The sequence below is a fragment of the Ahaetulla prasina genome, chromosome 7 (genome assembly GCF_028640845.1).
Source record: "Ahaetulla prasina isolate Xishuangbanna chromosome 7, ASM2864084v1, whole genome shotgun sequence".
In the NCBI taxonomy this organism is placed as follows: Eukaryota; Metazoa; Chordata; class Lepidosauria; order Squamata; family Colubridae; genus Ahaetulla; species Ahaetulla prasina.
In genome coordinates, this window is record NC_080545.1 from 70,109,381 (window position 1) to 70,253,559 (window position 144,179).

Sequence of the window (144,179 nt, forward strand, 5' to 3'; positions counted from 1 at the left end):
CATTCCTGTCCTATTGTTTCCTTTCATTATATCCAATTAATATAGTTATTACATACTTATGCTTATATATATGCTTATATATTATATAGTTATTTTCATGCTTATGCTTATATATACTGTTGTGACAAAATAAATAAATAAAATAAAATAAAATAAATTTGTCTTTCAAAATAAAGACCACTACGGCTACCTCCTAAGCATGTTCGGGATAGGGGAATTACAGCTTTTACTTCAGAACTTGCAAACTTTAGGACTTTACGGTATCTTGCTAACTCTTCCTGTGAACATTTGGGCCCCTCTTAACCAAACATACTGTTGAAAAATGTACATTATAAATAATGCAGGCTTGCTATATCTACTATTTCTATGTAATCACATTGCTGCCCTTGCAAAGCTGGATATATTAGGAACGATTAGATGGATGCTTGGGGTCAGCATACCAGCTTTTCTTATAGTGTTTCTCCTTCTACACTTTGCTCTTTGGGACCCCACATTCTCGACCTTACTGAGTGTCTCAGTGCTGGTTTCCTCTTTCAGGTTTGCCCTTTGCCCCATTTCTGACCGAGCCAGTTTACTTTTGCACTGTCACTGACTGTGTACACTAATCCATTTCTTGTTACAGCAGGTCCCGAAAAGCTGGCTGATGTCTTCACCCTCTAGTTCTTGTGCAAGAACAAAAAGCCCTGGAAGTTTTCTCTGAACAATTACTTCAGTTTCTTGTCTAGAAGTAACTAGAGGGAGGGAGGGATTTTGCAGCTGATTGTGGATATGCCTGTGCCAGTCCAAAGTGCAGACTTGAATAGAAATGAATTGGCTGGGGTTTCTTTCTCCGCCCTTTCTTAGTTGATTGGTAGGGAGCAAGACATCGGAGCCTGGACAGAGTACCTCCCTTTTCTGTACATACCGTTGTTCCCTTTTGAGTTCACCCATCAAGAAAGCTTTCCTTAACATGGTGCAGCAAGCTTTATACAGAGGTTTGGTCTCCACCAAATGGCTAGCAGAAGCTGTCCGAGCCAAAAAGATTGGTCCTGATTTGCGGGTGCTGGATGCTTCCTGGTATGAACCTGGAACGAGAAATGCCCGGAAAGAATTCCAAGAACAGCACGTTCCTGGAGCCTCTTTTTTTGATATTGAAGAATGCAAAGACAAGTCATCGCCTTATGAGCTTATGCTGCCCAGTGAGAAACATTTTGCCGATTACGTTGGCCACTTGGGCATTGGGAATGATACACATGTAGTTGTGTATGATGGAGACAACCTGGGCACCTTTTATGCACCACGCGCATGGTGGATGTTCCGAGTCTTTGGCCATCGTACTGTTTCGGTGCTGAATGGGGGATTTAAAAACTGGCTGAAGGAAGGTCACCCAGTAACATCAGAGATCACCCGGCCAGAGCCATCTGTCTTTAAAGCCAGTCTTAACAGGTCTCTCTTAAAGACCTATGAAGAGATGATGGAGAACATGGAATCCAAGCGGTTTCAGGTAGTGGATGCCAGATCTGAAGGGCGATTCCGAGGAACAGAACCTGAGCCAGGAAAAGAAGGTAGGCGTGTACCTTGAGATTATTGACCCACTTTCCATATTCTTTACCTGCTAATGATATTTCAGTCCTTACATCCCTCTTGCATACTTTAAGTTTACTTATTTGTGAGCAACCTCCACTAAACAAGGTGGAACACTTTCTAAATACACTTTCATAACTGTCTGATATTATTGTGCCTAAGAAGAAATCCATAAATCTCCAAAACTGGTACATGTAGATAAACTCCTGAATAGAAAAATAGGGCAATCAAAGAATTCATCCATTGGGAGACCTTTTACTATTTTCCTGCCCTTTTCCTTTTTCTCATGTGGTAAGAAAATACCTACACATGCATACCCAAACACACACACACACACACACATACACACACACAGAGGATCCATTTATGTTTGTTTGTTTGGGATTCAATACCAGCTATCAACACTTTTGGGTGTTCCAGTTTTCTAGATACACTGCCCTAGAAACTGAGGGCCCTGTTCAAAATAGATCTCCGATAATTTGGTATATCTGTTGCTCTTTCCAAAATATTTTTTTAGAGTAAATTTGAGTCTATTTGACTAGTCTTTACTAATCAATCAATCACACTAATCAATTACACAAAACATCCAAGACATTTTTCACTTTATTATATGGTCTTCCCTATCCCAATAATGTATAAGAGAATGTTGAGCTAAAATCTTTGAGCCCCTGAACAAAGGGCAGGAGTCACAGCCATGGAAAGTGGTGAAAGATATGTACACGTGCACGTGTCAGAGAAGAATTACAGCCTTCTGGAGCAAAACCCTGATTGATCAACTCCAAGTTAATGATTTTCCAGGTCACCACACCCACCAAGTCCAGGATCTGTCAGAATAAAAATCTCACCGATTGATTCCTTTTTCATCTGTTGGACTGTTTTTCCAATAAGTATTTTTCTGTAAAGAAACGGGGAGGAGTGCAAATTGTACTATAACTTAATAGCTTCTGTGCCTTATTTCAGTATTATTGCTCTGTTATCCTTGTTTCAGTATTTAGGATCAAGGGACTTACAAGCACTTACTGTTAAGTAAAAACTAGATATGGAAAATGGGCGGCTAGATCTCTAAATGCAGACATTAAGAGGGTCCAGACAAAGAGAGTTTGGAAAGGATACACCAAATATCAGAAGACTGTGATATAGACACGATAATTTTGCAAACATTACGTAATTAGACCAATCCCCATAATGTAAGCTAAATCCAAAGTTTCTTTGGAAAGTAACTCACCTCTAAGTCACGGAGTCAGACTCATTATGGAATGGTTGGGCTGAAGCAAACCTGATGTCTAAAATGACAACCTTCACAATGTTGTTTCTAGTTTGAGATTTTCCCAGGGAACCTCTGTCTGGCAGCACTGGTTTCTAGGGCAAGACAAGTCCTGACACACATGCAAGTGGTGGACACTGAACCTTCAGGAATGTATTAGCATAAAACTGACAGAAAGGAATTTCACCTCATTCTGTAAAACAGCTCGAAGAGAATTGTGTATTCACCTGCCTGATAAGAATGCTAGGCAGGAATTGTTGTTAGGCAGGAATTGTCCCTGAGAGTTCTGGTGAAGTAGCTAAGAATCCAATAAGCTTTGCATAGCACTTATCTGAGTGAACTAGTTCAGGGGTCTCCAACCTTGGCAACTTTAAGACTTGTGGACTTCAGCTCCCAGAATTCCTCAGCCAGCTTTGCTGGCTGAGGAACTCTGGAAGTTGAAGTCCACAAGTCTTAAAGTTGCCAAGGTTGGAGACCCCTGAACTAGTTTGTGGTATTCATGGAAGATCCAACAGTAAGAACACAACAGCAGAAGGAAGTTTTAAAACTGTTTGTAGAAACTTTTCCCAGAAGTCGGCTTAGAAGAGCCATAGCTAATTATTCCATTGCATAACCTTTTTTATTTCCTGCATCTCAAATTATTGGAAAAGTGTTATTTTCCCTTATGTTCATTCTTACAATGAATGTAGAGAGGGTATAAGGTGCCCATATCTGTAAATTGAAAATAATACTTTCTTTCCGATAGCATTCAGACCATTAAAATAGAGAGATTTGCCTAAAAGTTTGTACACAGATACTTCTCCCTACAAGATAATCCTCGGGTTACAACAGTTCATTTAGTGACCATCCAAAGTTACAACAGGACTGAAAAAAATGACTTACAATCATTTTTCACAGTTATGACTGCTGCAGCATCCCCATGGCCGTATGATAAAAATTCAGATGCTTGGCAACTGACTCATATTTGTGACAGTTGCCGTGTCCCAGGGTCATGTGATCTTTTGTGACCTCTAACAAGCAACAATGGGGAAGCCAGAATCACTTAACAACCATATTATTAACATGTACAGTGATTCACTTAACATCTGTGTCACAAAAGGTCTTAAAATGGGCAAAACTCATTTAACAAATGTCTTCCTTAGCAACAGAAATGTTGGGTTCAATTATGGTGGTAAATCAAGAATTATCTGTATTTCCAAACTGAAATTCTTCTTTCTTCAGATTACTTCTCTAATCTGAAGATATCAAGATTTTATGGGAAACAAAGAAACATAATAATCACCCCTTATTTGATGTGAGTTATCAGATGATTATAGGTAGAAAAACATACTATGGTTTAGTTTAGAATAGAATAGAATAGAATAGAATTTTTTATTAGCCAAGTGTGATTGGACACACAAGGAATTTGTCTTTGGTGCATATGCTCTCAGTGTACATAAAAAGGCAAGATACATTTGTCAAAAATCATAAGGTACAACACTTAATGATAGGAATAGAATAGAATAGAATAAATAGATTTTTTTATTGGCCAAGTGTGATTGGACACACAAGGAATTTGTCTTGGTGCATATGTTCTCAGTGTACATAAAAGAAAAGATACGTTCATCACTGGTCCCTTGATCCTAAATAATTTAATCACTGGTGTGGTGACACAATATAACACATCTTCATCAGGTCCCTGACTACAGCTGCCATCTCTCACATTTACTCTGGCTAGGTGGAATAAAGAGGAATCAGCATTTTTAATTATTATTTTTCTGTTTGGGCACTACCCAATCCAAATATCTGGGCAGTTCATATTATAGCAAAGAACAAGATAAAAACACAACTCAAAACAGAAACAAAACGGGATCTAGTCACTCAGTATAAAACATACAGAAAGCAATCCAACAAAGGGCAATGAATTAAGGTGGTTATTCTTTAAATTGTGGTTTGCTTATTTGCTCAACCAGTGGTGAAATCCAACTTTTTTTACTACTGGTTCTGTGGTCATGGCTTGGTGGGCATGCTGTGGCTTGGTGGGCGTGGCTTGGTGGGCTTGACAGGGGAAGGATACTGCAAAATCTTCATTTCCTCCCCACTCCTGGGGGAAGGATATTACAAAATCTCCATCCCCATCCCATTATGGGGCCAGCCAGAGGTGGTATTTGCCGGTTCTCCAAACTACTCAAAATTTCCGCTGCCAGTTCTCTGAACTGCTCAAAATCTGTGCTACCAGTTCCCCAGAACCTGTCACAATCTGCTGGATTTCACCCCTGAGCTCAACCCTTTTCAGTCTGGGGAGAGAGGTATTTGTGTACTTAAGAGCTACATGCACTTCTGTTTTTTGTAGGGTCACACTAGGATGCACTCATAGAGCAGGCTTGCTACAGTGCCATGTTGTGATAGTAGAAGCAAAGCTTCATCTGCAAAGGTGACCACCTATGCTTGGCTGCAGCCAGCTGGCTTTGTTAAGTTTGGTGGCAAGTAACATTATTTCTCAAATATGCTCAGTAATTTTTAAAATCCCACTGAAGTTTTCTTCCTTTTAATTTTTTTAATTCAATTTTTATTGAACATTTCTCACACAAATAAAAGATAAGCATGAATAATATAAAGAGTGAAGAAAAGAAAAAAAGAAAATATGAAATAATGAGAGTAATGTAGTAATGAGTATAAAGAGAGCTACAAATAGGAAAAAAGGAAAGATGTATAAAGAAATGATTTGCAGTCTTCCTTATAGCAGTTTTCTTTTCCTCATTCTTGCCTCATTAAAATAGCAACCTAATTTGCTTCTTCCCATATTCAAACCTTTTCAATCTGCAAATCCATAAATCAGGAGTTTATTTTTTTCCATTTTTAGCAAAAAGTCCAAAAGAGATTGCAGGTCCTTGGATCAAAGTATTTGTCGCATTATCCCCTGGTCAGATAGGTCAATTTTGCCATTTCCGCCAGTTCAATAATCTTTACATGCCACTTCTCCATTGTGAGAATTTCAGAAGTATCCATCTTGGTGTATCTAATAATCTCGCTGGAATTGGTTGTCCAATCCCAGTCTATTTTAATTTGTTGATACCCCAGATGTCAATGTGTATTGTTTCATCTCATCCACTAAGGTTACATTATGGAAGTGATTATGAAGTAATTGTAACTAGGATATTGCATTTCATTTCATTATTAAATGCAAGACTGAGCATTCTTTAAATTTGGTTGGTTTTTTTTTAAACTTTTTGTGGATTTTTTAGATATATATATTTAAAGACAGTTCTCATCCATCTTTTCCAAAAATCTGATCTAAATTTAAATGCAGTAAATTCTAGAGTTGTGATTTATTAGAAACAGATGTTTGTAAAGCTGTTTTATTTTACATTTACCGAACATCCATATAACCAACATTATCTCTTACCTTTTATTCAACCTATTTGTATTAGAAATAATTGATAATTTCAAATTATTTGACCACAATCCCAGTTCTGTGCTAACATTTATACCTCAATTATGTGCTACAATTTATATGCCATACTATTATTTAGGATTAGAACTTCTTATAATACTATTTTATTTGCATTTATTTTAGTAACCATGTTCTTAATTATTTTAGACTCTATTATACATGTACACATATTTGTAGAAGGATGTAATACTTCTTTTATTCAATATTTTGTTTGCATCTGGCCTTAGGGCTATAATAAAATTGAATTGAATTTAACCATAATAGGTATGGGAAGTAGTTTTTATGACATGGTTGAGTGATTACTTTTTCTCTTATTCTAGGGATAGAACCAGGTCACATTTCAGGTACCATAAACATTCCTTTCTTCAACTTCTTGACTGAAGAAGGTTTTGAGAAACCCCAAGAAGAAATCCGGAGCATATTCCAGGAGAAGAAAGTGGATCTTTCAAAGCCATTGATTGCCACATGCCGCAAGGGGATTACAGCCTGCCAAATTGCCTTGGGAGCATATCTCTGTGGTAAACCAGATGTGGCCATCTATGATGGATCCTGGTCAGAATGGGTTCGTCGTGCCCCACCTGAGTATAAAATATCTGAATGGAATCGCCATAAGGCATAATAACTCAATTTTCTGCGAAGCATAGTTCCTAATGCTAAGCATAATGAAAAGATAGGAAAATAAATTCCTATTCTTTTATAATTTTATCATTTTCAAATCCATGGTTGCTGGTTGCTTTTGCAAAGTGATAATTAAATAAAATTGAATCTTAGGTCAAGTACCTTTTTTAATTCTGTGTCCTTTTTTATTGTCCACAGCTAATAACAGAAGTGAAACTATCCACTGTTATTATAAGTGTTAATATTTATATCATGACTTTCCATTATGTTCAGCATCCTGCTGCCGCCCTTGAAATGTAATACATGTAGATTACAATTCTTACTGTCCCTAGTTTATCTACTTAACAGCATAATAGTGGTCAATAATAGGAATTATTCATATCTGGAAGTTGCCAAGTTGTGAAAACTTGAACCTTATGTTGACATAAGTAGAACAACAATGTTATGTTTTAATAGTTTTAGAAACTGCATATAAAACTCAATCAAGACAATTAACTCACTGAAACAAATCATTTTAATGGACTGAAGTATTATTAGGGAAAGGACCAACAGATTTTGTGAAATTGGATTCCAATTCCAAGTAACCTTGGTACTGTTTCAAAGAAGGTTGTTTTTTGTGAATTCACACACTGAATTTCCAACAGTGGTAAGGTGCAAAGAATCTTCTTCTGAGAGACACATTCAGGCAAAAGCTTATGAGCCTCTTGTCATTTAGGCTTTAAAGGTGATATCCAGGAGTTTTTGAGGCAGACATCTTCAAAGTTGCTTTGCATGTTATAGGTCAGTGATGGCAAATCTTTTCTGGACCGAGTGCCCAAAGCACGCACGCACCCAAACCCCCAAAATGCAATGCATGTGCAGCCCCCTGTGTATGCACACATGCCCCCCACATGTGTCCCCCCCCCCATGCTTGCGCTGCAGAGACCCAACAACCAGCTGGCTGGTGGGAGGCACGCGCACATGCACAACAGAATTAAATTGGGACAACGGCTCACAATTTAGAGGATGCTGCATGTCACCTGTGGTACATATGCCATAGTTTCTCCATCACAGTTATAGGTAAAGGTAGCTAGTCCAGGCACTCTGGCACAGAAGTTGTTATTTTAGTAATCATTGTGCCTTAACTACTTAATGATTATGATGAGGTAAGGCTCAGTCTTCAAATGTACAAAACCGAGGGAAACCGGTTCCCTGTCAATTCTACCATGTGTACATACAACTCAAGAAATCTGGATCAAGCTATCAAATGTTATAATGTGAATCTTCATATTTATAAATCAAAGCCACCTTTATTCCCATATATTCACCATTCCTTTAGTTTTCAATATTTGGGAATGACTTCTTTGCCACCAAAATAGCACTTTTCACATTCCTGATGAAGCATAAGATTTTTTTAAAGTACATATACTAAAGTATATATACTAGGAAAAGTCTAACGAGCAACAATAGTGTAAAGGGAATTAAGAATTATTATGAGGGCAGACGGCTGACTAACCTGGAAAAAGGATGAAAGCAAACTTTGTGTATGTGCAAATGGATCGCCCTGGAAGAAGACCTACAGGGCTGGTTAGTTAGCTGTGCTTGTATACAATCCTTTATAGGCCCTGTCTCCACTTCAGTTTGCTATGGAATTATTATATTTGATAATCCCAATTTTCTCCTTGGTTTACATGACATCCTCACTGGGCCTATTGTTCTATGAGTGTGATAACATATCCATTAGATATATCAGTTTTAAAGTAGTTTTCTCTTCCCCTTTCCTGTCCCACCAGGAAAATTTGAGTTGTATAAAATCCAAATACATTGTCACTCATCTTGGAAGTGAGATTAAGAGATATATATTTCTCCCCAATATATCCAATTTTCACTTCCCTGTAACAAAATCAGCAGATGCATATTCTTATCTGCAACCATTTGGGCTTCCTTCGACATTAATCCCTTGTAACAAACCATATACCATATCTCTCTTTCAACCAGCATTTACATGTCTTCAAAACTTCTCCATCCATTACCCCATGTATAATAAACTTTCTGTCAAGATACACAAATTCATCTCCCTCCAATTTTTCATCATTTACAATACATACATACATAGAAACATACATACATACATCAGATAGCTGTTCATTTTCATCCCTTTTAACCATACCTCAGTAACCTGCTGAAGAGTAAAAATAGAGTTATGCCCCCTGCCTTGCATAAAGCTGTACTACATGTACCAATTTTGCTCACTGTCACTTGGTTATTTTTTTTAATTTATTAATATGCCTTCCATTCTTATACTTACAATAGAAAATTAAAACAGAGAATGATTACAAATAAGATTAAAAACAAGAAAAAAATAGTATAACTGAGGTCAAACCACAATCATTCATGGTCCCGAATCATTGCAAGAGAGGCTTATGCAACATCTGGGTCCAATGCACGGGGAAAGAACCAAGTTTCAAGGTCTTCGGAAGACCAATAAAATTGGGATTATCTGGCTCTTGTGGGTTTGCTGTTCCAAATATCATAATAGAATAGGCTTGCCCATTGTCCCACCAACTGGTAGTTTCACAGAAGAGATCTAAAACATTCTATTGGATCTCATGTAATCAGAAAAAAAATCAGAAATAGATTGTTTTGCAAATAAGCCAGCCCTGTGCCATAAAGGGCTCCATAGATGGCGGTCAGCACCATGAATAAAGGAAAAAAAGCTCTTGGTGAAAAATCATTGCAAATATTTGAAAATTGTTGCCATAGCCAATCTTAGTCTTTTTAGGGCAGTAAGCTATACCAGGAAATAAAAAGAAACATGCTAGAAAAAACTCAGAAAGCCACTTTTAGATTCCTGTCAATAATTATGTCTGTATAGTCATTGAGTTGAGTTCTCCTCAAAACTATCAAATGAAATTTTCCCTGTCTGAGAAATATATTTGTATGAAATTTAATATTCAAAACACTATTTTTTTTTTAAAAAATAACCATTCTTATATTATGACAGTAAATGGAAAACCAAAGCTCCAACCCTTTTGATAGGCAAACTTTACTACTGAACATCTCTCTCAGAAGAGTACTCTGTTTACTTGAGTCCCCATAGCAACTCTAGCTCACAGATGGGAATGTGTTTCTTAGCAACCATCCTTGGTAATTACACATAGTTCCACTTCTTTGTCTCCCTGGACTTGGCAAGGACCTGCTTGATTCATGAGAACTCCACTGGCACCTCAGTTGAGACCATGGCAGCAGAGGTGAGATACATGTTTGTCAGGAGGGCTTAACTTGGTGCATCTTAGAGAAAAAATAACCCCTCCCAGCCAGGCAGTTACACACAAAGGTGCTGATGCCCTATGACCTACACAAAGCCACTTGGTTTTTAGGCCCAGGTCACAACAGTAATTACGCCTTGCTGTGCTCTTGCTGCCAGTCCAGGCCACATGTGGCAGGCATGTGGGGCTCTCTTTGGCCACCTCTGGCAACTGATTTGGAGCCACATTTGGTTGGCAACTCTGGGACATGCCTGGCATGTATATAGTTCATTTATAATCATAATTGTGCTTTTCCCAGCCAGAGGGTTTGTAAACCTGGCCAGGCATCTGTATGAGCCTAAAAAGACCAGTGGCTTGTTTCAGGGTCAGAAGGGACTTGTGGAAATTAGTCCCTTACTTGAGTACCAGCAGACACCAGAGATGGCTAGCCCCTTCCTCCATTATGGACATGACCCTGAGGAGATTAGCCCTGTGCTCCGATACCTACAACATCCTGAAGAATTTACTGTCTTGTACCAACAACCACCAAAGTCTGAGGCAGAGATTGATACTGCAATCCAGCAGTCAGAGGAAATCAGTCCTGTGCTCCAGTATCTACAACAGCTGGAGGAAATTGGCAGCAACCTGCTTCAACGGGACAGCTGCCACATATCTTCCTGCCCAAGAATTGTCAACAAACTGGAGACTCAGGTGAAATACATGGGGAGCGGCCAAGTCTATCTTTGCAACTTTTTCAGGTCTTCAGGGGGAAGCAAACAAAATATTGTACCTATAGTGCTGATTTGGAGACAAGGAAATAAGGGAAGGTAATAAAGATCTATATTCAGCAAAGATCCATGAGTTAAATCATAAAATGCCTTAGTTTTATTTTGCCAATATATCTAAGCAAGTGCTACTGAAATTCACCAATTTCAGCACTGAAATAATGAAGGATAATTTTGTTGGTCCTGAAAATTCTTCTCAACATTGTGTATGATGCAGTTCTTCAGCTCATGTTTAATATGTTACATTAGTTCAGTAAACATTGTCTAAAGCAGGGGTGTCGAACTCAAGGCCCGAGGGCCGGATCTGGCCCACAGGGTGCTTAGATCTAGCCTGTGGGGCTGCTCTGGAAACAGTTGTAGGAATTTAGCACCCCCCCCCTCCTAGAAGAATGAAATATTCTAGGAAATATTTTAAAAAGCAGAATATTATACCTTCCTGGATGAGAAAAGGAGAAACATGCTCTTGGAAAGCGGCCCCCACCTTTGTTAATAGCCCCAGAAAGACAAAAGACATCTTATCTACAACACAGAAGACCTTCAGCTCCAGGGTGATGGGATTAAGACATGGCCCTCAGGACATGATAGGATTAGCCTCTACCCATTTCACCACATGGCACCTGGGAAGGTTACATCAGCCAGCAAGGCTAGCTAAGACCCCCACCCCCTGGGAGTCTGACAGCCAATCAGGATACTCTTCCTGTGCCCCAGAAAGTTCAAAGCTCAGAAAAAGCATAAAACCAGGGAGCACACCGGATCTCGCCCTTTTCTGTTCAGGATCTCAAGCCATGTGATCCTGACCACCATTAAACCATCTTTCCAAGCAGCCTCCATGTTTCCAGTGTCTTTGTCCCCACTTGGAACTGAACCCAGATGGATATTTCTTCCAACACAGTGAAGGACTGGCCCACGGTGCTTCTGCCTGCAAAAACAGAATTTGGGAGGGCCGTGAGCTCTGTTTTCACTGGCAGAGGGTTACAGGAGGCTGTCAGGAGCCCTTTCTCTCTGGCAGAGTGCTCAGGCCACCATAGGCACCCTCAACAGGAGTGACATTGAGCTGACCACCCTGGCCACACCCACTCCGGCCTCCCAAGGTCAAACACAACCTGATGTGGCCCTCAATGAAATCAAGTTTGACCCCCTTGGTCTAAAGTAAATATACAGTGTGTATGTATGTATGTACACACACACACACACACACACACACACACACACACACACTAATATGTATATTAAGTGAAGTTCAAGGGCAATATTCCTGTCTGTATTATAAAATGGTCAAGATGTGGAGATGCAGATTTAATTTGCCAATCTTATTGTCATAATTATGAAGGTAATAACTAGGCTGGGAATTGTGGTAAGTCATTTACTGTGTAGCCAACTAAAGTGTCTTTCTTTTTTAATTTTTTTGAATTTATATGCCACTTCAATCACCAATATAATTATAGAAATCATGCATATTAAGAGTTGGAATTGTATCATTTGAGCTTATTAAAACTTGCTTGCTTGATCTTCTTAACTTTATAATTTCTCACTCATATCCCTCTGTAAATGGAACTTTAAATATTTGGCAGATCTATCCTTTGTAATGTGGTTAAGATTTTTTTAATCTATTCTGTTTTCCCACCATTCTACTTCTGTTTCTATTCCTGAATTAAAATCCTTCCTTTCTGAGTAGATTTTTATCAAGCAGTTATCCCAGGGGTGAAATCCAGTAGGTTCTGACAGGTTCTGGAGAACCGGTAGCAGAAATTTTGAGTAGTTTGGAGAACTGGCAAATACCACCTCTGGCTAGCCCCAGAGTTGGGAGGGAATGGAGATTTTGCAGTATCCTTCCCCTGCCATGCCCACCAAGCCACACCTGCCCACCAAGCCACGCCCACAGAACCGGTAGTAAAAAAAATGGGATTTCACCACTGAGTTATCCCACTTTATTCTTAGATGCTCCAGATGAAAATATCCTCTATTCTCTTTTCATAGTTTGCTTTAAATCTAAATTCCTTTTGTATCGTGCTTAGATTATTTTTACTATTTAGTGTAAATAGGAACTTGATTAACTTTATACAGTACCTTGCCCTAGAACATAAAATACAATTTTATGTAGTATACAACTCTTATCCTTTCTGGGACCAACAAATTGATGGGTGGGTTTGCAGAAATAAAAAGTTAATTCTTACTCACATTTTCAAAAATCTTATAAGCAAGCTCAAGTTCTATACACATACCATTTTGAAAAAGAAGTTTATAAAAAGGCTTTTTAGTCAATAGCTGAACAACTTTAGATTTCTGATACTCCTATTATGTTATGTGCTGGCAGATACTTTGCAAGACGTTTACATCTTCCTCACTCATTATTCCTCTGACTTCCTAATAATACTCCTAGTCTTTTTCAGGACAATTGGCTTATTTCTACTTCCAAATCCCAACCAACAGAACTAGTTAGTATTTGTTTCTACAATCTTGCTTGAATCTTCATGAATGCATGAAGAAATGCTTGCTGTAACTAGTCCCTAATAATAACTTGCAGCTCTTACAGGACATTCCTGTAATTACTTGATCTCATCAATCTCTCTTATTCATGTCTTCTCCTTCCAGTTCCATCAAATTTGTTAAAGTTCATTGTTTTTTTCTAGTCCATTATCTGCTTATCGGATGATTTCTGCTTACTGATTATGACATCAGAGAGAACAATGTTTATTTGGTCCAGGATTGATTGATTAGTTTTCTGTTACTACCTGTCTACAAATCCATAATTGGAAGAAATCTATTTTCTTTAACTACTGGAGAAGGAACAAATAAATACCGTAGGCTTGATGTGTTTGGGAAGAACTGATTAGGCTGAAGAATAAGAGTGGCTACTTTTGAAATCATAATCAATGGTTATAGGAGAGGAAAGGTCAACCATTGGCCTCCTACCTGTGAAATTTGCAAGATTCGCCTACCAAGCCATGCCCACAGAACCAGTGGTAAAGAATTTTGAATACCACCACTCTTTTAACATTTGCCCCTTCTTAGCCTCCCTTGAAAAATAACAAGTTGGAAATATTGGCAATGCTTATGCAGCAGCATAATAGGAGCAGTTTCCTCCTTTGTCCCCAGACTCTTGGCATAATGGTTTGGAAAAAGGAGTCAACTTCAGAAAGCTTGTCAGACTTACTTTATGACAATGTATTCTCCAGTTCAACATCAGTAAGCATACCGGTTATGGGATGTATTTTCAAGACCTGCCCTTCTAGTCCGTGTTTACCTGGGCCATTAAAGGAGATTCAATGCTAAAGTGTTTTTTCCCTTTTATTTAATCCAAAATACAATGCATTCAGTGTATTTAGTACATAGTACTACTTTTAAAAGTATAATAAAATACTGCATAATTTAATGCAATACATATAATTATAAAACACAATAGTTGCATCCAATAAAAGCTGATGTTCAAATGTCTATAGAAAAATCAGGTAATATATTCAGAGTGAATTGCAGATTTAATTGATTCTAAATATTAAAACAATGATTTTACTATTTGGGCTTAAACAAGGCATACAAATTCTCAGATCCTTATTTGTGCTGGAACTTACAAGTATTTCACATGTAAATAATCCATACTTTATTTCTTTGGGGTGGGGGCGTAACAGGTGCCCATGGACACAGCCTTCCCAATGCCTGCCACCACATATCATGTAAACAAAATGACCTATCGTCCAGCAGGTAGGAAATATATAATTGATGGGAAGTTTCTATTTTCTCTACTATTTTGTGAAGACTGACTTAGATTCCTAGATTCTGTGAGCTGTTTGCTAATGTCTGATCAATCAAACTATAAGGAAAAGCAAAATATGTGACCATTGTCCCAACCACTAACTCCAGACATGCTGGATTGTAATTTTCAGAATTTCTTCCCTAGCCAGGCGGGAATTCTAAAAGTTATGTTCCCATAAATCTGGAGGATGGCTGAATTCAAATTATTAATTCAAACCTAGCAATCCATACTTTCACCAAGACTAGATGGTGATGTGTAGAGAGACTCGTCCAATTTAAACTGTGACATATTTATAAGCTTTAGGTTTGATCTTGCACCTTATAACTTGATATTACAGTACAAGTGTGTGTTTGCTGTGCACTGCTATCTACTGATAATGCCATCCATGTGAAGATACCAATCACCATGTTGGAAGGCTTGGAGGTTTTTCCTTTCATCTATGGTGCTACTACCTCCATAAATGTTAGTGTAGTAGAATCTGGAATGCACCTTCAATGTCTGATAAATCTTTTCATTAAAAAACATGGGAAATGGCTTTGGGAGCTGGGGGTCTGGTCAACTTCACTGCCAAAGAGATCCATAGGATGCTGAAGAAATAGTCCCACAAGAAATTAGGAGAAGCAATTGAAACTTTATGTTCATCAATGTGGAACATTTCATTTTATATGAACTCAAGTGCTAATATGAAAAGGGAAGAAACTCTGTTGACTTTTTCAAAATCATGCATGATTTTACTATTCCTTCATCATTTCTTGCCTTGTCCACATTTTTTTCAAGCTAAAAAGTCAAAATGCTTTACTTTTTCTTCACATAATCATTTCACACCATCATTTCAGTCAATTGTTCAGTTTTGTTTTAGGCTTGTGTGTGTGTGTGTGTGTGTGTGTGTACCTTTCAAAGTTGTATAATATATTTAGCAATAAATGTTAGTATTATTCAAGTCTGAATGTATATAATAACATTATACCATGGTGGTTTTATAATTGTTGTTATCCATGCAATTCCAGTAAAAGCTTTTTTTTTCTTTTGCATTGTTTTGCAAAACCCTTTGCATAATTCATAAAAAGTGGACTATGCAATTCCCCAAAATATATCTCTGGAAGATCCTTGATGGTTGAACATCATACACAAAGATGGAATTATTGAAATGATTTTCTTGTTTATTATTCTATATGTCACTTAGCAGATGTGCTATTGAATACCTTTTTGGGAAAAAAAGAGGGTAAATAAAGTTTATCCAAGCCTGGTATACTTCTGTGTTATAGACTGCAATTTTAATACTCTTCAGTTACTATAATGATCAATGTAATCACTTAGAAAGGAGCCAGATTGGGGAAGGTTAAAATATAAAGTGATTTGGGAGAGAATATTGATTGGAGCAGTGGTAGATTCCTCCCGGTTCTGTCCGGTTCTATAGAACCGGTAGTAAAACTGGTGGGAGACTCCACCCATCCACCATGATGTCATCATTGGTGATCTGCACATGTGCAGAAGCGTGTGTGCACATGCTGCAAACTGGTAATAAAGATAAGTAGAACCAGGGGTGGCCCTGGATTGGAGGATAGAAGTAAATATCAGAGAAGAGGTCACAACTAGCAGGCTGGTAGTATCATCTGTTGGAGGACTTGTAATATATAAATATCTCCAATATTTTATTATAGGGACATGGTGGCTCAGTGGCTAAGATGCTGAGCTTGTAGATCGAAAGGTCAGCAGTTCAGCAGTTCGACTCTCTCGTGCCCCATAATGGATGAGCTCCCGTTACTTTTCCCAACTTCTGCCAACTTAGCGGTCGAAAGCACATTAAAAAAAACATGCAAGTAGAAAAATAGGGACCACCTTTGGTGGGAAAGTAACAGTGTCCATGTGCCTTTGGCGTTTAGTCATGCCGGCCACATGACCATGGAGACGTCTTCGGACAGCGCTAGCTCTTTGGCTTTGAAACGGAGATGAGCACCACCCCCTAGAATCGGGAACAACTAGCACATATGTGCAAGGGGAACATTTACCTAATATTTTATTATCTGTCTTCCAGAAAAGCCTGGCTATAAAAACAAGGAGCAGGTCACATACAACAAGGCTGGGGTGCCATCCAGCAAAGCACTTCCCTCAAGGACCTCCAGTGCAAGCTCTTGGGACAGCTCCAAGAATCTGGAAGGAGATAAAACAAGAGACGAATTCCTCTGCCCAACACCTCCTTCCACACAGCACTTTCCAGCAAAAAGCCACAATAAACAGAACCACAATTCCAAAACTCCTGCTGTCCAATATATTCACCAGGAATCACCTAAAATATGTGTTGGAAGAAAGGATAGCTTCGAAAGCAAAATTTCTCTTGGAAATCACCTGAAGGGAAGCACTGCAGGTTCCCAAGACCATGCCAAGTCTGTCCAAGAAAAAACAGAACCCATCAGTTTTAATTCAGGTGAATCAACAGGCAAATTACATCATTCTGTACGAACTGAGTTGCTCAGCTCCCCCACAAGAAACATAAAGAGCAGCTATGAAGACACTGAAGAAGCCAAGACTGTTTTGAATGCCAAAGACTCCTTGGCTTCAGGTATACAAAATGTTAAAGTGGAAGGGAAGTCCCTTCAGGAAAAGAAAAGCAGTCTGATGCCTGCCAATATCAAAGCCAAATACGGCACCACAGTAGTGGAGAAGCTGATATCAGAGGAACAGGTAAACAAAATAATTTCAATTGAGGGCATGATCATTAATAGCACTCATAGTTGGTGCCCTTAGATCAGGGGTGTCAAACTCAATTTCATTGTGGGCTGCATTAGGGTTGTGTTTGATCTTGGGGGGGCATGGCCTGGGGGGGGCATGGCCAGCTTGACATCACTCTTGTTGGGCGCGCCTGTGATGGCCTGAACACTCTGCCAGCAAAAACGGTCTCAGTTGCAATGGCCTTCTTTGCAGGAGCTTGTGGGGGGTGCCTACGGCCCTCACGACCTCTGTTTTCGCTGCAGAGGCACTGCAGGCTGGTTCATTGCAGTTTCCAGGGCAGCCCCGTGGGCCAGATCTAAGCACCCAGCGGGCCAGATCCAGTCCCCAGGCCTTGAGTTTGACACCCTGCCTTAGATGTTTTGAACTTCGATTCGCATAAACTTCAGGTGGAGAAACCAAATCTTGGGTTGCCTTAAGAATAATAACTCAAGTTATTACACAAGTTTACGTGGCCCATTGCTGCCATCAGATGCACTAAATACAGATAATCCTTGACTTCCAACCACAATTGAGCTCAGAATTTATGTTGCTAAATGAGAAATTTGTTAAGTGAGTTTTCCCCCATTTTACGACTTTTCTTGCCAGGTTTGTTAAGGGAATCACTGCAGTTGTTAAGTTAGTAATACGGTTGTTAAGTGAATCTGGCTTCCCCATTGACTTTGCTTGTCAGCAGGTCACAAAAGATAATCACCTGACCCCAGGACACTGCAATTGTCATAAACTTGAACTAGTTGTCAAGAATCCAAATGTAAATCATGTGATCACAGGGATGAGACAATGGTTATAATTGTGAAAAATGGTCATAAGTCATTTTTTTTGTTGTAACTTTGAACAGTCACTAAATGAGCTGTTGTAAGTCAAGGACTATAGTGAGATAATGGAATATTATATATTTACACAAAGCTGCTGGCAAGGGTGAGAAAAGAGGAGAAACTGGTGCAAGGAGAAGTAAATGTCAGAATTACAGTAGCTGTTATCAGTTATATGCAGATATAAAGGAAGCAAGTTAAGAAAGTTAAATGTGGTAGAGACATTCTTGCAACCAAACATGGTTAGCATATATGTAAAACAGAGGTGGGTTTCAGCAGGTTCTGACCAGTTCTGGAGAACCAGTAGCGGAAATTTTGAGTAGTTTGGAGAACCGGTAAATACCATCTCTGACTGGCCCCGCCCCCATCTATTCTCTGCCTCAGTGGTGGGTTCCTCCCAGTTTGGTCCAGTTCTATAGAACTGGGTGATCTACGCATGTGCGTGCACTTCTGTTGCGAACCGGTAGTAAAGGTAAGTAAAGGCCCCGCCCCCGTCTATTCTCTGCCTCCGAGTCCCAGCTGATCAGGAGGAAATGGAGATTTTGCAGTAACCTTCCCTGCCACGCCCACCAAACCACGATCACAGAGCCAGTCGTAAAAAAGTTTGAATCCCACCATTCTGACACAACTGTGGAACATCCCATTTCCTTCTGAATCTGGACTGTGCTGTGTGGGAATGGCATGGTTTCTGGTCTTGAGGTTTCTAAAAAATAAATACTCTGAACTGGAAGGGATTTGGAGCATGATCCAGCCCGTTCCACCACCTCCTGGCTTGTTTCATCCAGAAAGCAATTTAAAACCTTCCAAATAGTTTCCAGCTTGCAGGATTTACTTTTGGAAACTCCCAGACTGATCCATAGAACTGCATGGTGCAGAAAAGTCTTTTCATACTCCTGAGGCTTTACAAGTTCAACAATCACTCACCTGAAATTAGCCTATGGTATTTGCTATGTTAGACCAGAAACTATTTGTAGAAAAAGCAATATAGGTTCCTGTGTTTTAAACATTTCTTCACAAGGCTAATTTTGAGAGTCACATGCATTACATTCTATTTATAATAATATCAATGTAGTTTGTATATTAGATAAAAAACATGCTTTTTGTTAATCTACAGCTTAGAAATTTATTTTTAGAAATGCATTCTCCAGTTAGGGCAGCCTTCCAGGTACTTTCCAAATATGTTACTCATATTGTTGTCCATCACCTCCAACCAGCATAGATAATGGTATCAAGCTGAGAAAAATGGTGCTAGGCTTTTTTATTTTCACCTGGAAAATTATGGTTACTTCAGTGATGCTTATCTGAAGAATACCTCTTGATTTATAGCTCTATCTTTTGAAGAGAATGATATTATATTGTAAGGAATTTATGTAACTGTAGTATAATGCTAAATATTAGCTGAATAATTAACCAGGGAGTTGGAAAGCAGCACCTCATTTACATCAAGAGCAATTTATAGTTTAAAGAAATGTATATTTGTGTAAGAAATGCTCTAAAATATTCAGTTATGTAACTGAAAAGACACAAGGCCAATGTCTCATCTATTTACAGTATCGATTTATATTTATTAAAATTATGCCACCAAATTTTTACAATTCACAGTCCTTTGCAACAATAAAAGCACAAAAATACATAATAAAATGGAAAGAATAAATAAATACGACAATCAACTAGGCAAAACGGTTCAATAAAAATATATCCATTTCAGACCACAGCAATCATATTATCCCATCCTTATGAAGTGGCGTTTGCTCTCAAAAGTTTTCAGAGTCGTTCAAATTGTTCAAATTTGAACAAATTTGTATCCTTACTTTTATGTACTCTGAGAGCGTATGCACCAAGACAAATTCCTTGTATGTCCAATCACACTTGACCAATAAATTATTCTATTCTATTCTATTCTATTCTATTCTATTCTGTTCTATTCTATTCTATTCTATTCTATTCTAAATTGAACTTTAAGAGGTCGGCTTTAATAGTTTTATGGAACAATGTCTAATTCTTCAGCAGTCTAGTTTCCATGGGGTGATTATTCTATAGGGAAAGGTCTATGACAGAGAAGTACCTAGGCATCCAGCAAAATTTTCACACCAAAGGTAAGAACTCCAGCCGGCTCTTGGAGAAGATGGTCCTCTTAGAGCCAAGTCATGTAGTGCTTTAAAAAAAACAAAACAATACTGTACCTTGTACTCTAAAATCTATTGATAGTTTTTTTTGTTTTGTTTTTTTTAACTTGCATTTATATCCCGCCCTTCTCTGAAGACTCAGGGTGGCTTACACTATGTTAGCAATAGTCTTCATCCTATTTGTATATTTATATACAAATTCAACTTATTGCCCCCAACAATCTGGGTCCTCATTTTACCTACCTTATAAAGGATGGAAGGCTGAGTCAACCTTGGGCCTGGTGGGACTAGAACCTACAGTAATTGCAAGCAGCTGCTGTTAATAACAGACTGCATTAGCAGTCTGAGCCACAGAGGCCCCTCAGTTTTTAAAAAGCGATCACAATATAGTGTAAAAGAACCAAAACATTCTCAGCCAGCAACATGCAAGCATTTTGCACCAATGAGGAGTCTTCCAAGTATTCCATTTATATCAAGTAAAGTGACAAGCATACAACTCTGATTTATCATTTAAGGACAGCTGTGTTTTATAAATCTTGATTTTTAAAGGGAAAAAAAATCCATTAAAATTGACTGCGGTCCAGTTAGGGTTTGGGGGTTTTTTCTTTTCTTTTTCTTTTTGATATAAATCCAAAACAAGAAAGCCTACTTTTGGCCAAATTCGATCAGCTTAACCATCTGGGAAGTGGAAATTGTCACTATTTTTTAATTTATTTTATTTAATTTTTATACCGCCCTTCTCCCGAAGGACTCAGGACTAGTCCTCTAGGTATGCTAAAACATGTTTGACAATGGCAAGCAACTTGGGATGCAATTAAATTTCATCATATCACACACACACACACACAAACAGATATGTATATTTTCCAGGCACGGCGTGCTCTTTGTGAAGCTGGATTGATCCAAGGACAGAAAAGACTCAGTGACTGGCCATTCAAATCTCTTGAGAACCCGATGACAGCTTCACCTTACGCTGATTATTATGAACTAGGTTATAATCTGAGATCCAACATTTTCCAAGGTGAGCTAGACAGATCTCTATGCTTCCTGTTTTGGTCTTACAGGTAGTCCTCGACTTACGACCATAAGTGGGGACCATAATTTCCATTGTAAGTCATTTTGGTCACAAATTGAGTCAGAACCTACTTTAGGACAATTTTTATGGTAGCTGTAAAGAAAACCACATGTTATTAAGCAAATCAGGTGGCTGCTAAGCAAATCCAACTTTCCCAATGGGTCTTTTTTGTTGGAAATTGGCAAAAAGGTTGCAGTTCATGGTTATATGACTGCAAGACACATTGCAACCAGTTGTAAATGCCAAGCACCCAAACTGCAATCACCTGAATGTGGGGGTGATAAAACAGTCAGAAATGTGACTACAGTTAATAAGTCACTTTTCTGTGGCTGTTGTAACTTTGAACAGTCATTAAATGAATGGTTGCAGGTTGAGGACTACCTGCAATGGTGGGATTCAGCCAGTTCACACCACTTCGGGAGAACCGGTTGTTAACTTTCTGAGCAGTTTGTTAAACTGGTTGTTGGAAGAAATCATTAGGGCAGAGAACCGGTTGTTAAATTACTTGAATCCCACCACTGACTACCTGTAATAATAGCACGATTTGGTGCTAGTAATTTAAGAGACCCCTTCTTCCTTCAGAGGAATCATTTTCACAAATAAACGAGTTGTTTTGCTTTTAATTTTTCTGCTTGTGGGATCAAACTGTCATCTTCAATGTAATCTGGGAGTTATTAACATGTTTTCTGTAGGCTTCTGCTTGTGCCAGTAACTATTTCAGTGGTAAGGGGCACTGAGCATTGTTATTCAAAACACTAAAGTTGCCTTTTGGGTGTTTTTGTTTGTTTGTTTGTTTGTTTGTTTTTCTGAATATGCAAATGATCATATCAAAAAGTACAGTATTTCTCCCAAGAAAAGATTTGAACCCAACTTCAAATTATAGTCAGCATCAGATATAAAAACCTGAAACTGTTTAAAATTCAATAACGTTTTCCTGTTTGTCCTCGATCTCTGTCGATTCCAGTGATTCAGGGCAAAAATTGTAATAGCAGAAGTGAACCATGTCCAAATATTCTTTCTTTAGGTGGACCATTAGAAACTAAAAGCTTGATGAAGGATTCTTATACTCCTGATGTAATAAAGAGGGCAGTACGGGATCCCAAACGTTGGCATGGAAGGAAGACTGATGATCTAGGTAAGGAAATCTGGGCACTACAGGGGACAACTAGAAGGAAACATGCTTAGCTTCTCTTCCTGTCAATGTTATGAATACATTACATCTTCGGTATTACTATAATCTAAATATTTAGATTTCATCCATTTCCTAGTTTACAAACCTCAAACTATGTGCTCAGGAACAGATTAAAAATAGTTTATATGAATTTCGGTACAGTATTCCCTTACAGTGATCCATACGTAATTTCACTACAATGTTTACAAAAGCAGTTTTGCTGTTGCTTTTTCACTGGTGGCTCTTTTCTAGCTTCTCCAAAAAGTTAAGGATGTAGAACTCAATTAAAAAAACACAACACTAATCCAGTCCAGCAATGATTCTGAATCAACATAAGGTTAGCATCAAAAAATTATGTGGAAAATTCTTGAATTTGTAGTTTGTCCAATAAATTTTGATGATGATGATTGTTGCTTTTGTTGTTTTGTATCTCATCAGGGAGATGGTTCCAGAAAAATGCCCTCAATCTTAACCTTCAGAAGGCTTTGGAGCAAAAATATGGGGAAAAGAACAAAGGCAGCAAATCCTAAAAAGGCATAAAAGAGGCATATGAGCCCTTGGTGAAAGTTATCTGCCTCTCCCTTGCAGTGAAATAAATCTCATTGCAGTCTCTGTCCTTCAATGTACATATATCTATATTGATAACGCTACAAGTAAGTTCAATTCAGATGAATAGGGAAAGCCTGTTTGTCTTACTACTGACACTTTATAGACACGTGATCACACAAATCTGCATATAAAGTTTTCAAAGGTCAAAATTATATCACTATTTGCTAATTTCAAGAGGCAACCAAATGTACTGTTCATGGATCCAGTTTAAAAGTTGGTGACTCTTCATTAGTCATGGAACAGATGAAAGCTTTGCAAAAACGTTACACAGAAGGTACAGACTTATTTTTAATTGCACATGGGGAAAAAAATCATAAAAATGGTTGGATAGTTCTGGGGTGGTTGATATCCTAAATAATCAGTCCAACTGCAGGCTGATATCTGCATAGGGAAGTCCAATCTTTATTGGTAGAAGTGGATGTAGTATGAAAACAATGCAATAGTGCCCAAAATATTGCCTCTGCAATGAGGACGTTTTCCATAGAAGCATGTTTTTGCAGGGTAAAGTTTTTATTAACAAAATTCATTGCACAAGACAATAATTATTGATTTGTTCCCAGCAGGCATTTCCTATCTAATAAGAGTTTGTGTTGCTGAGAATATGAAAGAAATCCAGTAACTGTTATATATCAAAAGCAAAGTCATATTGTTACAGTATATTTGTATCTATGTAAAAATTCATATTTGCACTTCTTTCTCCTGTATCCTCTATGCAGTAGATTGGATGGCCTTCCCTTTTGGGCAGGAGACCTAGTTTCCTTCTCTCTCTGACTTTGGCAGTGCATATTTTAACATCAGTTTGTTTTCTTCTGTGTAAAAAAATAATCCTCCCATAGCACAAAAGAGAATGAAATTATGTATTCGAAGGCTAGGGAGTTTTTATTGAGGAACATGTTTCAAATGTCTTGGCAGATCTGGGAGGTGACCTGCAGCTTACTATCAGCAAATTTTGTCTCCAAAGGGGATTTGGTGACTTTTTGAATGATTTCTGGAGGCTGGTGGCCCACAGGTGGTGCTTGATCCTTACAGTCTCCCTTGGTCTTAGAGCCAGGAAAGAAACAGTATTCACCTTCTTGATATAAGAAAACAGGGCTTCTGCCTCCAACACTGAATATAAGAATGTCCTGCTTAGATTCATCCATGGCAAAAACTAATTCATCCTTTGACACAGAACCCGAGGTAGCAGAAAAGCTCATAAGATAGTCACTAGATTCTTCCTGGGATTTTGCTGAGGGATCACCAATACCTTGGTCCATAACTGGGAGGATTGGTTTTGATGAATTTTGACATAACTCTGAATTTGAGAAATTTTCACTAGTTTGGGGCACGTGTGCAGAAACTGGTGCTGTATTAGCACAAGGAAGCATCCCTTCCTCTAAGGCCAACTCAGATAATGGCCATAAACATCCCTTTTCTTTGCTTATTGATAGATCTACTGTAGCAATGTAATCTAGTGGTAAATTTTGACAGTGGCTATTTGAGCTGGGAAGACACCCTATAGTTTTCTCATTCTTCAGCTGTCCACTTGCCTCCTGGGTTTGACTTGGTTCTTGTCCCATAGGAAATGACAGATTCTCTTCCACTTGCTGATGTACGTTAGACAATAAAGTATTTTCCTTTCCTCCTCCTGCCTGTTGCTGAAGAGACAAAGAAGGCTGTAATAATCCCATAGACTCCAAAGATACTCGGGTTTCCTTCATTTCTGAAGGAGTAACTTTCAAATCCTGCTGAACAGTATGTGCAACCAACTCCGCAGAGGAATATATGTATGGGCCATTAAAATCAAATATTTGTGTATTGGGATTAGGACAAATCTGGACAGAATTGGCTTTGTTGAGAAGCTCCATCTTTTTTGTATTCTGAGACCAAAGCAACTGTGGTGTTTTCTTTAACCCATCTTCAATAGCTGCTGGGCTGCCAATCAGTAATTCCCTGTAACCAAAGGACAATTATCATTGATAAAGAGAGCCTCAAATAGAAGACATCAAGGCTTAGATGAGAAAGAAATGTCAGGTGGGGCAATAGAAAAAGTCTTTATGATTTGTAAATAATACCTGCTCTGCTAGTTTAATAGTTACACAGAAATTGGTCAAATCAGCATGTGTAAAATCATTAAAACAGTCACTATAGGTCATCATTGACTTAGACCTCTAATTGAGCCTAGAATTATAGCCATAAGCTGTCAGTAACTGGATCACCATGTGATTGGACACAATTTTATAACATTTTTTACAGCGGTCATTAAGTAAACTCTACAGATGTTAAGCAAATCCATGTTATCCAATGCACATTTTTTGCCACGAAATGGAAGCAAATACTAGAAACCAGCAAAAAACTTCAAAAATCACACTACCCTGGAATGCTGCAAATAGCCATGAAGTTGAGCAGGTTGCCAAGTGGCCAAAAAGTAACCCCTGACTGCAGGCAGATGTGGCTGTCATAACTTCAAACTTAAGTCATAACTAACTTTTGGAGGAGGGTCCATTGTAATTTCTAACAGACATTTAGTGTCCAGTTTTAAATTAAGGACTACCTGTATATGACTATGTAACATTCATTGCTATAGTAACAGTCAATTTTTACTTCTCTCTCATGGACTAGAACTTCCTCCCAAAACTTCCTAAGTTTGTGATATTGCCCAACCTTTCCAAAATCTCAAACTGATGTACCATTATCATGAATTTTTGGGACTTGTGCATAGAGAAATGCAAAGTTGCTGTGCTGGATGGAATTATTGCACTACTGCATAGTGTTTCTTCAGAAATCAGTTTTATGAATTTATGGTCAAATTCCTTTTTTTTACAATTTCATAATTTTGCTCACTGACTGAATTTAAGATCCAGTCTACAGTGTTTTGTTTTGTTTAAGCTCATTATTATAATCTCTGGCTCCTCCATAAGCAAACAGCCTAATTCATTCTCCTGGTTATATTTTTCTTTTAATATTTTATGCTTCTCTATAAACATTTGCAATTTCTTTTTCAAAAGGACTGCAGCTTCTATAGGTTGCTAAGTAAACTGTCAGTCTTGAAGTATTTCTTGATAGATTGATTTCAGAGTCCAACTGCCTGCTTGTAAGTATAAAGTGCAAACCAGCTACCAGCTACAGAGGGCCAGAAAAGAGTTAATTGCTAACTCTATGAATCTACAAAACAGAGTACTCAAAACTCACTTGATCAGAAACCTCAGCAGGCAAGAAAGTATTGACTTTTTACTGAAAAGTTACTCAAGATGTGCAAATGCAAAAATATAAGCCGGTCTATGCTTTTCAATTTTCAATTTCACTTTTTTCACAAATCTGAACACCAAAGGAAATTACTGGACTTTTTAAAAATGGTAGCAATTAGAATCCACAAAGGATATTTTCTAAATATGATTAAAAAGCATTTGACTTTTCTTATACATTCCTAATATTTTGGGTTTTGCCTCAGTTTCAGATTTTTATATACAGTAATAATTAGAAGTCTATTTATTGTGTGTTTCTTCTAAAAGGTAATTGAATTTTGTGGAAATACTGTGAGTGTAGTTCCTTCCACGTACAAAGTATAGATCCCACCTGGCATAGATCTTAGCATACACCCTAGTTGTTAATAGCAATAGCACTTAGACTTAAATATTGCTTCATAATGCTTTACAGCCCTCTCTAAGCAGTTTACAGAATCAGCATATTGCCCCCAACAATCTGGGTCTTCATTTTACTGAACTCGGAAGGATGGAAGACTGAGTCAACCTTGACCAGTCAGGATTGAACTGCTGGCAGTGGCAGAGTTAGCCTGCAATACTTCATTCTAACCAATGCACCACTATCACTCTTTAAATAATTGAATATGGGTTTTCATAGATTAATCTGAGCTCTAATTTTTTCTCTTTGGACTCATGGTGTGTTGAACATTAATTAGCTCCACACAAAACACAATACTAGGGATTTCTGAGTTAATAGTTCACTTCCTTATAGTTTTCTGAAAATGCTTTGAACTGGACTTCCAAGTAGCGTGTTTCTCAGCTTTGTATACTCACCTCTCCAGTTTACTGGAATGGTGGATTCCTTCCTTTGCTAAAGCACTGGTGTCTTCTGAATGGCTTGCCAATTGCACTTTCTAAAATGAAACAAGAATAGATTGCAGCCCAATCTAGATTAAAATGCTAAAAGATATTCAAAAAAACCTGTAAACACAACACATTTGTAATACTGCATCCAGCTTTGATCACCACAATACGAAAAAGATGTTGAGACTTTTTAAAGGTTGCAGGGAAGAGCAACTAAGGTGATTAGGGGGCTAGAGACTAAAACACATGATGAACAATTGCAAGAACTTGGCATGATGAAGAAAAGGATTAGGGGGTGATATGATTGCAATCTTCTAATATTTGAGGGGCTGTCACATGGAAAAGCCAACATTCTCCGAAGTACCTGAGGGCAGGAAAAGAAGTGACAGAAATTTATCAAAGCAAGATCCAACCTAGACTTAAGGAGAAACTTCCTGACACAATCAGTGGAATGGCTTGGCTCTATCACTAACAGTTTTTAAGAAGAAATCAGAGAGCCATTTCTTTTGTAATGGGTCTCATGTTTGAGCAGGGGGTTGGACTAGAAGACCACCAAGGTGCCTTCCAATTCTGTTATTTTGTATTCTGTAAACCTAACCATCTCAACATGTTTTTCATATCTAGTAGCATCCTACAGCAGTTCTGTATCTAAAGACTTGGTATTCATATGCAACTGACTTCACACACATAGAATTCTTCTCTTCTACACTGCATGGCTTGTTTAGAATTCACATAAAGCAAGGTAAATCTAAGACTTGCTATTTTGAATAGAAAGTGGCTACAACAGCAGTTTCAAGCTAAGCAGGTTTAGGCATGCTTTTGCCTATTTCCTAGGCTGATTTATCCTTCTTACCCAGATTCCCCTGATCCGTCATTTTACATTTTTTTATAAGTGAATGTTGGGGAGGAACACAATATTCAGGGATATAAAACATGCCATTTGATTCCCCCAATTCCTAAAAAAAAAATCCTTAGTAATCCAAAAAACCCAAACAGAATAAATAAACTTTAACTAAATTAAGAGATTATCTTTTTTGGATTTATGAGCCACCGGTTCTTCTCCTCAGCTATTTGCTGCTGCATGTTGTCTACAATACTAGAAGTTCTGCAGAGGCTGGCAATCAAAGGGTGCACTGCAGACGGGCAGAAAGCGAGATGGTGCAACATTACCTATGCTAATATATTGTTGACTTAAGTAGTTAACCGTGTTGATCTTTAGGGAGGTGATTTTAAAAGATTAAATCTCTGGCCAAATATTACAATGTCTAAAACATAGGGAAGGATGTTTGTGAAATTATAAGCCATTATATGGCAACACACAAGATTGACCAAAATTAGGTCTTGCAATGGCGCAAAGACCCAGCCTATTTCATGGTACAGTAGAATAGTGTCTCTCTTCTCATTCATGTGCAAATTCCCATTGTTCAGCTTTAGGAGACTCCATGTGACTTTTTTTCAGTTTGGGTTTGTTTCTTCTTTTGCATCACCATATGGGCCATATGCTTATGTCCTTCTAGATTTGAATTCCCCAGCATTGTAGACTGAAGGGCATCAGGTTCCACCAGTTATTTGGATGTGCCCTAAGAACAGCCTTTTCCAAGTTTGGCTCCCAAGACATCATTCCCTAGCAGGGGGTTAGCCCTTGGCCAGGGTGTGATTTAACATCAACCCTAGATTCTGTTTGTCTGCTAAAAAAAATCTGATTTAGATAATTTCATATTTCTTTCATTTTTTTTTCTTTTTATGACCCTGTTATTTTGGCTTAAAAGTGTATTATATGCTAATAAATCATGTTTTAGGAAAAACTTTCTTACCGTAAAAAAATTGGGGAGAAGAAACGTCTTTGGAGGACTTGGAATGTTTGCTTCCCATTTCTTTTTCTTGCTGCAGCAAAAGCATATATTTAATTGAGAGAATTCACCAAGATTATACTTGCTTCTGTTCAACCAGCACCAAAACCTCACCTTTACTTTGGCAGCTGCCACACAAAGACAATAGTAAGTGGGCAGTCAAGTCCTCACTTCATATTCACTGATATTCCAGCTTTTGCTGCTATTCTACTTATCTTAGGTAATTTCCTTTGCTTTAAATCTGGATGTTACAAGATATCTCCTATCTTTCTTTCAAATCACCTTATTGGCTGAGCTGCTAAAATATGAATCCAATAAAATCTGAAGGATTTAGGACCTGCTCCAAATCCTGTAACTGAGGACAGCAGAAAAGAGTGATATGAACCAAAGAAGCAGGAGCCAGTGGCAAAATGGAAAGGGGCAATATTTGGCCCAGGCTCTAAAATCCTTAACCCCATCAGACAGTTTCACTTCAAAATCTCAAATGAGGCTCTGGCTCCAGTTCATTACTTTATCTGTTTCCATTTTATAGTTACCCATGACCTTTGAGGACCTCCCTCCAAAAAATGAGTAAGCACAGGAGAAAGAACTGATTGAATTGGATTAGAGGTAGAAATCGCAGATTGAAGATGGCTCTATGAAACTTGGAGTTGACGACTGTAGCAAAGAACGAAGAGAGGTCTGGAACCTCTCCAGATAAGGAAGAAAAGGGAGATTGCCCAATGTGCTCTATATATGCCTTGTGGTATGACCAGAACAATCTGGAACTGAACACACTCAAAACCGTAGAAATGGTGGTAGACTTTAGGAGAAACCCCTCCATACTTCCACCTCTCATAATACTAGACAACACAGTATCAACAGTAGAAACCTTCAAATTTCTAGGCTCTACCATTTCGCAAGATCTAAAATGGACAGCTAACATCAAAAAAGGACAACCAGGAATGTTTACAGAATCCCTGCTTCTGTACTTGCCACCTCCAGCTGCAACTGTTAATTACACAAGAAGCCAGCTGATATGGTAAATAAGTGGAAAACCCACACAAAATCAGCAGGCTGCCTAACCACCAAGCCTCTCTTTTGGTCATCCAGCTAATCACAGTTTACAATGATTTCTAGTGGGTGGGCTTTGTTTCTGTGAGAAATAAAGGACGAGATAGAAAAATAATCACTTGACAGCTATAACTCTGTTCCAACCTTTGATTGCTGTACTTCATGTAAGCTCCTGAATCAAGTATGCTTCTGCTCCAACTGACCTATTCTGTATGTTCTTTGGATGATCTGGTCTGATTTTAAACTCAATGCTTTCCTTTAACTTTCCCACCTCTGTTATGCCAAGGTGTTAAAATGTACATCAGGCATACCTGAGAAGATACTTTTGGCAAAAGCAGATTCCTCCCATCATCAGAATGATACAGACCACTGTTATTAGCAACATACCCCAGAGAGGAAAACCTAAAACAGAATAGAGGATAAAGAAGAAGAAGAAGAAAATCAATTAAATGAACTATTAAAGCAAGTTTTAGGAAGAAAAGTACAAAAACAATCAGATCAGATCACGGCACAGTGTGGAATTATATCCGAGCGGGTGGCCTTTGAAGATGCCTGGAAAACTACACGTCATCGTCCAAGATACTGTTCCATTTCTACTACAACCTGACAAAGAAAAGATATCTCAGGTGTTTAGGCAGGAATTTTCACAGCTCTACCTGGAGAGCTTAGGGACCGAACCTGTGATCTTTTTGCATGCAATCACATAATTTGCACAGATTGTTTTTGTTTTTTAAATAGTTGCATAACTGCAGCTTATTTCACCATTTTCGTTATTTCTGTTCCTTAATTCAGAGCATTTATTTCTAAATTATTTCAGTACTTTTGATGAAAAGCAGGATCTAATTGATGTTTTGAAATAAATAAACAAACAAGATGTGTGTGTGCACATGCACACACCACTCCATCCACAAAAGATCCCACTGTGATATTGTTTTGAAAAAAAATAAATTAATTTGCTACATATGTGGTTCATCACAATCTGAGTGACTCTGGGTCACAACCCAAGCCAAATGCATGCATTATATATTATATTTTGTCTTCTGAAGATAACATAAACTATTTGCCGATAAAGACCAAAAGAAGATTAGTGTGCACTCTTAACTTACCACTGGTGGTTTGCCAGCCAAATTCTTCACTCCATTCGCTCCAATAACCTTTATAATCAGGATCACTTACTATTGTTCGCACCTTTGCTATGTAATTTTTGCCTGGTTTCAGGAACTTTGAAGTGAAGATAAATTCCGGGTTTCTAGCATTCTCTACTCGGGCCTGAGAGGAAGGAAAAAAAGATAAGAGCGGGAAAATAAAATTACTTGAGGGCAGACAGAAACATAATCTGTTTGCTGTATGAAGCAATCTATTCCCTCTTACCTCTAAAGGTTTCCCAGTTTCCCAGTATGAAATCTCATATGTCTTTTGCAAATTAAACACTCTATTAATGATTTTGGAGTCCCAGTGGAGGATGTACTTAGGACCATCAATTACTGACATGGACAGGTTATAAGGTGGTTCTGGCTTGACTAGAAGAAACAAAAGAATATATCAAGAGATTCATCAATTTAATTATTATAAGATTCTAACTCTCTTTCAGGCTCTAAATACATTACATCCTCTCTAATTCTTTCCCTCATTAGATTTTTTCTGAATTTCATGTTGAAGAAGAATATTCCTAATATTGGTAAGCTCTTATTTTAAAAAAACCACCTGATTCAGATGATATGCTTGTACATCTGCCTAGGTCAGATTCAAAGAATTATTTTTTCATAACATCCCAGTATATAATTTTAATTATCTGGGAAGAGAAAAAAAAAACTGGCAACTTTAATTCAGCATTGTAAATAAAAGAATTACATACAAGGATTCAAACTCAGAAGTAGAGTTTCACTTTCTTTCATTTGAATATGTATGTATGTATGTATGTATGTATGTATCAATAACTGGGTTTTTTTAGCAGAAATATGCAAATACTAATAAATTCATATCAATAGAAAACCAAGCAAAAGCCTTAGTCAGCTGGAACAACGATCACCAATGAAACATCCTTTGCTGCCCTCTATCATGTGTAAAAGAAACTAATTCTGAGTTTTAGACAACTTTATTAAGCTAAGTTGAAGTTTATCCATCTTCTCGTTACCAAGATTGAGAAATTCTGTTTTGGACAATTCCACATGATAGAGTAAGAAAGCAAGTCTTAGTGGCTTACTGTTGGAAGAAATGTCCATCTGGGTCAATTCCAAGTGAGGAAAAAGACACTGGAAACATGGAGATTGTTTGGAAAGATGGTTTAATGGTGGACAGGGTCACATGGCTTAAGATCCCGGGCCAAAAAGCATGTGGTTGAGAGACAGAGAGAGATGTATACCCTCTGTTCAGCTTTGAATTTGAGCTTGTATTCTGATTGGTTGTCAGACTCAGTGGTGGGATTCAAATATTTGTACTATTGGTTCTGTGGGCATTGCTTGGTAGGCATGGCAGGGCTTGGTGGGCCTGGCTTGGTGACTGTGGCAGGGGAAGGATACTGTAAAATCTCCATTCCCTCCCCACTCCAGGAGAAGGATACTGCAAAATCCCCATTTCCTCCCGATCAGCTGGAACTGAGGCAGAGAATAGATGGGGGCAGGGCCAGCCAGAGGTGGTATTTACCGGTCCTCCAAACTACTCAAGTTCTGCTAGCGGTTCTCCAGAACTGGTCAGAATCTGCTGAAACCCACCTCTGATCAGAGTCCTATGGGGCCATGCAGGGGTAACTTGTGTCTTGAGTCCCAAGCTTGGTTGAGCTATGCTGGGTGATGATGTAATGAAGGGGTTTTGGGCAATTCCTATTATGGCTCTGCTTGAAGGAGGTAGATCTTTTTTATATAGAATAGACTGGCCCAGGCCTTAATGGCCCATTAACAAAGGTGGGAAGGAGCTGAGTTTCTGCCTCCCTTTTAGGGGAAATATCCTTCCCTTTTAATATTTCCCAAAATATCTCATTTTCCTAGGAGAGAGGTGGGTGCCAACATCCTACATTACCCTTATATGGTTAAGTCCCCTATCCATACAAATGCCATTGGTGGACCCTTTTCTTTTCACAATTGTTTCCTTCTTTTTCATCCCAGATATTTGCATCCATGAATATGTTATCATCCTTTTGCCTGCATTCTCTCTTTTAATACTAACATAGACCCATTCTTTTGTGCACCCATTGATTTATTATTGTTTTGATAATAATAATAATAATAATAATAATAATAATAATAATAATAATAATAATAATAATAATAATAATAATAATATTTTAATTTGTATACCGCCCTTCTCCCGAAGGATTCAGGGCGGTTTACAGCCAGAATAAAAATACAGCAATACATACAATATTAAAAACAAACATTAAAAAACTTATTAAATTTGGCCTAATATTAAAATACAGGTAACACTAAAAGTTAATATAAAATCAAAACCCCATAAAATCAGCTAAAAATTGAAATTAAAATTCAAGCCAGTCCAGCAAGACGACACAAATAAGTCTTAAGTTCGCGGCGAAAGGTCCAAAGGTCAGGTATTTGTCGAAGTCCAGGGGGAAGCTCGTTCCACAGGGTGGGAGCCCCCACAGAGAAGGCTCTTCCCCTGGGGGTAGCCAGTCAACATGGGGATAGCCAGTCAGCTTGGCTGATGGCACCCTAAGGAGTCCCTCTCTGTGAGAACGTGCAGGTCGCTGGGAGATACAAGATGGCAGTAGGCGGTCCCGTAAATATCCTGGTCCTAAGCCATGGAGCGCTTTAAAGGTGGTAACCAATACCTTGAAGCGCACTCGGAAGACAACTGGCAGCCAGTGCAGTCTGCGTAGGATGGGTGTTACATGGGAGCTCCGAACCGCTCCCTCTATCACCCACGCAGCTGCATTCTGGTCTAACTGGAGCCTCCGAGTGCTCTTTACGGGGAGCCCCATGTAGAGAGCATTGCAGTAATCCAAGCGAGAAGTAACAAGAGCATGAGTGACTGTGCATAGGGCATCCCGGTCCAGGAAGGGGCGAAACTGGCGAATCAGGCGAACCTGATAAAAAACTCTCCTGGAGACAGTCGTCAGGTGATCTTCAAACGACAACCGCCCATCCAGGAGAACGCCCAAGTTGCGCACCCTTTCCATCAGGGCCAATGACTCACCCCCAACAGTCAGCCGCGGCTGCAGCTGACTGTACCGGGGTGCCGGCATCCACAGCCACTCCGTCTTGGAGGGATTGAGCTTGAGCCTGTTCCTCCCCATCCAGACCCATACGGCTTCCAGACACTGGTGCTTCGATAGCTTCGTTGGGGTGGCCTGGGGTGGAAAAGTACAGCTGCGTATCATCAACATACAGTTGGTATCTCACCCCAAAACCACTGATGATCTCACCCAGCGGCTTCATATAGATGTTGAACAGGAGAGGCGAGAGAATCGACCCCTGTGGTACCCCACACATGAGGTGCCTCGGGGTCGATCTCTGCCCCCCTGTCAACACCGTCTGCGTCCGGTCAGAGAGGTAGGAGGAGAACCACCGATAAACGGTGCCTCCCACTCCCAACCCCTCCAACCGGCGCAGCAGGATACCATGGTCGATAGTATCGAAAGCCGCTGAGAGGTCTAATAGGACCAGGGCAGAGGAGTAACCCTTATCCCTGGCCCTCCAGAGATCATCCACCAACGGACCAAAGCCGTCTCCGTACTGTATCCGGGCCAGAAGCCAGACTGGAACGGGTCTAGATAGACGGTTTCATCCAGGTACTGGGGTAGTTGGCATGCCATCAAGATTTCTACAACCTTCGCCAGAAACGAAGGTTGGAGACTGGACGATAATTTCCTAAAACAGCTGGGTCCAGGGAAGGCTTCATGAGGAGAGGTCTCACCACCACCTCTTTCAAGGCAGTGGGAAAGACCCCCTCCCGCAAAGAAGCATTTGTAATCCCCCAGAGCCAGCCTCGTGTCACCTCCTGCATGGCCAGCACCAACCAGGAGGGGCACGGGTCCAGTAAACATGTGGTGGCATTCAACCTTCCCAGCAATCTGTCCATGTCCTCGGGAGTCACAGGGTCAAAACCATCCCAAACAGTCTCAACAAGACAGGTCTCGAAACTCTCGCCTGGATCTACCCAATTTTGATCCAATCCATCCCAAAGCTGAACGATTTTATCGTATAGATAATCGTTAAACTCCTTGGCACACCCTTGTAATGGGTCCTTCCGCCCCTCCTGTTGAAGGAGAGAGCGGGTAACCCGAAACAGGGCGGCTGGGCGGTTATTTGCCGACGCAATGAGGGAGGAGACGTAGGAACGCTTCGCATCCCTCAATGCCACTAGGTAGGTCCTACTATAGGATCTAACTAGTGTCCGGTCAGCCTCAGAACGGCTGGATCTCCAGACACTCTCTAGGCGTCTTCTCCGGCGTTTCATCTCCCTCAGCTCCTCGGAGAACCAAGGAGCTGGTTGAGACCTGCGCCGGGTCAGAGGCTGCAAAGGCACGACACGGTCCAAAGCTCCAGCCGCAGCCTGCTAAAACACAAAAGCAAAAACAACAGGATGCCTGCATTCCTTTATTCATTGTATTTTTATTAAAAGGTTTTGTTTTGTACTTTATACTAATGATGGACATCTTATAGCCAAGGTTTATAAAAGGCTGATAGAGTTGAACCTACAAAGTGAATGTGTTAAACATTGCAATGGTGACATGAGAAGCTTCCAGGTAAACTCTGAGGACAAATTTGAACATGGATTGTTCACAATCTTAATCTAGTCTCTGCTTCATGCCATAGTGGTCAGTTAGATGATTATTGTTTTGATTACGTTAAAGTCCATATTTATTATGGAGTTCAAGTTCAACTCAAAGTATGTGAGATTTTTAAAGAATAATCATTTAGGCACTGATAAAATCCAAGGTTGTATAATTTCAGTGAAGTTGTGAGACCATGTGTCTTCAGGCCATACCTAAATCCTCCTTAATCTGCTAGACATATCCTAGAGAAGATTACAATCCATTTTATCTGCATGTTTGCTTTTTTAATACTCTGTATTGATTATAATCCAAATAAGAGACTCAAGAATTACAGGAGTCAGCACATGTTTCTTTGAAATAGATAGACATTCTCTAAAGCAGTGGTTCTCAATCTTTATAGTGCTGCGACCCCTTTAATACAATTCCCCATGATTGGCGACCCCAACCGTAAAATTATTATTTTTTTAGGCAGCGATCTCAGCTCGCCTCAGGAGCCGCAGAAGGGGGGGAAAAGCGGCAAACTGTTTTTTTGAATCTATCGCGCCTGAAGCCGTATTGACTAGCGATTGGGAGTGATTGCAGCTGGCTTGAGAGGGAGACATCAGAGCAAAGATTTCTCTCTTTTTTAATTCATCGCTCCTGAAGCCGAATTCGGCTAGCGATTTGAAGAGCCTGCAGCTGGCTTGTGGAGTCAACCATTGGAGGCCAATTCTTCAACTTGCAAGTATACTTCCCATATTTCCGATGATCTTAGGCGACCCCTAGCAAATTGTCATTCGACCCCCAATGGGGTCGCGACCCACAGGTTGAGAACCGCTGCTCTAAAGGGACTTACTGTTCAGATGCATCTTGATCTCTTTTGCTTCTTCTTTCGGTATCACACGAACAGAATATTGGCTTTGCTTGTTAGGGTTAGTGACATTGATCTCGCAGCTTTGCAATACATAATAAGTGGCACTATTGCTTATAAGGGGTACTTGATGGACTTCAGAGCATTCCATCTCTCTGCATATAAACAAACACAACAGAGAAAACTTGTAAAAAATGTATATTAAATTTAAAAAATTTAAAAAGTAAATCATTTGGGAAAATATTTGATTTAAAGATTGTTTCTTACTCTGATCCAGGTTTGTCTTTGTAGAAGAGTGTGAACAAGATAGAATTGCTGACTTCTTGTCTCACCTCCCAACTGCATTTGAGTCGATCAATTCCATTAAAATAACATTGAAGATTCTTGTGCACAGCATCATCTGACAGAGAAATCAAAAATATATTTATTGAAATTGTGCAAAATGTGATATCAATAAGAAAGAAGAATTTGATAAAGAGCATTGCTAAAATGAAAATGAAAAAAAAAGGTCCAGTTGTCCAGTTGTGTCCAACTCTAGGGGGCATCACTCATCTCAGTTTCCTATCCAACATTATCCAAAGAGGCTTCTGTGATCATGTGGTCAGCATGACTATACACTGAGGCACACAAAAATAATTATCCATTAATGTCAGGATTTTTAAAAGAATGTATTCAGTATAATGTACACAGTGTATATAATATAGTGAAGCAAGTCCTTAGTTTTTGACAAAAACAGAATGTTTTTGTCCTAGAAGATATCAATACTCCCAATAACATCAAGTCCTCATTAATGTTTTAAAGCCTATGAACAAGTAGATGTTTCAGTTCTAGCAAACATTCCAACTAAGATGGACTATTATGGTGTAAGTAAGACATATAGTATAAAACACAATCGTTGTGTTGAAAGATTATCCCGTAGCAATTCTCACTTGATTAAAGGAAGACAATTTGCTTTCGGGGATTTCTTTTTTTCAAAGAAGAGAAAAATTTCAATGAAATGATCACAGGTGGGGTATCTGGTGATCTTGCATCTAGTTAGTTACAAGGTGGATAAAATATATTTCTGTGTATATATGAATGCTGCTTTTTTCTCTGGCAGTCTGTAGGGTTTTTGGTTTAGCACAACCAAAACCCAAGGGACAATACTATGAGGGAAGTCTTTTACAGTACAGACAAAGAAATTCAGATAAATGTGTAAAAAGATGGACAACACCAGCAATGAAATGTTTGCCAATTTCAACCATAAATCAAGCTCAAGAACAGTTCCCAAACTAAATAATCGAGTTCTCTGAGAATAAGGAGGCAAAACAGAAGCCCTAAGGAAATAGTCCTTTGAGAAACGGCAAGCTTTCAACATAACATTGACACACAAGAACAAAACCACACTAGTAGCTCTTGCTGCCTAATAATACAAATTGGAGAATCTTTTTCTTGTAGTTCTTGCATGTTGTTCATCTTAAAGTTCAACTGAGATTCACCTGGGTTACTCATATCATTTTCTGATCTAACCTTGCCTCAGTGCTCTCTCAGCATGGTCCTGTTTCAAGTGGCCAGCAATGAACATTTCCCTCTCATGGGCTGTTTCCTCAGTAAGAGAGGCTTCTGTTTTGCCTCCTTATTCTCAAAATACTTGATTATTTAGTTTGGGTGCTGTTTCTGGTTAATATTTGAACACAAATTTGTCAGCCAATCTATAATTGGCTGCCAAGGAACTTAATTCCACTACCCATTTCTTTTTATCCTACAAATATTCATCCTTTCAAAAAAAAAGAAAGGATTTATTTAAAAGAAATTTCTTTTTTATTATTATTATTATTATTTATTTGATTTTTATACCGCCCTTCTCCCGAAGGACTCAGGGCGGTGTACAGGCAAAAATAAAACAGATAATACAATATACAATTTAAAAAGCAGATTAAAAAACTTATTTTAAAATTAGCCTGATAAGTTAAAATATACTAGACTAAAAAACCCCATTTAAAATTAATTAATAAAATTTAAAATTTAAAATTAATAAAATTCAATTCAAGCCAGCCCCGCGCAAATGAAAAGATGTGTCTTCAGTTCGCGACGGAAAGTCCGAAGGTCAGGTATTTGACGTAAACCCAGGGGAAGCTCGTTCCAGAGTGTGGGAGCCCCCACAGAGAAGGCCCTTCCCCTGGGGGCTGCCAGCCGACATTGTTTGGCGGACAGCACCCTGAGAAGTCCCTCTCTGTGAGAGCGTACGGGTCGGTGGGAGGCATGTGGTAACAGCAGGCGGTCCCGTAAGTACCCAGGCCCTAAGCCATGGAGCGCTTTAAAGGTCATAACCAACACTTTAAAGTGCACTCGAAAGGCCACAGGTAGCCAGTGCAGTCTGCGCAGGAGCGGTGTTACGTGGGAGCTACGCGTAGCTCCCTCTATCACCCGCGCAGCTGCATTCTGGACTAGCTGAAGCCTCCGAGTGCACGTCAAGGGGAGCCCCATGTAGAGAGCATTACAATAATCCAAGCGAGAGGTAATGAGCGCATGAGTGACTGTGCACAAGGCATCCCGATCAAGAAAGGGGCGCAACTGCCGAACCAGGCGAACCTAGTGGAAGGCCCTCCTGGAGACGGCCGTCAAATGATCTTCAAACGACAGCCGATCATCCAGGAGGACACCTAAGTTGCGCACCCTATCCTTTGGGGCCAATAACTCGCCTCCAACAGTCAGCCGCAGCTGCAGCTGACTGAATCGGGATGCCGGCATCCACAGCCACTCCGTCTTGGAGGGATTAAGCTTGAGCCTGTTTCTCCCCATCCAGACCCGTACGGCTTCCAAACACCGGGACAGCACTTCAACAACTTCATTAGGGTGGCCCGGGGTGGAAAAGTACAGCTGAGTGTCATCAGCGTACTGCTGGTATCTCACCCCGAAGCCACTGATGATCTCACCCAACGGCTTCATGTAGATGTTGAACAGCAGGGGTGAGAGAATCGACCCCTGCGGTACCCCACAAGTGAGGCACCTCGAGGTCGACCTCTGCCCCCCTGTCAACACCGTCTGCGACCGGTCGGAGAGATAGGAGGAGAACCACCGGTACACGGTGCCTCCCACTCCCAATCCCCCCAACCGGCGCAGCAAGATACCATGGTCGATGGTATCAAAAGCTGCTGAGAGGTCTAATAGGACCAGGGCAGAGGAGTACCCCCTGTCCCTGGCCCTCCAGAGATCATCCACCAATGCGACCAAAGCTGTCTCCGTGCTGTATCCGGGTCGGAAGCCAGACTGGAACGGGTCTAATAGACATCTTCATCCAGATATTGGGGTAGCTGTCGCGCCACAGCACTCTCTACAACCTTCGCCACAAAGCGAAGGTTGGAGACTGGACGATAATTACCCAAAATAGCTGGGTCCAGGGAGGGCTTCTTGAGGAGGGGTCTCACCACCGTCTCTTTCAAGGCGGCAGGGAAAACCCCTTCCGACAGAGAAGCGTTGATAATCCTCTGGAGCCAGCCTCGTGTCACCTCCTGAGTGGCCAGTACCATCCAGGAAGGGCACGGGTCCAGTAAACATGTCGTGGTGTGAAGCCTCCCCAACAACCTGTCCACGTCCTCGGGAGCCACAGGGTCAAACTCATCCCTTTGTTTTATTTAAAATAAAATAAATAAATAACTAGTTGTTTCCGTGTTTCTCAGGTTGCAAAGCTCCTCTGCCAACTGATCTGATTCTAATGCAATAGCAGTTTTGCTTCAGTGCCCCTTGACAAAGGAGCCAATTCCTCTCCTGTGGACAGACAAAGCACCCATCAGAGTTATTTGAGAGGCAAACTTGAAATGGCTATTCACTATTAGTTAAAAATAAAAATTTATTGGAACATTCTACATTGCCAACCCACCAGTAACAATGTCGCCTAAACACAAAGGACCTCATCTCATTGCTGGTGTGGAACTGAAGCTTTTTGGAAGATCTCTCCAATGGCCTATTGCATCTGTAGCTGGCTTTCAGTAGTTATCGTGATTTAAAAGCCACTGCTAAACTTAGCTTTAGTAAATTTCCCTAATCAACTTTTAAAGCCATCTGAACATATACAAAACTAACAACTATGACTACTACTTGTGAGACAGAATCCACAGATGCTTTGAGTATCATGCCCTAGAGAAGAATGGAATGAACAGTTGCATGTAATGAATAAGTACTATTTCAAGAAAAAGCTAGCTAGGGACAGCTTTATTGATTAGAAATGCCAATTAGTTAAAAGAGAGAGAAAGAGAGTGGGAAAGTATGAAGACAATAGTTGATAAGTTGGTAATTCTTCTTCCTATGCTGAAAGGTTTGACGTTCCAAAAGGTATCTTGAAATGGCCTTTCAAGATTCACTACTCACTTGGAAAATCTTAGAGTTCATTTTGGATTAGCTCTAAGTGTAATAGAATTAATTATTACAAACCAAAACAATAAGGAAATCATTGTCAACTATTGTGTTTACCTCTTTTCCTTGTCTAAAATAAATTGACTTGAAGCTCTCTTGAAAAACATAATGTAAAAACTTGATAAAGTAACCACCCTTCTTGTTCTGTGAACTTTTCATATTGGATTTTTTAAAAAGGGAAGAGGAGTCTGGCTGTCACTTTATTAATGATATCCAGTTCAAAAGGATAAGTGGAGGGGGGGAAAAGGTTGTGGTAGCAACATTTAGTGTATTCAACCACTTCCTTTGATTGCCAAAGTAGCTGGACTAACTCATTGCCGGTGTTACAAAAGGTATGTGACATCAGTTTCTTGCATTAAACAGTTTTTCACATAAAGCTTTATGTTGCTTAAGTTATTACTTAAGTCTTACTCTTTTGTATGTCAATTTTTCTAGACAACTTCCTTTCCTGAAACTATGCATTCTATTGTTGACACAGAAGCAGTTTTGAGAAGAGTCACTAAAGATGCTCATGCTGTAAGATTTTCAAATCATAATCACCATATATTGCAATCGTTGCCTAAATTTTATCCATCTGGTGGGGATTCTTTCCAGAAATTTAAAGCATCTGCAAACATCAAACTTTAATATATATTTTTCTTTCAGTCAGTAGTCACATAAAGTTCTACTGGTTTTCAACTTACTTTCTGGTGTTTGCCAAGTAACCACTGGACTCCAGTTGCTATAACGGCCAGCAAATTCACTATCTGGACTTGGCTTGCTTCTAACCCTGGCAACATACCTGCTGCCAGGCACAAAGTTACTGTGTCGGAGACAATAATGAGACTTATTTGACACCAATACAGAGGAAGATTCCTAGAAAATATAAGGAGAGAGATTGGTATGAAAATATGGGGAAAAAATAAGCACATTTATGTGTTCTAGGAAAAGAAACATTCTAAACTTATTGTTTATTTCATGCAGTGACTTCCTTTGTTTAAATATTGGGTATTGTATATTTGAGAACATCTAATTTATCTGATGGAAAATTATGGAAAATTGTAATAATATTGGGGGGGGGAGATTTGTTTCTCTTCTTAACTATTTTATGGGTATGTGCTGCCCAGACTCATGTTTGTAAATGGATAAACATTTAATAAATAAATGAACAACATTAATTTTCTCCTCCCATTATTTTTGGGAATGTGGACAAATGGGGGGGAGTGTTTTTATTTTAAAAATAAAATGCTTGTATTTAACTATTCTGGAGATTTTCTGTACTTATTTTATTGTTGGCTTCTTTTAAAAAATAAATTGTATTGCACTACAGTTGATCCTGAAGTTGTTGACTGCTGATAGCTCAACGTTAGTGGTCCAGGGTCTACAGAACTTGGTTGGGGAGCCAAATACTACCTACAAACACCAGATTGTGAGTTGTCTATATTAAAAATAAATGTTCATAAATACAGCCAGCTTCAGTTTCTGATTAATCTACTCATGAAAGTTCATTAGAGATGTTTTAGGGTTCATCCCTGTTCATAGCCTTATCAGCTAGATTATTTATTTGGCAAACTTTTAAAAGATCAATGTTCAAAGTGGTCAGGGATTCTGGGAAGGAAAGAAGGAAGGAAGGAAGGAAGGAAGGAAGGAAGGAAGGAAGGAAGGAAGGAAGGAAGGAAGGAAGGAAAGCTCAAGATGTCATAAGATTAGGGTTTGTTTGTTTTTAAGCTACAGATGAATATATCCATTCTCTAGACTCTATTCAAAACTTAACTTGTTTTTGATGTGAAAGACATCCACTCCTTACTTCTAGTTTCTTCATATATTGTAAATATAAACAAAACCACTGTAACTATGTGATTATAATGATTGCTATAGATACCTCCCAAAGTTCCCAAGTTCTTTTATAGCTTATTTCAAAATCCAGGGGAAGGCTTTCCAACAAGTGATTTCTGCTTGTTCCTCCACCTGCTCTCCACTCCAGTAGGAAATCACATTCTTCGGTGGCAGTGACATTTAATTTCTCAGGTGGCAGAAGCTGAACTAAAGAAACAATGAGGGAAAGGCATAGGTTAATTCTTGCCCGTATGAAAGTCACATATTTACTAATACTGTCCAGAAATATAGAAGGCCAATATTTTTGCCTTTAAATGGTTGTATGAAAAAACAAATGTTAGTAGAAAAACTTATCTGTAAATATAGGATGCTGTCATCAAATCTCAGTTTTCTGTACATCTACAACAATACATTGAGAATTTTATCTAACCTGATTCTCCCCTGGTGTGCTTGATTTCAGTTCTGATTACAATATGGCCAACAGTCATGCTTGCTGATATTTATGGGAGCATCAATTAATTATATCTGGAAGGCATTACTTAGGGAAGGCTACCCTACATATTTAATGCAATAAAAATATCACTGTCATAGCCAGAAAAATGAGATAAGAAGCTAGACGGAACAGTCAAAATCTTTGATTGTCAGATCATTGGTAACTTTTCTGCATGTTCCATATAGCAATCTGGAGAAAGAAAAGAGATATTCTGAGTCTAACAATGCACGTTCAGAATGCCATCTAATCCCATGGATCAAGTGATGAAAAGAATGGGGTCAGTTTCCAACTTGACTGTAGGAAAGAGGATAGTAAGCTTCTCACAAATACTGCCAGGTCCTAGCAACCAGATGTGCATTGAAAAGTTCAAGCTGATCCACCTAGAATACAAAAATTTCTCCAGACACCTCACCTTCCCTTGGAACAAACAGTAAGATTTCATGGAAATTGGGGAGGAGGGGAAAGAGAAAGGAGTCAGTCCTAGTTCTCTTGCAGCTGCACAATGACTCAAGGCTAACTAGCCACTTGATCCCTCCTCCCCAACCACAACAGTCCTCTTTCAAATTAGCCGTGAGTGGCATGAGGGGAGAAACATCACAAAGTAAGACCTAGGACAGGGCTCATTTCATTGTCCCAGTTCCACCTGCATTTCCTCCAAATGGAAGCAAATAAAGTTGGTACAACTATTCCAGATTCCATGACACTCCTTGTCTAACCAACTCAGTCCAGATGTTGTTGTGCAGACCCTGCCTGAACTGGTCTATTAAGGCTGCTTTGTTCCAATCTGCATCTGCTGCCAAAAACTTGAAATCGGCTATGTAAAGCCTCACCCTTCTGTTGCTTGTCTGAGCTGCCAAATGTTGCATCTGGCTCTTACAACTCTTTATCAGGTCTCCAAAATGACCTCTGAATCTGTCCATAAAGTTCTGATTCTGTCCATGATTCAGTTGTTTCATTCTATGATTGGCAGGGCTTGTTTAGCTACCAATTCATTTAACTACCATGTTTTCCTGAAAATAAGACCCTGTCTTATATTTTTTGAACCCTGAAATAAGCGCTTGGCCTTATTGCCATGCGCTCAAAAGCCTGATTGGGCTTATTACAGGGGATGTTTTATTTTGGGGAAAACAGGGTAGACACCCTTAGGTGCTCTGTAGGGAATACTGCAGGTTGGGTTCCCATAAGCAATTCCCACTGAGCAATGAAGGGTCTTATCTTGTCTGCTTCTCCCACAAATCTCTCTGACAAATCTCCATGGTAACCCAGCAAAACTGGCTACGCAGCTGGAACTGCTGAGGAGTAGCTAGTGCTGCCAGCAGCGGGACATTCTCAACCAACTGAAGCACCATGGCCAATAAGTTCCTGACTTCATCGCCATCTTCTTCTGAGGCTGTAGCAAGGCATCCATCACATTAGGAGCCAATCCAGCAGTGGTGGGTTTCTACCTGTTCGCCCCGGTTTGGGAGAACCGGTAGTAGCAGTGGCAGAAGGCTCCGCCCACCCACCTGGATGTCATCACGGACACCCTGCGCGTGATGAAGCACCGTGCACAAGCAAGCAAACACATGCGCGCAGGCACAGTTCCAAACCGGTAGCGAAGGTAAGTAGAACCCACTACTGCAACCCAGCTACTTGTGAGTCCAAGACCATCCTGGCAAACTTTCTTCTTTCCTCAGGAGTGAGAGATGTGAGTCGGGAGATTAAAGTCAGGCCCAAGAAATCAGATCCACCCATGAAAGGTTCAAGGTGACTTTCATTGTGTTCTACTTATAGTAGAAGAACCTCTCCAGACTGCTCACCTTCCCTTAGAAACAAACAATTAAGGTTCTATGGAACTTAGAGAGTGGGGCAGTCCTAGGTCTCTTTTTTTTTGAGAATTTTTTTTATTTTATAGACAAACAAACATACAATACATAATCAGTCATTCACTGTGTCACCTTTATACATCTTTTGTGTCTTCTTACACCTCCTATATTCATCATTTCTTGGTATTATCCATTCATTTGCTGTAACATTCTCCCCACATTGTTCATTTGTTGTAACATTCTACCCTATATATATCTCTTCTCTAACCAATGATAAAATTGTCCCCATATTTTAAAATATTCTGATTCCTTTCTTTAATTATCAAGGTCAATCTATTCATTTCTGCACAATCCAGTATTTTCTTAATTACTTCCCCCTCTGAAGGGATATTCGAAGGGATATTCTCTGCTTTCCATCTTTGGAAATACTATTCTCACTGCAGTTATTACATGTATAATCAAAGTCCTAGGTCTCTTGTGGCTGTCCAATGACTCAAGGCTAACTCCCACTTGGTCCTTCCTCCTTGCCTAGCTGGGAATTTCCCAACAGAATGTTGCACAACACCCAGGTAGATCTGAGAGAACGAAGTGCAGAAACTTTGGTCTACAATTCATCTTCTGAATAGAGCACCATTGTGTCAGAACTGGTCAGTCAAAACTGACCATCCAGTCAGTTTTAAGTGTCTACACAGGTAGTTCTCAACTTAGAACAATTCTTTTAGTGACCATCTGAAGTTACAATGGCACTGAAAAAAGTCATGACCATTTTTTGCACTTATAACCATTGCAGCATTCCCATGGTCATGTGATCAAAATTCAGATACTTGGCAGCTGACTCATATTTATAATGGTTGCAGGGTTACCTGTGGTCATATGATCCCTTTTGCGATCTTGCTGACAAGCAAAGTCAATGGGGAAGTCAGAGTCATTTTTTAACTGTATTACTAACTTAACAACTGGTGTGATCACTTAATAACTATGGCAAGAAAGATTGTAAAATGGGACAAAATTCATTTAATAAATGTCTCAGTTAGCAACAGAAATTTTGGGTTCAATTGTGGTCATAAGGCAACTATCTGTACCTAATTCTTGGAATATAAGATTTGTATTCTATTTGTGATTTTTTTTCACCATGTTGCCTAACAACTAAACTGGCAAGAAAAAATCTCTTGAGTGTGATGTTTTAGTTGGTGATCATTCTGAAGTTGCTGTACTTCAAAGTGGTCACAGAAACTACCTTTTCAGCAGTTGTCCAGAATAGTACCCTTTTAAAATTGTTTCAAATTGTTTGAGGCAATTTGAACACTGGGTCAGATGTTCTCTACTTGATTAGAGGAAGGTGAATGCGGAATATTCTCACATGAATATGCAGATACATACTGTTCTTGAAGAGGTCAACATTCAGTTGGATTTCTAACTTCCGATCAGGTTTGAAAATGAACATATTAATCCGTGCAGAATTGAAATTGGTTTCATTCCTCCTACAGTGCCAATGTATCTCAGAGTCCACTTTTTGGCTATTGCAGATCATCTTTGTGAGATTTCTGTAAGCAACAGAACTTTGTTTTATTTAAAAAAGCAATGGTTTCTTACATTAACAATATGAATAATTCCAAAATTAAGTTAATACCTTTATTATACTAAAAAAGTTAATAAAGAAATGTGCATGCTTTCAAATTCTCCAAAATTCTTCCATCAAGGCAGAAAGTATAAAATGGTTGGGCTTCAGACCAGTGGTTGGTTTCAAAAAATTTTACTACCGGTTCTGTGGGTGTGGCTTGGTGGGCGTGGCATGGCTTGGTAGGTGTGGCTTGGTGGGCGTGGCAGGGGAAAATCTCCATTGTCTCCCCACTCCAGGGGAAGGTTAGTGCAAAATCCACATTTCCTCCCAATCAGCTGGGACTTGAGAGGCAGGGAATAGATGGAGGCAGGGCCAGTCTGAGGTGGTATTTATTGGTTCTCCGAACTACTCAAAACTTCCGCTACCAGTTCTCCAGAACTGGTCAGAACCTGCAGAAACCCACCTCTGGTTTAGACCATGGACTAAGCAATATACCAATTTCCCCCAAAATAAGCCCTATCTCAAAAATAAGCCCTAGCATGTTTTTTACGCATGCATCTAACATAAGCCCTACTCCCAAATTAAGTTTTACTTAAGCGCCTGTGCAGCTGGCTGGCTGCCCATTCCGTCTGTTTGCTCACAGTGCCACCAACATTAAGTGAGGTGAGTGAGGGGTGGAGGTGCCCAAGGTTCCCCACACCGCCTTACCTCAGGGCCCCCGCAGTCAGACTATCCACACCCTGACAACTGCTTCATGGCTTCGGCATCGGCATGACGCTCAGCCTCTTGCTCCGTTGTGGCCGCGAGCAAGCAAAAGAAGGGCTGGCGGCCATGTGGGGTCCTGCTGGATGAGGCTGCCAGAGCCACTGCCACGAGGCAAGTGTTGGTGTGTGGGTGGCCTGGCTGTGAGGGCCCTGAGGTAAGCTGGTGAGTAGCACTTGGGGCAGTTCCATCTCTCCCTCATGGTGGCAGCACTGGCATGCCAAGCGGCCTCCTGCGCCACCACAAGGAAACAAAAGAAGTGTGCCTCCAATACATGGAGAAAAAAATAAGCCATCCCCAAAAATAAGCCCTGGTGCTTATTTTGGAGCCCAAAAGAAAATAAGACTGGATCTTATTTTCGGGGAAACATGGGTAATAATAAAGTAATTATACAAGAAAACAATTACTGATGTGGAACAATCATTCCCTTACAGTTTAGTTTTTAGCAACTTCTAGGAAAACTGTCATAGATACTCCTGGTTTTCATATGTGAAATGTTACATAACCACCCACTCCTCTTTGTCACCCTCCTTTTTTCCCCTTCCCGGGCAGACTGAAAAACAGTTCCTCTTTCAGAGTAACAGAGGCAGAAGACAATAGTTGAAACACCACTTCTTCATTTTCTGAAAAAGAATATAAGGGCAGATGGTATCCACTTCTCTATTGCTAATGAACTATATTTTCTCATCTCCACAACAGGGAACTTCAACTTGTATTTCCTCAAACTATAAATAATATGTGGTGAAGGAAGCATGATTACATACACTCTCATGATCACTTGTACATATTCATTGGAAAACCCACACATGTATAACTGAACCTGAATAGAATTCTCAAGCTACTGTTGACAATGATTTCCAATCATGTAGAGCAGGCCTGTCAAACTGGCGGCCCACAGGCCAGATATGTCATGTGCAGGCCACACCCACCCCAGCTCCGCAAGAGCAAGAAACATCATGATGCATCACGATCTGGCCAGTGACATGATCAAGTTTGACATCCATGATGTAGAGGGAGCTAGATGAACAAGATTTTTAATCATGCAGAAAGAACTAAACACAACACTTCAGTTAAATGCTTTGATTGGACCACAATCTATCTATTCAACACAATATTCAATACAACTGCTGGTTTTACCATCACCACCACCACCAGTAGTGGGTTTCAATTTTCTTCGCTACCGGTTCGCTATTGGTAACGTGAGTGCATGCGCAGAGCGTTTTTGATGATGTCCGGGCAGTTGGGCGGAACTTCCCACCGCGGCCGCTATCAGTTTTCCCGAACCAGAGTTAATACCGGTAGCAACCCATCACTGATCACCACCCAACTTTAAACATTTTTAACTGTTGTACAGCATTCAGACATTATTTCTTCCTTGTGCAACTGGTGTCACAGTCTTTTATTTCTCTTCACATGGTAGAGTTAGCCCATCGTGTCTTCAGGTGAGGGAGAAGGGATCAAGCCAGTGGTGAAATCTAAATTTCTTTCTTACTGGTTCTGTGGACATGGCTTGGGGGGGCATGGCTTGGGGGGGAGTCATGTGACTAGGTGGGCATGGCTATGTGACTGGGGGATCAAAAGACAGAAATTCACTAACAATGTCCTGCTGGAGCAGGGTTGGACTAGATGACCTCCAGGTCCCTTCCAGCCCTGGATTATCCTCTGAAGCTGTGTCTAGTGCCAGGTTTGTAGTCCTTCCTTCCTCTCCTTTTTCCTCCCTCCCTCCCTCCCTCTTTTTTTCCATCTCTCTCTCTCTCTCTCTCTCTCTCTCTCTCTCTCTCTCTCACGAACCCCCAACACACACACCCATTTTTTTGCCTACACCCCCCCATTTTTTGCCTAGCAGTCTTCAGCTGTTTTACCTTTTAAAAATGCTTTTAAAAGTACAAAAAAAGCCTCTGACGATCAGGCACCTCAGCTGGGATTGTCAGAGCCTTGTTTTAACCCTTTAAAAGCATTTTTTTACAACCACCAAGAGGTTGTTTAAAAATGCTTTTAAAAGTTAAAAAAAAGGCTCTGATGATCGCGTGGCTAAGCTGGGCATGGGGTGGGGTGCCAGGGATTTTTGCTACAGGTTCTCCTAACCACCTGCCGCCATTGCTACTGGATCAGCCAACCTGGTCCGAACCTGGAGCATTTCACCCCTGGATCAAGCTAGTCATTGAGAACAGCAAAACCTCTCCTCTGAGGTCTCTCTCTCTAAAGGAAATATTGGAAAGGGCAAAGTTGTTGAAGATTTAAAATTCTTAAAATGGATTTACAATGGAAACTAAAAGTTTTTCTTTTGGGGATTATTAGATAAAGGCATGGGGAAAACTGGAACTTGGTTATATATATATTGAAGGCGGCAAGAACCTTATATGTTCAAAAATGAAAAGAGGCATAGATTCCCACAACAGACAAATGGGTTGAAAAGATGGGGAAACTGGCGAAGATGGCACAGTTAACTGCATACATTAGGGATAAGAATGTAAATAGTTTTGTTTACACTTGCTTCTGGACTTTCTATTTGAAAGAGGAAAAAAATTAAAGTTTGATTTTGGGTTTTGATGACTAAGTAGGTCATGGTTATAGAAATGGCTAGTGTTTACTATTTTAGATAAGTAAAAATGTGGTATTATAACTGTATTATGTATCTTAATACACCAAAAAAAATTGGAAGTCAATGTTTTTTTGTTTTCTTCTTTTCTTTTTCTTTCCTCACTTTATTTACTTTTGCTCTTTACTTCCCCACCCCCTTTCCATTTTTCCCATTGCCTTTATTTCTATTTGTATTTTACATTAAGAAAAAAAATAGTAAAGAAAATTTTAAAAAAAGAAAAAGAAAAAAACCGGTTCAAGCATTTGGGACTCATTAGCTTAGGGGGAAAATGGTTAGGCTGGAGAATTATTGGGCTCTATTAAATGATGCATGATTTAGAGAAAGTGAATAGGGATGACTAGGATTAACCAGTGAAGAGATTTAGAATAAATAAGAAAAAACTTATTTTTCTTTGCTTCTTTAGGCAGCACACACATAAAATTATGGAATTGATTACCACAAAATAAGATGGTAGCCAGTAATGGCTTTGAAATGGTATCAGATAAATTTGCGACAGAAAGTTCTATCAAGAACTCTTAGTCTTGGGGGACAGCTATGTCTCCCTTTTCTTCTTGAAAACACCCCAGAGAGACATCTGACTAACTATTGAGAGAAAGAAAAAGCTGGGTTCGTGGAAGTCATTGCTTTTTGTCTAATTCAGCAAGACTGGATCTCATGTTCTTACATACTTCTTTTTGGTAGCTACTAGAGAGATAGGAGAAGTACTTCCTACCATCAGCTCCTTCAAAATCAATAGCACTCCTTAGTTCAAAGATGTCTCCTAATATAGATTATCCATTAAGGGAAAAGCAGGGACAAAGAGGCACTTCGTCTGAAATCTGCCTTAGAGCTTTCTTCACTTTCATCTCACTGCAGCACAAACATTTCCTGACAATCCCCTTTTTTTTCCCAACAATCTTTCCCCTCATGGTGTTCTCTTCAACCGACTCCCAGTCCTTGCCTTCAGTCGTCCTGATTTGTACCATTTTGCAGTGCAGGTAGGCCTTGACTTATGACCCAAATTGAGCCCAAAAATTCTGTTGTTAAGTGAGATATTCATTAAGTGAGCTTTGCCCCATTTTGTGACCTTTCTTGCCACAGTTGTTCAGTGAATCACTGAAGTTGTTAAGTTAGTAACAAGATTGCTAAGTGAATCCCATTGACTTTGTTTGCAGAAGGTCGCAAAGGGTGATCCACATGATCCCCGGGACACTGCAACTACGAGTCAGTTGCCAAGCTTCTGAATTTTGGTCACATGACCATTGAGATGCTTCAATGCTTGTAAGTGTGAAAAATGGTCATAAGTCACATTTCTCAGCACCGTTGTAACTTTGAATAATCACTAAAAGAACTGTTATAAATCAAGGATTACCTGTACTGTTTCTCCTCTTACCCCAACACTGAATTTGCTATGGATTCACTATGGCACACTTTTCTCACCATTGCAATAGCCATAGCAATAGCACTTAGACTTATATACTGCTCCATAGTGTTTTACAATACTCTGTGACACTTTACAACCCTTTCGAGAGAAAGAAGAAAAAACTGCAGACTGAAAGAACCAGGTGACCCTGAGGACACAGATAAACCTCCAAGTGCTTCAACAACCCTCTAAAAGGATGCAACTGACCAGTTGTCTGCAAGGAATATAAATCCTTCAATTCCCCACTATCCTGTCAGAGCTGAAGAAGCTTCTTGGATGAGAAGTGAAATGTCTTCAAAGGAAAAACAAGAAAGTCCAGTTGCCTCCTGAAAAAGCATCTTTGGGACACCCTGTGAGTGGTTTACAATGTTAGCATATTGACCCAACAATCTGGCTCCTCATTTTACGAATCTCAGAAGGATAGAAGGTTGAGTCAACCTCAAATCCCATCAGGTTGTGGGCAGAGTAGCCTGCAATCCTGTGTTCTAACCACTGAGCCACCCAGGGCCCTTTCCTCACCACGCTGTTGATAGCATAGCCAGGTGAACCCAAAGAATAGTATCAGCTATTATTACGGTAGTAATTTTTTACTGGTATAGGCATGCTATTTCTTGCTAATCCATAGATGGAATCTTCCAAGGCCATTGTCTTTGGGCAGCAGGAAAATCGAGTAGTTTCCCACAGGAAACTGAAGAACCGCTTACTAGCAATGAAGCTGGACGAATCTGCTTGTGGAGTAAGAGCAAGAGAGCTCTGCTTCTTCATGAAACAAAAATTCACCATGCCTATCACCTATTATTTGGGCTGCTTTTGAAAATGAATTTAACAGAGCTAATCCAGAAGTTGTATCAGGTTTCATTTGGACTCCTTTTGAATGCACCATGCAAAACTTTTGCTCAAAACCAGAATCAATTTAAACAGATGGCTAAACCCATTCCTTTAATCTTCTCTGAAAATTCACCTACTTCGCCTCCACATCCCAGGTAAAGGCAATTGGGTGGTAGATATTTGATGAGCAACTGGTGACCTTTAGAGGAAGAAAAACTAAGCTGAGCAAATCCAACAATCCTGTTTTGAAATTTCTTGTATGACTTTAAAAAAAATAGCACAGATCATTTGCCAATATTAGAATTATGGCAGGACAGAGGTCAGCAGAGAGGACAGAAAAGTATATGTTGTCTAATATTGAGATATGTAACTCTTTAACTGAGCCATAAGGGGAAAAAAACTAGAATAGATAAATCAATCCACCATATTTGTGCTTATGACACTTCTGCATAATTCTGTGCCAAAATTATTATTATTCCTCCTCCTCCTTCCTCCATATTTCTCATTCAGCATATTGAAAAAGGAATTATATTGAGGTTTCTTGTTTGGGGAGAAGAACATTTCAGCAAAGTTTCCAGAGATAAACTGAATGTGTGAAAAGCTGTCCTAGTGAGTCTATAAATGCCCCATCTTTCCTTTTTTAATTCTTTCACTTGCAGTCTGATGTCTTCTAGTCTTCTTGTGCATCAATTAAAACCTACAGGAAGATTACTAAGAAAAGCCTTCCTAGGGGAGTTCTTTCCTCTTTCTCGGGGGAAAAATAACTTTCAGAAAGCCAAGTTGACACAGAGGTAATTTTCTAAGCATTCACTCGTAAATCTATTCCCTCTTGATGCTATCTGAAAGGGCACATTTCTTTTAAAAATACATAATTTATGTTTAAATGGTACTTCTCTTAACATTTATTTTCTATTTTTTTCTCTCTCTCAAAGTACAGAATGTTTAATTTTTTATTGTTAATTATTTACTTGAATGAATTATTTCCTTGAAATAAGAATGACATTGGAACATTAAGAACACGTGAAGCACCAGTGGAGATACAGTTCTAACTTGCCCTTTTGCAAGCTGCATCTATTCCATGAGCTTCTGTCTCTTAGCATTACACCCCCTCTAGAAGTCCTCTTTTGCCCCTCTTTTTCTTTTTCGTGCATCCAAATTCCTATAAATGAATCAGTGCTCAACCACTCACGAATCATTGTCCTCGTGAAAAAGGTGCATCTTGACAAAGGCATTTCCCTCCCGAGGCTCAGACCAGGTGCAGTCCATATGTGATTCGTAGTCATTGGAACAGTTCAAGGATTCCTTCAGCCGGCTCTCTAAAAGAAAAGGAGAATATTCCTAAAGACATTAAATTGCTGTCTTGGGTTTTGGTCAGCAAGAGCAAAAACAGCAATGACAAGAAATGGGAATAAAATGGGGTTTTTTTAACGTTATTTATTTACTTGGTTATTTAAGCACTACTAAGGAATACAAATTGCGTTTTTTCAAGTGCACCATTTTGAGAAAGAAGAAAGCTTTTATTAATTTAGATGGCTTGTTTATACATACACACAAACACATATACAGATTTTTTTTTAAAAAAAATTATACCATCCTACAATTTTTTTCCATTCTAAAATTGCCCTTTAAAATTCAAATGGAACAGAAAGAAAAACGAGAAAAACCCAGGGTAATATAACCATAAAGACTGATAACAAGAATAAGTTGACTGTATCAGAAGACTTGGGGAAAGAAACAGTATGCCACAGAAGGAGATGGACGGCCATCACTGAAAAGGCTTGCTCCTAGCGGTCCCTGCCCATATTTAAGCATGAGAGAGCATGCGGAGCAGAACCTTAGAGGATGATCTAAGTGCTCGTGCATCATTCACTATCAGACAACAATTCATCTCACATCTGCTTAACATTTTCCAGTTTTTGACCAAGGGCTCTGTATGAACCGGCAAGGATTGATAAAAGATGCCTAGAATGCAAACCTTTTCTCCAACTCTGAACATACAAATACATCTTTTGACAACAGCAACAAAAAAAGCCACCGGTAAAGTAAAAATCATTGTTCGTCTCCATGTAGCCTCGTGTAGCCATAAATTTTTGACAAATGCAACAGGGAGGTAGAGTTTGCTTCTTTCAAATTATAAGAGCTTCTTTCTGCAAAATTGAAATTGAAAAGCCAATGCCTATGTTTGGATACATGTGTGTTAATACTTTTATTTGAGTGTGACCCTAAATAATGTGAACAGTACAGGTAACTGGATATGAAAAGTTCACATAGACGTCCCAAAAGAAGGGACACAAATTGGACAGATTGCACATTACTGTAGGCATAAATGTTACAGTAAAAGGCTTCTCATGGACAGTGTAAATGGCAAAACAGCCCATTGGAGAAGAAGGTGTTCTTCTACCTTGTATGATGTTTTGGGTAGGAGACCTCCTGGGAGAAAACCAGGAAGGTAAGGCTGGTCAAAAATATTTTGTCCCCTGAAGCTGAGAACTTGCTTCATTCTTTTATTTCCATAAAAATAAGGCATGTGTTTTTATTTACTTATTATATTTGAATACCACGGTAATCTAGACAGATTCCCAATAATGATGATTAGGGGACTGGAGGCTAAAACATATGAAGAACGGTTGCAGGAACTCAGTATGCCTAGTTTAATGAAAAGAAGGACTATGGGAGACATGATAGCAGTGTTCCAATATCTCAGGGGTTGCCACAAAGAAGAGGGAGTCAAACTATTCTCCAAAGCACCTGAGGGAAGAACAAGAAGCAATGGATGGAAACTAATCAAGGAGAGAAGCAACCTAGAACGAAGGAGAAATTTCCTAACAGAACAATTAATCAGTGGAACAACTTGCCTGCAGAAGTTGTAAATGCTCCAACACTGGAAATTTTTAAGAAAATGTTGGATAGCCATTTGTCTGAAATGGTGTAGGGTTTCCAGCCTGGGCAGGAGGTTGGACTAGAAGACCTCCAAGGTCCCTTCCAACTCTGATATTATTATTATTGTTGTTGTTGTTGTTGTTGTTATCATTCACATACAATAATATAGTTAAAATTTCCATGTTATACAGCGAAAACATCCAGAGTATATTCATTAAAAGAATCTTTAAGAATCAAAATAATCATGTAATATAATATGGTGGACCAATATAATTTTCAATGACCAAACACAGGCAGGAGCATCTAAATTTCCATACACCCTTTGCAAAAGGTCCATTTCAATAACTTCCCAAAAATATAATAGCAGAGGCAATTCAAGTCTCTGTTGGGAGATTGTTCCAAAGCACAAGTGGTCCTACTGAGAAACTATGTTTTTGAGCACATTACTGCAGTTTTATCCATTACTTCATAGAAGTGGGAAACTAACATTCTGCAAAAATTATATCAGTTTGATTCTGATCAAAAAGGACAGCCCTGGAAGTATCCAGTTGCTAAACTTTGTAAGCTTTATTGAATTACATATTAAATTATATCCGGAGACCAATTGACATCCAATGCAGAGCTCATAACACTGATGTAATATGCTCATACTGAGGAGTGCCAGCTAACAAATCGGCCATCAAATTCTGCCCTAATTTAATATTCTGGATGGTTTTCAAAGGCAGCCCTATGTAGAGAATCTTGCAGGAGTCTATACAAGTAATTGCAATGGAGTAAGTTGTCATCAAAGGTCTCTCTTACTCCAAGCAGGGCTGCAACTGGTAAACCATCCAAAGCTAGACAAAGATGTTTGTGAGAATCTACCTGCCCATCCAATAGTAGCCACAAATTTAGGAGAACCTTCAAGTTACAGTCTAGCTTCTTAAAGGATACAGCTTCCTTGTCACGAGACAGTACTGGAATTGGCAAAGCACACCACTGCACACAGCACCAATACTATCCTATTTGGGTCCAGATTTAGCCTGTTTTGTCTCATTCAATTCTGGCAATTTCCAAGGACAAATGTGTACACCTAAATATCATCCGTATACTAATGGTACCATATCTTGAACTTCCAGATGGCATTCTAAGTACATTCATATTAATGTTGAAGATTGGTGGTTGGAAGGGGGTGGAGAAATCCTATAATAGCCTACAAAGAAAGGATTACCTAGGCCAATCTCTGACCATTTAAAACTACCCACTAAAGCAGGAGTTCAAGCCTTTGCATTTGGTCCAGAAGAATATTATATTCATGGTATAGGCTGTACATTATTCCGATCCAGATCCCAACTAAAGTCATCTATTGTGGCAATCATAGTGCCAAACCCCATCACAGCTGGGCAAGATCAGGGAAGCAAGAATTACACAGATTTCAGTAGGGTATCTTTAACACTAGATTAAGATAGATAAGAATATTGTAACTTATAAAAGAAATCTCCCACTTTTGTTTGTAGTGTGATAATTAAGGTGGAATTTTCTGAATTATTTAAAGATTTAAAGATTTTAAATTTAAGTTCTTTAAGTTTCTTTCTAACTGGGATAAATAGCCATTTATGAGATAAGGTCATAACTCATGATTTTCTCTTGATAGTTTACATCTATCCTCTTTCTATTCTTTTCCAAACCTCTTCACTAGGCAACAGTTGTCAGTTGCATTCAAGGAGTGCCTCTTAAGGAAAAGGAACATTACAATCCTATTGAAATCTGCGGTCACCATTCCTTGCTGGAGTGAAGGTTTGATAACCTCCCAGCTTCAGATTGTCACACTTTCTCTAGCTCCACATAAGAGCTAGGTGGGGCATGGTTCCAGCCCATAAATGGCTGAGGACATACCAAAGAGCAGGATTCCAGTGACATTTATTTATTTATTTATTTATTTATTTATTTATTTATTTATTTATTTATTTATTTATTTATTTTGTCACAACAATATATGTAAGTATCATACAGAAAGGTTATATAGTATATAAACATATAGATGAGTAAATATTAGGAGGTATAAGCATATATATATATGAAGAAGAAAAGAAAAACAATAGGACAGGAACGGTAGGCACGTTTGTGCGCTTATGCATGCCCCTTATGGTCCTCTTAGGAATGGGGTGAGGTCAATAGTAGAAAGTTTTAGGATAAAGCTTTTAGGATTATGGGAAGAGACCACAGAGTCAGGTAAAGTATTCCAAACACTGATGATTCTGTTATAGAAGTCATATTTTCTGCAATCTAGATTAAAGCGGTTGACATTAAGTTTAAATCTATTGGTTGCTCTTGTATTATTGCAATTAAAGCTGAAGTAGTCTTTAACAGGAAGGACATTACAATAGATGATTCTATGAGTTAAACTTAGGTCTTGTCGAAGATGAGTTCCAAGTTTTCTAAGCCTAGGATTTCAAGTCTAGTGGGATAAGGTATTTTGTTGCTTACAGTTACCAGCTGTACGCTGATGATACTCAGCTGTACTTTTCCACCCCAGGCCACCCCAACGAAGCTGTCGAAGTGCTGTCCCGGTGCCTGGAAGCCATACGGGTCTGGATGGGGAGAAACAGACTCAGACTCAATCCATTCAAGACGGAGTGGCTGTGGATGCCGGCACCCCGGTACAGTCAGCTGCAACCGCGGCTGACTGTTGGGGGCGCGTCATTGGCCCCAACAGAAAGGGTGCGCAACTTGGGTGTTCTCCTGGATGGACAGCTGTCGTTTGAAGATCAGTTGGCGGCCGTCTCCAGGAGAGCCTTTTACCAGGTTCGCCTGGTTCGCCAGTTGCGCCCCTTTCTGGACCGGGATGCCTTATGCACAGTCACTCATGCTCTCGTCACTTCTTGTCTGGATTATTGCAGTGCTCTCTACATGGGGCTACCCCTGAAGTGCACTCGGAGGCTCCAGTTAGTCCAGAATGCAGCTGCGCGGGTGATTGAGGGAGCCACACGTTGCTCCCGGGTAACACCGCTCCTGCGCAGTCTGCACTGGCTACCTGTGGTCTTTCGGGTGCGCTTCAAGGTGTTGGTTACCACCTTCAAAGTGCTCCATGGCTTAGGGCCCGGGTACTTACGGGACCGCCTGCTGTTACCTTATGCCTCCCACCGATCCATACGCTCACACAGAGAGGGTCTTCTCAGGGTGCCGTCCGCCAAGCAATGTCGGCTGGCGGTCCCCAGGGGAAGGGCCTTCTCTGTTGGAGCACCTACCCTCTGGAACGAACTTCCCCCCCGGTTTACGCCAATTACCTGACCTTCAGACCTTTCGCCGTGAATTGAAAACGTATCTGTTTATCCAAGCGGGACTGGCTTGATTTTTAAATTTTCAAATTTCTGAATTTTTAATAATTTTAATTGGGGTATTTTAGTATGGGTCAATTAGACGGTTTTAATTTTCGGCCATTTTTTGAATATGTATTTTAATTGTTTTTTTAATTTTGTATATTGTATTGTTTTAATTTGGCTGTACACCGCCCTGAGTCCTTCGGGAGAAGGACGGTATAAAAATCTAAATAATAAATAAATAAATAAATAAATAAATAAATAAATAAATAAATAAATAAATAAATAAATAAATAAATAAATACAGAGGAATGGAGAACTCTTCTTGTAAAATATTTCTGGACACATTCAATTGTATTGATGTCAGAGATATGGTGAGGGTTCTAAACAGGTGAGGTGTATTCTAGAATTGGTCTAGCAAATGTTTTATATGCTCTGGTTAGTAGTGTAGTGTTTTTGGAAAAGAAGCTACGCAAGATTAGGTTTACAACTCTTAGAGCCTTTTTTGCTATGTATTTGCAGTGGGCTTTGGCACTTAGATCATTTGACATGAAAACTCCAAGGTCTTGAACAGGATGGGGGTCATCTGTAAGGTAATGTCCATCAAGCTTGTACTTAGTGTTTAGGTTCTTTTTTCCAATATGTAAGACTGAGCATTTGCTGGTTGAGATTTGGAGTTGCCAAGTTGCCAAGTTGCAAGACTTCAGTTACCACATTGATTTCCATCTACAAACAGTCAAGATTTTTGTTAATCTGGACAATTTATCAGTAAAAAGCTGCACAAAATAGTCTCAGTTGACAGGCAGGGGATCCCCCTGTAATTGCCACTTCAGAAAGGAGTTACCAACATTCTCAGGAATGTTGCTATTAGGGACTATGATGGTGAGTCTTCTCTATTCAACCACCATTTTTGAAACAACAATATCTCAGAGATCAGGGTAGTTCAACATTGCTAGGATTTCAGAAGGTCTTTTAGATCTAACTTCCGGTGATTCATGACTGTGATTCAACACAAGTTTTGGTCTCTGCTGAAGAAGAGGTATTTGTATTGGCCATCATTGGTCTGACTTCAAATTGAATGAGAATCTTTCCAAGCATGAATGTCACATAGTTCTTTGTGACAAGATTTATTAAGAAGAATGGAATGGAGTTGTAAGAATTTTGGTGACTGAATTATACTGTATTTAGCATCAATTTACCCCACGTATATAATGGCTTTGGGTTTTTTCCTGATGGCTTTCCAAATATCAGGTAAGGATATAGTCTTTCCACTGATAATGGGGAGGCTTGCAACTGACTATTAACCTAAGAGCCTCATCATCATTTATCAAGAAAAAAAGGTTGAAAAGGAGCAAAGATGGAAGTAAAGAGTAAAATGTATGAATAGAAAGCCTACCTCGAGCTTCAATGATGACAACAGTAAGACTTAAAGTCAGAGCAATGCTGTAGAGCCTCATGTTCATTAAATATTCTTTGTTGTTTGAAGAACTCACCTGTGGGCAAGATAGAATTTTTTCAGGTACTGTTGAGTGATGGCTACTTTCCCATTGCTGTTTTTTCCCCTGCTGAATATGAGAGTAAAACACTCCATGCAATTATTAATGCTCCACTTGATTAATTCCCAAATTATTCTTTTTCATTTCGCTTGCCCACACTCCCTTGCTGCTTCTTAACAAATTGCATTTTTGCCACAAAATCACCAAGACTGGGAGATTGAGCTACCTGTTTGCCAAGAAAGTTTGCTATTAGATCCATTCATTAAAAGAAACAAGAAAACAAAAATAAAACAAAACTTCTATGGACTCCCAAGTTCCCATCAACTTCCCAGGGATTCTTCAAAGATGGTTAGCCTCAAAACCTCCAACCAGATCATCACAGATAAAAGACAGAATCACAATTCTAAGGTTAATTATCTATCATTAGAGAGAACTGTTCTGGTTTCTCTTTATATCATAGACTAGTATCATCTTTTATAGAGAGAAGATAGAAAAGATAGAAAAGACAGAAACTTACCACATCTCTTTCCCTGAAAATTCTCCATACATATATCTTAGAATTCCAGATCAGGCCAGTTAGACATGACACCAAAGGCCCTCCATTAGCTTTTAGATCTGAATTAGGAACGTACTTGTGTTCACTTCATCACCAGTGGGGTTAATATTTATTTGTCTAATGACTCTTGTTTTGTGGATTTTGTTATTAGAGCAAATAATAGAGTGAACTGTCTTTTGGTTTAATTTTTTTTTAAATATGTCTTTTACTTTTGAATGCTGACCAGAATTCACTGGAGATGGGCAGTGAATACATTTAAAATTATTACATTAGTCACACAGTCAGCTAAATGATTAGATTGGATTTGACCTTTTTATTCACCTCTCAGAATAACAGAGTTGGAAGGGAAGAACCTTGGGGTGCTTCAAGTCCAATCCCCAGCTCAAGCAGGAAACCCCATATCATTTCAGACAAACCCAAGGAGACCATAAATTATAGTTCCACCTTAAACACAAAGCCAACTGGGTGACCAGTCATTCATGCTCAGCCCTAGAAAGCAGGTAATGGCAACCCACTTCTGTTATTCTGCATAGACTTGTCCAGGCGGTTGCCAGGAATCAACACTGACTCAAAGACATGCATAGCAACATACACAAAACAGCAATAAAAGCAGTATTGATATTTTCTTTGACAGAGGAAAAATGGTTTAAAAAATAATATGTGATAACAAATAATAAGCACTCACCTTCTCATTTAATTTGTCTCTTCTTTGTGCTGATAGTTTCAAACTATACAATTAGTAATGAAGGATTAAGCTTTTTACTTCATGTTACCACCACTGCCAATTAAAACTTTTCATAACTACAGGAATCTTCAAATACAATCTTCCAAAGATGAATGAAACGTTGATAGTTTAACCATACAGTTTGCATGTTGATCAGTTTCTGGTAAAGTTTCATTTGTTCCTTTCTGTTTTTCTTTTCTGGTAGTTTCCTTTTTTTCAAAGTAGCCTTTCAACATCTCTTTTGCTTACGGAAGAGAAACTAAATGTTTCATGTTTAAAATAATTGCATAACATTTTAAAGAAAGTATTGTATTTCATTGAACAATCTACAGCAGGGTGTCCAACCAGTGGACCATGGGCCACATGCAACCTTGGACAACTAGTAATGCGACCCCACAAGACCTCAAAAAATAAAGGAAATTTGTTTTTCATACACATTGATTATATGGTGGCCCAAGATAATTCCTCTTTGCTCAATATGGCCCAGACAAGCCAAAAGGTTGGCCATGCCTGATCTAGACTATCTATTACAGGGGTGTCAAACTCAAGGCTGGATCCGGCCTGGGGATTGGTTAGATCTGGCCCACAGGCCCACCCTGGAAACAGTGAAGGACCAGCCCACAGTGCCTCTGCTGGCAAAAAGGGAGCTCAGGAGGGTCACATCAGCCCACCCAGGCTCCATTTTGGGCAGCTCCAGCTTCCTGTCACCCTCTGCCAGCAAAAACAGAACTCATGGAGGCTGCACGCTGTTATATATTATGCAGAGTGGGAAATGAGACGGCTGAGGAGTGCATTCACAACGTTCTTTATTACCAGAGCAACGGCGCTGGTTGGAAACCAGAACAGGCAACAACCAAACAACGAACAGGGCGAGCCTCACTGACAGCTCTTAAATAGGGCTCCTGTCAGAAGCTACACCAATAGCGGCTCTCTCTTTTCCCGCTTCCAATCCGGCTTGCGCCGCGGCCAATCAGCAGCCGTTTGCTGTTGGCAAGGCTCTAGCCGGCGATGTGCGCCCCCAGGATTCTACACCCCTCCCTTCCCAGTTAGCACATGCGTAATCAGCCAGATAGGCCGGCCGATGGCGGCTCCGCCCAGACCTCCTTAATTCTGGGGCGGCGCTTGGCAGAGGAGGAGTTGTGAAGGCCATGCCGGGCCTAACTGGGGCTGCTGACGCTGGCTTCGTCGACGACCTGGAACCCGGTTCCTCCGGTAAGTTTTCCGACGAGAACGCTTCCGGTTCTGAGGGTTGGTGTCCCTCCTTAACGGCTAGCGGGGGTACGGGGGCCTGGTCGTCGAACGGCTCTGGTAGTCGTGGTCTGGGGGCCTGGTAGTCATTCCGATTAGGTGAAGGATGTTGTTGTTCCTCCACCTGGGGTAGTGTCGATCGCCCCCGGAGTTGATTTATGTGGCGTCGCCACTCTCGTCCATCGACCAATTTGACCCTGTAAGAACAGGGTCCCGTTATACTTATTATGTGGCCGGCCGCCCATTTGAGCGGCGACCCATAGTTCCTTGCAAAAACTGGATCCCCTGCTTTGAAGGTCCTTGTGTCACCCCCCCAGTCAGGACGTTGGTCGGGGCAATAGACAGGGTGCAATCGATCAAGGGCTGTTCTGATCCGCCGCCCCATTAGTAATTCGGCGGGGCTTAGGTTGGAGTCCGGGCACGGTGTAGCATGCTGTGCCATTAGGAACTGGCAGATCCTCGCATGCCAATTGGCAGGGCCCAAACGGCCCAAAGTTTCCTTGACTGACCTTACCGCCCGTTCAGCCCGGCCGTTAGCCGCCGGGTGGAACGGCGCCGTGGGCGCATGCCGGATGCCATGCTTGGCTAAAAAGATCTGGAAGGGTGCCGCTGCGAACTGAGGGCCATTATCCGATACCACTACGTCGGGCAACCCATGGGTAGCAAAAAGTTTTTCCAAGACCCTGATGGTAGCCTCCGCAGTGGTGGATGGCATGAGTGTGACTTCCACCCATCGGGAATAGGCGTCGACTATAACTAGGAAGTTTTGACCCAGTTCATACTGCCTGCGCTGGAAGGGTAGGAATTCAGGAGAGGTGGCCACAGCTGGCCAGCCCCTTCTTACCCAGTCGAGGACCCGAGATAAGGTCGGGTCCTTGGCTGTAAGTCTGGCGATGTCCGAGGCCGAGACCGGTCCTTGCCACTCGTCGATGAGCAATACTGTGGAGGCGGGGGCTGGGTCTACTGCGGCCGTGGGCAGCGGGCAGCGGCTGAGGGCATCTGCATGCCCGAGTGCCCTGCCGGGACGGTATGCTAAACGGTAATTATACGCCGCCAAAAACTCTGTCCATCTAGACATGCGCGGCGACAATATGGGTGGAGTTTGACGGTCACCGGCCAGCAAACCCAAAAGGGGCTTGTGGTCGGTGATCAAAAGGAAGAATCGCCCGTACAAATAGTCGTGGAATCTCTTGATTCCTGCCACCGCTGCCAACGCCTCTTTATCCAATTGACTATAATTCCGTTCGGCCGCTGATAGCGTCCTGGAATAATAGGCAATTGGAGCCTCAGAGCCGTTGGGAAGGAGGTGGCTCAGGACTGCCCCAATTCCGTACGGAGAGGCATCACATGAAAGGGAAACCGGTTGAAGGGGATCGTATTGGACCAACACAGATGAGGACGTGAGTAAATCCTTCACAGCCCGGAAAGCTGTTTTAGCTTTCCGCCCCCAATGCCACGGAGATTTGGTATCCAAGAGCCGATGTAAAGGCTCTGCCACAGATGCCTTGTGTGGCAGAAATATGGCATAGAAATTTAGTAATCCCAGAAAAGCCTGCAGTTCAGCATTATTAGTCGGAGTCGGAGCCTTCTGGATTGCTTCTATCTTGGAGGGAGTGGGGTGGATGCCCTGGGAGTCCACCAGGAATCCCAAGAACTCCACCTCTGATACTCCGAACTTGCATTTCTGTCTTTTTAACTTAAGCCCAGCTGACCTGATCCTCTGTAGAACAGCTCTCAGCTTCGCGCGCAGGTCAGCGTGATTAATGGCGGAAATTAGGATGTTGTCAAAGTAGGGAACGACACCCTCGAGTCCATGGAGCAAACGCCCATGAGACTCTGGAACAACCTGGGGCCACGCTAACGCCAAATTGAAGCCTTTTGCACTTAAAAGCCCCCCGGTGTGTAACTATAGTCTGTGCCATTGCCGTCGCTTCGTCGACTGGCAACTGCTGGTATGCCTGTGCCAAGTCAAGCTTGGCAAATAGGGTTCCCTGTCCCAGTGAGTGCAACAGGTGCTGCACCACAGGGACCGGGTACGGGTTGGCCTGTAAGGCCCTATTGATGGTTCCCTTGTAATCAGCGCAGATCCTTATGGATCCGTCCTGCTTAATAGGAACCACAATAGGGGTTTCCCAAGAGGAATGCTCCACCTGCTCTAGAACTCCCTGCGCGATAAGCCTATCAATCTCTAAATCCACCTTCTGCCTCAGTGCGAACGGCACCCTCCGGGCTTTTAACCGGATAGGGGCAATTTGGGGGTCTAAATGAAAAGACACAGGCTTCCCCTTATATTCACCTAATTTGCCGTCAAACACGTCGGAAAATTCTTGTAGAACATCCTCAAATGGACCAGCTATGGTAGAATGGATCCCTAAGACATTGAGGCCGAATGCCTCAAACCAATCAAGGCCAAGTAGGCTGGGTAGGTTGCCCTTCACCACAACTAGGGGAAGACGCCCCGAAAATCGGCCATGGCTGACGTTGAAAAGGTCGCATCCCTCAACCGGAATGGGGTGGCCTTGGTAGTCCCTCAGGCTAACATCGCACTGCTTGAGGTGACTTTTAGACAATTTTGGTATCACTTGTTTTAGCGCAGACCAGGAAATTAGCGATTTAGAAGACCCCGTGTCAACTTCAAATTTGCAGGGAACCCCTTCCAGATTTACTGTGAGGTAGAGCTTGTTGGAGGCTTTTGTCGCGATGGCATGGTTAATTTCATGGCATTCGGTTCGCCGAGCAAAGGGTTTATTAAAGGGTTTCCTGCTTCTTGTCGGTTCCCCCCATGCGTCGCTAGTAGGCAGAACAGCCCTGCAAACTTTTGCCAAGTGACCCCTTTTTCCGCACCTCAGGCAGATTGTGGTCTTGAACTGACAGGTTGCCCTGTCATGTTTCTCGCCGCAGCCCGCGCACTTGAGAGTGAACGGATTGGCCGTAGGGGCCTGTTTCTTCTTTTGCGCGGCTCTGAGGCGACTCACGCTGTTGCTGTCATCTGATGATTCGGTGCCCTCAGATTCTGCTTGGTGGACAGCGGACTCCGCAGATGGGGGTCCCCGGGAAGTATTGAAATTTTGTAGTTCCGACGCTGATTTTTCCGACATTTCGCTTGCTTGGGCTTCATCGATAGCCGATGTTAGGGTCAGTTCTCTGCGAGCCAATAACCGCCTTTGCAGCCTCATGTCGCGAACTCCGTTCACCAGTTGCTCTAGCAAGGCATCATCTAGGTCACTAAAGTCACATTGTGAGGCTGCTGACCTGAGGGAGGCTATGAAATCAGCTATAGATTCTCCGTCCCGCTGAAAACGGCAGCGGAAAACATGCCTTCTGGCAATTCGTGAGGGTGCAGGGGCGTAGTGGTTTGTCAACTTGTCCAGCAGGACCTCCCAAGGGACATCTCGAAGCTGTTGTGGGGCCACCAAAGCTTTGGCTGTCTTGAACATTTTGCGACCACAAAAACTGAGAAAATACCCCTTCTTCCTCACCTTGGACATTTCCATGTAATCATTAGCCTGTAGGTAACACTCAAAGCACTCAATGAAATCGTCCCAAGTTTTGGCGGCCGGCTCAAACGGGCCGAAAACAGGTTGGTTTGCCATTCTGGGCGATCGACTGGATGAGCCGACGCTAGCCGCTCTTACTGTTGTTGCTCTTAGCCCCTCAGGATCCCACCTTTGTCGCCAGTGTTATATATTATGCGGAGTGGGAAATGAGACGGCTGAGGAGTGCATTCACAACGTTCTTTATTACCAGCGCAACGGCGCTGGTTGGAAACCAGAACAGGCAACAACCAAACAACGAACAGGGCGAGCCTCGCTGACAGCTCTTAAATAGGGCTCCTGTCAGAAGCTACACCAATAGCGGCTCTCTGTTTTCCCGCTTCCAATCCGGCTCGCGCCACGGCCAATCAGCAGCCGTTTGCTGTTGGCAAGGCTCTAGCCGGCGATGTGCGCCCCCAGGATTCTACACACGCAACCCTCCCGAGCTCCCTTTTCGCTGGCAGAGGACTGCAGGAGGCCATCATGGTAGAAATGGAGCCCAGGAGGGCCGTCATAGCAAAAAAAAAGCCTCAATGAATGACATCGAGCTGGCCATGCCCACACCCCTCCCCAACACTCCTGAGGTCAAACACACCCTGATGCGGCCCTCAATGAAATTGAGTTTGACACCCCTGATCTATTATAATCAAACTACAATTTTATTGGACAAAATGATTGGACAAAAATGCGATGTGATTTGCAATATTTACATAATAATATCCTTACATAGATAACACAGGTTATATAGTTTATACCATTTCTTAATGATATCAACATTCAAGTGACCCAAGTTACAACATTAGAGTCACTAAAATGAAATATTCTTAGGTTAGAAAGATTGTGGGTAGTGCTCTTTCCCACAACTGTCCATTAAAATGAGGTTTCAAAATATATTGTTTTTTACAAAGAAAATCCATATCCAGTTTTTCTTCAAAGTGAGGATGTATACCTAGCTGCCATGCACATATTCATTCAGAATCTGGCAGTTTTTACCAAGTTATTAATCTAAGGGTACAATAATGAAATTATCTAAGTTATTTTCACACACATAAAAAATCATCACCTGACACTCTTGCTGATGGCCCTGACTCAACAATGGCCATGAGACACATACTGTAATCTGGTTATTCTGCACTGAGTGTTGCCTTTGGGCCAGATGTGTTCAAGAAGAATAACACAGTCAGATGTTTTGAACACTTTAATTTGGATACCAGTCCTAAATAGGGGATTTGGCTAGATGGCCTAAAAGCTCCCTCTCAAATCTATTCTAGGGGACCAAAAACCAGAGGTAGAATATGGACTCTAAATGCCAAATCACATTTTCTTCCCCACAAAATATATCAAAATTCAAGTTTCCCAAAAGGTAAAGTGTTGACAGAAAAACATACCCACATCCTTAGGAAAAACAAACACACCAAACTTCCACATGCAGGGGTGGGGGAGAGCAACTTTAAATTTTAGCTTGCCAGCTTTTCATTCATTTATTTTAAATGAAATAAGTTTTTGAACAGTTCTGAGAAAGAATGTGATTGGGTAGATGCCAAAGAAAGATTCTTAGGCATATTAGTGATCATGGGCACCATATTTAAGATCCCCAAATTAAGACATCATCTTAAATTAAATTGTGGGTCATTATCATTTGACTTATGTAAGGAGCTTTTTGGCAGATTCCATCTTCATATACAGAAAATTAAATTCTATCAACTGTTATCTTCCAGCCTTTTGTACAGTAGCTATTTAGATAGCTCTCTGCTCACAGGTATCTAGAGGGAGAGGGAGATAATCAAAATGTACAAGATGGAAAGAATAGAGTCAAAACCTACATAGACACCACACACAGACAGCTAAACATTATGATGCTACCTGAGGCTGTTTTAAACTCAGCACACTACCCCAAGTTAACCGTGGTTTTCTGATGTGATTTTTTTAACCTCACAAGTCACATGGAACAATAAACTATCACTATAGCCTGAGTTTACACTACACACCAGCCAAACACATTCAACAAGTAATGTGGACCAGCTTCAACAAAGGCTAAGCGATGCTGAGAAATCAATCACACTAAAATTACACTAATGTGATTTAATAGCATTAGTCAAGATGGACCAATTGCCTCACTGGCAGCTGGCTTCAAATATTCAGGAATAAAGTTTAATACAAAATTGTCTTTCGGATTTATTTTATACAACACTGGATTCAACATTTCAATATGATAATCAGCTGTTGCATGTTGCTACCAGTTTCCTATCTTCCTATACTATTGTGTGCATTTGATTGTATAAAAGAACACATCTGTTTTCTCAGAGTTTAATGGAAAACAGAAAATCTAATCCATCCCCATGCCAGAAAGAAATGCTAATTGGTTGGGGAATTAAATTTGCATGGATTTAATTCCATTAAATTCCAGAGCTTTCACAATTAAGAGAGAAAAGTTTCAGCCAATACAAAATGTCAGTGTTGCTGGCCAAAGATTATTCATGCAACTAAGAAAAACAAATAAAACACCAAAAACTCTTACATCTCCTGGTAATTTTCTTGTTGCTAAAAGGGCCAGCACAAAATGTAATAATGGGGATATTTTTTGCTCTCTATCCTCCTTATACTGCAATTTGAGCAGAGTATGATGTGATTCAGAAAATAAATCCTGAATGCTTCATTTAAAAGATGTAGTTATCTGAAATTATATCTTTCCTCCCTGCAATCCCAAATGTCGGGGTGTGCAGGATGTATGGTGTGGAGGAGTTGTCCTTGTTTTTTGACTCTTTAAATGACTCTTTTAACAGATTTAAAAGTAAAGAATTCTAAGAAGTGGAGTTGCTTGGATGTTGCGCATCAACGTTGAGCATCTGAATAGAGACGGAGCAGGATCTCAGTCTTCCCACTGTAGTGTGAGGGATTGCATTTAATTAAGTTATAGCAATAGCACTTAGACTTATATATTGCTTCACAGTGCTTCACAGCCCTCTCTAAGTGGTTTACAGAGTCGGCCTATTGCCCCCAACAATCTGGGTCCTCATTTTACCCACCTCAGAAGGATGGAAGGCTGAGTCAACCTTGAGCTTGGTGAGAATCAAATTGCTGAACAGTTGGCAGCTGGCAGTTAGCAGAAGTAGTCTGCAGTACTGCATTCTAACCACTGTGCCACCACAGCTCTTATAATCTATTTTACTATATTAATGCTTACCCTTATTTTCTTTTAGCATTTTTTGGGCAATGCTTGCATTAATGATACTCAATCCTAGTCCTCCCTGCACCAGAACTCTCTTCCCCTTCATTAAACCTTCCTTCCTTCCTTCCCTTCCCTTCCCTTCCCTTCCCATCCATCCATCCATCCATCCATCCATCCTGTCTTGCTTCCCTTCATAGAAACCATAGCATGCCTCACCTATTCCCTTACTTAATTATTTCTATCATTCTTTCTGCAGTATAATGTTGGATGCCAACTGATCTAATCCCAGTATCAAAGCCGCCCTATGTTTAAGAAGTTCAAGAAGTCCGTGCCTGTGCTTCTGACAATCAAACAGCTTGATGTGTCTTCCTTTGCCCAATGGTTTGAGAGAAATATGTTCCCCAAGAGTAGCTAAACTCACATTTCTTCTTTCATCCCATACTCTTGGTTTGGAGCAAGTTGTCAACATGCCCCAGGAGCAATGACAGGTTAAGAATTTATTTTCTAAGGAAAGATAATTTATACTGTTGGGTCCCATACCCCTCCCCCCTTAAATAGCAGAGAATAGGAATTAGCTGCAAAATTTGCAAGGCAACAGACAGAACAATAAAGCTCATTCCTTATTCATTCAAGGGGGGGGGAAAGAAGAGTTATTTCTAAGAGATTGAAAGTAGTATGGTAGAAGAAACGAGAAAGGAAGTAGACATTGAAACCTATCTAAGAAAGGCAGGTTAAAACCTTAAAGTAATTATTGGCTCAGAAGAAAGTCAATGCAAAAAAAAAAAAAGGCACATAATTAGAGTTATCAGTTATTTCATACATACCTCATTTCTTACAGGTTTCCTTTGCTTTTAGCAGCAATGTGGCACTCAGACATGCCAACTGATAAAATTTTCCCAAAGGCTCCTGAGGGACTCTAATTTATTAGACAAACACCCAAGGTAGCTAACTTGTTATTCATAAAAAATATGGAATAGTTAGATTTATACCTTGCATGTGATATCTGATAGGGAATAGAGAGTTCCAGGCATGAGAGTTACAAAATGAAATCCTTCCAGAGTCTAAAGCATTTCTGTGGTTTCCCCATTCCTTAAAGCAAATAGGAGGTTGGGAGGCTTTGTATCCATATGGGAAGATTTTGTACCATCCACAATTATGTGCTAATTATGACTTCCCTTTTCCTTGTATGCTGCCTCCTGCCACCTCATCCTGATTACTCCAAAGATAGCAAAGAATGAAAGTTGATCAATAAGATACGTTATTTGCATGTATCTTATTTACAAGATGGCCAAGAGACAGGTTGAAGGGTTTTGTCCGCCCATATACAATTACAGCAGTCTGCAACTTCCCTAGCTTACCACGCTTTAATTGAGTCCCTGAAGATCAAGAGGATATTCTTATCATTGGGGATTTTTTTGAAGAGGAAATGCTGTAACCAAGGAGGACTTTTATTTATTTATTTATTTACATGTGCATGTATATATTATTAGACTCCTATGCCACACATCTCCCCAAAAATGGAGAAGAAATGTATTACATTTCCACAGAAACTAACCACCCCCCCCCAAGTGTAAAGAAATTCTAAATCAGCTTGAAGAAGAATTAGAAAACGGAAGCTCCTTTTGTTCAGAATAAACTTTTGAGGAATTTGGAAAAGGAATTTTTATACAGTATTGGGGTATTTCCAATTAGTTTCTATCTCCCTCTTCTCTAGTTCAAAGTGGGGAAATCTCAGAGAGGTTCAGGGCTTCCAATAGGTCTAGGCAGTATGGTCAAGGATCAGGGATGGTAAAAGTTATAGCGTTTGTCCAAAGATGGTATTCAGATGGTTCGGACTGGTTCGAGCAAACCTGTAGTGGCAACTGCTGGTGGGCCCACCCACCCCAGCGTAATGCTATCCCATTTAGCCATATTTTTGAGGCTGGGCGCATGCGTGGAAGGTACGTGAATGAGCAAAGTGCATGCACAGATGGCCGGGCACATGTGCAGAAGGTGTGCACACGTGAAGCAAGCATACCCGCACAGGGCGAACTGATGGTAAGAATATGTGAAATCCACCACTGTCCCTGTCCCTGGTTAACTATGCACAGGGATGGTTTAGCAGGGATTAAACCATTCCTTCTAATACAAGAACGAAATTCAAGAAGAACTTCAAGATCTACCAACTGGAGCTAGAAGGAAAACAGTGGCTCAGAATGTTTATGAACTAGAATTAAAAATGTCTTCCTTATGATCACCTCAGAAATATATTTATAGTATAAAAAGGGAGTGATTTTGCCAATTCTGTTTGTCCCTGATTTTTCAACATACCAACCACAAGTTCTATTTGCAATTGAGTGGAAAAACTGCATACATATTTGCACAGAAAAATGCATATTGGTACAGGGAGTCCTGTTATGTTGCTAAGTGAGAAATTTGTTAGTGAGTTTTGCCTCATTTTATGAATTTTCTTGACATTTTGTGAGGTGAATCACTGCAGTTATTGTTAGTAATACGGTTGTTAAGTGAATCTGGCTTCCCCACTGACTTTGCTTGTCAGAAGTTTGCAAAAGATGATCACACGATCCCAGGACACTGCAACGTTCAAATATATGAACCACTTCTCAAGCATCTGAATGTAAATCACAGGACCATGGACCTAAGTGTGAAAAATAGTCATAAGTCACTTTTTTCAGTGCCATTCTAACTTTGAAAAGTCACTAAATGAACCGTTGCAAGTGGAGGACTACCTGTATGTAGTTCAATACCATGTCTTTACATATATTTTCTGTAAGGCATCTACTTTTTAAAAAAAAAAAATCTTCCACAAAAAGTGCAAATTTCTGCAGATGTTTACTATCATATAGACTCTCCTCAAATACACAAGCTGATGTCATGAAATTCGGTCTCATATCTGTAATCAAAGCACAAGTTGTTCTTAACAGATATTAAAGTACACTAAAATGCATAGTTTGTTGGAAAAATGTGTAGAAATGTCCACTCGCATATTTCTAAAAAAAGAAATCTTGACATAGACTAATACATGCCTTGACTGAGTACATGCAGATGTGAGGGAAAAGGAACGGAAAGGAAAGTGATTCACGCCACCCCCCAATTTATTTCTCTGAGTCTAAATGTCAAGGTCACGTATTCTCTGGGTTCTCTCTCTTTAAAATGGAGATAACTCAGGAAGATATGGTATAGCCTTCAATATAGTTGCTTTTTCTAAAACATACTTGTGTAAGGAAATGTATTTATGAGGTCTGAATATTAATAACAACAACAAAACCAACTTTAATTACAATGAAACATTGCAAAATTATTAGTAGCTTGTCAAAACAGGAGTGACAGAAGACAATAATATCGGGGTTAGGAATGTCTTTTAATATTTTATTTCTATATTTCTAATAATATACGTTAGTTCTGTAACAGCTCAATCTATATATATAAAAATGGCTCTGTATGTGTGTACATTCCAGCATAACTCTGGAACGCCTCCAGCAATTTCAATCAAACTTGGTACACAGATGGCTTACTTTCTGGAAAGAAATACTGTGGGGGTAAGACACCCCTAACACCCCTTGGGATGTGTGTTCTGTTACAGCCTGTTGTGCCTTAAAATGACTTTTACTGGACTGCCTTAAAATGGCTTCTACTGGACAGCACAGTGGAGTTGCCATGGTAACGGCTTCACATACTCGACAAGGGAGCTCCCTCTGGTAAGTGGGAAAATCCAACATTAGAAATTACATTTTTTCTGGACATTTTCAACAATAACCATTTTAACAATGGTTATTCTTGAGGACAAATGTATGGCCATGATCAATAAAACATTACTGCAACTTGGCCTGCCTGCACAACTACGACACCAGCACGATGTACTTCATGCAGATTACATACAAGAAAAGAACTACAATGTTGAACAGCTTAGTTCATATATTATGGAAAAGAAGCCACCTTCTAAATCAAGATCAGAAAAAAGCATACCAAATGATCTTGGATCAATTAGCAAAACAACAAGCTGATATCATTTTACTTGATGTTTCTGGGGACACAGAGAAAACATTTTAACTAATTTAATTCTCGTCGAAATCAGGGCTCAGGGTGAAGTTGCTCTTCCTGTCTAATACAGGATTGAGATAAATAAATACCCGGGCAACGCTGGGTTATCAGCTAGTAGTAAATAAAAAATAAGCATTTTTTTCTAAATCAAGCATTTAATATGCAAACTACTAAAACAGGTAATTTAGTACAACGAAATCTCGTAATGTCTATAAATTGTAAGGACTCCTAGCCATGCTTCATAATTTTAAGGAGAAAAAAAGCATTTTATGAAGTAGTACAGAATATTTTTTTTAATGGGTCGATTCCACACTAGTCTAATCAGTTAATTATTATTGCTTTCTGCCAAAACATCAAGTTCCCTTATGAATGTTTTTTAGTGGTTTTTATGTGGAAACGACAGGTTTTGTTGAGTGGTAAATGCTGTAATCAGCTTCTCTGGTAACATGCAATTTCCACGGGAAGATATGTTTCTCAAAAGGCCAACTTCTGCCCTGCATCACCATAAGTGCAACATCCTCATCAGATAGCAGACGGATCAGATCCCCCTCAGCGTCACGGTAATTCAGAGCGATATCATTCCGCTCAAATTCACGCCTGAGGAAAAAAACCAAGATATTTCATTATAGGATCAGAATCACACCAAGAAGAATGTGCCAAAACACATTTCCACTTTCTGGTCTGGAAATATGTCCCATCCCATGCTGGCATATAGACAGTCTCTCACCTGTTTTTTTGTTGTCAGTGCCAAAGATACTCTGTGAGTTATTAGCAACAGATAAACAATTATCAGTATAGCCACTGCAATATCATTCAAGAAACCTGATCTTGTCTGCAGATGCTTTCTTGGTTAATGTTAAAATGCCAAGCTAGACAGGCAAGAAAATGACATTATCAGATACACTCTTCAAATGTTTAGCTGCTGAGTTGATTTGGATCTGTCACAGAATTTCACAATCTCAAAAGGCAAATCAGGGAATGGCTTGCAAACAAATAAACTATGACAAATAAACTATGTGAGGTGGGTGTGGGTGTGGGTGTGGGTGTGTCAGAGGTGGGTTTCAGCAGGTTCTAACCAGTTCTGGAGAACCGGTAGCGGAATTTTTGAGTAGTTCAAAGAACCAGTAGTAAAAATTCTAACTGGCCCCGCCCCATCTATTCTTTGCCTCCCGACTTCTAGCTGATCGGGAGGAAATGGGGATTTTGCAGTAACCTTCCCCTGTTTTGAAACCCACCATTGGTGTGTGTGTGTGTGTGTGTGTGTGTGTGTGTATAGATAGATAGATAGATAGATAGATAGATAGATAGATAGATAGATAGATAGATAGATAGATGATAGATAGATAGATAGATAGATAGATAGATAGATAGATAGATAGATAGATAGATAGATAGGTTGGTTACCTTCAACCAACTGGGCTAACTTCCTGTTGTAAAGAAGCAAGAAACCAATACACTTGCTGGAAGTCAATTACAACAATGCCAAGAGTATATGATTGCCCCAGCAAGAAAGCTGACAGACCAGGGGTGAAATCCAGCAGGTTCTGACAGGCTCTGGAGAACCGGTAGCAGAAATTTTGAGTAATTCAGAGAACCAGCAAATGCCACCCCTAGCTGGCCTCAGAGTGGGGTGGGAATGGAGGTTTTGCAATATCGTTCCCCCAGGAATGCAGAGGGAATGGAGATTTTGCTGTATCCTTCTCCTGCCATACCCACCAAGCCACACCCACAGAAATGATAGTAAAAATATTTAGATTTCACAACTGTGACAGACCAATGTAGAACAACTTTAAGGGGAAATGTGAGCTCACATCCAATTTCATCTATCACTCTTCTTGCACACTGAGAAATCCAACCAAGCTGGATCACTTGGAAATTAATTTTTTTTAAAAACAGAATGACTGAATAAACAATGTGAAGAGAAAAGAGGAAACTTAGATTCTAGTGGGGTAGAAATAAATTATTTTCCAATACAGTAAAGGAACTAGAGGCCCTTTTTAGGGAAAGTGGTTAGAAGGTGGCATCCTACAGCACCAGAAGATTCTGGAGGAAGTGGATTATCTAGACCTCTTTCAGTCAGTACTAGATTCAGCCACACTGGTGGATGACCTTTGAAGGACTTAGCATAAGGTAGGGCATCCCTCTTGGCTTTCCTTGGTCTCTGAGCTCACTTCAGCACTATTAGTCATGAAATTTTTCTGACATAGGATGTTGGGAATGGGAAATGCTATTTTGCAATGGTTCTTCTCCTTCCTCCATGACTAATTCCAGTCAATGTTAGTGGATGAAATAGCCTAGCTGGAGATCTCCACTTTGCAGGGTGTCGTAGTGCTCCATTTTCTCCCCCTTTTTTCAATACCTCAAAGCTGCCAGGAGAAGTCATCTATTGTCATGGGGTGCAGTATTATCAATATGCTAATGATACTCTATTGTACATCTCTGCTCCAGCCATCCTGGCAAAACTGTCAGGAGGGTGGAGATTGTGCAGGCCTGGGTCAGGAAGAATAAGTTTTCAGGTCAGCCATACCAAGTATGAGCGACTCTGAATTTTGAACTTTTTGGGTCCCAGAATTGGTGTGTTATCCTTGACTCTTACTTAGCAGGATAGTATTGCCCTGCTCAGCCTAAATGCACAACTTGGGAGTTCTCCTGGATTCATAGACCCTGCCTGAAAAGCCCGTGGCAGCTGTGTCCAAAGAGACTTTTGCACAACTCTTTGCCAATTGTTCCCCTTCCTGGATCTATGCCATACTCAGATCTCAACTGGATTATTGCAATGAACTCTTATGTGGAGTTGCTCTTGAAGACCGTCTGGAAGCTACAATTGGCCCAGAATGCAGTGGTATCAGAGTTTGTAGATGCTTCACATAGAGCTTCACACCACTGTGCCACAAGCTACATGGTTTGCTTCTGGGCAGGGCCGCCAAGAGGATTATTAAGTGCTGGAACAAGACTAATATGCCCCCCCCATGCATGCACGTGCACCCCCTTCCACATGTGCCCCCTCCCCCACACATGTGCAACAGCAACCCGAAGACCATTTCCACACAAATTAAGTGTGTGACATCCACATAGTGAAAATAGAGCTGTTTCACATTGCAAAAAGCATTTGTCACCCCTTTTTATTAATCTCATCACATTTCTGTTTTTCCTTGCATTTTTGAGCTCCAGATTTTTGAAATGACATTTCATAACCATTCAAAAACTGAAACAAAATATAAAATATATTCATAAATGAAATAAAACTAAACTGCAAACTTAAATAAATAAGTAATGAAATTAAAATTCAATAAATTACATAAATAACTGTTCACTGACTTTCAGATTAATACAGGTTATGTCAAACAAGGCTGCAAGGCGGTCTTGCTATACACACAAAGAAGTTCTGGGTGCAAGTCAAAGTCCTGGTTATTATCCTTAAAGTCCAATGTGGCATAGGATCAGCTTACAGTACTTATGAGACTGCCTTCTCCCTGGGCTATCTACTTATTCTACATACTCATCAGATCAGAGGTGGGTTTCAGCAGGTTCTGACCAGTTCTGGAGAACCAGTAGCAGAAATTTTGAGTAGTTCGGAAAACTGGTAGTAAAAATTCTGACTGGCCCCACCCCCATCTATTCTCTGCCTCCCAATTTCCAGCTGATCGGAAGGAAATGCCACGCCCACCATGCCATGCCACACCTACCAAGCCACACCCACAGAACCAGTAGTAAAAAAAATTGAAACCCACCACTGACGCTCATATAGAGAAGGCCCACTTCAGGACCCTTTTCTGAAGCCATGCCATCTTAGTTAGTGAACTAAGGAGGCGACCCAGGAGGTGAATCTTTTCAATCGCAGCCCCTACCTTGTAAAATCAGGCTTCTGTCTGATCTTGTTACCTTTTAGAAAGCCCTGGCTCCTTCTCCAGGTTAGAAACTTGTGTTACGTCACAGTCCAGATTGGAATGATGGTGCCACCTCTGTTTGGATCACCATTCTATTCTTTTATTGTTGTTTATCAGTGTTCATATTTGGGCTTTTGAATCACTTTTGTTAGGTTCTGTTGACTTTTCTGGAGGCTGCACAAAGTCACTTTAGTTCAGTTATGTGACCATATAAAAGTTTTAAATAAAGAATGGGGGAGGGACCCTTTTGTTTTTGTTTTTTTAAAAAAAGCCAAGCAAATATTTGTTTCATAAAGCCCTAATTCTTAAACGTGTTTATGTACAACAGAAGACGGGAGAGTGAAAGATGAGAGGAAAGGCAAAAAATAACTGATCTGGTTATTTCTGCCTCTCCCCCAATTCTTTCAGCAAGCTATTAAAAGAGCTTGCCAAGAAATTGACTAGACAGGGGAGTAAATCTAACCACACTTCGGAAATTGGAAACGAATCTGAGTGAGGGATAGCTCTGGCTGAGATCTTACTGCAGATTCTCTTACGCCCCCTTCCTGCACTCATCTGTTGTTTCACCTTCTCCAACCACCCTAAGTAGATTGAGTAAGCATAGATGGAGGAGAAAATGTTGACTACTCCAGTTTCCTCAAAAGTTCTGATCCAGAACTGAGGAAAGAGGGAGAGGCAGGGATGCCTTCTCCAGTATGGGACAGTTTAAAAAACAAATTTTAGCACTGTTCCCTTATAGTATTATTCCAAATTAGCACTATTTCAGACTAGTATTATTCTGGAATGACACTACTCTGGAATAATACTAAACCCATATCCAAAAGGAGCCTGATTCTCAGCTGAACACAACAACACCAACAATCTGCACAAAATCAAAGCTACCTTTGACAAAATGCCTTTTTTCCCCACAATTAGGAGAGCAGCTGGCAGATATTTCCCATCAACTGATGACATTTGGTGGGAGAACAAATGAATGCAGCGTGGTTTACTATTACTTTTATTATTTATTCAACATTAAGACTAGGAGGATGGCAACAGTCTTGAAGCAAAATAGAGATTGGCAATTGCCAACATACTTTTCTGCTTTAAGGTAAATAGAATAAGCTCAGATCCAGAAACCAGAGCTGAGAAATACATTAGAGCTAAAAGTCTGCTGCTCAATCAAAAGAATCAGCCCAAACAGGAATCGTTTTAGCCTTTCCTGTATCCAACCGAACTAGGTGACGATGGGCCTGCTGCTTGTGCAAATGGAGTTGTGAGTGCTTGTAGGCACGCCAACTACTCACCCGGAATCATCAGGGGTGGTATTCACTTACTTTCCCTACCGGTTCACAAATGTAAGCACACACATCCACACATGCACCCGGCCTCAAAAACATGCCTAAATAAGATGGCTTAGAGCTGGAGCAGGTGGGAAGGCCCATCCGTGATTTCCGCTACCGGTTCAGGTGAACCAGTACAAACCGGCTGAATACCATCTCTGGGAACCATCCCCTCTCCCCCACCCACACCTCTAGGCTGCCAAGCCGAAAGATTGGGAACCACTGGTCCATAAGGCAGGTATGCTCATGTAAAAACCTGAGTTCTTGGCTAATTCTGAAGTTGTTTTGGACAGTGAGATGGGCAGCATATAAATTTAGTATCTATGAATGCAAATATTTGGAGATGTCCAGACTGAAAGATGATCGGCTTATATCTTTACCTGATTAATTCCATTAGGTCTTGGAACAACGGGATGCTGCTCAAGTCCTCTTCGACTGATATATCCCTAAAGGGGAGAAAAGGGAATATTTTTTTTGCAGATAATTTCATACAGGCAATTTGAGAGTAAAAAAACATACTAAATTTAGAATATAAGTACAAAAAAGTAAAAAATGAAATATATACACATAGTACTCTTGCCCACTAAGGAAAAATTATCACACACACTTAAACAGCTGTATTTGGGGACAACTAAGAGAGGAGTAACAATCAGCACAGCATCATACCTGTAATCTGATAGTGTTTAATAGCAACCACCTTTTTTTTCTCTTTCAGTTCTAGATAACTCAGTGTTTCCAGAAGTGCAATTGTGAAATGATTTCACCAGTACGCATTTAAAACAGGAAGTTATTGGCTGTGTGTCAAAAGATTTAAAAAGAGATAGACTAGCCTTCCCCAACTAGGGTACCTTCTAGAAGTGTGGATGATGACTCCCCAAATTTCCCAGCCAACATGCCCTTTTATGAGAATTCTAGGCGTTAAAGTCCATACATTTGTCCACATTCCCTGCCCTTTGCTCTGAAATCCTATCACTACAATACTTTTCAGCTAATAAAGTAGACCCAAAATTACAAATCAGTTTTTTTTTAAGTAATACATTTTCAAGAAGGATTAAGAATAGGCAGTGGTGAAATCTGAACCGGTTTACTGCCAATTCACTGGCTGTACATACCACACACCAAATGCGAGGTGCGTACTTGTGTACGCACAATGCACACCAAAAGGAGGCATGGTATAAGTAGAACAGTGGGGGGTATGATCAGCTGTGGTGCACAATCTTTTTTTTTTAACTTTTAAAAGCATTTCTTTACAACCTATTCGAGCAAATAGGTTGTAAAAATGCTTTTAAAAGGTAAAAAAAGGTTCTGATGATCAGGCAGGTCAGCTGTGATCATCAGAGCCTCTTTTTTTACTTTTAAAAGTATTTTTTAAAAGAAGCGGCAAGCGGGCGACTGGGCAATTGGGTGGGCATGGGGGGGACAGGGATTTTTGCTACCAGTTCTCTGAACCACCCACCGCCATCGCTACCGGATCGGCTGATCCGGTCCGAACCAGGAGCATTTCACCCCTGAGAATAGGAGACTTTTCAGTAAGAAATAATGAACTGAAGAAAGCTCTGCTAAAGGTACAACCAATGAATCATGGCAGAATGAAGAGCCAGCGAGTAAACCAGCTCTTTGTATTTCCTATCCAAACAAGGAAAGGACTTGAGATCTCCCATAAGTGCTCCCTGCAGTTACTGTTGTGAGAAGGGCACAAGACGGTGGTCTCCCATAGGTTTAGGGTTCTGGAAGTTGACAGAATAACCATTTTTTTCTTCAATTTGCCTTCAAAAAGACACTATTCATAATCACATACTTTCTGTGATGACCCGGTACAAGGCACGGAGGCAACAAAACCAGCTGATAGTTCAAACTCCCCTTTATTGCTCCAACTTTCCCCCCCCCCCAAATGCTCCCCTGTTTATGGCAAGTCCTGGAGCAAAGTGCTCTCTCTCTCTCTCTCTCTCTCTCACACACACACACACACACACACACACACACACACCAGCCTCTGGCTGCGAGTAGTTCAGCAAAACACTGTTAGAACAATGGCTTCACGGCAAGAAGTCCAGCGAGGCAAAGGAACAAGGCAATGAGTTCATGAAGCAAAAGAACAAGGCAATGAGTTCATGAAGCAAAAGAACAAGGCAAGAAGTCCAGCGAACTCCAGACGTCAGCAACGGCACATAAAACTTCACAAATTCAGCATTTGTTCCTGACAAACGCCCCTCCCCACAGTGTCTCCTTAAGTTTCAGTCCCCAGGTGTGACTTATGAAGAGGGAGGGGCATTCTCCTCCCGAGTTGTCTGGTAAGCTTGCACTTTTCCCACTTCCTCTCCATTCTCTGTGCTCGGGGATCAGGAGAGGGTGGTTCTTGCTCATTGCCTGAGCTCTGTGCTCCTCATTTCCACTGCCTGCCCTCCCTCAGTCTTCCTGCCCCTGTTCTTCCCTGCTGGCAAGCCGTCTCAAGCCCAAGGGGCCTGAGGCTGTCTCATCCTGCTCCTCCCTGCATTCTTCCAAAGCCAACGAGGCCAACCCCTTGACCTCCAGCATCCCCAGTTCTGGCTTGTCATCCTCCATGGATTAAGGCTCCAAAGGGAGCATGACACTTCCCTTTCCAATTATTTTTCAGAAGTTTTTTGTTAACTGCTTTTCAGCTATTAGAAACTTTTTGGATGGACAAGTTTTACAGCACCAAATTTGGTATCTTCAATCCTTGGTGACAGAAGTTTTAAATACAAGTTTAAGGACTTTTTTTAAAAAAAAGTCCTGTTGGAATAAATAGCATAAGGGTGATTAGAACTTTGATTTTGAAAAGTTAGACTTGGATTAAGGGTCCAGGTGAATTTGAGATAAGATTTTGGAATTAATTATAAGAATCCTTCCTATGGGAAAATGGTTTTGTTTTGAATTCCCTTTAAAAAATGATAGAATGAGACATTGAAAGTTGGACATTAAATGGAATCAGAAGGAAATAAGGAATACAATTAAAGGAGATGTACACTTAAATTTGACTTACTAATATAGAATGAAACAAAATACTTTAATATGAGACATACTGTAGGATATTTTTGAACAATGGATTCAGAAATTACATTTAAGAATGTCCACCTCTACAAATAGACTATATTTCAAGATGTGTTTAAGAGCAGTGGTGGCGCAGTGGTTAGAATGCAGTACTGCAGTTCCCAAAGGTACTTTTTTGAGAGGCAACTGGATTTTCTGGTTTTTCTTTGAAAATGTTTCACTTCTCATCCCAGAAGCTCCTTCAGGTCTGACTGGATGGTGGGGAATGGAAGAATTTATACTCCTTGCAGACAGCTAGTCATTTGCATTCTTTTAGAGAGTCATTAAGGTCACCTGGAAGTTTATCTGTGTCATCAGGATCACCTGAGTGGTGCAAATGAGTGTGGAGCCTTCTTGGAACTGTTGAAAGGACTGTGTTGTAGATTGGAGATAGATGATGTCATATCCCTTTCCCTCTGTTAAGAGAAGGCTGTTCAATTCTGACATAGATAGCCTCTTTGACCCCTCTTTCAAACTAGCAGTCCTCTCTCCAAAATGTGGACTTTAGTTATCTTTAAAAGAGTGACCTCTGTCTTTTAAATGCAGGTGAACTGCTGAATCTAGTCCTGATGTGTTTGTTCTCCTAAACAACTGCAGACTAACTCACTGCTCACTCCAGGAGTTCGATTCTGAACAGCTCAGCCTTCCATCCTTCTGAGTCAGTATAATAAGGACCCAGATTGTTGGGGGCAATATGTTGACTCTGTAAACCACTTAGAGAGGGCTATAAAGCACTATGAAGCAGTACATAAGTGTAAGTGCTATTGCTATGTTATATAAGAGGAACAAATTTTATCAGACAAGACTGAGATTGATCTGAAAGATGATTTTAAAATGACAGGTTAAAAGAAAGATATGGGGGAGAAATCCCTGCTACATTGGACATAGAACAGAAAACTTCTGATGTATTAAGGCACAGGTGTCAAACTGGTGGCCCGTGGGCCAGATGTGTCATGTGCAGGCTATGCCCACTGCAGCTCCACAAAGGGAAAAACATCACAAAACATCACATGATGCCACAAATTTAACACCCATGTCGTAAGGGATATACAAACAACAAATCAAAAGAATTATCTGGATAACTTTACTATATTGGATTTACAAAAGTTCCTTTTTAAAGCTTTGACGAATTTTGTGAAAAGGGATAAATAAAAAATGAAAATAAATCAAATTCAAGGATATTATTTGAAGGTATAAAGACCAAGATTGTTAAAAGTAAAAAGAAAGAACATAAAGTTGATTTATTTGATCAAAGTTAAATAGAATATTGCTATTTCTTTTAATCCTTAATGGATTTTTGCTGATCAGGATTGAACAATGGGGCTTTAAGGATTTGTTTATACATAAGACATAAGACATATAGGAAGAAATCATTTGTTTTTAAGGTAAAGTGATAAGTTACCAATATTGCAGGATTCCATCTGGGTCAGTCACCGGGAACAGAGGTTTAATTTTCACAGCTTTCAGCTTCATGCTAGTCAATCCTCAGGGACACATATATTTGCCTTCATTCGTTAGTTACCAACATTGTTTATATTTGATGTGATGAAGTTATTTCTTTTTCTTTACTATATTATTTTTTTCTTTCCTTTAAATTTTTATTTCTATTGTTTGTGAAGTTTCTACTTTTATTTATATTCTTTTACTTTTGTAGTTTGCATTAGTTTTTAGCTGTTTAACTGACATCTTTAATAAAATAACTATAAAAAAGAAGAAGCATTAAGAATGGCGATCTGGAATCAGTAACACAGAGGCATAAGAAGTTAACTTTGCTTCCATATTTTTCTTGCCTTCAAAGAGATTTCCCAAGGAGGCGTGGCCAGTGTCGCAGCAGAATGGTTGCTCACCCCAATAGCTCCGGGGTGAGCGCCGAGATTCCCCCTGGAATGGGGGTCCATCGTGGACCATAGCTGCCTTGAAGGTGTAGCAAAGACTGGGGGAGCTGCCGGGGTGAGCAGGGAGGCAGCAAACTCCCCTCAGCCCTGGTCTTTTTCCCCCGACCCACCGGAGAGGAATGGCAGCCAACACCAGCTGCCCCAAAGCCGGAGACGGCCACAAGATTTGGGCAGGAGAGAAAGCACGACTATTGAAAAAGATGTTGAAGCCAAGTGGGTGATCATCAGCTCACGGAAAGGCAACGAAAGACAAGTTTGCCAATAAACATTTTACAAAAAACTTTGAGCAGCGGCTAATTGATAAAGGAAATGAAAGTGAAAGGAAATAACTAAGGATACTTGAAACCTGGGAAAGAAGGTTTGGAACCTATCCTAAGAATTCTAATTGAACTGGAGAAAATTAATAATTCAACTATAATTGACTTTGGAGAACTTTAAAGTCCTAATTGATTACTTTAACAACTATAACTAAGAAGACAGGGAAAGGAAAAAAAGAAAAAAAATTGGAATTGATTATGATTTTAAAACTTTAAAAAATGGACTCTGATTGACTTTATCATATCCTCCCCACTTTGCACAATTTGACTATAAAGGATTACAATGTAACTAATTGTGGGACTGAAAGAAAGTTATAAATTGTAACAACTTGAAACAAAGGAAATTTGGCTTTAAAATGGCTATTTTGCTATTTTGCTAAACTACAGTATAAAGACTGACATCTGAAGGTAGAAGACGAACTGCAGAAGCAATAATAAATTGAAACAAAGGATTTTGACTTCAAAATGGAAAGAAAAAGAAAGAGAAAAAACAGATTTGATCAGGATTTTAAAAATGGATTTTAATTGATTTGTGAGATGGAAAGGAGACAAGAAATTGAAACAAATTGAGACAAAGGACCTTGGCTTTAAAATGGAAAGGAAAAGAAAGGGAAAAAACAGATTTGTTCAGGACTTTAAAAGTGGATTTCAACTGACTTTGTCTTCACCCCTCTAATTTTCATAAATTTTAAAGATTATGGTAACTACTTGTGAAGAATAAGAAATTGAAACAAATTGAAACAAAGGACTTTGGCTTCAAAATGGAGATTTTGCTAATTGTGGATTACAATTACAGTATAAAGGTTGACATCTAAAGGCAGAAGAAAGAAAGCAGGAACAAAGGATTTGACCTTAAAAGGGACTGTTTATTAACCGTGGACTCTAACTGCAGTGTAAAAACTGACATCTAAAGGTAGAAGAAGAAATGCAGAAGAAGAAATGCAGAAGAAGAAATGCAGAAGAAGAAATAAATTAAGACAAAGGATTTGATGACAATTGTGGATTATAATTGTAATATAAAGACTGATACTTAAAGACTTAGATCCCCAAGGAAAGACTTTTATACCTAGATGTTTGACCTCTAAGATAGATAATAATAAGAACAAGATAGAAAATGATATTAAACAATTATTAGAGTATGATACTTAAAGGTAGAAGATGATGTTTTCAGGGCATTCCAAAGAAATAATAAACAACTTAGATAGTTGACTTTTAAAAATTATACACTAATCTGATAGTTAAGAAAATACATCTTTGAGCACATGCAGTTTGAGCATGCCTTTGTGATTTTAGAATATCTCCAAGGGAAGACTTTTGTATTTAGAGGGTTGACCTCTAAGATTGACAATATTAAAAATAATATAGAAAATGATACTAAATAATTATTAAAGTATGATATTTAAAGGTAGAAGACAATGTTTAAGAGGAGAATGCCTTTGTGATTTCAGGGCATTCTAATGGTGGACCTTTGAGAATTATACACAAATCTGATAGTCAGAAAATAATACTAAATAATTATTGAAGTGTGATATTTAAAGGTAGAAGACAATGTTTAAGAGGGGAATGCCTTTGCAATTTCAGGGCATTCTAAGAAATAATAAAGCACTTAGATCAGGGGTGTCCAAACTTGGCAAGTTTAAGACTAGTGGACTTCAACTCCCAGAATTCCTCAGCCAGTTTTGCTGGCTGAGGAATTCTGGGAGTTGAAGTCCACAAGTCTTAAACTTGCCAAGTTTGGACACCCCTGACTTAGATGGTTGACCTTTAAGAATTATACATAAATCTGATAGTTAAGAAAATACACTTTTTGAGCACATGAGGAGGATGGGGGCAAACAAGGAATTTAATAAATTATGAAAATACAGTTTTTGGAGCACACTTAGTTGAATTGAAAATTTGAAGATAAAGCTTATAATTAGAATATTTGAATATGAATAATGTGTGAGAAATGAGAAACTGTTTCTACCTTTCTACTTACGGTTAGGCCGAAGATAGAAGAGAACTTTATTCTGTTGTTATTTTTTAGGATAGGGAGACTCTTACTTTTTCTTTTTTTCTTTTTTCTTTAAGTTTGTTCTTTTTTACGTCAATTTTTATTGGAAAGGGATTTTTGATGGGAGACCTTTTAATTAAGGTGAGAATGAAGGTAGGAGAGATTTTTATTTTAAGTTTCCTTTTTTTATATTTTACTTGGAATGGGATTTTTGAAACAATTAAATGTTGGGTAACCTTTTGATTAAGGTGAGAATCAAGATAGGAGAGATTTTGCTTTTAACTTTTTTAATTGGTTTTCTTTTGTTCTATTATTTTTTTCTATGTGAAATGGGATTTTGGAACATATAAGTGATGGGTAACCTTTTAATTTAAGGTGAGATCTAAGTTAGGAGAAAATTTGATCTTGTTTTCATTTTATTTTTGGGATATAGGTCTTTGATTAATATTAGAGGGACAATAAATGGGACAAAAAGCATGGTAATTAGAGTTGACTAAACATTTTCCAGGATAAAGGGATGGAATAAAGGTTTTAAAAGAAAAGGGCTACCACAAATTTGAAAAGGGGAAAATATTGGATAAATGATATAATGAGAGGATGAAATTTGAAACATGTTTGAGTATGTACCCGACTGATATCTTCTTCAACAAAGATCTGTATGTTTTGTTTTTTTAAAAAAAATAAAAAAAAACCTTGTTTTTTAAAAAAGAGATTTCCCATGTTGCAATCTGAAATTCATTCACATGAATGATTAGGCGACTGGTTAAAGCTACTTGGAGTGCAAAAATGATAAGGTGGAAAATGTGTGTGTGTTTCCCCCATCACAAAAACAATATTTCCTTTACTTTTAGGCATACATATTAGCTTGTAATATGTAGTACGTCCTTTACCAACAGGGAAGGTTGAAACGTATCTCTACACCAAACAGAGCTTCCACGGCCCATGAAGTATAACCAGTCTAATATAAATAGAGAAATTTTAGTGATAATATTAATTAACTATCGTTCATAATTGCAAATGTTCAAATTATATCACATACGTTGCTTAAGAACTATTCTGCAAGCCAGGATAGTATCATCAATCTAGGCAGCAAGGGGCAAAGTTAGGAGATTACCCTAAAGAAATAACTGATTTTAATGGAGGGAAGATTTGAATTTGGTTCATGACACAGCCGCTATAAATCAGAGAGACCTGTCATCTTGCAGTCTGTAAGATGTAATGCTGGCCCAGAGTGCTACATAAATAAATGTAAAACAAAAATATTATTCCGCAATCTCCTGTTCTTAGTGGGACTAGGAGAACAATTCTCAGAGTCGGACTGATGTTGAACCTCAAAGCACTGACAGCTATGTAAAGTACAATGCCCAGAAAGGTGCTTTGCCACACTACCTGATAGAGCTAACATTGTCATCATGGTAATAGCAGCGCAGCCAGTTGATTGGATCCTCTTCCTGAGGGAGATCTTTAATGACTGACACAAAGTCACACGGAAAAATTCCAGTAGCATCTCGAAGAGTTCCCTGGAATAAAACAGGACAGTTTTTAAAAAGATGACTCCCTCCTATTGACTGTATGAGACCAGAAGAAGAGACTGTTATTGCCAGGGGTGAAATCCAGCAGGCTCTGACAGGTAGTGGAAATTTTGAGCAGTTCAGAGAACTAGCAAATACCACCTCTGGCTGGCCCGAGTGGGGAGGGAATGGGGATTTTGCAGTATCCGTCCCCTGCCACTCCCACCAAGCCACACCACTCCCACCAAGCCACGCCCACAGAACCAGTAGTAAAAAAAATTGGATTTCACCGCTGGTAATTGCCCATGGATATAGCCTAGGATAGCTTTCCCAATTAAATTCAAAAGACATTGATATGGGTCAGCAAGCCACTAAAAAAATGAACAGCAATAGAAGAACCCAAATACAGCAAGTAAGTATACATGCCTTACATATATGATGCCAATTGACAAAAGTTCTAGCTCTAAGCATGACAATGTAGTTATCTTAATCCACCAGCCACATCTCAGAGAGCTTTGGTGGGGGGGAGATGTTCCAGTGAAGAAACGGTGTCAGGATGTGCCTTCTTAATGCTTTAATTGTCCTCCATATAAATTTCTAAACTCCTATTCCCCCAAAGTGTAATCCCTGGAAGATAATCCATGATGCCTTGTGTTCCACTTACCATGCAATGATGAGAAGGATTAAAGAATCCCTGACTGTTGCAAGTCCTTAATTTCTATCATACTTGAATTCCACAATGGTTACACTAGGACCATGATGGTGAACCTATGGCACGCATGCGAGAGGTGGCACGCAGCACCCTCTTTGATGGCATGAGAGCCATAGCCCCAGTTCAGCTCTGCTGCGCATGTGTGCGCACCTCCTGCCAGCCAGTTGGTCTTGGGGTATCTGCCACGCATACATGGGGGGGGTGCATGCAGGGGGCACACGTGCATGGGCAGGGGTGGGATGCATGCGCATGGGCTGTGTGCGCATGTGCAGGGGTGGGGCACGTGCTTTGCATTTGGGGGGTTCGGGTACACGCACTTTGGGCACTCGGTCCAGAAAAGTTTAGCCATCACTGCACTAGGAGATACTGCAGTTCCGATCAGTTCAGATCAGTAAGTTATGGCCACATGAGGACCCAACAATATTTACCTCAAACCAATCTTTATTGATCCTGCTGAGTAAATAGATCAAGTCTCCTTTCTTGAAGCTCAATTCCAGCTTATTGGAGGCAGTAAAATCAAACAGCGCCTATGGGAAAGATTCCAGTTGTAGAAGATCAGATTACAAAATTACAAAAATTGGGTATAATCTATATTCCCAGAAAGTAAGCATTGCATCACAATAGTTTAAAGACCTTGAAGATACCGTATATACTCGAATATAAGCCGATCCGAGTATAAGCCGAGGTCCCCAATTTTACCCCAAAAACTGGGGTAAACTGGGGACTCGAGTATAAGCCGAGGGTGGGAAATGAGGCACCTACCGGTTGAAACCCTCCTCCCTCAGCTGAGAAGGCTGGCGGCTCCCCGCCCGCCTCTCACTGCACCGCAGGGCTTCCGTCCGTAAAATGTGAAAAAGAAAAAAAAACTCAAGTATAAGCCGTATATACTCGAGTATAAGCCGAGGCTTAAAAAAAACAAACTGAGTATAAGTCAGAGACCAGTATAAGTTTAGGACGTTTTTCAGCACAAAAAATGTGCTGAAAAACTCGGCTTATACTCGAGTATATACGGTATTTGTGCAAAAGTCTTATATTAGAAAACCTATAACTGGACTATACCAGTTATATACCACTATGTGTAGCAACTGTGCCCTCTTACAGGCTTCTGACAATATTTCCCTACTGCAGAATTATACCTTACCATGACACTGATCGATAGATTTCATGGCTCTAAAAGAAAATGACCAGTAAATTACAGTTTTAGCAAAATTAATTTTTAAGAACTCTAACCTTCTATATAATACATTTCATTTGTCATAAGAAAGGCAGAAATATGTACTTAACTGTTTCAGAAAAAGGAAAAAGAGAGAAAGAGAAATGAAGGGGGGAGGGAAGGAGGGAGGGAGGGAATAAAAAAGAATCTGCCTGTACTTATCTACCACTGCTCTATCCACCTAAATATCTTATCCCACCAGACTTGAAATCCTAGGTTTAGAAAACTTAGAACTCCGTCGCCTTCGACAAGACAATAAATAAATAAATAAATAAATAAATAAATAAATAAATAAATAAATAAATAAATAAATAAATAAATAAATAAATAAATAAGACCTAAGTTTAACTCATGGAATCATCTATTGCAATGTCCTTCCTGTTAAAGACTACTTCAGCTTTAATTGCAATAATACTAGAGCAACCAATAGATTTAAACTTAATGTTAACCGCTTTAATCTAGATTGCAGAAAATATGACTTCTGTAACAGAATCATCAGTGCTTGGAACACTTTACCTGACTCTGTGGTCTCTTCCCATAATCCCAAAAGCTTTAACCAAAAACTTTCTACTATTGACCTCACCCCATTCCTAAGAGGACCATAAGGGGCGTGCATAAGCGCACAAACGTGCCTACCGTTCCTGCCCTATTGTTTTTCTTTTTTCTTCTTCTTATATATATATATATGCTTATACCTCCTAATATTTACTCATATATATGTTTATATACTATATAATCTTTTTGTGTGATGCTTATATATATTGTTGTGACAAAATAAATAAATAAATAAATAAATAAATAAATAAATATTTGTGCATAACACCAATTTGATATTTTTCAGACATGGTGGAACTGCAACTGTTGTTTGAGAACTTTGGGAACTGAAATTCCAATGGTATCTCAAAAGAGTAAATTGGGGAAAGCTGATCAGTCATTTTTATATTTTATCTTTCCTCCGGAAAATTCAGGGAAGTTACAATTTTGAGATAAATTATCTATAAAATCCATATCTTATGATGAAATATGTTCGGTAAGTTTACATAACTATCTATATGTTGATTTTGTTACATATATTTTGGGCATGTTAATCAATGCTATTTAATACAATATTAAATTTCTTCATTTTTTCCTCTCTCCCTCCTTCTCCATTCTTTCTAAGTTAAGTGGAAAGGAAGAAGTGTGTATTCTTCCTACTGTCCCACAAACTCCATCTCTATTATTGAAAGAGGATCCTTTGGCCTATTGAAAGAGGATCCTCTGGCCGGATGAATAGTGACACATTCAGAGAAATATATTTATAGCTGTTAGAAATTATGTTTATAAAGTCTACCGAACAAACAAAGTGCACAGTCACCATGTGCTTTACTGCTTAACTGTGACAGGAAACAAGAAACTTTTATACAGATAAAATGCATAGAGTGTATACCATAGATGAACACATATAAGCACTGCCTTCTACTGGTTGGCTATAGTTGTTGCACAAAATATATAAAAACCATAACAATATTATTCTAACAATAATGTTAGACAATATAGCGAATGAGGCACTCACCTCCACTCGTGGAGCTGCCAATCTGTCAAACCCTGGTTCTTGAGGACTCACACTCTTTCTATCATAAAGAAGAGAGAAAAAGTATTTCACCAGCTCTGCTGGGGATCAATACAGAATTAGCATTTCAACCAGCTGAATGTTTATTAACTAGACTAGAAAGTTAGTAAGAACTGTCTCCTATGTTTGTTACATACTCACACACGGCGAGTGCGAGGGCGTAGCCTTCTCAGTCCTTGAGGTATCTGTTCACTGTCAAACTTTGACTGACAGAAAAATAAGCGGATATCTTCATCTAGCAACACACAGGCTGGCAAGCTAAGCAGCTTCTGTGTCAATGAATTAAAAAAAATCAAATTGAGAAATAGACAGTTTCTGCCTTGGCATTTTACAAGTAAAGGAAATCTTTCTGGGGAAGGGGTTGAAACACTCCTCTCCTGTTCCATCTACACCCCATGCAAGAGGGAAGTGCCCAATATCCCTATTCCTTAAGCCCTGACACATGCTCAGCATTGATGAGGGCTCTTTATTATCAACACTGTAAGAAGCTTGGACCATCAGCTGGAATGGTTTACAAAAAATTAAAATGACAACCATAATTGTGCAATTGAAGCCCTGTCCCTTCAAATCAAACCCCCATCCCTTTTTAATTATTTTTTTTTACAAATCCCCACTCCTTCTCTTTTTTTTGGTACAACTTCTCCTAATATCCAGCAGGATTGTTGGGGAGTTTGGAATGGTCTATAGTTACGTTGACATTGTGGGTGGGATTAACAGCTTTGGTTATAATGTCCTGTCTCAGGTCACCAGACATTGAGGGGTGAGACTTAGAAGTGTCTCTAATCTCTTACAATTAAATTAAGTTTGGACTATGAAAGGCTGCATAGGATGTTAGATGTGTGTAACCATTTCTGGACAATTGTGTAATCTTGCATAATGTCCCAGGCATACAAAGCTCCTCAACAATACCAATACATTTCAACATTTTTTTTTCAAAATGACTACTTCAATTTGTTGGGGATACTAAACATCATTTGGAGTGCTAATGGACACCCTAACAGCCTCAATCTATGATACTAACTCTTGCACAAATATTGGGTGACTGTTTCTGATTTAATGTGCAGATCTGCAAGTATTCTAGCTAGTGATTTCTGCTCTTTTTTGCAGTTGCAGAATTCAGTCAACTGGTTTCTAACTGGATTAGTAACCTGCAAGGAATTGGGAAATGGCTCAGAGAAACAAACAACCACAAATAGGAATGGAGGGTACAAAAAATAAATGTTTCCTATACGTTTTTCTCTTCTCCTTCCATGATTTAGGTTGTGAGTAGACTAAAGTCATCAAGATAACCCAGCAGCAAATAACTTAATGCTATATACAAGAGGAAATAATGCACAAATCCATAAAGACTCAAATGTTTTTGAGTTTAGTGGAATGATGCAAATGAAGGAAGGAAATATAAAACTGAGTCTATTAATTTGGAAAATTTCCCAATTTCTATAGAACAAGTGACAGTATCTCACGAGTTATCCTAAAGCTTCTAATCCAAAAGTTTATCTCATGTATTAGTCTTTACGCTGAACATGGCAATTTAATACTGCAACAAAAGTTAATCACACAGCAAGCTCCATTACCCTGGTTTACAAGCTCAGTAATAACATATACAATTGTGTAAAAGAAAGCAGTAATCTCTGACCCAAAGTTTAAGGATTTGTGCCAAATGAGGCCCACAAACCTCTGAAGGCAACCGTAACAATTAAAAGCTAATATAAAATAGAAATAGTTCAGTAATTTAGAGGTACTTTTGAGTTGACATGAATAAGAAAATGAATGGAAAATCAAATCTTACTACCCGGATGCATTTCACATTCATATTCTAGACAAATATAACCCATAAATGGATTTAAATTACATGTGTGAGTAACTGCTCAGCTCACCATGGAGCAACAATTGGTTTTTCTATAACAATATTTTACACTAAGTAGCTCCATGACTGAAGCAGCAAACCTATCCTAAAATTAATATCTACCTTCATATATATGTTGAGTATCGGGATTCGGCTGTCTGCAATCTCCTTCTTTGCACCAACATAAACTTTTCCTGAAAAGCATCAATGTAAATAAAGATCACGTGGAAGGGCCATGTAAAGAAAAAAAACATTAGAAAGTTTGATTATACAGGTGTCCCTGACAACAGTTCATTTAGTGACCATTCAAAGTTACAACGGCACAGAAAAAAGTGACTTATGACCATTTTTCACACTTACATTCATTGAATAGAATAGAATTTTTTATTGGCCAAGTGTGATTGGACACACAAGGAATTTGTCTTGGTGCATATGGTCTCAGCGTACATAAAAGAAAAGATACCGTCATCAAGCACAAACGTGCCTACCGTTCCTGTCCTATTGTTTCCTTTCTTTATATCCAATTAATATAGTTATTACATACTCATACTTATATATATGCCTATATATTGTATAGTTATTTCATGCTTATGCTTATATATATTGTGTGACAAAATAAATAAATAATAAATAAATAAATAAATAAAGGTACAACACTTACAACACTTAATAATAGTCATAGGGTGCAAATCTAATACTTAATGATACAACACTTAATGATAGCATTGGCTACAAATAAGCAATCAGGAAACAATCAATATCAGTATAAATCGTAAGGATACAAACAACAAAGTTACAGTCATAAGTGGAAGGAGATGGATAATGGGAACGATGAGAAGATTAATAGTAGTGCAGATTTAGTAAATAGTTTGACAGTGTTGAGGGAATGATTTGTTTAGCAGAGTGATGGCGTTCAGGAAGAAACTGTTCTTGTGTCTAGTTGTTCTGGTGTGCAGTGCTCTATAGCGTCGTTTTGAGGGTAGGAGTTGAAACAGTTTATGTCCAGGATGTAAATATTTTCACAGCCCTCTTTTTGACTTGTGCAGTATACAGGTCTTCAATGGAAGGCATTGGTTGGTAGCCATCGTTTTTTCTGTGGTTCTAATTATCCTCTGAAGTCTGTGTCTGTCTTGTTGGGTTGCAGAACCAAACCAGACAGTTACAGAGGTGCAGATGACAGACTCAATAATTGCAGCAGCATCATGGTCCTGTGATCAAAATTCAGAGGAATGGCAACCAGTTCGTACTTATGAGGGTTGCCCTGTCCCAGGGTCATGGGATCTCTGTCATGACTGGGAAGACATGGTAACAAGGTCAGCCAATGAATAGGCATAGCAATTAAATCAGCCAATTGGGAGCTGAGACAAACTGGAGCCAGGGCATGTCTTAGTCTGCAGCTTCTGGTTCTGTAAAGAGAAACTGAAACCAGTGTGTGTATTAAGGTCTCTCTGCTGTACTCTCTGTGTGTGAACATGTCTGCTGATCTGAGCCAAAGAATCAACTGTTGGTATTGTAAATATACTTTATGTGTTATTATGACTATAAAGAAGTTAATGAATCCAGTTAATTGAGTTATCTGTGTGTAGCTTCTGGATTTGATTTTTGCAAGAAACTCTGACAATCCCCTCTTGCAACCTTCTGACAAGCAACGTCAACGAGGGACCCAGATTCACTTATCAACTGTGTTACTAAATTAACAACTGCAGGTATTCATTTAACAACAGCGGCAAGAAAGGTCGTAAAATGGGGCAAAACTTACTTAACAAATGTCTCAGTTAGCAACCTCAATTTCGGGCTCAATTGTAGCCATAAGTCAAGGACTACCTATATAGGTTTCCCCCCCCCCCCGCTTGGGAGGTGTTTGTTAATTGGAAATCACATTATAAACTCTCATTGTTTCTGTACTAATGCAACACTAAATGCTCTGTCTCATGCAACCTGCAGTTCACAGAGAATGAAAAATCTCTTCCTTCCGAGAATCCTGGGGTCAATAATTCTGTGAAAGGAACTAATGGTTTCTATGATGCTGGGATCACAAAATGCCCATTTTAAATCCACAATATTGACAACGGTTATAATAGGATGGCAAAGACCCATGTATTTTGAAATGGAACACATGGTGAAGGAAAACCCATTCTCTATAAACAAAAGAAGCTAAGGTTGAAGAGCAGCAAAGGGTCTTTACCTTTGACAGAGATAACTGAAAGAATGGGAGGCTTTATTCGGCATAAGAATGCCTTCTTTGTATGTGTTTTATAAAACAAGGGAGGGACTGTTTTAAAGAACAGGAGCTGATGATGTGAAATACAGTACAGGCTCTGCCATGCAGCAGAAAGAATTTTTCTTAGTAACAGGAGAGACAAAGGCAGAAGTTGAAGAACAAATGGTGAAAAGAGATATTTTAAACTAAGGGGTATACAAGAGAAGTGAACAGTTAGATTCTTCCTCTGAGTTTTTTTAGCTAACATAATATTGATGTCCTGAAGAGACAGGAAGGCAGGCAGGCAGGCAGAGTTGTTAAACCCATCCAACTCCAGGACAGTGTACACTAGGATCAATACATAGAATAAAAACATATTCAAAGCTACCTGAGCACACTCCCTAACATGCAAAATCTCAACAGGGATGCCAGAACCTCTGGGTTTCAGGGGGTTCCTGGAAAGCAAGGGGACTGGAAGCCCTCCATTTTTAGGGGAAGGGCTGCTTTTCCAGAGGGGAAAGGCTGCAACCCAAGAAGGTTTGCTTCCTTAATCCCATAAAATTACAATATTTAAGTGATTGGACCTGGAGTGCACCCATATGCAAAAAAAAAAAAAAAAGACTTAACAGGCTAAAACAGCTTGGAAACTGTGTTTCTAAAAACATAGGTAAAGGTAAAGGTTCCCCTCACACATACGTGGTAGTCATTCCCAACTCTAGGGGGCGGTGTTCATCTCTGTTTCGAAGCCGAAGAGCCAGTGCTGTCAGAAGATGTTTCCGTGGTCATGTGGCCGGCATGATTCAACACCAAAGGCACACGGAACACTGTTACCTTCCCACCAAAGGTGGTCCCTATTTTTTCTACTTGCATTTTTTACGTGCTTTCGAAACTGCTAGGTTGGCAGAAGCTGGGACAAGTAACGGGAGCTCACCCCATTACACGGCAGCACTAGGGATTCAAACCGCTGAACTGCCAACCTTTCGATTGTCAAGCTCAGCGTCCTAGCCCCTGAGTCACCGCATCCCCATATGAGGTTAACATAATCCAGATTGAGATAATTTGGGGCTAGTATGTGGCGGCTGGAGATGTGCTACTTAGAGGAGGACCTCCTGTGGAAATGTACAAATTTGGCTGCTGTAAATAAAATTGTAGGTTGAGTCTGATTTTTTTAAACATGGCTTTTCATTTAGAATTGAAGCGGGAAATTGCCACCAAAAATAATAAGACACATCTATTGGATAAGCCACTAAATAACATATGACAAATGTAGCATTCTCAGATTAGCCTAAATTTTATATATTTATTCATTCATTCATTTATTCAGTTAATTTTTGATCCCAGACTCCAATTGACTGTAGGCAGCTCACAAAAGAACATAAAAACAATGAATAAGAATACAACAAATATTACTCCAAAAAGAATTGTAAAATACAGCACCATAACGATGATTTCAAAAGTGATATTCAAATTAGGGGAGCATCCCAGAGGGCAAGAGGTATTTGGGAGTGCAGAACAAACTGCAAAGGAATCCATCATTTGAATCACTGTATCATCACAAACTTAAAATCTTCTGCATTGATAAATCTTTCACTATGCGACCATTAAGTGAACGATCCATTATCAGATAATCAAGGAAGAAAATCTAGATGCAGGACCAGGAAGGTTTTGTGGTTTACCTGGAAGTGTAGGAAGTATGCAGGTAAAGCTGCTATTTTTACTTTCTGCACCATATCTTTCTTCCAGTTTGGCATGCAAGCTGTAGAACTGGCTGTAGCGCCGAAATATCATGTATCTGTTCTTGCCTTTTGTTTTCACCTCAATCACAAATACCTAGAAAAGAAGAATTCAAAACTCCTGACATCTCCAGTTAAAAGAATTTTAGACAACACAAATAAAGTTCTACCTAAAATGCAGAAGAATTGGTCTAGTCTTCATATAAACCTCTTAATTCCTTATTACAAGCAAAGGAAGTCAGGAAAATATCTTTTCTATATGTGTCCTTCACCATGCAAGATGGTTTTCATTCAGTACTAATTATATACTATGACCATTAATGCTTGGTTTAGTTTAGAATAATGTTCAATTGATTGAATAAACCTTAGTTGCCCATACATCTCCTCTCCTATCTTTTCTTGATAGAATAAAAACAAGATTGATTATAGTTGGAATCACATACTATACTAAGATTTTGTTTTAATTATAATGGGCTGATTTCTAGCCTTCCAGATATTTTGGGCTAGAAATTAACATTGAATTCCACATTTTTGAGGACTACAACTCTCGAATATCAATCCCTGGCTAGGAAGTCTGGATCTTGTATACCTAACATATCTGCTGGATGTCCAGGTTGGAACTGACTATTCTAAGCCATGGACTGTGGTTTACAAATCACAATAGTTGAGTTTCTCATGCTATCTCACAAAAAAGCAAATGTTATATAGTGAATATCTATGTCTGCTCCTAAAGACACTCATGTCACCTTAACAGAGTTGCTTGGAACTTGCTGGAACCTTGTTAAAGGCAGACAAATATTCCAGAAATTTATTTTTCTTGCTGGAGAAGACTCCTGTGAGTCCATTGGATTGCAAGGCGAACAAACAAGTCAGTCCTAGAGGAGATCAATCCTGACTACTCTTTAGAAGGCCAGATCCTGAAGATGAAACTCAAATCCTTATGATTTATATTGATATATTGACCATCATTTGTGTTGTAAATGTTGTACCTTGATGAACGTATCTTTTCTTTTATGTACACTGAGAGCATATGCACCAAGACAAATTCCTTGTCTGTCCAATCACACTTGGCCAATAAAAAATTCTATTCTATTCTATTCTAAAATACTTTGGCCACCTAAGGAGGAAGGAGTCACTGGAGAAGAGCCTAATGCTGGGAACAATTGAAGGCAAAAGAAGAAGGGGACAACAGAGAATGAGTTGGCTGGATGAAGTCACTGAAGCAGTTGATGTGAGCTTAAATGGACTCCAGAGGATGGTAGATGACAGGAAGGCCTGGAAGAACGTTGTCCATGGGGTCACACTGGGTTGGACACGACTTCGCAACTAACAACAACAAATTAATTTGTTCCTTAGATTTATATCCCATTGCCATTCAAAGTGTCAGTTTTCATGAGGATTTCCCTCTATTTTTTATCCCCATGGCAGCAATCCTAGGAGCTTATACAGAGCTGAGAGTGACTGGTCCAAAGATATTACTGAGTTTTCAAACTGAGGATGGATCCAGGTGTAGCCCAATACATTATACTGCATGTTGGCTTCCTTGCTTGTTTATTAAGGTTGTATGCCACCCATCTCACTGTCAAGCAAATCTGGGCAGCTTTTAAACCTCATAAAAAACCAAGGTACAAAACATGAAAACAATAAATACTAAATAAAGAAAGATTAAATAAATTAAAATATCAGAATGCTAAGGAGTGGAGGTGAGATATTCTTCCTATTCCACTAACCACCTCCAATATGGAACACCAACATTGGGGACCAGCCAGTCAACAGAGTCAGCTTTTGTAGGCTCTTACAGAAGGCCAAGAGGATGAGAACGGATCTCACTTCAAAGGAGCAGGATATTCCAGAGGGCAGGGGCCATGGCAGAAAAGGTTCTTCTCTTGGAGTCCCGTCCCCCCCCCAACTGGACTTTCTTGACTAATCCAGTCTGCAGCATGCCCCTTCAACCACAATGAGTGGAGTGGGCCAATTCCATTGGGGTGAGATGGTTCCTCAAGTAGCCTAGACCAGCGGTCACCAACCAGTGGTCTCCAGACCACTGGTGGTTGGTGAGAAAATTTTGGTGGTCCATGGAGAAAACTTCGTATTTTTGCCGGTGCACCTTGGTGGAGGAGCTGCGGTGTAAGCGGGCCGAAGCAGCGATTGCAATGGCTGGAAGCTGTGGGAGCGAAGCACTTCTGCAGCATCAACATTCCACCTCGGTATATTTGCACCAGCCAGTGGCGCAAAGCAGCCCTCACCTTCTGCCACTTGGGACTCAGAGCAGTAAATGGCGACTGGTCCGGGGAGCAGCTGGATTTTGCTCTCCATTGTGGATGCCAGATTGGCCCCCTGCAAACTCTCATCTCTCGAGGAGCACTCAAGGAGTGCTTGCTGAAGTGGCGCGGAAAACCTTGCCGGGCTGCTCCCCAGACTAGTCGCCATTTACCACTCCAAGTCCCAAGCGGCAGGAGACGAGGACTGCTTTGCACCACCACCTGGCGCAAATATACCGAGGCGGAATGCTGATGCTGTGCAAGTGCAATTAGTGCTTCTCTCCTGCATTTCTTCTGGCCCTTGTTGGTGCTCTGCGCACCTCGGCCTCTCAGGGAGATGACTTCCTTTCAACCCCAAGACTGGCCTATGATATGAGCGAGAAAGAGAATGAGAGAGAGAGAATCAGAAAGAGATAGAGAGAGAAAGAGACAGAGAATGAGAGAGAGAGAGAGAAAGAGAATGAAAAAGAGAGAAAGAGACAGAATGAAAAAGAGAGAATGAGAGAGAGAGAATCAGAAAGAGATAGAGAGAGAAAGAGACAGAGAATGAGAGAGAGAGAGAGAAAGAGAATGAAAAAGAGAGAAAGAGACAGAATGAAAAAGAGAGAATGAGAGAGAGAGAGAGAGAACGAGACAGAGACAGAGAATCAAAGATAGAATGAGAGAGTGAGAGAGAGAGAATCAGAATGAGAGAGAATGAAAGAGAGAGAATCAGACAATGAGAGAGACAGAATGAAAGAGAGAATCAGAATCAGAGAGAGAGAATCAGAATGAGAGAATCAAAATGAGAGAGAGAGTGGGAGAGAGAGAAAGAGATATGAGAGAGAGAGAATGAGTGGGAGAGAGAGAGAAAGAGGGGAGAGAGAGAGAGAGAAAAAGAAAGAGAGAGAGAGGAGGGAGAGTGTCTGAAGGACCCCATCCCGTCACTGGGAGTCCAGGCGCTTCAGCAAGCGGCGCACTGGATTTGTATTAGTAGTCCGCGGAATTTAAAATTATGAACATGGTGGTCCCTGAGGTCCAAAAGGTTGGGGACCCCTAGTCTAGACCATAAAAGGCTTTAAAGGTCATAACAAACACCTTGAATTGAACCCGGAAGTAGACCAGCAAAACAGTAAAGCTCATACATTAGCGGTGTTACATAGATACCCTAAGGAACTGTCTATTTTGCAGCAGCTATAGCTTATGAATATTCCTCAAGGGTAGTGCCATGTAAAGCACATTGCAGTAGTCCGAGATGACCAAGGCATGAATGACTGAACACAGGGACTCACAGTCCAGGAAAGGGCACAACTCGTGCACAATATGAAGTTGTGCAAAGGCTTTCCGAGCAACAACTACTACCTGTTCCTTGAAAAGGAATCATGAGCCTTGTAAAAATTGTGTACAGTATCTGTCTGGAGCAGTACAACCCAGAAATAAAGGCATTAAAGTCCTGGGTCCCAAATCCCATACATCCATGACAGTGGTGGGTTGCCCCTGGTTCAGACTGGTTCTACAGAACCGGTAGTAAAACTGGCGGGAGACTCCACCCACTGATCCAAACATCATCAAAACTCTTCTGTGCATGCGCAAAAGAGCACGTGCATGATGGAAACCAGTAATAAAGGTAAGTAGAACCCACCCCTGATCCATGACCACTCAGTCTTACCAGGATTCAGTCAAAGCTATATGCCTCCACTTTAGATATAATTTTAAAAGTATTTATCTGCATAAGTGGTCAGTCATTTGACCTATGGCTGGACAATCTGGACCTTCACCATGTCTCCTGATTCCCAGGAAATAATTTGCAGACCAGGGGAAGCAAAACGAGATTAGCAGGGGGTGTTTTTCCTTTTATTCCCAAAGGGTTGCCTTGGTAGTAAGGATCAACTTTGTTGAGTATGATGTATGGATCCACCCAGAGCTTTTGCTTTCATTTTTAATACACGATGATTAATGTTAACTCTGACTAAGGAAAACCTTCCCTAACTTAGCATCCTTCAGGTGTGTTCTCTGGACATGTTGGCTGAACGTTATTGAAGTGAAATCCAATATATCTGGAACGTAGCACTGAAGAAGGCCGATTTAAGTGAACAATCGTCACTATAGTTTAAATGGGCCATTTTCCTGTATTATATTTAACAAACATTGATCACAGAATGTTCCGGTTAAAATGCTGATAGCAATAGCAATAGCACTTAGATTTATATACCGCTTCATAGTGCTTTACAGCCCTCTCTAAGCAGTTTACAGAGTCAGCATATTGCCCCCAACAATCTGATAATGAAGGAAAACATTTCTCTTCCTCCCCATCTCAGTGGGGTGGAAGAAATGTATAAGCTCGTTTAAACAATAGTGAATCTTGGTTTGGTATCACCTCCAATTACAGACTTAAGAGAGTTTTCTACATCTCTAAAGTTTCCATGGAGATTCTAAGTCATCCAGGTCATGGTTATCCCAAGGTGCTTTTTCAAAGGTTTTGAAGAAGTTTTGAAAAAGCCTCTCGAATGAGAAGTGAAACATCTTCAAGCAAAACAAAGAAAGTCCAGTTGCCTTTTGAAAAAGCACCTTTTGGATCTTCCAAAGTTTCTAATATCCATGGTGTGATAAATATCAGTAATTGATGTTGAAACCAGCAAAACAAGCGAAACAAATCCAATGAAATTAGTCATTTCACCAGAAGAGCTCTTATATGAAATAGTGGGTTTTCTCTACTTTCACTCTCCCCATCCCTGGTATAGCATAGATCACATACACAAGAAAAATATTTTCTTACATAATAACTGGAGAAACCTCTCTTCTCTTCAATATCTGCAATATTTGCAGAAACAGGTACATCATCTGGAAGCTGGTCAAAGTCACTAAAATATACATTAAAGAGATTATTGCAGCAGGTGATAACCTATGTTGATTATCATACATTTCTAAATGTGTAGTTTTCATTAAAACCCAGGTAACTCACCTCTCTTGAAATATAGGGGCCCTTAAGTTAGTTATATTGATCTTCTGGCCACTCTAGTTGAGGATTATGGGAAAAGAAGCCTAGTACATCAGGAAGACACTAGGTTGGGATGAGTGCTTAAAACTTCCTGCCAATATTTTTCTTGGATGGTGTTTGTGTGTGTGTGTGTGTGTGCATTTCTGCATGAAAGGTTGTATCATTTAAGGAAGCCAGAAAGCTGCCAAAGGTAGCAATGATGAGTTATTAACATATTATTTTTATCCTTTTAACAACAAAGAGACAGGGCTGCGGGATTTCCTGTTACAGGTGCCAAAGGTACTTTGCAGGAGACTTTCTATTCGCAACTCTATTTCAGACGGGAAAATATCTTGGGATGGGCTGGCATACATGCATTTGAAAAAGAAAAAAGAAGAAGCAAAAGCAATAAGGTACAATCAGAACAAAGAGAACACCCATACACAGACGTTACGGCAACTGAAACTGCATCACATATTTTTAAAAAATCTGAACAATTTACAAGCCAACTTTGAAAAGGTATTGAGCCCGAGGCAAAGGCACATTAAGAAGCCCTTTGGAGAAAAAATGTAAATGACTCACCTCTCATCTCTTAGCTGCTTTGGATGAGACATTCCTCCAGGCCTTTGCCTTGCAAGACCCCAAAAGAGTCAATAAATTAAAGGTATTTCCTTTGCACTTCAAGCAGCTCAGCAGCAACCTGTGGGGTGGAGGTGGGCAAGAGAGGGGGGCTGTTCCACCCAAACTCTCTACTTTGATTAATGCACTGTAAGACACTGCAAGGCTCCAGCAACCTCTGCCTAGTAGCTTATTTCTAACTTTCCGGAAATATGCTTTTTCTTCGTTCTCTCCACCCTTGGCCATTTGAGGAAGTGCAACTGAAAGCAGTCTTTTGAAACAGAATATAAGGCATGACAACGTGCCTGTGTCAAAAAATACCTTTCCCTTAAAAGAAAGCCCAGGAGGGAAAATCACAGCTGAAATGAGTTTTCTACCGAGTTTCCGTTTTGTGTGCCACATTCCAAATCCTCACATCACCCTTGAAGTATTTAGTTTTCTTTGTTTACTTATTTGTTTATTGATCTTTTGCTTTTCAGAACCGCAGTCTCCCAAGGCGGCTGACAAGCAATGTAAGCATTGCTGAATAAAAAAACGGACAATACTGTCTTAGAGTAAACTTATCGTGGTTATTTCTACAAAACAGATTGGGGGAAGTAAGAGGGTGGGGGTAGGTAGCTCTGCAACTGACCCAAGTTTTCACCTCATCTGTCTTCCTCCTCTCCTCTGCAAGTTATTCAATGGTATGATTTATAGAGCATCATTGCAGATCATGGCATGGGGAACCTTAATTTTGTACAACTGCAGACTAGGAAATGCCCAGAGAAACCTGTGCATGACTATTGTGTTTGAAAATGAGATCAGGGGATGCATTTCATAGGCAAGTCAGAGAGAAGAAACATTATCCAGTTGATAAGATTTATATCAATAATAATCCAGCGGTTTATTCATGCATTTACTAGAAACAGAATCGTGTGAAGATATGTGTTCATATACAGTGATCTTAGAGGGTGAACTAGCAATGATGCAACTTTTCCCGTCTTGAATCTACTGCTCTCACTGCTAAGCAAAAACAATCTTGCTCTGGAGCATGAATAGCCAAGAAAAAAGAGAAGGAAGTGATGGGCAATATGACTTTGTAATAATGTAAGGATGTTACAGCACAGCATAAAATCTACTTCTACTAATTTAATGGCTGTTTTAAACATCTGCTTACGTTATATGTTTGCATGAGGAGAAACCATGAAGCTGGAATTCATTTTTGTTGAAATTGTGAATGTAATGAAGCCACACACCATCCTTGTGGTGTGTTGCATTCTTCTAAGCTATAGAGTTCAATATTGCCCCTAGCATAATACTGCCGTGAGAACATCACTGTTTTATTTTGTTCAATTTATCCCAAGCTGTGAGTGAAACACTCTGAAGTTGTCATTAGTTGAAGGGTACCATAAAGGATACTCTTTAATATAATACTATCCCCACCACAGTTACAAGGTAGATTAAATCTAGAATATTTTGTCAACTGCCCCATTGTCAGAAGCAATCAGAAGTGTATTTGGGGAGTACCATTTGGAGATGCAAACCAATCCCCTGCTTTATGCTTACTAGCCAGCATTCTTTTGCTCTCTCTATTGGCACTCTGTTACCTGAATTCCTTCCATTTGCTTACCTGAATTCTGGTTTTCCAACAAGAAGATGAGAGCAGATCTCTAAAATTGTTTTGGAGAAAGAAGAGAGAGTATATTTGCATTGTATCATTTTAAATATTTTTTTCTGATATATACCTTTAACTTTGAAGTCAAACGTCATTTTCCTCATTGCGGTATAGAAAAAATAAAGATGTTAGTAGTGTTTGTTGCTTATTTCCAGTTGTCTTGTGTTTGTCAGCTTCCACAAATCCACCATCCTGTCCCCCAGAGTGGCATACCTGCAAAGTACTGCAAGATATGTGGTTACTCTACCGCTGTCAAATTCATATTCCTGTAATACAATAGCAAGTTTATTTCATTATCATGGTAGGGTCTATCTTCTTCCTCTCTTTGGCTATTTCTCCTCTGTTTTCACATCTTCCTTCATTTCTTATCAATTTTACTTGAGAGATGCCCCAAATGGAATGTGGCAGGAGGACAAAAAACCAAAACGTCAAGCACAATGCTGTACTTGGGAGACACCCATTTTCTGTTGCAATACCTGAATAAGTAGATGTTAACACTTGGCTGGTGACTTGCTCACAGGAGATGGCAGAGGAATGAGATAAGAAAACCAGTCACGTTGCCTATAATATCCCTGCAATCAGGACAACTCCATTTAGCAGCAACTCAGAACAGGTGCACTGTGGTGTCACAGTGATTCAAATATGAGTCAATTTTATTTTAATTCACTTAAAAAAATTGAATTATTTTAATTCATTTTTCTACTGGTGGTAGGAAAATGTCCCAACTTGGTACAACTGCTCTGACAAGAGAGTTTCCTCTAAATGGGAGGAGGGGTTTAACTAAAAATTGAACTCAATTTAAGAAATTCCCATATGTCAACACATCATGTACAGGCAAATACAAATGCAGTCTGGTTTTAAGAGGGCTGAAAGATCTATATTGCAGAGCAGCTAATATATAAATAAGAAGGGGAATTTTAAAAAAACCAATAGTTCTTCTTATATTATAATTTCCTTTCCCTTTTTATCTTTTTCTCTCTTTTTTGTAATTAATTCTTGTTAAATTTGCTCTGTTTATCTATTTTTTCCTTTTATTAATAGGAAACACAGAAGCACACTAAGCAACTATACAAAGGAAACTTTAATAAGAAATCAGCTTAAGATCAAACTCTCTAATGTATAAAATTAATTGGATGTTTAATGGTTATTTTTCAATGGATGGAAAAGCTAAATAATTTTACACTTGTAATATTGCCATCCTAAATATTAATTAACGTTGAGGGAATAATTTTTTCTTTCTCTTTTCTCTCCTCAATAAAGTTATTTAAATAATAGAATGCTAATAATTTTAAACAGATTATACAAACTTCAATGTATAGAAATAATACATATTTACATAATATGTAAACATAATAATACATAATAATAAAACATAATAATACATCATACATAAAACAAACATACATAAAACATAATAAAACATAATAATACATAATACAGATAATACATATATACAATAATACTTATTGACAAACGAATCCCTAACACGAGGAATGACACCAGACCTACACTCACGAGGTCCACACAGGATGTCACCACCACACATCCACCCAGAAAGCAGACCCAAACCCACACTGATAATGAAGCACGACCAAGGACCAGAAGCCAGACCGCAGCTGCAACATTAGCCATTTCAAACCCCTCCAATCCATACATTCAGCAGACTGACACCCACTATGAAGATGTAGCACGAACACGAACACGAAGCCAAACAGCAGCAATGCAGCTCACCAGCTCAAATCCCCCTGCAACTCAGACTAATCTGAGCACAACCAAGCCCCTACCCAAACAGGACACACCCCCAGCCAATCAGAGCACAAAAAAACCCCATCCAATCAGAGCACAGCCAAGCTCCCACCCAATCAGTTCAAACCCCCACTAGCAGTTAAAAAGGAAGAAATAGCTGCAATCACACATTGCTCCCAGAAGCACGAAGCTGAAGCCTGAAGATGACGAATGAGACTTCGTCGAAACGTCGCCAAGACACTTCCAATTTTACGCGGGAGAAAACCCAAATAACCAAAGACCTACATACAAACACCCGCGAAAACCTCAGAAAATAAAACATACTTTATATAGAACCTAATGTTCTAAGACTTATAGCAAAATGAAAAGAAAAGAGGCAGAGTTGCCTCTTCACTTATTACTCTCATTTACCAATAAATTAACTTTGCCAATAAATGCCCAGGGACAGCTCTCATTCTCCTTCCATTCCAATGAACACTGACAATATTCCCATTTTACGGATTATAAACTAAAGCTAAAAAGAGAATCAGGCCAAACAACTCATCACTTTATGCTATTGCTACTCCCCTCCCAAAGTGGGGAGGGTTCCATATTTCATTAGCCTTCCATCAATTTAAACAAGGACTAATAGCAATAGCACTTAGAATTATATACTACTTCACAGTGCTTTACAGCCCTCTCTGAGACGTTTACAAAGTCAGTATAATAATAATCTGGGTCCTCATTTTACCAACCTTGAAAGGATGGAAGGCTGAGTCTATTTTGAGCCTGGTGAGAATAGAATTGCTGGCAGTCAGCAGAATTAGCCTGCAATACTGCATTCTAACCACTGCACCACCACAGCTCTTACCTTAATTGTTCAGTTGTTCTTGATTTGCATAAGACCAACATAAACTGCCAAATTAGAATCATGTACAAGGAAGGCTTTCATTGTGATTTTGAAATAATGCAGTGGGTAAATCATACAGCATATGCAAATTAATGTGTGCTATTTTAAATCTTTAATAATCTCTATCACTTTTATCTCAAAAAACCTAATGTACCTGCTCCCGTTGGGGATATGCCACTTATACAGTGCCATATTGCACACTCAAGTAGGAATCCACAAAGCTGTTAATTTAGGTAGGTCACCTAATAAGGTCACCCAATAAGACTATAACTGCCCCAGTTAATCAACTATGTAGGAAATTATTATATAATTAGGACTATCATATCCAGGCCACAGACATCTGGACAGTCACTAGATGGCAGAAAAGAGATACAGAAAACGCAAAGTAACATGTATTGGTATGCATGTTACACAATGCAACACCTTCAGAAGGATGTTGCTAGAGAAAATTTGAATCAAGTTGCTTTTAGCAGGAAGACAAAAAAGCTTTCAGGAAGATGGGGAGTTTTCTGTAGGAGTTTTCAGGGGAGAAACTAAACCAGAAAGAAAATAAGATTTAGAAAAGATGCATTCCCTCTCCCCATCTCTTAAAGGAAGATATAAAAGAAGTATACTAATCAGAAAGGAAAATTATTGGCATGGAAATTCAGTCTTGGAGTTCAAAGCTAGCAAGCAACATAAACAAGGAGACAGTAATTGAGTAGGGTTGCCACTTTGCATTGCCAAATACCAGCTTTTTATTTCAGTGTTTTAATTCTAAAAAGTCAGACTGGGAGGTGAATCTGGTAGAAAAAAGGGGTCAAAAGGCACCCTTACAATAAATGCTGCCTACCCCTGAAATGAGTGATTCACTAAACTAAGCGTGAAAATTCTGGAAGCACATACTGCTGAATGAAAAGGGAGGAGAGAGAACCAAAATATACACTTAAATCAATTTTAAGGGGGCTTTCAAGGCCACAGCAGCTAATTATCTATCTTCAAACACTTTGTGTCAAGAAGCTAATACATTCTGGGCTCCCAGAGGACTGTATGGTAATCTAGGAAAGGAAAAGATGGGGGAGCCACAAGATGGCTGGTCAGGAATAATTCTTCAAGATCCTTCCCCACCCCACACTCTCTGCGTCAGGATTTCTGCAATCCAGTTCTGGTAAAACTATGCTGTTTTATTCTGCCACTGTATATGGATTTTTCCTCTGTATCCAACTCCAAAAATGGTGCTGATTTTATGTCCAGGTTCTAATGGGAAATCATTTGAGATTCTTTCAGACAGCCTGCCAGAATTAAACTGCAAAAAGATACCCGAACTGTGAAATAATACATATTTTTGCACATATATGTGCAAAATATTAAGGGGCGTGCATAAAAGCACCAGCGTGCCTACCGTTCCTGTCCTAATGTTCCCTTTGATTGTATCCAATTTGTGTAGTTATTTCATGCTTATACTTATATATATTGTTGTGTTTGACAAAATAAATAAATAAAAATAAATAAATATACAGTATCTATCATCTTGCGTCTTGACAAGCAAAACACATAGAACAGGGAGACATGAAAGAAATGGTTAGGGTTGCATCAGGATCTTTGGATGATTTCTATCCTTGCCCAACAAAATCTATCCAGAAAGGATGCCCTTTCCCCTTCACTCTCTTTTCTTCGTGACCCAGACTGTCTCAACTGCAAATTGGTCAGACAGTTGGGGGGTTATGAGAGAACAACACTTCAGTAACACCTCAGCCTGCAGCTTATTGAACAGTCACTTGTCTCTGCATCCATTGGTAGGGATTTTCTGATGCTTTTCAGTACTTTGGCAGATTTGCTTCTATGACTCCCAGGACGAGGAGATGGAAATGTGTTGCATTGTTTGTGTTAGATATGATTTTTCACATCCTGACATGTTTTTGTTAAAAAAAAAACCACCAAGTTTCCTTTTAGGACAAACATTTCAGAGATAAAGATGGAATTGTGAAGGAAGAAAGCTTCTGAGCAGATTACAAATTACAAAGAAGGGAGAGAAGCAAAAAAGGAACCAGAAGGGAACCCAGGAGGGAACAGATGGAGACTAAACTTTTCTCCAGCAGCATAAAATATGGCTTCAGAACTTGACCCATATCTCATGCTTTTTAATTTATGAGAAGCAACAAGGTGAACCAGTCAACATAAATCATTCATCTTGGCTAAGAGGAAAGGATATAAGATCAGTGAAATAAGAATCGAACCCATTATTATGTAAAAAGTAACGGTAAAGGTTCTCCTCCCACATATATGCTAATCATTCCTCATTCTAGGGGGCGGTGGTCATCTCCATTTCAAAGCAGAAGAGCCAGTGCTGTCCGAAGACGTCTCCATGGTCATGTGGCCGGCATGACTAAATGCCAAAGGCGCACAGAACGCTGGCACCTTCCCACTAAAGGTGGTCCCTATTTTTTTATGTGCTTTTGAACTGCTAGGTTGGCAGAAGCTAGGACAAGTAATGGGAGCTCACCCCGTTACACGGCACTAGGGATTCGATCCGCTGAACTTCCAACCTTTCAATTGACAAACTCAGCGTCTTAGCCACTGAGCCACCGTGTCCCTCATGATTACATACACAGAGTTACATCTACAGACATATAATAAAGAATAGCTCTACTTTGTAGGCACAACATTTATGGTGTGTTTGGTCTCTTATACAGAAGGGGCCAGCAACCTTATCAGTTAATAGGAACCATTGCTCAATTTATCTGATGTGAGAGAACCAAAAATTAATTTTGCTCTCCATCAGAAATCTTGTGACAATTTATTAGGATTAACAATACCATGCAGTGATAACATTTTGGTTTTAAACGTGATTTAATTTTGGGATGGTCATTCAAGAATGTTTGGGTATTTGTGGATTCCGTGTTGTTGAACTAAATAAGGAGGAGTCTGATAGGATCTTTTCTGTGAACAACACATGTTATTAAAAGTGATAAGCTCATGAAAGCTTATGCCTTTTAATGAAAAGGAAAGGTTCTACCAAGCTCCTGACTTTTTGCCACCATAGATTAACACAGCTCTCTTCTACAATAATACTGTATTCTGGACTTAAAGCTATCTTGACCATCAACTCTTGTTCTTGATGTAGGTGGACTGATTAGGACAAGCTGTGTTAGAGGCTGAAATGGCATGTCTACTAATTTGGAAATACGTCCTCTGAAATCTGTCAGATTAGCTTTATCAAGTAAATCTTAAATTCAGTCAAGCTATATAGTCTAAAGCAGGGGTCTCCAACCTTGGCAACTTTAAGTCTGGTGGACTTCAACTCCCAGAATTCCCCAGCCAGCTCCCAATTCTGGGAGTTGAAGTCCACCAGGCTTAAAGTTGCCAAGGTTGGAGACCCTTGGTCTAAAGTGTAAATGAAGAGGTTTGCATGCATCAAGCTCTGTATAAAGTTGCATCTATTAAACTGGAGTGTGTGAATCTGTTTTGTATTGTTTCTGTCACACATAAATGTTAACAAAAGAGGAAAAAGTGGGAGATAAATTGATTTTACGTTCTTGCCATGACCATTTTTGTCCCGCAGAAAGGACAAGGACACTAACCTGGCAAAAAAAATCTCATTTTATTCTTCATGCTTTGATCAGCCAGTGGATGATCGTTTATGAAGACATCCACTAAGCTTTACTTAACTGCTTGTTCAAGGTCTCCAGTAGAAATCGGCCCACAAAGAGGTATTACATTTTCCGCTTAGATTTTTCATTACCTGGATACCCCAGAGCAATTACATTCTCCATCAAAGTAGCTGAAATGTCCCAGTGTTAATATACAGAATTATTTTCTTCTAAGATCAACTAATTAGAGGCCCAGAGTTTCTGAACAGCTCCAGTGTAATTCACCCAGCATGAGGGAAGACTTCTGAAAATGAAGGTTATTCTGTAGTTTTGAAAAGCTTGCCTAAGGTGTACAGCCTAATTGAGATTAGTAGGGACAAAAGAAGGGTCAATTCCAAGCAGTGAGGACAACTGGTTCCTCTCTTGTTCCTCAAATGCTCCAAGACTAAGCTATTTCAGAGGCGCTGTATGAAAATGACTCCCAAATCCTTGGTTGCTGCTTCAAATTCCAGACTAGAGAGGAAAATCAAGGAAGGCAAATGCTAGAATATCTAATAATTTTGTGGTCATACTGGACAGCTTCTTATGCTTACCTACCACTACCACCCTCATGCCCCGTCCTTCACAAATCAATTCTGGTGTCAAAAAGAAGACGACGAGATGAAGCAGTAGTTTATAGCTTTCCATAACTGCTGTTCTCTAGTGAGGCCGGACAGAATTACTGTAATTTCCCCTGTAGTCCTGCCACCGACCATTCTGGCTGGAAGTATTGGGGAAACACAGTTTACTAGATCAGGCTTGTTCCATTCCAATGTTCTCTGCGTTTTGATGTGCAAACGCCTTGGCCTCATTTTCCCTGATACCACATCTCTCCCATTACCTTTCCTGTCATTCATTGTTGATGCTTTCTCTCTCTCTCAACAAAACAGGAGTGGACTTTTCATCCGTTTTGCAAGATAGGATTTGAGTAAACCTGGATTGTTTTATTGTTTTTCTCAATTGTCAGATTCTTTTCATGAGGCTATTAGGACTGCAAGATCTGGGCTGTAAAAATCGAAATGATCAATAGGTGGCAGTAAAGAGTAGTTTTTAGCCTTTGCTTTCTTTTACTTTTTTGATTGTGTGCCATTATCGACTCTTAGTGATTACATGGATAGATTTTTCTCCATGACAATCTGGTCCTAACCTGGTCCTTCAAATCTTCCAACTGTGCACTCAATGCCACAGCAACAGAGTCCATCCAACTTGCTGGTGGTCATCTTTTTCTTCTTAGGTTCATTACATTCTTCTAAGTAAATTCATCCTACTAACCATTATTTGCAGGCTGCAACCAACAATTAAGCTAAATTAAATTTTGGAATCCCATATTGTATTTATATCGGATGCAGCTAACTTAATGGAAGGTGGAACTGAAAACCAGTAGGTATAGACAGACTTCCTAGGACAGGGGTCTCCAACCTTGGCAACTTTACGACTTGTGGACTTCAACTCCCAGAATTCCTCAGCCAGCTCCCAATTCTGGGAGTTGAAGTCCACCAGGCTTAAAGTTGCCAAGGTTGGAGACCCTTGGTCTAAAGTGTAAATGAAGAGGTTTGCATGCATCAAGCTCTGTATAAAGTTGCATCTATTAAACTGGAGTGTGTGAATCTGTTTTGTATTGTTTCTGTCACACATAAATGTTAACAAAAGAGGAAAAAGTGGGAGATAAATTGATTTTACGTTCTTGCCATGACCATTTTTGTCCCGCAGAAAGGACAAGGACACTAACCTGGCAAAAAAAATCTCATTTTATTCTTCATGCTTTGATCAGCCAGTGGATGATCGTTTATGAAGACATCCACTAAGCTTTACTTAACTGCTTGTTCAAGGTCTCCAGTAGAAATCGGCCCACAAAGAGGTATTACATTTTCCGCTTAGATTTTTTCATTATCTGGATACCCCAGAGCAATTACATTCTCCATCAAAGTAGCTGAAATGTCCCAGTGTTAATATACAGAATTATTTTCTTCTAAGATCAACTAATTAGAGGCCCAGAGTTTCTGAACAGCTCCAGTGTAATTCACCCAGCATGAGGGAAGACTTCTGAAAATGAAGGTTATTCTGTAGTTTTGAAAAGCTTGCCTAAGGTGTACAGCCTAATTGAGATTAGTAGGGACAAAAGAAGGGTCAATTCCAAGCAGTGAGGACAACTGGTTCCTCTCTTGTTCCTCAAATGCTCCAAGACTAAGCTATTTCAGAGGCGCTGTATGAAAATGACTCCCAAATCCTTGGTTGCTGCTTCAAATTCCAGACTAGAGAGGGAAAATCAAGGGAAGGCAAATGCTAGAATATCTAATAATTTTGTGGTCATACTGGACAGCTTCTTATGCTTACCTACCACTACCACCCTCATGCCCCGTCCTTCACAAATCAATTCTGGTGTCAAAAAGAAGACGACGAGATGAAGCAGTAGTTTATAGCTTTCCATAACTGCTGTTCTCTAGTGAGGCCGGACAGAATTACTGTAATTTCCCCTGTAGTCCTGCCACCGACCATTCTGGCTGGAAGTATTGGGGAAACACAGTTTACTAGATCAGGCTTGTTCCATTCCAATGTTCTCTGCGTTTTGATGTGCAAACGCCTTGGCCTCATTTTCCCTGATACCACATCTCTCCCATTACCTTTCCTGTCATTCATTGTTGATGCTTTCTCTCTCTCTCAACAAAACAGGAGTGGACTTTTCATCCGTTTTGCAAGATAGGATTTGAGTAAACCTGGATTGTTTTATTGTTTTTCTCAATTGTCAGATTCTTTTCATGAGGCTATTAGGACTGCAAGATCTGGGCTGTAAAAATCGAAATGATCAATAGGTGGCAGTAAAGAGTAGTTTTTAGCCTTTGCTTTCTTTTACTTTTTTGATTGTGTGCCATTATCGACTCTTAGTGATTACATGGATAGATTTTTCTCCATGACAATCTGGTCCTAACCTGGTCCTTCAAATCTTCCAACTGTGCACTCAATGCCACAGCAACAGAGTCCATCCAACTTGCTGGTGGTCATCTTTTTCTTCTTAGGTTCATTACATTCTTCTAAGTAAATTCATCCTACTAACCATTATTTGCAGGCTGCAACCAACAATTAAGCTAAATTAAATTTTGGAATCCCATATTGTATTTATATCGGATGCAGCTAACTTAATGGAAGGTGGAACTGAAAACCAGTAGGTATAGACAGACTTCCTAGGACAGGGGTCTCCAACCTTGGCAACTTTTAGGATTCAACTCCCAGAATTCCTCAGCCAGCATGCACTGGCTGAGGAATTCTGGGAGTTGAAGTCCACAAGTCGTAAAGTTGCCAAGGTTGGAGACCCCTGTACTAGAGACTGCCTTTACATCAAATTCGTTTTCTCATGTCTTTTAACTGATTCTAACTTAGTGATCTCAGCATGACAGAAAGTCAGCTCAGGAATGCAGCCTGCCACTTAAGCCCAGCTGTCCAATAGGTTCACATGAACAGTATGTCTGGGTGGATAGGTGCCAGCCTTCAGTGCAAGTTCTGTTTTCTGTCTACCTGTGTCTCGATATATAATTTGTGAAGTCGCTAAAACCCTTTAAAAAACACTTACGTTGATCAAGTTGCAGTTGGGGTGGGGATCTCAAGCCAAAAATATAGTTAGGCATGGCTAAGTTGCTCAACAACCATACCATAGCTAAATATGATGTACTTTCCTCATAACCTAATGTCACTGAACTAGACCTTAACCAGACAATCTTTGTTGATGATGCCATACCACTAGCCACCAAACAGCTGATTGATGGGCCAGCTGTAGTGACTCTGGTCTCGACCGATTCACAAAATTCCAGAAAATGTAACAATTTGCTATCATGAGCCAGTACACACTTAGAAAATCAAGAATGAATGGATAAAGCATGTCAGCCACATAAGTAGCAAAGGCAATTACAATAAAGATGGCTAAGCAGGCAAAGAAAGCTAATTTACAATTATGAGTTTAGATGAACTAATGTCTATTTTGCTGCTATTTCTCTGAGGCCTCCTATTGTGGAGGTCATAGAATAACTTTTTCATCATCTCGTTTATTGTCTATAGTGGAGTTTTATTATAGTAAAGCTATTTTAAAACAGGAGATAACTCGAGGCCCTTCTAGAAGCTATGATATAAAGCAAGTCTCATAGTCACTCTTCTAACTGGTTAGTAAAAAAGGCTTATTCCTGGTTTTTAATGATTTAATCAGTGAACATTTAGTCTTTACAGTGATTGAGAAAGCAGTTAGGGGTTTTTTTCTTCCCCCATTTTTTTTAAAAAAATCTTCTTTAATGTTACTGATTGCCATATTTTAGAAACGAAAGCTGGAGTTGGGGAGTGTAATTACAAAGAAAAATGGAACAAGCAGTATTTCTACTTTAGGTCTTCATTTAAATAACATATTTTTTCAGTTTGTTTTGTAACCAAAATTCGTTGCTGTTGTAAATGTTCAAAAAACAGGTTATGACTGTGATAAACCTGTCCTCATAACAGTTCTGAAGGGCAGCTAGTATGCAAGGTTAGGAGGCAGCTCTTTAGTCGACTGCTTTTCTGGAAATAGGACTGAGAGTATTGGAGACAGTCAAAGTTACTAGAGCAGTGTTCTGTCAGAGTTCCAAGTAACAACCCCAACCAAGTAAGACTCCGAGGCAGGCAGTTCCTCAGAGCTCCATTTTATTAGAGATGTTATATTATCACATCTGGGAAAACCCAAATCTGAAAGTCCCCCCGGGTTTTACCCACCCAATGAAAGTCAAAGTCCCTTCTCCTGCACCCACATATTCATCACGTGGTCCAATCAATCCACCATCCCAACTGGAGATGTTCCCCCAGTCATGCCTCTCCAGGTGCAGGCTGAACGTCCTTGTCCCGCAGAGAAAAGAATGTTGTTATGGCTATCTATCTCTACCCACTCCAAGCAACCCCACTCCCAGTTCCCACAGCAGGTCTATGCCCTGAAGGTCCGAAGAGAAGATGGCCTCCAGGGTTGGCCAGTTCTCAACCTCAGCCATTTTAAGATGTGTGGACTTCAATTTCCAGAATTCCTCAACCAGCATGTCTACTTGAAGTCCACACATCTTAAAATGGCTGAGGTTGAGAAACACTATGCAGGAGTGTCAAACTGGTGTCCCATGGGCCAAATGCATCACATGCAAGCCACACCCACCCCAGCTCCACGAATGGGAAAAAGTCATGAAACGTCACATGACAGCAACGTGATGCAGCGAGTTTGACACCTGTGATATAGAGTAACGCTCATGTTCTCATATTTCTACACTAATGCATAGAGTAAGGGAAACAAACTTAAATCTCAGCACAGGATGAAAAACGTGATGTCCCAATAATTCCTCAAACTTCGTTGGATGACATACACAATTGAAAAATAGTTATGGAAGGCTACAAGTTATTCAAAAGCATAAACTCTACAGAAAGGTAATGACTGTGGAACTTTACCCATAAAAGAACATATGCCTGCCCAGATGTTGGTAGACCATAGCATGGAAATATTATTGAGGGTGGCTAAGAATAAAAGGAGAGACACAGAGATGGGCTATTGTTATGGGAATTTATTTATGTGGACAGAAAACAGAAATGGGTGAGTTTTTGTCAGATGACAAACTTTCATAAAGTCACTGTCATACAGTGACAGTGGGAAATTTCCATTACTATGACACCTGCTAAATAAGAAGTCCTAGAAAGAAGTCCTATTTTCCATCCTATTTCACAAGCTATGGAGGTCTCTTAGTGCTTTTAATAAGATGAAACCATGTAAAACACAGACTATTTTTAAAAAAAATTAAAATTAAAATCTTATTCAAAGAGTTGTGCTTTCAATTTTAGTAGTATAATCCTGAATTAGAGACAGTTGGTTGCAGAAATGAAGTTGAGAGTTTCATGACAGCTCTTTGCTGTTTTAGTAACAGTGATAATTTAATCAGGACACGGAAGTATATTTGCTTGAAATGTCAAAAAGCAAAGGTATATGCTCCCATTTGGGATTTTAGTTAAGGTAGACTTTACTCCATCTTAGTATGTGGTACTCAAGGGAGGGAACCTTACTCATCCTAATTACCACATTTTGGTTAGTCCAACTTCTCATAATACTCATGTCTAATATAACTTGCCCAATAGTTGTTCCAAAAAAATGTGTTCCTCTCCCCCTCCTCCAGTCTGAAATCTTAAATTTCACTCAAGAGGGGTTAGCAAAGTGGTAGCTTCTAAAGAGCTAGCCTGATATGCACCTTTAATTGCATGAGCATTCTCATCCTGATGTAAATAACCACAGTAGCAATTACACGAACTGCATGATAGAACACAACTCTCTCTTATAAAACTAATCCACCTCATTATCCCCAATCCACTTTAGAGCTTCTCCTCTCATCTTAACCACACTTCTTTTTTCTTCTCTGACATCAGTGAGAAGGTTACTACCAGCAGGAGTTTCTATCCACACACATTTACACATTTCTAGTTTTGGTTTTCGTTTGTTCAACACAAAACAACACTTTTGTTTTCCCATAGCTTTAGCAAGAAAGGCAAGTCTTAGAATTGTTGCTTTTCACAACTGTTGAATCACAGCTAAGTCTCAAAATAACTTGAGTCATAAACATTCCTTAACATGTTACTTTATCTTTTTCTTTTCCCCCATCCCTATCTTGGAGCTCATCCACATAGCCACATATTAATGTGTTTTCCTCTACAGTCTACTTTTTACTGTGTCTCAAAACCAAGGCTAGTAAAATTGCTATCCTGAGATGACAGAGTAAATGACTGCTGATTGTGCTGTTGAACATGATAGCGGTGCTGGCCAGCAAGGCATCAAAAAAAATAGAGCAGTAGTGATATTTCAAGCTAGAGGTATCCAATCTTGAGAACTTTAAGACTTGTGGAATTCAGCTCCCAGAATTCCCCAATTGGTCATGCTGGCTAAGGAATTCTGGGAGTTAGAAGTCCACAAATCTTAAAGTCGCCAAGGTTGGACAACCATTTTAAGCATCTTTTTTCACCTTTGAGCACCTTTCCTTCCTGAGTAGTAGGTGCTGTGCCTTTTTTTGCCCACAACTTCCTTCTTCTCTCATGATTCTAAACTAAGCCACAGACTAAGACAGGTGGGCTCACTACCCTTCATCTTCTGGTTTTATAACCTCCCTTTTCCCTTCAATCCTTCTGGAGGCGCCTCTTTGTCAACTATCTGCCTTCATCAACAGAGAGCAACTCTTTCTGGGAGAGGCAGGATTGGTTAAAGCTGTCTGTACCACACATGTGATGGATGTAGGAAGTGCAGGAAGGAAGGAAGTGCAGGACCTATTTCACAGACAAAAGCCAGGAAAAGCTCCAGGCCCAGACAAGATAACTCCTTCTTGCTTAAAAGTCTGTGCTGACCAATTGGCCCCCATCTTCACCCATATTTTCAATAAATCACTAGAGATGTGTTATGTTCCTTCTTGCTTCAAACGCTCTACCATCATCCCAGTGCCGAAGAAGCCCACCATCAAGGAACTGAATGACTACAGACCAGTTGCTTTAACATCTGTAGTCATGAAAACCTTTGAAAGGCTAGTGCTTTCCTACCTGAAAACCATCACGGATCCGCTGTTAGACCCCTTGCAATTTGCATACCGAGCAAATAGATCAACAGATGATGCTGTTAATATGGCTCTGCACTACATCCTACAACATCTTGAGTCTCCAAAGACCTATGCAAGGGTCCTTTTGTAGACTTTAGTTCAGCATTCAATACCATCATTCCAGACATTCTTCTAACTAAGCTAAACCAGCTACAGGTACCGGAACAGACTTGTAAGTGGATCACAAGCTTCCTAACAAACAGGAAGCAGCAGGTGAAGCTAAGCAAGATCACATCAAATACCTGTACAATTAGCACAGGGGGCCCCCAAGGCTGTGTGCTCTCCCCACTTCTCTTCTCTCTGTATACCAATGACTGCATCTCCAATGATCCATCTGTTAAGCTACTGAAGTTCGCAGATGACACAACAGTGATTGGTCTCATTCGAGACAATGACGAATCCGCATATAGACGAGAGGTCGAACGACTAGCCTTGTGGTGCAACCAAAACAATCTGGAACTGAACACACTCAAAACCGTAGAAATGGTGGTAGACTTTAGGATAAACCCTTCCATACTTCCACCTCTCACAATACTTGACAACACAGTATCAACAGTAGAAACCTTCAAATTTCTGGGTTCTATCATATCGCAAGATCTCAAATGGACAGCTAACATCAAAAACATCATTAAAAAAGGACAACAAAGAATGTTCTTTCTGCGCCAACTCAGTAAGCTCAAACTGCCCAAGGAGCTGCTGATCCAATTCTACAGAGGAATTATTGAGTCTGTCATTTGCACCTCTATAACTGTCTGGTTCAGTTCTGCAACCCAACAAGAAAAACACAGACTTCAGAGGATAATTAGAACTGCAGAAAAAATAATTGCTACCAACCTGCCTTCCATTGAGGATCTATACACTGCACGAATCAAGAAGAGGGCCGTGAAAATATTTGCAGATCCCTCGCATCCTGGACATAAACTGTTTCAACTCCTACCCTCAAAACGACGCTATAGAGCACTGCACACCAGAACAACTAGACACAAGAACAGTTTTTTCCCGAAGGCCATCACTCTGCTAAACAAATAATTCCCTCAACACTGTCAGACTATTTACTGAATCTGCACTACTATTAATCGTTTCATAGTTCCCATCACCAATCTCTTTCCACTTATGACTGTATGACTATAACTTGTTGCTGGAAATCCTTATGATTTATATTGATATATTGATCATCAATTGTGTTGTAAATGTTGTACCTTGATGGTTCTCCGAGGGGCTGAGAGAGATGAAACGCCGGAGAAGACGCCTAGAGAGCACTTGGAGGTCCAGTCGTTCCGAAGCTGATCGGACACTAGTTAGGTCCTATTCTAGGACCTACCTAGTGGCAATGAGGGAGGCGAGGCGCCCCACGCCCACCCTCATTGCGTCGGCAGATAACCGCCCGGCCGCCCTGTTTCGGGTGACCCGCTCCCTCCTTCATCAGGAGGTGCGGGATGACCCGTTACAGGGACGTGCCGAGGAGTTTAGTGGTTATCTATATGACAAAATCGCTCAGCTCCGGGATGGTCTGGACCGAAATTGGGATGATCCAAGCGAGGGATAGGAGGCACGTCTTGTTGAGCCTGTTTGGGATGGGTTTGACCCTGTGGCTCCCGAGGACGTGGACAGGTTGTTGGGGAGGCTCCGCACCACTACATGTTTATTGGATCAGTGTCCTTCCTGGCTGGTGCTGGCTACTCAGGATGTGACACGAGGCTGGCTCCAGAGGATTATAAATGCTTCTTTGTTGGAAGGGGTTTTCCCTGCCGCCTTGAAAGAGGCGGTGGTGAGACCCCTCCTTAAGAAGCTCTCTTTGGACCCGGCTATTTTGGGAAACTATCGGCCAGTCTCCAACCTTCGCTTTGTTGCGAAGGTTGTAGAGAGTGCTGTGGCGCGTCAGCTACCCCAATACCTGGAAGAATCCGTCTATCTAGACCCGTTCCAGTCCGGCTTCCGACCCGGTTACAGCACGGAGACAGCTTTGGTCGCATTGGTAGATGATCTCTGGAGGGACAGGGACAGGGGTTATTCCTCTGCCCTGGTCCTATTAGACCTCTCAGCGGCTTTTGATACCATCGACCATGGTATCTTGCTGCGCCGGCTGGGGGGATTGGGAGTGGGAGGCACCGTTTATCGGTGGTTCTCCTCCTATCTCTCCGACCGGTCGCAGACGGTGTTGACAGGGGGGCAGAGGTCGACCGCGAGGGCCCTCACTTGTGGGGTGCCACAGGGGTCGATTCTCTCGCCCCTTCTGTTCAACATCTACATGAAGCCATTGGGTGAGATCATCAGTGGCTTTGGGGTGAAGTACCATCAGTACGCTGATGACACTCAGCTGTACTTCTCCACCCCAGCTCACCCCCATGCAGTTGTCGAAGGCCTGTCCCGGTGCTTGGAGGCCACACGGGTCTGGATGGGGAGAAACAGGCTCAAGCTCAATCCCTCCAAGACGGAGTGGCTGTGGATGCCGGCATCTCGATTCAGTCAGCTGCAGCTGCAGCTGACTGTTGGAGGCGAGTTATTGGCCCCAAAGGATAGGGTGCGCAACTTAGGTGTCCTCCTGGGTGAGCGGGTGTCGTTTGTAGACCACTTGACGGCCCCCTCCAGGGGCCTTCCACCAGGTCCGCCTGGTTCGCAGTTGCGCCTTCCTTGATCGGGATGCCTTGTGCACAGTCACTCATGCGCCTGCTACCTCTCGCTTGGATTATTGTAATGCTCTCTACATGGGGCTCCCCTTAAGGTGCACCCGAAGGCTTCAGCTAGTCCAGAATGCAGCTGCGCGGGTGATAGAGGGAGGATCTCGTACCTCCCACGTAACACCTCTCCTGCGCAGACTGCACTGGCTACCTGTCGCTTTTCGGGTGCACTTTAAGGTTTTGGTTATGACCTTTAAAGCGCTCCATGGCTTAGGGCCTGGGTACTTACGGGACCGCCTACTGTTACCATATGCCTCCCACCGACCCGTACGCTCTCACAGAGAGGGACTTCTCAGGGTGCCGTCCGCCAAGCAATGTCGGTTGGCGGCCCCAGGAAGGTCCTTCTCTGTGGGGGCTCCCACACTCTGGAACGAACTTCCCCCGGGTTTACGCCAAATACCCGACCTTCGGACCTTTCGCCGCGAACTGAAGACGCATCTTTTTATTCGCGCGGGGCTGGCTTAAATTTTATGGATTGTATAGTTTTATTATTAATTTTAAATGGGGTTTTAATTTCTATATATTTTAAAATTTTTAGGCAAATTATAATAAGTTTTTTAATTTTGCATTTTATAGATTATTGTCTTGTCTGTTTTTATTTGCCTGTACACCGCCCTGAGTCCTTCGGGAGAAGGGCGGTATAAAAATCAAATAAATGAAATGAAAATGAAATGAATGATGAACGTATCTTTTCTTTTATGTACACTGAGAGCATATGCACCAAGACAAATTCCTTGTGTGTCCAATCACACTTGGCCAATAAAATTCTATTCTATTCTATTCTATGTAGATCTTTTCTCTTCATCTGCAAAATAATCCAGCAAGATTTCTAGCAGGTTTAGTGGCAGATTCAAAAATGTGTCTATCCCCTTTCTGATCTGTGGTGATCTAGTAGAGCACCACAGATCAACCACTCAAAAAGGGCTCTCCAGAAATCCATTGGTCATTTTTCCTGCGATCAAGACCATGGGAATCATTAATCTTATTTAAAGACCCTTATTTGGTCTTTCCTCATCAAGTTGAATAATCAGAGTTCCGTATCTTCTGTTTACTTTGCCTAGATTGGAAAACTGTATCTTTTGCTATGGGATTTTGAGATTGCTCCTGTTTATAATTAAAATTTTTCAATTTGTAACTATTGATATAGTTGTGGGATTTTAAGAGGTTCTAACTGAAAGTATGTATTTTGAATGGGCTCAATTGGCAAATGGTCAATAATGGATTGAACATATTAGATGGGAGGGAGCTAATATCTATCAAAGCACAACATCCTTATCAATAACTAGGGCTAATGGCGTGGAATTTCCCTAAGTAACTTTTTGACAGAAAATGTGATAAAGGGTAAAGGTGGACACTCTGTATTATTAGAACATTTCCCTTAGATTATTGCTCTTGATTGATGTATTACCTCCCCCAAATGTCTGGTGAAAAAAATTTTGCAACAGAATGTACAGAAAATTACTTTTTTAGACGCCACAGAATATTTATAATCACCTCTTAGTCCTTCCCTGAGAAGAGACTAAACTGTTTATCAAATGTTCTTCCATTAGGATATTTACTAAAATATTAGCCAACGTCTGATCATTTGCATTCAGAATATCTTTGTCTAATATTAAAATTATGGCCTTGGCTGGCATAACTAGATGATAAAAAGGAAGAGTAGGGGTCTTCCATTACTAAAGCACTCACTTTGCCATGCAAATTTGGCATGCAAATATTATGCATCTTATAGAAATGTTCACTTACTCACATAAACTATTAAGATTGTATTCAAGAGCCTGTAGAGGCCATAGGAAATGGCCTTGAAGGGTAGGAGTTTAAAAAAAAAAAAAAGACTACCAAGGCAATGATCAGATACCTTCTGGAGTTGGGAAAAGGATCCTATTTTATTTTCATGTGCTACAACCCTCCTTCTGTCCTAATTTAAGCTGCATCCTGTGTATCTGAACCACAGGGTTTATCAGCGTAAGAAAAACCAGGCTGCTAATCATCACTAGTGAATGCCCATCCTGCTGTTCAAAGCCACCAATTAAATTGGACACAGATGTCAGTGACAGTTTTCAATAACTCCTAACTAGATTTGGATTTGTAAGGGTGACCCTGAGATATCAAGCTCTGCATTTCTTTCCCAGTCTTGTCAGGTGGAAAAAGTGCTCGCTGGCTCATAAAATATCGCCAGGTAAATTACCATTTGACAGAGTCCTTGCGTTCTCTCACAATGGCTGATGAAAGTTATAGATTTCCTTTCCTTTGCATGTGATTGCTCTGCCAATAAGCCTCTGAGGAACTTCCAGGAAAAAGAAAGGAAGCCTCTATCTGAATTGGCTTCCCTGCCCATGGATGACAATAAGAAGGATTTTTATCCTGGCTTTTGAATTAGCAGACCATTTTCACCCTCGGCAATGTCAGAGACCAGCTAGCTGCTATGTCATATATTAATAAAATAAGATATCTCTCCAAGCTGTCAATTGCAAGATCACATAATTAGCATGATGCTTGGCAATTGATGAAGCCTAGGAATATTAATACAGGTAGTCCTCAACTTACAACAGTTCATCTGGTGACCATTCAAAGTTACAACATCACTGGAAAAAGTGACTTATGACCAGTGGTGAGATTCAAATAATTTAACAACCGGTTCTCTGCCCTAATGATTTCTTCCAACAACCGTTCACCAAACTGCTCAGAAAGTTAACAACTGGTTCTCCCGAAGTGGTGCGAACTGGCTGAATCCCACCACTGCTTATGACCATTTTTAACATTTACAACCATTGCAGCACCCCCATGGTCACATGATCAGAATTCAGATGCTTGGCAACTGACTCACATTAATGATGGTTACATAATGTCCTGAGATCATGTGATCACCTTTTGTGACCTTCGGACAAGCAAAGTCAATGGGGAAGCCACATTCACTTAACAAAAGTGTTACCAACTTAATTGCAGTGATTCACTTAACAACTAGGGCACAGAAAGATCCTAAAATGAGGCAAAACAAATGCCTCACTTAGCAACAAAAATCTGGGGCTCAACGTGATCGTAAACCATACCTGCAATGAACAAACAGGTTAAGAAATCAAAGAAATATAAAATATGAACAGAAAGATTAAAGGGAAAATAGCCATTTAAAATTATTGAAGGAAGTAAAAAATCTATACACATGAGCACACAATGAGGTATTAGATGAAGGAAAAATCAAATAGAATATTTACTTAATTTTTTAAAAAAGATTAAATGATCTTTTTGATCACATATTAAGTCACAAATGAAGGCAAATATGGATGTCCCAGGATAATGTTGCAGGATCCAAACTGACTCGGTCACCAGGACCAGAAATTTAGTCTTCCAAGCTTTTGGACCGTGATGATGACCTTCCTCAGGGAACTTCTTTCTCAATGGTTTTAGAAATGGTGGCATCTTCTCCACTCCATACACTGGACGGGTCCTTCAATAGCAAAGGATTGTACAATATGGCTTTTAATGTCTGTTCTGTTTCCCTCCCCCTAATACTCCCAGCAAAGAGTCAGTCAGAGGCCTTCTTTTCTCCTTTTAATTACATAGATACATGTCCTGGCCACGTCTACCCACGGGCCTGCCAAGTTTCTGGAGATAACGAGGAAATTATAGATAAGGCCAGAATTACTCACGAATAGATTCTTCCCTCCATTGAGACCGTTAGCTCGCGCCAATTCATTGCTTTGTCCAAGACAAAAAACCAGGAAGTCCCGCCTCCTATTTATAGTCTATGCAGATGTCACTGCATGACAATTATGACTTGGCTTTGTCCCAACTCTTCCGCTGCTGCGCACGCCGATCACGCCTACGTAATCTTGCATCACTCCAAAACTGTTCTTGGGGCGTTGCCAAATCAGAAGGAGGCTCCCGAGAATCAGGCTTTGCCGGCCCCTCCTCCTCCCTTTGAGTGGGTGCCAGGGAGGGAAAGGGCTCAAGAGAAGCAGGGCTGGCCAGGTCTTCTCCCTCACTTTCTGAATCATCCGAGTCCAGGAGTCCGGGTCCAGGAACCTGGGTCACAACAATGTCCGGTTAAATTCTATGATTCATACTACAGCTGAAATGGAAGTCATAAGAGTGAAGGGCCAAACCCCACCACCAATTTAGATATTATCTTACTTTGTTAATATGTTTATCTATTTGAAATTCTGAAAAATACTTTTAAATGAGATCTAAAGGTACAAACTAGAAGTGCAGAATTTTTTTCTTAACAGAGAAAGTCCAACAGAGTTAATTTACTGTGTTGTAAGTATTGCAGTTATCGTTCCTAGTTATTATATCTCAGTCTGATGAGGATTTAGGAAATGCTTTGATAAATAGCCACCTGTAAACTTCTTCATTATCAGTGCAAACACCAGCAAGTTTACTCATAGAAAGGAGATTTTTAAAAGACAATGAGGAAGACTGATTTTGAATTAATTGGAGTTGGATTAGACAAATAAATCAGATCTTCTATTAAACAGCTATTACTATTACTATTAAACAGCACAGGCTGTTGATGGATTTTACAAAACAAAAGATAAAGGCAATGTAAGCCAGATTGTAATGCTCACTGTAACTATAGTGCCATCAGAGAATCATTGTTGATATTTACCTAAAAGATCATTAAAAGACAATCTTAGAAATGTATTGAAATTTTTGGAATTTTTGGAGCAACATAATGAAAAACAAGCCCCAGTGATTTTCATAGATCTAGAGAAGTTTTTTGATAGTTTGAACTTGGCTTTCTTGTTCCAGGTTTTGGAAGATACAAATTTGGAGAGAAATATAAAAGAAATAGACTTGTATACGGATTATGAACATGTAATTTCTAAAATGTATAAGCTTCTTCTGAAATTTGAAACAGAAGAAGTACAAGTAAGAGAATGTATAAAAAAGTAGACTAAAAGTTTAGATTGTAATATACAGATGAAACAATGGGAAATACATGGCTGAAAGGATTGAAATTTTCATTATGTTTATAATCTGTTATGTAGTATGTATAAAGATACTTCAAATTTATATTGAAAATTTGAACAAGAAAAGGATATTTTATCATGTTTGGTGGACATTATAAAAAAAAATTGGAAGGATGAACAAACAGTTGGAAAAAAGTCATAGAACTTTGTTTTTATACATGACAACTGCAGCATGATTATTGTATTGTATACATTATTGCATGCTGAAAGATGGAAAGATTCTGTACTACCTGCAATGGATGATGAGTGGTAAAGACAATGGAACTTGCTGAAATGGCTAAATTGACTTTTTTTGATCAGTGAAAGAGCAACATCTACATTTATTGTTGACTGGAAACCCTTTATGGACTTTTTGCATAAAACGGGAGGGAGGGGGGGGTTATGAAGTTCATTGATTCTTGCCTTAATATTCTTAGCTGCCCAGACTTGCAAATACAAACTCTGACTTAGATTTGTACTTTCTTTTCTCTTGTTGCTTGTATGGACTTAGTCCACCAGTGAATCTATTATATATTATATATATTATATTATATTATATTATATTATATTATATTATATTATTATATTATTATATATTATTAATATATAATATTATATATATTATATATTATTATATATATAATATTATATATTATATATATTCAACAATGACGAATCCGCATATAGACGAGAGATCGAACGACTAGCCTTGTGGTGCAACCAAAACAATCTGGAACTGAACACACTCAAAACCGTAGAAATGGTGGTAGACTTTAGGAAAAACCCTTCCATACTTCCACCTCTCACAATACTTGACAACACAGTATCAACAGTAGAAACCTTCAAATTTCTGGGTTCTATCATATCGCAAGATCTCAAATGGACAGCTAACATCAAAAACATCATTAAAAAAGGACAACAAAGAATGTTCTTTCTGCGCCAACTCAATAAGCTCAAACTGCCCAAGGAGCTGCTGATCCAATTCTACAGAGGAATTATTGAGTCTGTCATTTGCACCTCTATAACTGTCTGGTTCGGTTCTGCAACCCAACAAGAAAAACACAGACTTCAGAGGATAATTAGAACTGCAGAAAAAATAATTGCTACCAACCTGCCTTCCATTGAGGACCTGTATACTGCACGAATCAAGAAGAGGGCCGTGAAAATATTTGCAGATCCCTCGCATCCTGGACATAAACTGTTTCAACTCCTACCCTCAAAACGATGCTATAGAGCACTGCACACCAGAACAACTAGACACAAGAACAGTTTTTTCCCGAAGGCAATCACTCTGCTAAACAAATAATTCCCTCAACACTGTCAGACTATTTACTACTAATCGTTTCATAGTTCCCATCACCAATCTCTTTCCACTTATGACTGTATGACTATAACTTGTTGCTGGCAATCCTTATGATTTATATTGATATATTGATCATCAATTGTGTTGTAAATGTTGTACCTTGATGAACGTATCTTTTCTTTTATGTACACTGAGAGCATATGCACCAAGACAAATTCCTTGTGTGTCCAATCACACTTGGCCAATAAAATTCTATTCTATTCTATTCTATCTTTGAATCCATGATCCCCAGCCTGAATCACTGCTGACCTTGAAATGAGCGTGATGTATTTACCTTCATAACTGAAGTCAGACAAGCACAACTGTTGGGAGGCCCAAACATATCATCACATCTTTCAACATAGTCCTTATTACAAAAGATATCCTGATATTTGATTTTATGTTCCTATCCTTTTAGGTCTCATGACTAGAGTATAAATCCCCAGCTTACACTGAACTCCTCTGATTAGTTCTGCAGAACTGGAGCAAAAAAGGAGTGTAAGAGGCCTGCCTTTTCTGTCTCATATATTCTGAATCCTCGATAAAAGGTACTGGTTCTCACTGCAGGGACAACCTCTCTGTAATGTAAGCTTCAGGAATAACCAGGAATAACCAAATGGAACCCATTTATCCATGAAGATCCGACCATTATCAGAAGTGATCAGATGTTTGCATATGGTTCAAACTGTGACAACTATGATGAAAGAATACATTCATTCCTCTTACTTTAGAGAAGGTTGAATAAAATAGTATTATTCATTCTCTCTCTCTCTCTCTCTCTCTCTCTGTTCACTGTTATTGTGATTGCTATAGATGAGTTAAAAGTTGCACTTAGAGCTTGAAGAACTCTTAGAAAAGACTAAAGTTGTTGTTTATTCCCAACCTCTCTTTCCTTACTAGAGTGATTTTTTAAAAAGTGATTTAATCTACGAAGTGAATATAACACATATGTTACTGGATGCAAAACTAAGCTTGCGGCAGAGCAGGCAAACTCATATACCCAAGTCTCAAGTCAGTCCAGATAAATCAAGTCATGGTGATCAGGTAATACCGTTGGAAAAAGTATTTTAAACGTATTAAAAAATTAATTATTTTGGTTCTGAAGGAGGAAACTTTTCATGTGATGGAATTTTAAGCTCTCTTGACCAAATAATAGGGATTGTATGTGGGTTTTTTTTAAAAAAAGATCTGCAATTTATTACTATTTTCCATTTTAAATCCTGTTTTGGACCAAAAAGAAGGGGACAGGCATTTCATCTGATCACTAAATAAATGTGCCGAATGCTGTGTAATTTATCCTAAATTGGATAATACAGTTTAAAGTTTTAAAGTTCAAAGCCAACAATGATTACAACAATCTAACACAAATAGATTTCGCAGAAGATAATGTTGAAAAGGCACTTCGCAGACTGAAACCATCTCTATCTATTGGACCTGATGGTCTATGTGCATACTTCTTAAAAAAGCTTTCCACTGTTATAGCAAAACCCCTAAGCATAATCTTTGAAAAATCTTTCAGGACCAGCTCCCTTTCCACACTATGGTCACTAGCCATGGTCATCCCAGTCTTCAAAAAAGGAGACCCCAGCCTAGTTGAAAATTACAGACCAATTTCTTTATGCTGCGTCACCTGTAAAGTAATGGAATCTATCATCAACCAATCCATCACCCTCCACCTTGAAACAAACAACCTACTTTCCAATAAACAATTTGGTTTCAGAAAAAAATTATCCTTTAATTTACAACTTCTTCACTGCAAAAACATATGGACTACAAATCTTGACCAGGGCAAAGCAATAGATGCAATTTACATAGACTTCTGTAAAGCTTTTGCCTCAGTGGTACATGACAAACTTCTTCTAAAACTAAAATCCTATGGCATCTCTGGACCCCTCCATAATTGGACAACAGCATTCCTGTCAAACAGACAACAAGTGGTCAAAATAGGCAGTGCCCTATCAAATCCCTCTCCTGTCAATAGCGGTGTCCCCCAAGGCAGTGTTCTAGGACCAACACTCTTCATATTATACATTAACGACCTCTGTGATCATATTATAAGTAATTGTGTTCTCCTCGCCGATGATGTCAAAATATTTAACACTACCAACAATATAGTTACCCTTCAAAAAGACCTTGACTTTGTGTCGGAATGGTCAAAAATTTGGCAACTCCAAATCTCAACCAGCAAATGCTCTGTCTTACATATTGGAAAAAAGAATCAGAACACTAAATACAAGCTTGATGGACATTACCTTGTAGATGACCCCCATCCCGTCAAAGACCTTGGAGTTTTCATATCAAACGATCTAAGTGCCAAAACCCACTGCAACTACATCACCAAAAAGGCTTTAAGAGTTGTAAACTTAATCTTGCGTAGCTTCTTCTCCAGAAACACTACACTACTAACCAGAGCATACAAAGCATTTGCTAGACCAATTCTCGAATACAGCTCGCCTGTCTGGAACCCACACCTCATTTCGGACATTAGTACAATTGAGTGTGTCCAGAAATATTTTACAGGAAGAGTTCTCCACTCCTCTGATTACAACAAAATACCTTATGCCACCAGACTTGAAATCCTGGGTTTAGAAAATTTAGAACTCCGCCGCCTTCGGCATGACCTGAGTATAACTCATAAAATCATCTACTGCAATGTCCTTCCTGTCAAAGACTACTTCAGCTTCAATCGCAACAATACACGAGCAAACAATAGATTTAAACTTAATGTGAACCGCTCCAATCTTGATTGTAGAAAATATGACTTCAATAACAGAGTTGTTAATGCCTGGAATGCACTACCTGACTCTGTGGTCTCTTCCCAAAATCCCGAAGCTTTAACCAAAGACTATCTACTATTGACCTCACCCCATTCCTAAGAGGTCTGTAAGGGGCGTGCATAAGAGCACCAGCGTGCCTACCTTTCCTGTCCTAGTGTTCCCTTTGATTGTATCTAATTTGTATGGTTATTTCATGCTTATACTTATATATACTGTTGTGTTTGACAAATAAAAAAAAAAAAATTCAAGATAATGAAGTGAGTTACAGAGAAGACCCAAATGTTATTAATAATGCTACCAGTAGTTATTGATTTGTTTAGAAAAGATAACTGTAATATCACTATCCAGGGCATTTGACACAAGTGTGTAGTAGAGACAAGGGACAGAAGGCACATGGCCTAGCCCAGGGTCTGCAAACTTGGCTCTTTTAAGACTTGTGGACTTCAACGTGTGGAGTTGAAGTCCACAAGTCTTAAAAGAGCCAAGTTTGCAGACCCCTGGCCTAGCCAAAGGAGAAATGTCAGGAGCCCTCAAAAGGACGCACCTGAAGTAAAACTTTTCCTAAGAGCATCTCCCAAACCCACCGCTACTCCTGGTAGCCATACATTGGAGAGCTAAAACAGGGCTGCCTGGAAAAAGAGGCTGCCCTACTGCCCTTTCGCCACAACCTCCAGATCTGGGGGCCAGCCAATGTTTTGGTGGTTGAAGTTCTTCCCCAACCATCGCTGAAGGCGTTAGGGTAAAGTTCAGCATCTCTTCTTCATCCTTCAAAACAGCAGGATTCGAGGCCTTTCACCTCTCCCAAGCAGGAGGGCGTGCAAAGCGCTTGGAGGGAGAATGCCTGGAGGAACCAGAAACCAGGACAGCCTGAGATCGACCCTGCAAAAGAAAGGAAAAGCAAGAAAGAGAAGAACTGGAAAGAGCAGAACAGAGAGAAGGAAGGCTATAATCGAACACACACACACACACACACACACACACACACACACACACACCCGGGGCGGGGAGCGGGGATGCCTTACTTCTCCATGGGAGGCAGGGTCTCTAAGAGGAAAGGCAAAATTAGAACAGTAAACCCTTCCACCGTTCGGTCTCCTTCGGTCTCTAGATTTATTTATTTATTTGCTATCGCGTTTGTCCGGCTTAACTTTGAAAGCTTCTGCCTGGGATCTCTGCACGAGCCTTCCTATTGGTTATCGAGAGCGTCAAAAGGACTGAGGATAGTACATGCCAGCCAGTCACTCTTCTTCCATTCAAGCTTTGGTTCAGTTCTGTTGACTGAGGAGGACTGGACTCGCGCTTCCCTAAATTTCCGCCAAGTAGCTTTTTCCCCACAGGGGGGGGGGACCCAGAATCAGGGCCGTCTGTTTTCCAAATGGTCCAAAGGACCGTGCAAGACGAGGCCAGGGAAGCGTGGTGCGTGGCGGCTGATCGATTTGCAACACGGATGCTACACTACCCCTCCTAACCACGCTTCTCCTTTAACGTTGCCAATTCCCCCTACTTCAGAGAAGTTTGTTCCTCTTGTATGCCTCCCTACGTTGGACGAACTAGGTTGGGCTCCTCTCCTTATTGCGTGCGGCACTTTTTTTTTTTTTTTGGCAATGCGCCAGTTTCTTGGAGAGGGAAGAAAGCTTTCATCCGTGAAGAAGATTCCTATTTAACGCTCAAGCTTTTTGTTCTTCACTTAACCAGCAACAGTAGCCCAAACATGATCTATCTAACTTGCAATAAATTTTGCTTTTGCTGGAATTTCGCTCTGAAGATGCCATCTACATCCATTTCCTCATCCCCAATTTCTAATGTCCTCGCTTTATACATTAATTCCTTGAGAGACCCTGGGAAATGGGCGCACACGCGATGGCCTCCTGCCATTGTCATTTTTAGGTAAGGGTTGGATTACTTGCAGTGGTACAGTTTAACTGTAAAATGCAGTCTTTAGACTGAATGGCTTCCTTGAGGCGCCTTTAACGAAGGCCGCGCACATGGAACAGACACTCAGAACGAAGTCTTGAGGGTAGAGTCCATTCAAAGGTTTGTCCCCGCTAGGCTTTGGTATGAAAATTTCACATCCCAAATCCATTTCCTTCCTTCCTTCCTTCTTTCCTTTTTTCTTTTTTCCCTTCCTTTCTTTCTTCCTCCCTTCAACCCTCCATCCTTTCTTTCTTTCTCTTTCTTTCTTTCTCTTCCCTTCCCTTCCCTCCTCCTCCCTCCCTCCCTCCCTTCATCCATCCCTCTTTTCCTTCCTTCTTCGTTTTTTCCCTTCCTTTCTTCCTCCCTCCTTCCTTCCTTCTTTCCTTTCTTTGTCTTCCCTTCTCTTCCCTTCCTTCCTCCTTCCCTCCCTCCTTCTTTTCCTTCCTTCTTTCTTTCTTTTTTCTCTTCCTTCCTTTCTTCCTCTGTCCTTTCATCCTTCTTTTCTTTCTTTTCCTTCCTTCCTTCCTTCCTCCTCCTTCTTTCCTTCCTTCCTTCCTTCCTCCTTCCTCCTCCTTCCTTCCTTCCTTCCTTCCTTCCTTCCTTCTTTGTTTTTCTATTCAGAACTAAAGCAAACAATTTAAATGCATACCTACACATTTTGCTCAGATTTATGAGAAAGCTTTTTGAGTGGGAGAGAGGTCTTTGATGACATCTGTCCCGCAAAACGCGTGTTGTGTAGAGAGACTCAATTGCTTTTGCCCCGCCCGACAGGGTTCGTCCCATCCGACATGAACTTTCCCCAACAGTCTTTCCTCCAAGTGGAGCGGGACAGGAACCTAAGCACCAGCAAACAGCCCCTCTCTATTGCTGGCGTCATCCCTCACTCCCGCCTCGCCCCAGGACAGACCTCGAAGAATCCCAAGGGTTAATGAATAAATCTGCCCCGAAGGGAGGCGGCAATTGGGTCGCCCGAAGAGAAGAGTCCCGGCAGGCGACTCTTTCTTGGAAAGTCGGGCGTTTCTGCCAGGAATAGGGCAGATGATTCGCTGTTAACCAAGCAAGGCGATCCGACATAGATCGGTGCTATAATATCAGAATTTGGTGCAATCCAAATGGGCGGGGAGGGGAAGGTGCCAATTACAACGGGCGACTGTAGAAAAACTATTTTGGGTATTAAAGAAAGAACGCCTGGTAAGGCACAAGAAGTTTTCTTCTCCGGTTTTTGTTCCCCCTCGGGCTTTTTTATGCATCTCTCTCAATAGATTATTTCTAGATAATAGAAATGGAAGGAGTGGAGTGGGGGAAGGGAGGGGAATCTGCAACATGGAGAACCTTGGTTTGGGAGTCTGTACTTCCCATAGATCATCCCTTTCCATTGTTTTCCTAGGACCTCACTCAACCCCGATGGTAAGAGCATCCATCCCTCCTGCACTCACTCAGGTCTTCAACCTGATGCACTCCAGAACTGTCATCTAGCCCTCTGAAGAGGGTGGGAACCAGATCTTCATGGCCCATTCTCAGACCCCATATATACACACAAATACTCAGCCACCACTCACACTGCTTTTTTCTACCTCATTCTTTCTCTTGTTTGTCTTTTGAAGCCAGTAATCTGGAAGGGTGTGCGAAAAACCCAAAGAACAGAACAGTAATGGAGTTGGAAGAGACCTTGGAGGTCATCTAGTCCAACCCGTGCTCACGCAGGAGACCTATACTAGGGATTTGAACTGCTGAACTGCCGACCTTTCTGGTCGACAAGCTCAGCGTTTTAGCCACTGAGTCACCTAGCCAGGCTCAGACTGGCATAACTCTTGGGATTATCTGTTTGAATTGATTATTCGCCTTGAGTACAAAACTCATCTGGACTAAGACAGCAGGACAGCTGTAGGGGCAATCATCCCCCTCCTCCAATTAACAAAACCAGTTCACAGATCTAAATTTCAACCAGACCCTTCATCGGCTTTTTCTCCTGATTTATTCCAGCCAATCCAATAAAGCAAAGGCTATTTTTCAAAGATTCTCATTTGACTTCAGTGGGTGAAAACTTAAAAAAGTTCTCACTTGGCTGTCTCTTCTATGAAGTGTCTGTTTCCAGGAGCTCCAGCTATCCGTGTATCTCTTGAACTCTGACAAATGTCAAACTCCTTGCTGCAGTTTTATCAGAAGCCATAAAAGAAATGAGGTGAGTTCTCCAGGGATTGCATTTTATTAGGAGACCCCTCAGCCCTACTAGGTGTTCAGCTGGCTAAGGCTCCCCGTCAGTCACTTGCCTCTTTATTAAGCATCTGCAGGAAAAACAATTTTGCAACTTTTAACACTTGTGAGCCTGTGTGTGCATGCGTGTGAGTGTGCACGGGCACATACCCTTGAACCAGTTTTTTACTTGTGACAACTGCCTGGAAAAGTCCCTGCAGCTTTTTTGGCAAGTTTTTTGGAATTAATGTACCATTGCCTTCCTTGGACTGAGAGAGATTGGCCCAAGGTCACCCAGATTTGGCCTGATGCCTTCACCACTACAACAAATTGGCTCTTTTCTTATTTGATCTTGTTTAATTTATTAGCATACCTGTGGAACTATTTATCCATGCAGTTTACAGATATTCTTGGTTCATTTATTGCATTGTCTCTCCTGGTAGTACTCAATGCATCCATCTCTAGTTGTGCTTTTTCAAGAGGCAACTGGGCTTTCTGGAGGGGTTTTTAAAGGCATTTTGCTTCTCATCCAAGAAGCTTCTTCAGTTCTGAAGAAGAGCTGAAGAAGCTTCTTGGATGAGAAGCAAAAGTCTTCAAAGAAAAACCAGAAAATCCAGTTGCCTCTTGAAAAAGCACCTTTGGAACAACCATGACCTGGATGACTGAGAATCTCCATAGACATCTGTCTCTAGTCTAGACAAAACAGTAATACCCCCTCTCCCTCTCCCTCCCTCTCTCTCTCTCTCTCTCTCTCTCTCTCCTTCTCCCTCCCTCCCTCTCAACAATCCAGTGAGGTGGGTTGGGTTGAGAGAGAGTGACTGTCCCAAGGTCATCCAGTCAGCTTTCATATCTAAGCTTAAACTAGAATTCACAATCTCTTGATTTCTCTTAACCAATACAACAAACTGGCTCTATGCATTTAAACTGGAATTTTTGGTCACCATATATTTATTTATTTTATTAATTATTATCTGTCCACGGTAAATTAATTAATTAGTTAATTTTGAGTAAAGCTATACCCAGATGGGTCAAATTTGAAATGTGAACAGGAATGTCATTGTGAACTACAGATGAATTATAGAGATTAAGGACATCTTTGATCCTGGTGTAGTTTAATGGTTAGAATACTTGACCAAGATGGAGAAGACTTAGTTGCAAACTCAAATATAATACAAAACTTCAATAAAACGTATTAATCTAGAATAGTCACTATTTTTCTATCAAACGCCTTCTTAGGTTCATTGATAGGGTAAAATGGGGAAATAACCCCTGTTTGGAGGGAAGCAGAATATCTATGGCCTAGATTAGGATATAATCTTTTGGCAAATAAATAAAAGCAACCAAGGATTATAGGGCAGAATTCACATGAAAAAGATCATTATATGCATACTGGGCACACCCAATTCATGGCCTCTACATACATTGCCAAATTACAATTCCCATGAGTCCCAACAATTTCGCTACTGTAAAAGAATATTGGAAAATATAATCTAGCATTTGGGAGAAGAGTATCGTATATTGCTGCTCCTGGAATGCTCAGATCCAAGGTAGGAGCATGCAAAAACTTGGTACGGTCGTTGGCCCTAAAACTACCAATACAGTACAGCTCTCACTATAGAAAATGGCACCCAAAGGACATAAAAAGGGTGGTTTACACTTACTTACAACAATAAAAGTCAGTAAAATTATACAAGCACCTTTACAGAAACATTGTACTAACACAACTAGCACTGAAGATGTTATCCAGTTTGGATAATGAAACACCTGCAAGAAAACAACCAAGCTTAGAGAGCACGAAGGACCCCTCATTTCCACCCTGAGCAACAACTATTCTCCTTTATTAGAAAGATTGGAGTCAGAAATGCCAGTGCTCCACCCACTCCCTGCACACACACACACACACACACACATCCTAAAAAGATTTTAGCCATCTGGCAAACTTTCTGAGAATAATTCTGAGGTACAAAGCAGGAGGATATAATTATGTCTTCCCTGAGTGATCTCTAAATGATCAGCATTTTTCAAATGGTGCAGCATACTTTACTTTTTGTTCTTTCTATTTAGACTGGATACAGTTTCCCTTTGCAAGCTCCATTGGCTTCTGCTATTTGAGCATTATATTTCAGAGCATTATACTTTTGATCTCTTTATCTTTTATCTTCTATCTGTGCTCTTTTCTTTATTCTGGAGTGTGTCCCTTTTGTTCCAAGAATGATCAGCAGGAATAATGTATTACATTTCCTCAAGTCCTTACTTTTGTAATTTTCTTCCTACTGAAAATTGGTCTGATACTCTTTGTCCTTGTTTAAATGACTTTGTAAGATCTATGTTTTTCTCAGGTTTTCTTTGACTGGTTTTTACCCCCTTTTTATTGTTAAGCACATTTATTGAAATTTCTTGCTCTTTCCATTTCCAACTCTTTTTTGTCTTTTAAAGCTTTTGGGTTCTCCTGATTTTACAGTCCCTAAAGCAGGAATTGTTGCTATAATTATTATTACTGGGGGGAGGAGGGGGAGGAGGAGGAGGAGGAGGAGGAGGAGGAGGGGGAAATACCTGATGATTTTAAGTAAAATATATATTCAGGATCCAAAAGAATATATTGGAAAAAATGTTTTAGAGTGAATACTCGGAACATTTATTTGGGTATATTGAGTGCAGAGGCCTTATTTTGAGATAGATGGCTATAGCTGAAGTTTTAGAACATAGCCCACTAAAAGGAAGGTAACCCATTGAGCTAAATTCTGAATCAAACTGACTGGAAACAATTAGAAAAGAGCTGCTTTTCAGCCAGTGTATAAAAGATAAATTGCTGATTTAATAAGATCATAAGCAATTTTTTTAAAAAAAAGACATTCGAACAAACTCAAGCTGCCCTTAAAATGAAATTGAAAGGGATATTTGTAATTTATTTTAAGTACTATAGTGGCTCATTCAAAATATATGTGAAAGAAGGCAAGTCCAGGAGGAAGATGCCTTAGAATATGAAGGACCAACTATAGAAGGGAAAATACATCCACTATCCAGGTTATAGATGTTTTGATTAAATGAGAAGCAAAAGCATAAGATCTAGTAAAATAAATCTAGATTTTTGAACCTGATTGGTTCCTGTCATGTAGCTGAATATTGTTTCAAGAGTTAGCCTTTTGCACAGTCTGGCTGCCATACATCACCATTCTATATTTTCCTACAGGTCCTTCCATCTACTTTCCTTCCATTACTAGAAACAATCCATTATTTTTTAAGAAAAGTTTTTATTTTTTTCAATATCAACACACAAACAAACAATACATTTTTTCTGAACAGAATATTGGCCGAGCCCAAATTTGTACCAGTTTTAGTTTTCTCCAACACAAAGGAAAAAGAAAAAAAATGATTAAGATTAGAGATTAAGGTGAACGGTAATATTGTTTATATACCAGAAGACGCAGAAGGAAAATAAAACAAAAAAATTAGAGAGAAAGAATATTATGGCCAAAAGTGAGTTGGGGACCTAGGCGGAGCCTGTCCCCTAAAAACCTGAATGGTGGGAAAATAAGCAAAGGCTACTACTATATACGTATGGAAGGCAACCTCTTCTGACCCATCAAAAAAGGCGAGATGGCTGCATAATGCAAGTCTTGTCTGGAGCAGCAAAGAAGACCAAATGCAAGACATGCCCCGCCTCCCGCTGCCTCTCCCCCACCGCCGCGTTACTTAATTCACAATGCAAAAAAAGGTGAATGGGAGCTCTGCATGCGGGAATGGGGGGAAAAAAACCCATCTCCCCTTTAGAACTAACCACTGAGAGCGGGATTTATTATTTACAGTGGGGGGAGTCGGGAGTTCATTCATTGGGTGACCTTGGGCAAATTCCTTCTGCTGTCTTAGAATCTGCCTTGCGGATTAATGCTGAGAGTAGCGCGGAAGGAAAGAAAGAAGGAAGGAAGGGGGAACTTCGCTGTCTCTTCGCAAAGATCTTCCCGGCTCGGATGAAAGATAGGAGCGATTTTACAACTGGCCCCTGATTTTATTTTATTTTTTAACAGCGCTGGTTTTGGCATTGGCCCTTTGTTTCTGCTGCACTGCTCCCCACCCTCACCTCACCTCACCTCACCCACACACACCCGTTTCTCCGTGCCCTATATGACCATTCCCCCCCCCCCAGACAAAACAAGTCTTGATTCTTGATCGGGTCTTTGGTCCCTTTGCAAAGTGGCGCGCCTGGCCGAGCGACCCGCAGACTGTCCTCGGTGCGCGCCTCGTCGCACTTCTGCTGCTGCTGCTGCTGCTGGCAGTGGTGGTGGCTGGCACGGGTCCAGCCTTATCCCGGTGTGCCATCCCCGCCCAGCACTGCAGCTCTGGTCATATGAGCAAAACGGAGGAGAAGGGCACTTTCCCCCCTCCCCCCTCCGTCTGAAGTCTTTCCTTGCACTTTCTCTCCCACTCTTTCCCCCAAACAGTTGCGAGGATGGCGATGGCTGACTTGTTCACCGACGAGGAGATCAAGAAGATGTTGAGAGCCTTTGCGGGTGAGCCTTTCCAACGGGGCGGCGGGGGGGGGGAGAGGGATGGGAGCGGGAAGGTCCGGGTTGCTGAAAAGTGGAGCTCAAGCAAGGAAAGAGGGAATTATTGGAGGCGCGGGGCGAAGGAAGAGAGGGCTGGGTGTCCAGCCTAAGCAGGCACAGCCGGGAAGAGTCCGGGGACGAGACTCTGCGCCAACTTCCCTGAGTGGAAAGGAAAGCTTGGCTAAGGGGAGAGAGCTGCTGCTGCTGCTGCTGCTGTGCTGCGCTAGCGGAGACCGCACGTTTTGTCAGCCCAAGGAAGAGTCCAAAGGAAGTTTCTGGCTTTACCCTTCAGTCAGAGACACGCTAGATCTTTTGCACTACAGCTTCCGCAAAGCCGGACTCTACGACCCCCCCTCCCCCGCGTAGAAAAGTTGCCCTGCCACAAACCTGGAGAATGCAAGGTTGCCAGGTTTTAAGCAATATTCTCCTCTGTTTTCCCATCTTTCCAAGAGTTTCAATTTCTTGTGGTAGACTTGGTTTGTTTCTTTTTTGATTTCCTTTCCTTTCCAGGAGACAGCTTTCTTTTTTTAAAGGGGGGTGGGGTGAGGAAATCAATTACTTTCAATTAAGTTAATTACTGATTAACAGAGTTGGAAGGGACCTAGGTCATCTAGTCCCCTGCCCCCTCTCCCCCCAAAAGCGGGAAACCCTACACCATTTCTGACAGATGGCAGTCCGATCTCTTCTTGAAAGCTTACAAGGGCAGAAAGAAAATATGAATGGTCAAATTTCCTTGCAACTTCCCATATTTATTTGATGTTGGCACTCAGTGGTTAGTTTTTGTCCCTAGCTGGGGATTCTGGGCACAATAGATGCCACATTGTGACCATGAACTCAAGGGGCAGAAAGGTCAGGTTAAAACACAACCAGGCCCAGGGTCAACTTATTCTACATTTGGAAGGGGGGGATAGGAAAGAATCCACAGAGGTCTGATCCAAGAAAGAAGAATGGCAAGTTCCCCCGCATTGCTAGTTGCATCAGAAAGATTATTCCTCCAGGTGTTACTTAGCATACAAACCAGATCTGCTGAATTTCCTTCTATCAGAGATGCAAGAGATCTCATCTCCTTGCCTTCTTCGATATGTGGCCACACTAATCTCTCAAATTCTCACTTTAATGAACGTGTCTTGGGTGTATATGTTCCTTTGATATTATACGTTTTACTATACCTTGGTAATACAATTATTATTCCCTGGCTTGCTTCTGTCGTATGAACTTTTTAAGTCACACAATTCTCTGGGAAATTCCATATAAGTGCCCAGACTGCAGATGGCTGCTGTCTGTAATGTCAAGTAATACCATTGGGCATGGCTGAATATAGAACTGTCTGGTTTAGCATCATGAAGTCTGGTGCCCTCCAAATATATTAGACTGCATGGTCAACATTGTCTGTTTGGCATAGCCTTCTTTTCCTCCAAAATCTGGATTAGTTTACCTTGGAAGACAAATCTGGATTAGAAGTCTCATTCAGGCAAGCCACTGCTATTTCACCCAAGTATTTTCAGGGCTCTTCATGTCTATGGGATTTTATTTTTCTCTGTATTATAGTTATATCCCACCTTTATTTCTTTTTACAGTTCAGGGTGTATACATAATGTTCCTTTTTCCTTTTTTCCCCACAACAACAATCCTGTGAGGTAGGTTGGGTTGAAGGAGTGACTGATCCAAAGCCATCCGCAAGGCTAGAATTTAAGAGTCTTACAATTTTGGTCTGGCACCTTAAAGCACTGTCCCAAACCAGCTCTCTGGAATTGTCACTCTCTCAAACCGTCTGATATCATATGGTTGAGACAGGAATGAGCATAAATCAAACTTACAAAATCCACTTCGTTTTTTGCAAAAAAAGCAAAACAAAACCCAACAATGATCTATGAATCAACCCCAAATAAATGCATAGGCTTAGACAGATGCTTGCAATTAAAAGATTCCTTAATCCATGAATTTATTTTCAGCAACAAGACTGAATTCACAGATTGATTATGGGATGGTTTTTCTTCATCCCCTAAATTGGGGAAGAGGAGCCTGTTTCATTTCAAGAGGCAGAAATCTGGCCATTCCACCAGAAAAAAGAGAAATGGGCTTCTATTGTCCACTCGTGGGCTAATATATGCTTCTCTGTCTATATTTGCTTAATGCATGTAACAGGCTAAATTGTGTCCTTCCCCTTTTTAGTCAAACACTGCAATTTTTGTGTGTGTGGTTTTTTTTTTTTTTTTGCTGTGACCTTGGGTAAATGCCCTGAACGAAACAGTAGCAATCACGCAAGGAAAGTGTGCCATAGAACAGATTCCTCCAGAAGTGGACTGATTTCCAACTCACATTTTCCTCCTCTTTCTGTTCATTGATTTCCTCTAAATTTACATGCAGTGCCAGAAAAAGAAATCTGTCCAAATGAAAGACATTGCCAATCAGAGCACTTTTTAAAGTCACTGTATCAGATTTCCCGATTACCTCTCTTGGATGTAAAAACCAAGGTGACAATTATTTCAGTATTTAAACAGAGCCATTTAAACTCTTGAGGATTATCATCAACATTATTAATGATCTTACTGTTGTTGTTGTGTGAGGTGTGTGTGTGTGTGTGTGTGTGTGTGTGTGTGTGTGTGTGTGAGAGAGAGAGAGAGAGAGAGAGAGAGAGAGAGAGAGAGAGAGAGAGAGAGAGAGAGAGAAGCTCATGTCGGCTGTGATAGAGTACAAAGCCTGTTTTATAGCAGTCTCCTAAATAATATCTCACCACCTCCATGCACACCATGAGATAATTTATACAAAATATACACTGGAGAAAACCTTAAACAAATAGCTATTTGTCAACCCCTTTTAATTCTAGCCTTCCCTCCTGTTTAGGATGTAGACAGCAATTTAAAAATATGGAAATTAAGGAACCAGTCTTCTGCACTCTTGATTGACAATGGGAAATTCTCCCAGGATTTTTTTTTCCTGCTACAAAATGATGGTTAAAATATCTGTTGCCTTGTCTTCTCTTCTCTTAGGACTCATCATATGCTGATCTAACAGGATATTCTTACTTTCTCATTTTATTGAAACTACTACTTCTTTTTTTGTAGAACTCTGCCAATGTCCTGGACAGCCAGTGGACTTCAGAAAAATCCTTCCCTTGTTCTCTGGGCTATAACCAGGCCACTGAACTGCTAGATCCTGTATCTGCCCCACCTCCCCCGAAAAAAAACCCCTTAAATTCTTGGATTGGTGTTTAAAGTACTTCTTTCTTTACAGCCTGAAGTGTCTTGAATGTTTTGGGTGAAACGGTGTGAATATCATGCAATCGTGAATATATTAATCCCCTGTGTTACATCTAGTTTAGTCCTCATTTGCAAATGTTCACACATAGCTCTATTAGGCAGCTGGGACATATCTGTAGAGTGCAAGGGGAGGGGAGAGAGACAGAGAGATGAGAGACAGAGAAAGAGGAAAAGAAGTGATTATCTTTCAGCATCTTAGGCTGGTTTCCTGATCAGGTCCTAAAATGTAGCTGAAGGCAAATAAAGAAAATAGGAGACTAAAGCATTAATTATGGTACCTTGGGTTTTATAAAATAAAGGTGGAATATACATCTATTAAAAATTATAACAACATTACTACTGACTTTAGACTTAGTGGCAAAGCACTTGTGGTACTTAAGAAGTAAACAAAAAAAAATAAAACAAAAAGGTAAAATATTGATTGTTAATACCATGGAGCAGGGATCTTTGCCGCGAACGGTACGGTACAATTACCGTGTTGGCACAGTGGTTAGAATGCAGTATTGCAGGCTAATTTTGCTGACTGCCGACTGACAGCAGTTTGGCAGTTCAATTCTCACCGACTCAAGGTTGATTCAACCTTCCATCTTTCTAGGGTCCCATATTGTTAGAGGCAATAAGCTGACTATGTAAACCATTTAGAGGGGGCTGCAAAGCACTGTGAAGTGGTATATAAGTCTAAGTATCATTGCTATATAAATAATTTAGAATAACAATACATATATGCCTGCTTAATAGACGGTGGGTTCTTACAATTCCCATTTTAATGCTGTCTTAACCCTCTTCCTTCTTAAAAACTAAAGTTACAATGCATCCTTTTTGGTTTGATGCTCCCTACTGTGCTTTTCAAAATACCACAAAAATAGTCTTGTTGTCTCCATTATGGTTGTGCAGTGCTGCATCAATAATTTGGAGATGGTGCTTCTAGCAAGTCAGAACATGAGAATAGTATTCAATAAACAACAGCAATTCTTTAAAGCAACTACATTATTTCCTAGGATTGTGAAGTTGCCCTCTGTGGTTGTGATCTGATCTTTGGAAAAGACATGGCTGTTTTACAGAACTGAAGACATGTGTTATCTTCATAATCCTGTGTGCACTGAAGAATCCTTTTGGAATAGTGATAGCACTTAGACTTATATACCTCTTCACAGTGCTTCATAGCCGCAGTTTACAGAATCAGCATATTGCTCTCAACAATCTGGGTCCTCATTTTACTGACCTTGGAAGAATGAAAGGCTGAGTCAATCTTAAACCTGGTGAGATTCAAACTGCCAAATTGCAGGCAGCCAGCAGTCGTAGCCTGCATTCTAACCACTGTGCCACTATGGCTCTTTGAATCACATCCAAAGACTACCCCCTGATATTCATTTTCCCAACTGCAGTTTCAATTGGCATGAGGATGTAACTGCACCCTAATGGTCTCTTTTGTTTACATAATGCCACATCTAATTTATAGGGTAATCAATTTGCAATCATCCCTTGGCAGTCCCAATTAAAAACAGTTTTATTTCATATAAAGTGACAAGGTCCTGCCATAATAAGATAGGTACAATCCATGCCTGTGTTCAAAGCAATTAGAAAAGAGTTGCTTCTGGAGTTGTCACAAGTGTGTATCTATCTATGTGCATCTATATGGTCATCTATTCACTATCTAGCCCATGATGCTTTCCAATTCACTATTCCAAGTGAATATTCAAGCATTTTGTGCTATGTAAAGTACTAGATACTCCTAAAAAGAAAACAAGGAAGAAAAGCAAGGAGCCAAGTGAATTTGTACAAGACTAGAAAGCAGGAGATGGAGAGTTCAAGTTCCACCTTAGCCATGAAAGCCAACTGGGTGACTTTGAGCCAAACACTCTCTCTCAACCACATCTACCTCAAAGGGTTGTTATGAGGAAACAGGAGGAGGGAGGACATGTTCGCTGCCTTGAGATATTTGTAAAAATAATAAAAATAGGATACAAATGAACAATAGAATAAACAAATAAACAAACAAACACTAGTGTCAGATTACACACAGCAGCATCAATTTTGCTAGTTACAGTCACCTAATTTTTGCATTTTTCCTGCCAATAGATGACTTTGACTTGGTGATGTCTCATACTATTGAGTTAAAGTACTACCCATCCATCCGTTCATCCATCCATCCATGAATCATAAACTTTGTTGCTTCCATTGCCAATCCCTATCTTGTCCCCACTGCATCTGTTTCAAATCACTGCCAAATGCTATTTGGTTATTTATGAGCATGGCAATCATTAAAGGCAAGGTTAACAGTTATTTGCTCTATCTTGCCTGCTTACTGTTTCAGCCAGTGGGAAAAGATACAGCAATCAGGGCACACTAAGAGGAATGGGATTGGTTTGCCTTCAAGGCTTTGCATAGGTTTGTCCATCTAGCTTTTCTGCCACTTTTGCACAAGTTGGATACCTTCCAGAGAGAGGGGGGGGAGAGAGAGAGGGAGGGAGGGAGGGAGGGAGGAAGGAAGGAAGGAAGGAAGGAAGGAAGGAAGGAAGGAAGGAAGGAAGGAAGGAAGGAGAAACAGCCCTCGAAAGTAGGGAGGTAGGGCAAAAACAGAGAGGGAATGCTGGATAGTG

General features: G+C 40.1%; 4 protein-coding genes across 5 annotated transcripts in view; 2 read left to right on the forward strand and 2 right to left on the reverse strand.

The window, feature by feature from the left end:
• Window positions 1–758: 758 nt before the first annotated feature.
• TST (thiosulfate sulfurtransferase) lies at window positions 759–7,049 on the forward strand. The gene is made up of 2 exons (XM_058189637.1): window positions 759–1,544; window positions 6,581–7,049. Exons 1-2 carry the CDS (start codon window positions 950–952, stop codon window positions 6,877–6,879), a joined length of 894 nt encoding a protein of 297 aa, XP_058045620.1. The 5' UTR covers window positions 759–949; the 3' UTR covers window positions 6,880–7,049.
• A 12,680-nt stretch (window positions 7,050–19,729) lies between these two features.
• Window positions 19,730–61,450, reverse strand: CSF2RB (colony stimulating factor 2 receptor subunit beta). Of its 2 annotated transcripts, XM_058191428.1 has the most exons (14): window positions 61,265–61,450; window positions 59,924–60,020; window positions 53,538–53,664; window positions 46,574–46,737; window positions 42,942–43,102; window positions 41,764–41,935; window positions 36,956–37,088; window positions 36,674–36,843; window positions 31,482–31,630; window positions 31,217–31,379; window positions 30,422–30,512; window positions 29,022–29,091; window positions 27,178–27,257; window positions 19,730–25,093 (listed from the first exon to the last, which is right to left on the reverse strand). In XM_058191428.1, the coding sequence occupies exons 2-14, from the start codon at window positions 59,988–59,990 to the stop codon at window positions 24,058–24,060; spliced, it is 2,583 nt and encodes an 860-aa protein (XP_058047411.1). In that variant the 5' UTR covers window positions 59,991–60,020; window positions 61,265–61,450; the 3' UTR covers window positions 19,730–24,057. The 2 variants fall into 2 exon arrangements, with proteins under 2 accessions (XP_058047411.1, XP_058047412.1); XM_058191429.1 differs by lacking the exon at window positions 59,924–60,020.
• An 11,143-nt stretch (window positions 61,451–72,593) lies between these two features.
• On the reverse strand, window positions 72,594–102,631 carry NCF4 (neutrophil cytosolic factor 4). Its single transcript, XM_058191537.1, has 10 exons — window positions 102,380–102,631; window positions 101,597–101,681; window positions 96,524–96,677; window positions 92,771–92,841; window positions 90,943–91,070; window positions 90,745–90,802; window positions 88,408–88,506; window positions 87,146–87,276; window positions 78,884–78,949; window positions 72,594–73,891 (listed from the first exon to the last, which is right to left on the reverse strand). The coding sequence occupies exons 1-10, from the start codon at window positions 102,409–102,411 to the stop codon at window positions 73,681–73,683; spliced, it is 1,035 nt and encodes a 344-aa protein (XP_058047520.1). The 5' UTR covers window positions 102,412–102,631; the 3' UTR covers window positions 72,594–73,680.
• Window positions 102,632–138,159: 35,528 nt separating this feature from the next.
• The window catches only part of PVALB (parvalbumin), a 12,291-nt gene continuing 6,271 nt past the window's right edge, over window positions 138,160–144,179 (forward strand). The window contains exon 1 of the mRNA XM_058191127.1: window positions 138,160–138,283. Within this exon, the coding sequence (XP_058047110.1) occupies window positions 138,223–138,283 (61 nt within the window). The 5' untranslated portion in view covers window positions 138,160–138,222. The remainder of the gene's footprint in view (window positions 138,284–144,179) is intronic.

Bases quoted from the DNA above. Each gene is read 5' to 3' on its own strand.
- TST (XM_058189637.1), top strand. From the start codon at position 950: ATGGTGCAGCAAGCTTTATACAGAGGTTTGGTCTCCACCAAATGGCTA. The intron at 1,545-6,580 runs GTAGGCGTGTAC...CTCTTATTCTAG, and splicing joins ACCTGAGCCAGGAAAAGAAG to GGATAGAACCAGGTCACATT.
- CSF2RB (XM_058191428.1), bottom strand. From the start codon at position 59,990: ATGAACATGAGGCTCTACAGCATTGCTCTGACTTTAAGTCTTACTGTT. The intron at 41,936-42,941 runs GTATCTATAGCA...TATATTTTCTAG, and splicing joins GAACTTGGGAACTTTGGGAG to GAATCTTCCTCTGTATTGGT. The intron at 36,844-36,955 runs GTAAGAAACAAT...GTTTATATGCAG, and splicing joins AAAGACAAACCTGGATCAGA to AGAGATGGAATGCTCTGAAG.
- NCF4 (XM_058191537.1), bottom strand. From the start codon at position 102,411: ATGTCTCATCCAAAGCAGCTAAGAGATGAGAG. The intron at 101,682-102,379 runs GTGAGTCATTTA...TGTATATTTTAG, and splicing joins AAGCAGCTAAGAGATGAGAG to TGACTTTGACCAGCTTCCAG. The intron at 88,507-90,744 runs GTGAGTGCCTCA...TCTTTCCCATAG, and splicing joins TGGCAGCTCCACGAGTGGAG to GCGCTGTTTGATTTTACTGC.